Source organism: Phoxinus phoxinus, assembly GCF_949152265.1.
Source record: "Phoxinus phoxinus genome assembly, chromosome: 21".
Taxonomy (NCBI): Eukaryota; Metazoa; Chordata; class Actinopteri; order Cypriniformes; family Leuciscidae; genus Phoxinus; species Phoxinus phoxinus.
In genome coordinates, this window is record NC_136896.1 from 6,312,463 (window position 1) to 6,456,641 (window position 144,179).

Here is a 144,179-nt window from a genome sequence, read left to right on the forward strand (position 1 = left end):
GTTATATGAATATCTTTCCTTACATTCACTGTAACCTCATTTCAAATTTAATTCACATTCAATTCTGATTTGTGTTCACTGTATATTAGCCTAAAGCCACACGGTCTTCATGCAACAGCTTGAATATGTGAGCTCTACATTAATCTCGGGCCAAAGTTGTGATCAGGCATAGAGATAATCAAGAGTATGGCGAGAAGCTCTCATCACACACTGCAATCCTCTTCAACCTAAAGAAGAGCCCACCTTACCTGATTAAGAGGGGAGGAAAGGAGAAAGCGAGAGAAAGATCAGACGATGTGTCCATAATAAGCTGGGTCTGTATACACGAGTTGATAAGCATTTGTTAAACCACTTAAAGAAACACCACGTCGTCAGGAAGAGTTTATTTAAGGTCAGACAGTCTATTAGTGCGACATTACACGGCCAGTCAACTTCTAAATTCACAATGTAAACAATGGCATTTTTTAAACACACTTCGGAGTGTCAACATTTCAAATAGGCCAACAACTTGGCTAATTTGGTTCTTGGTTTTCTAAAATACACTTGGAAGCAAGAAACAGCACTATAAAAAAAAATCCACCTCAACTTCAAGTACAGTTGCTACCTTCCATTTTTTATATATAATCAAATTGGCTATACAAGTCATTTTTCAACTAAAACTATATTTAACTGACTTAAATTGAGTTATGGTAAATCTCATAGGCCTATAACTTGAAGTTTGGTTAAATTATTTAACGGAGGATGGTGGAGGATTTAGTGTGCAACAGATCCTGAGCATCATTGACAAATACGCGGTCAAGTACCACCACCCTCCATACACACTATTACACAGATTACGTGTAATTGTGCGTGTACCAAAAATGATTTTTTCTTTTAAACGTTTAATAAGAAGTTAGATAAGACAGCTTGGGGGGTGTGAGTGTGTGCATTATACGTTGTAGAACAAAATTGCAATGTATTATCAAGTTATGTTTAGCACAGGCTTTATTTTACTCATAAATAGAAAACCTCGAAGGAACCAGCGGCGAATTAGACTTCCGGGTTCTGACGTCAAACCTGCACCGCTCTATGCCAGACGTTTCCAATCACTTACACTTACACTTAAAACCTGCTCCTTTTTTTACAACCGACTACAACCTCACATTCAGATCTGCGTCCATCCAAGACCCCGTCCTACATTTAGTCTTTTTCAATAATCCGTTACACTGAGATGTGTGTCACAATATGAAAGAAATAATCTGTCGCTACATCCGTACAATAAAATAAGGGACAGGACCTCCAATAAATGCTACACAAAATACATGAATACAAGAAAACTGTGCTTGTCAAACGATTTCATGAAGTCTTTAAGAAGTAGCTTGGACTGAAAAACAGTTTAACAGAAAATTAACTTGATGTTATAACACTTTTCAAATCAACTTTTTATTCTTACCATTTAAATGAAGAAAGACTTTGTCATAGATAAAGATAAGAGTCTTAATAAAACCTTAGTGGAAAACTACTATATGGGCTGTAATGGCCCCCTGTATATGGCCAATGACACTGTATTCCAGTGATGGACATTTACAGAGCAGGCCAGGGTACGTACACCATAAAACACAAATGCAGAGAGTCAACCTGTAAAAGAGCTGAATCTAACAGTTGGCATTTTCCCCAGGAGCGCTGTGCCTAAATCTTGTCTGTTGAAGGCTGGTTTTGTTTGGAGAACTATTTCTCGGCCCAGCTCTGAGCCTATTCAAACAGAGGGCCTGTAAAAGACACTATTTTGTGAGACTCTTCCTTCAGCCCTCACTGGCCCTAAAGTTATTATCCTCCCTCCAAAAATAAGCTTAGAAAACAACAGCCCGGCCGTCGAGTGCAAACCTTGAGGACACTAGGAGAAAGGACCCAGGGAGCGGTAATCGCTTTGAAAGCCCATAACCATAATTACACCGGAGATGAATATCTTTGATCCGTGTGGAGCGGTGGGGTGGCAAGAGCGACGCCATGAGGGAGGTTCTTTCTGCTAATTCGCTTTTTCCGTTATAGAGCAATTTGAATGTCCTTACGGACACACAAGGAGGAGAAAGATGGTAGAAACTGAATACAGAAGGGCCAAAGCGGCGGCTTTGTTGTGCACAATGGAGGGAATTTGCCACGTTATCAGGTACGACCTGAGCTCGGATGAATGCAGGGCTTTGTTTACCCGCCAAGGTCTTTAAAGGGAAACTCTGAGGTCTATTATTCCTCCCACTTCTTTCTTTTCTTTGCAGAGGGAGCGGTGTCCAAGCCACCTGTGCTAACCTAAAAGAGATGCATCAAGGGTAAATATTGTACTATCAATACACATTTTTCAAGAGCCAATGGTCAGTCTACAAATGAACCTGTGTAACAAGTGCACATGATCAGAATAACTAGCCGTTTTTTGTTAGAGCGCATCCTAAGAAGACCCTACATCCTTCAAGTCCATCAGCACTTACATTCTCTCGTGAAGGGGGGACGAGTAAAGGAAAAGGAACAATGGCCCTGACCTTGTCTGTTGGTTGTCATGGTGACCGGGCACAGCCCACTGTTGGTGGGATTGAGGGGGAAATCAGACAAGCTAGTGAGCAGAACAGTTAACAGCCTTTAAAAACAACGGGAGACACATCCAACAACACATCCAAGTCTCATTCACTGCCAGTGTGTTGTCTGAGTGTGTAATTACGGTCACAGTGATTTTTGGACTTCCTGCAACACTTCCTGCTGCCAGTTTCTGTCAGTTATGCACAATACTGTACCTTTTATATGACACATCCAAACAGCAGAATTTATGACAAAAGCTGAGAAGTTTAAGACACTTAAAGTGATGACAAGTAGGGCTGTGCGATATAGCTAAGAAATATTTTTTTTTACAAATATATGGGCACAAGGAAAAATCATATTGAATCATTTATATGCAACAAAATATTGCATAAACAGCAGTGCTGTTCAAAAGTTTGGGGTCAGTCATTTTTATGTTTTTGAAAGAAGTATCGTATGCCCGTCATCACCAACTTGCGAATTTGCTTGATCAAACATACATTAAAAACAGTAATATTGTAAAATATTTTTACAATTTAAAATAGCCTATCTATTTTCTATTTTTATATATTCTTAAGTCATTTATTTGTGTGATGCAAAGCTGAATTTTCAGCATCATTACTCCATTCTTCAGTGTCACATGATCCTTCAGAAATCATGATTTGGTGCTTAAGAAACGTTTCTTATTATAAATGTTGTGCTGCTTAATATTTTTGTGGAAAGTGTAAACAGTGATCCTTTTTTCACTATTCATTGGTGAACAGAAAGTTCAACAGAACAGCATGTATTTGAAATTATATATGTCTTTACTGTCACTTCAACTTTTAATCCTGACTGAATGAAAGTAATAAAACACTTTTGCCATTTTAATTTTTTTATACTTTTACTAAACCTTCATATTTGAAACTTTCAGTGAATATTAATAGCACTTCAGCACTTCACTTCAGATGGAATCAAACAATTAATTTACAATCAATACATAACTGTTGAGAGGAAGTTTACCTTTAAATTTTACATTAACATTTCTATTCTGTCAAAAAGAACCAACAAATACACAGCTCATGTGACACATCAGGCTAAACACAGAAAAACAAAACCGTCTCACCGATAACCAGTAGCAGAACAATAAAGCTGAAGATGAAGCTTTAATCGCTTCTGCTTTATAATGAGCTTATGCGATTATAAGAGAGTTATGGCTCTTGTCACAGGCGGTCGTGGATGTTTATCTGCATTCTGAGGTTTAGTAGAGGGATGCTTAGATTAACATTAACATACACCCAACTTTTAATTAAAAAAAGTGTAATGTAGGGTTGTCAAACATACTTTTAAAGGGAGGCTCTTCTCTTGCTTTCTGTTTATTACGAAATTCACAATCTGGATACAAGTTTAGTTTTTCATTCCGCTAAGTACACTGCTAAGTTTCTGGTTCGACAACTGTATTTAAATGCGTCATTGAATCTGAAACTGCAATGATTGACAGTGAAAACCAATGGACAAGACAAAACGGGGAAAAAAATGACTTCATTCAACAGTTTTTGTTCTGGTACCGAGAAGAACCACAGAATTTTACTGGTACTGGTGCTACTGACTACTCAAATTTGTTGGTACCTTGACAACCCTAGTGAAATGCTACTGAAAAGAAGTCGCTGTAGACCGGCAAGGTGCCGAGTTGCCTAATTGATATGTATCATCAATGTATAATGACACACAGGTAAGGAGAGGTTACGGCAAGGTTCTGCCTCCTGATCATGTGTTTACGTATGAATGAGAGTCTCGCACAAACCAATCGGTATACAGTGTGTATGTCTGGTAACACACAGACGTCATTGCAAGCACCTTACCTTAAGGAGAGCGGAGTGTGTGTTGGTGTCTTGGTCAATTATTTAAAACCACACACTAATGCTGACCCACACACCAATGTGGAGAGGTTAATGAATACCAATTTGTCCAAGTCTATTGCTATGTCAAAATAGAGAATTAGCACAGGATTTGCACAAGCAATCCAGACGACATTAAATCAAGCGCTTGTATTTGACTAATGAAAGAAGCCAGTGCACATGTATTAGCTATGTGATCATATGAATACATTATGCACTCAACAGATTTAGCTTTGAATGACACGTTGGCACCAATGCTGCCCCCAACGCTGGCATGATCCTACAGCCGTCAGGTGGTTGGAAGTACAGAAGAGCAGGTGGCGGCTGTCTAAGCCACCCAAAGCCCCTGTCGGTGAGCTCATCCTCTTAAGGTTTACTCTTCCATGAGTGTCTGCCATCGGGGGAAGAAAACAACATCGACACCACTAAAAACACGCCTACTCGAAGACGGTGCTGCCATATGGCGTGTTGTTGGGCACAGACAGATAAGAAGGGTGCTTAGTTTGATTTGTCAGCGAATTTGGATACTTACTTACTAGCTTAGATCAACATGAACTGGTCTTGCTGGTCACCAGCAAACATGCGTATGTGAATTTGAGCGTGTGTTTATCATTTTTTACTGGCAGTCTTGTTCTCTCTTTCCTATTTAGGGGATGACTGCACAAACATAATACACAGCTTTAAAACCTTTCTCTCTATGCTACTAATCCCATCAGACCTTGTATAACCAGTTTGCATTGTTAAGTCAGAGTGCTTGAATGTAAACATGACCACCTCAGCTGACCGTCCATGATGGACCTCAATTTTAGACAACATCAAAATGACAACCAGTGACCACAGAGGAAGACTATTTCAAGTTAGCATCTAGCTACCACCAACAACTTGCTAACATGCTACACTGCAGGTAAATACAAACACAACATGGTGTGTTTTAAGACAATGCCATCATGCATTGAAACAGACACAGTGGATAAAATACCCCATACAAGATGGTGGAGAACGCAAGAAAGATGTCATTTTTAAAATTGAATTAGGCTAATTATTTAAATATCAAAACATATTCATTTAAATGTGTTCATATAGTTAAAATTGAATTTATAACCCAATATTTGTAGGAGTTACTGTTGTTGTGTATTTGTGTTAGAGTATCATTAGCACCGCAACATGTTACAGCCAAATACTAATGAAATCTCTCATATACCAGTAATTGGCAACAAGTTCTGCTTATTCTTTTTTCAGATAATTTTAACCAAAGCAACATACGGTACATTCACATGATCCAGTCCTACATTTCAAATGGATCAATCCTTGGTATTGCTAGCATCACACACTATCAATTTCAGTAGCACTTTTATATTGTTCTAAGTAAGAGTAACTCAAACTAATGTCACCCTGTCTGACATCTGCCAGCAAATACAGCAATAATTATGACAATTAATCAATCAAACTCCGATTTAAATGGGTTCAAATAATTATAATGATTTCCTGCTGTTGCAGACGTGGGTATTGTAAAGGAAACGTCATGCTGTGCTGAGGTCTCATAGCATTGGCTAATTGTATATGTGACTCAGACCCTTGAGATTGAATATGTGACCGTGCTCGCCTCATTCACTAACACTGGGCCCATTTCCCCGTAACAGCAGGTTAGCATCTGTGCATTACAGCTCTAGAGACACTTAAACTAGCCTGTGGATAACATCGACAAACTCATTGTCTAATTTTAGAACAAGACTTCTGTTGGACATTCTTATATGTACATACATAAAATGTACACATTAGATTTTTAAATTCATAAATGCATTAATATAAGTATGGTATCGTGCATTAGTCTTGCATAGCATGACATGAACAGCATAATATTTGGCCCTTCATTACATTTTATTTTGGCCAAGAACCACCCACTTAGACAAAAAGAGACTGTCTGTGCCTGGCCTACAAAAGGTTTAAGCATTTTTTATTTATCTTTTTAATAATGTGAGTGCTGGACTTATTAAAGTAATGCTTTTTTTCAGAACCTGGATTTGAATAGCCTGAGTAGCCTGTTTAGCCTCTTGACTGAAAACAACATACATCTACCACAATTAACACATAAAGACCAGAACGCAAATCTATACTGACTACACAATATGTACTCAATGCAGATTGGGTACACAAATACACATATAGGCAATCATCTTTCCAAAAATGTTGAGGCAGTTATGCATACTCTTCATTGAGAAGAATGCATAGTAACATGAAGTGCTGTCCTTGTGCAACACACACACACACACACACACACACTAACTGACTGATCTGTCTCCTCTGACCTGGTCGTCCACTTTGTGGGCTATAATAGTGGCTCCGTCCTCCAGTTCAGCATCACTCAATGGCCGAATCCGCAGGGCCACCTGGAAAATAAGAAATACAGGTAATGCTCTGGCCTCAGAAAGTATTTGAAACACTAAGCTACACTTAAAATGTATAAATGTCATTGCATTAAATAAAATTAATAAAATATTACACCAAATGCCATTTATTTAAAACATAAACACCAAAATCAAACAACAAGACGACATTGAGCAAAAATAAATTCATTTTTTCATATTTATATTTTTTGTTTTGTTTTTATATTATCGTTTTTTAAATGATACAATTATGAATATACTGTTGTGTTCATAAAAAGACTTAAAACTATGAGAACACTCTCTAGATGTTGAGTAATGTTTTGTAACTAGCCTATCTAATGCAGTGAAATTACTAAAAAATGTAACAGCATGTGGCTTAATGGTCACTCTATATAATATAATCTGTATGTATCCTTATCTAATGCGAGTACAATTTTCACGTTCATTTGCATTTCAAGGACATTTCTCTTTAAGCATCTCTGTTTGAGTCAGCTGGCCAGCAGGAGAATGCATCTGTCCACCGCTGAAATAAACACTGAAGGGCAATGGTGCAGCGCAATCTAGTTAATTATGCAGTATGAATATTATAGCTGGAGGCTATTCTTGCTTGTAGAGCAACAAATGCTGTCTGATTTAATAGGCCTATGCTTAACGGGATGCGGCTAAACCGGTTCTGTTATGTTGCTCTCAGCGAATACTTGCATAAAGTCACCGCAAATTTCTCCACCGAAATACAGGCCACAGGTTTACAGAGCAGCAGTAGCTGTTTTCCAGTATTATTGATTTGATAATAATAGAGAATCTGGACTAAATGTACATAACTGTCCCACATTTACATTCCTTAAAGCACTGGAATGATGTCTTACAGTGGAAGAAGAGAAAGGGAACTTAAACTGCACTGTGAATTATTGAGAGGGGGGGGCAAAAGATCACTAGAAAACAGGTATTAAGATCTCAGAGAATCTAAATATAACAAGAGTAGACTGTCAGACTGAAATCTGTCCTGGGGTTTTAAGTGGACAGGCTGTCAGGGAATGAAATGCAGATTTAGTTTAATTCTATAGGCTAGTCACTTGTTTGTTTCTATATGCATCAAATAGTGTATGTCTACCACACATTTGCATGAGGTATGAAAGTATATGCACATTTGCATAATGCATGCATGAACTCTTTTTAACAACATCAAGACATTAGGTTATAGTATTAAATGAAAATAATATATTTATTTTTTTAACTGGTCACCATATATATTAAGTCTGTCACCATTTTAAATCACATTTTTGCCTTAATAGGTCATTGTAAAAGGTCATGTGGTGTAATAAAATAAAATAAATAAAAAATAGAAATACTTTATATAGTCTCTCAATATAAGCTCAAAAAAGCTATATAATCCAATGCAGTTGCTGCTTAATATTATAGAAATATTTTTCTATAACCTGTGATACTTTTTTTCAGGATTCTATGATGAATAAAAAGTTAAAGAGGTTTTTACAGTATTTAAAATAGAAATCTTTTGTAACAATATACACACTACCATTCAAAGGTTTAGGGTTAGTATTTTTTTCTTTCTTTTTTTTGAAAGAAATTAATACTTTTATTCAGCAAGGATGTGTTAAATTGACAAAAAGTCATAGTAAACATTTAATTACTGTTCTTTTTAACTTTTTATTCATCAATGAATCCTGCAAAAAGTATCACAGGTTCCAAAAAAACATATTAAGCAGCACAACTGTTTCCAAGACTGGATTAAGGGCTGATGAATATATATATATTTTTAAAGTATATTAAAAAAGAAAACCATTATTTTAAATTGTAATAATATTTAACCATATTACTTTTTTTCTGTATTTTTTATCAAATAAATGCAGCCTTGATGAGCATAACAGACTTCTTTCAAAAACATTAAAAATAATAAGCTAACGTTAATGTTTCCAAACTTTTGACCAGTAGCCTACTGTATACAATAACATACAGTCTAAAAACTGTAATGATAAAACATACACATAAAATATAAGCTATATTTCATAACACACACACATATGAAAACTACACAAGTGTATCAGAATGCAGATGATGCTAAGCCAGTACAGTAGGCTAACGTTACATGATATACACATTATTCTAGGTTGAAAAAAAGTATAAAACAACAGTTAAGCACATACGCACACAAATATGTATAGTAAATACAGACTCTGCATGGGATAATCTATTTTACATGCATAACGTTACATACACATTTTAGTCTGAACACAGTTTACAAACTCTACTAGACACAAGTGCAGGTAACGTAAATAATAGGTCAGTGGACTTACTGTCAGCTGCTGATCCTTTGATTCTGCAGTGTCCTTCATCGTAATGTTTTGCGGGACGGTTATGTGTAAACTAAAACATGCGCGTCGCGTGAAGAGAGCACAACAGACGCCGCGAGGTCATGGTTCATCTAACAATTCACCTGCGCTTCTCTCTCGACGAGTATATAAAACACACTGAACGGTCAAACACGGGCCGTGGAGTCCGTCAGGTCCATGTCTGAGCAGGATGTGTGTCTCTCCACCCACACTAAACCCGTGAGTGAGTGAGCGTGTGTGTGTGTGTGTGTGTGTGTGTGTGTGTGTGTTGTGTTTGCGATGTCCCTAGAGATGAGATGAGCAGTTAGTGCAGTGCGCACTCGCTCGTCATCCACCGCGGCTGATGCTTCACTCAGGTGGGCAGGAATTCTCCGGCTCTGAGGCAGCAGCGACACCCGCGGGTCAGGCCCTGAACTGCAGCTTCATTCCTGTAAACTGTCCTTTTTTTCTTACATTTTATTTTTTCTTACATTTCTTACATTTTCAATTTGACAAATATTTTAAATATTTTATTTTGTGTGTAAATATATATATATATATATATATATATATATATATATATATATATATATATATATATATATATATATATAATGTTAATGTAAACAAACATTATTGTTTTGGGGTTTATATAATTTATATAATTTGAGGTTCTTTAAGGTTAATTTTTTTTAAGAAATAATCACAAGACAGTTAACTAATTTTTAGTTTTTTTTTTTTTTTTTACATTATATTTATAATTCTAAAATGTCAGCCTTTTGTTAAGACTTAGTTTTATCATAACCTAGAACGTTTGTATGACCCGGCATTCTTTTTTTTTTCCTTCTTAATTCTCCACAAATTACAAATTTTACAAATAAAACTAATAACACTAATACTACTAATAATAACAATAATAAATATTATTATTATTATTTCAGAACTGGAAATATTGTTTGTAATAGAAGAGATACAATCAAGGAGGTGACACAAATTATGGAAATTTGTATATATTTTATTACAAAAAATAAGTCGTTATTATAACAGTTTCACAGCTCTTTCATTTCAGGCAACATAATCTGGTTCTGCTTTGAGAATATAAAACACGAGTGGAAAATCAGAAACAACGCTGACAAGTGTTGGACTAATTGCAACAATCATGCATATTTAAATAAAAAAAAATTATTATCCTACACAATGCATTTAATTAGACACTTTATGCTATAACATAAGGACAGTCAGTTGTATTTATTCCTTATAGTAAACATGAAACCAAAATGTACTTTCTTAATGCACATTCCTGCAAGTCGTCATGTTTATAGCACTTTTCACAATACATATCATTTCAAAGCCATGAACAAATTCATCAGTGCATATTTTCTCAAAATGCAAACTTTTCAAACCTCCATCCAGACCACCTGACTCCATTCTGGTATGTAACGCCCACTTTACACAATCCAGTCAATTCATGATAAATAAATTATATATTTTTCTCATTGAATATCCATTGAAATACATCACATTATAAAAGTAAATGGGTTATGAACATCGTTTCAGTGTGAGACCCGTGAACCCAGTTGCACAAACCTAGCCACTAAGTTAAGACTTAAGAACTAGTCTGACCAACAAGTAATTAGTTTGGCCAAATCAGTCTTACTTTTCAGATACCAGTCTTTATATGACTGGCTTGAAAAATGTATGAAGAAAAATAATAGATGACTAACTTTTAAGACTAGTCTAAGCAGTTGATGCAACCAGCCTCAGATGTGTTCAGTCTACAGAGAGATTTCTCCTCTTGTAAAGGAAGCGACTTCACCATTAGTTTCATGTTCCTCCTGGAAATCTTTCTCTTCACACACGCCTTTCTCCTGCAGGGAAGGAAAAACAAATAATCTTAGAAAAGACCGATCAGAAGCTATGAGACCAGACAAACTTCTTTTTTGTCTCATTCATTTCCTATAGAGATCACATGAGACACTAAAAAACAAACCTAATTATAAACCCCTCTTTATTTTCAAATAACTTAGGTCCTTGAAAAGGCCAAAACCATTAATCACATGAGCCTTTGAGTGGATGGGCCTATAGCAATACACTTCTGATGGTCGCACAAGCTCAAATGCCTCCTCACCAATCACGGGGGAGCATAAAGCATTCTGGGTACAGACAAAGTAGACTTTATTGATTTTTCTTTCTTTGTCTTTCACAATAGCACGTTTTCACCCCAGCTAACAGGGTTATATATAGCGTTCAGGACCCTTATCTTATTGGAGCAACAGTCCAAACATGGGGTACAATTTGTTTAAGCTCCACAAAGGGGGGCTGTTTCATTTGACAGGCCGTTCTGAAACACACACATATGACAAAACCCATCAAAAACACACAGATGTGTGGTTAAAAACCTCGATTAAAGCTTTCAGACGTCAGACCTGACGCTCAAAAACATCAACAAAATCATAAACACGTTAGAAGCAGAACATCCTTGACCATATCTCTTTCTTTCTCCTCATTCCTCTCTTTCGTCTTCTCGGCTTCCAACATGTGGAAGAACTCGGTCTCTGCGCGGGCCACCAGCTCCTCAGTGCTCTCCTCCCCGTCTGCATCTTTGGTCTCGTCCTCTCGGCTCTGTTCGGAGCGGCTGCGTTCCTTCAGACGCATCTCTCTGTGCCGAGATTCCAGAATCTTCTCCCGCTTGGTCTCGCGTTCAAACATCTGCAAAAATCAGGGGTCCAGTCAAGTCCAGTCTATGACAGATGGATGTTCAGTAAATACTAAATTATTTTTACACCCATTTTTTCTTCCCCCTAGGATAATTATTGAAAATGATTTAAAAAAGGAGCAATCATTCTAGATTTTTTATATTACAGATTTTGGTTACACTTTATTTTAAGGTGTAATTGTTGCAATGTAATTATACATTTAAGAATGGAGTAATATTAATTAAACAACATGTACTTACTTTAAGGTTAGGGTAGGATTTGGTTGAGGGTTAGTTGCATGTAATTATGCATAATTTACTATTATTACTATGGTAAGTACATGTAACATATGTAACAAGGACACTGCAAAATAAAGTGGTAGCTTTAAACCTTTAAACTCTCTACAATAAATATATATAATAAATATAATACATATAGAAATAAAAAAATCAACATTAACAAAGGTTAATAAATGCTGTAAGAATATATTGCGCATGGTTAGTTTGTGTTGGTTAATCCATTACATTAACTAATGTCAACTCAATAAAACCTTATTGTAAAGTGTTACCAAGACTTCTGTTTCAAATAAATGTTGTTCTTTTGAACTTTCTCTCCATCAAAGAATCTAAATTAATGTGTCATGGGTTTATCAAGCAGCACAACTGTTTTGATAATAATAAGAAATGTTTCTTCATATTCGAATGATTTCTGAAGAATCATGTGACACTGAAGACTAGAGTAATGATGCTTTGCCATCACTTGAATAAATGACCTTATGATATAGACAGTATTACAACATTACTTTACAGTATTTTTGATCAAATTAATGCAGCCTTTGTTAGCATAAGAGACTTATCCGGATCTTACCGTCCCCACGTGTTCAGGTGTGTGTGTCTCACCTCTGAGACCAGGGCTTTCTCGTTCTTCTGCAGTGTGCACAGGCCTGAAGAAATCTCCAGCAGTGTGGTGGTTCCCAGCTGAGAGCCACAGCCCAGGTAACGGCCGTTATCTTGCACCCGGATGCTGTACAGGGCTTCATCACAAACCTGAGAGAGAGAGAGAGAGGGAAAACATACACACATTGGGAATATTTCCTCAAACAGATAACGCTGAAGTGTTGAACTGTGAGATGGTTTCAGTACAAGGAGGAGAAATAAGCACCAACTTTGAGGCTGAGAGTGGGGTCGTTCTGTTTAAACAAGATGTCCCACACGTCCAGGGTGCCGTCCATCTTTACAGTAAAGAAGACTGAGGGTCTGACTGGACTCCAACAGCCATCTAACAGATGGGCCATGTGATACCTGGAGAAATAATAGATTAGAAATACTGGCACCTGTGCACGTTTTTACCAAACATCTACACTAATAATTTGGGGTCGGCAAGATTATACTTTTTTTTTTTTATGCTTTTGAAAGAAATCTTTGACAACCAAGCCAACCAAGGCTGCATTTATTTGCTAAAAAATACAGTAAAAACAGCAGGATATAAAAAACAAACAAAAATGAAAAACAATCATATAGTGAAGAAATATTACAATTTAAAATAACTTAACAAATTTAATTAAACAAATATTTTTTTAATTCCTTTGTTGTCAAAGCTGAATTATTCCAGTCTTTAGTCACATGATCCTTCAGAAATTACTCTAAAATGCTGATTTGATTCTCAAGAAACATTTCTTATTATTCTCAATGTTGAAAACAGTTGTGCTGCTGCTTAATTTTTTTGTGGAAACTGTGATATTATATATATATTTTTTTTTTTCAGAATTATTTGCCGAATATACAGTAAAGGTCAAAAGAACAGTATTCATTTCAAATGGAACTCTTCTGGAACAATGTGAGACTATTTACTGTTGCTTTTGATCAATTTAATGTGTTGTTGCTAAAGAGAAACATTAACTTCTTAAAAAATATATATCTTACTGACCCCAAACTTTTGACTGGTAGTGCATAAAACTGATATTTTCCGCAAAATTGAACAGAGAATTACTTTTGTAATGCTGTATTTGAACAACTAAACATAAGTTACTTGGTCCACATAATGGAGGACTCCTTGATATCCTCTGACCAGATGCGCGCGGTCCAGTCAGCCACGGTCAGGAAGTTCTTAGGAAAAAACGGGTTCCTCTGCAGGGCGTAAATGGGACCATGGTGTCCGCTGTATGTGCACACAATCTTCTCAGCTGGGGTTTTTGCTTTGCGATTGCACGAAACCACAAGACCCTGCTCTGTGCCCACCATGAACTTAGTAGGCTTGTGTAATCAAAAACAAAGGATGTTTAACAACATCTGTTTCCACAAGGTTTCTTTTTGCACTGGGCCAAAAAAATAAGAACTGGTCTTACCATAGTGGTCTCAAACTCCAGTGAGATTGCACCAAGGGCATTATCAAGGTTCCACTTCTTACTGGGGTCCAGCACGAGTCTCTCAGTGGGCTCACTCAGCTTACGAATGTCCCACCACAGCACCTGGTGTCAGATGCATGAGTATATCAAGTCTCAATGACATATTGTGTGGTTTATTTCTTAATTTTTTGACTTATGTGTCATTGCACACAGACCTGACCATCTGTAGAAGCTGAGAAGATGTCCATGCCTGTCTTCGACTGCAGCCAGATGACTTTATAGACAGGATCTCTATGGCTGTGTTCGATGGTGGACATCTCTACTGGCTGGCTGCCTTTGCGTGTGTCCCAGTACGCTGGTAACGGGGGAAACAACACGGTGGTCATGCATAATTTTACAAAAACAAACAAGGACATTTGTGTAAAGTTACACAATGACATCTGCAGAAGCCATTCCGACGTGCATACTAGTTTCAACTATGCAGTCAATGCCAAAGGCAATTAGTTCAGCCATTAGACTTAACAAAAGAGACACGTCCATCAAACACTATTCAGACAAGGTCAAAGGTACTTTTTTTCCATTAACCATAATTTATTGAGGACTAAAAATGCCCAGAGCGACTGAGGCCAATCTAATTAAGCCACTGGAAGAGCTCATATGGTCATAAGGGGTTGGTTAGCTGGAATAGAAAATGATTAATTGTGAATTTTAAAGAGATGCTCAGGCGCTAAAACCTACCAATTTGTCCATTGTAGCTTCCCCCAACGAGAATGTGTGAATCTTTTGGGTTGTACTCCAGACAAACAAGTGGACATACAGGTTTCAGGGTCATCTCAGGTTTATTGTGATTTTCTGAAGGTGAAAATATTTTATTTTATTCAATATTGTTTGTCCTTTCTAAGTGTGGAGACTCATTTATATCACAGAAAAATGCTGTTTTTTTATGGCATACCAATGTCCCATATGTAGGAGTCGAAGCTCATGTCATTGGGAGCTTTCTGAAACTCCAGGGAAGAGTAGGCGACAGCAAGTTTATGGTTACCGTCGGGGTGCCAGGATAAACTCGTGGCTGTGCGCTTCACTTCATTTGGGTCTCTAGAAAAATGCAGATACCCAAATTATTCAGTACTATATGACTCAAGTCTTTTAAGTTGTGTACAGTTGAACAGTGGTGTGTGTGTGTGTGTGTGTGTGTGTGTGTGTGTGTGTGTGTGTGTGTGTGTGTGTGTGTGTGTGTGTGTGTGTGTGTGTGTGTGTGTGTGTGTGTGTGTGTGTGTGTGTGTGTGTGTGTGTGGCACAAGGACAGTACTGCATGTTACTATGCATCCTTCTCAATGAAGAGTATGCATAACTGCCTCAACATTTTTGGAAAGATGATTGCCTATATGTGTATTTGTGTACCCAATCTGCATTGAGTATATTTTGTGTGGTCAGTATAGATTTGCTTTCTGGTCTTTATGTGTTAATTGTGGTAGATATATGTTGTTTTCAGTCAAGAGGCTAAACAGGCTATTAAAATCCAGGTTCTGAAAAAAAGCATTACTTTAATAAGTCCAGCATCATATAATCATATAAAGCGATCGTGTCTCTTCAGAAAATGTGGACTAAACGGCTCAATTCATATGGATTATTTTTAAGATCTCTTTATGAACTTTTTGAAGCATCAAAGTCGTAGTTGCGTAGCTGTCAATGGAAGGACAGAAAACTCTCAGATTTAATCAAAAAGATATTAATTTGTGTTCCAAAGATGAACGAAAGATGAACGACATGATACGAGAGTGAGTAATTAATGACAGAATTAAAATTTTTGGGTGAACTATCCCTTTAAGAAACATTTCTATTTACCGGTATATATAAATGTTTAAATGAGCACAATATTTACCCAAAAAGGCCAATTTTTTTTTTTTATTAATTCTCAAAACTTGTGCAAGTGACCTGGCTGATATTGCTCTTATCACTACAGGTGTGTGTGCTCACCTGAAGACATTGATTGTCTTCGCTGATGGCTCTTCCTCGGATTCCTCCACCACCTCTTCCTCAACCTCATCATCAAAAAAGTCCTGGTAGATGTCCGTGGCGTTGTTCTGCTTGCTACAGTGTTCCATGAGCTGCAATGGGCAAAAGTGAAAGTCAAAAACGTGTCTTCTTCTGAGAGGAAGCTCACAATATAGGTTTACATATAAGCCCAGCACATCATTTCTCATCTCAAATATAATACTTCATGGTTAATTTAAGGCACTCACACCAGCAATCTGCATAATCGTGTTCTGATAGTGTTCATCCTTCTCCACTTTCTTCCTGTAGCGGATGGTCGCCTCCATGTCCTCTGGATTGAGATCTTTTGGCCATCCTCCTTCCACATGGTTTATTCCTCGCGACTCTGATTCAAAGCGCTCTGTGTTCACCTGAACAGGACAATAATTTTATGTTAATTCAGACTATGATTGAAACTAATTTCTATATGAAAATATTGCAACTCTAATATTACATTTTATGAATGTAGAGTTGTTTACAAAAGAAAACAGCATCATGAATGTTTGTGTTCGTGGGATTTGTTGCTGTTAAACGCTGGTCTCACCTCATGCTCTGACATTTCCTCAGCGCACTGCATGGTGACATTGCATGGATCTCTCACGGTGAAGTTTGCAGCGAGGGAAGGGTCAGGCAGAATGTCCACGTGCAGCTCAGCCGGACGGTCTGAAAAGTTACACTGGCGGCCAAACTCACTGCGCTTTTTTGTGTACACGTACACAATCTCCATCTTAGCTAAAGGTAAGAAAAGTTTCAAGATTTTCATGAACAAATGCGCATTTGTATACATTTGAACAGGTTGTAGATTAAAATTATAGGGTAAATGTTTTGTTTTCACTAGTTAATTGTCAATGGTCCTGTGGTGGGGTGACAAATTAATAATAACAAAAATACTAATATGCCTTACAGTTCCTCAATTAATTGAAATAGTTTTAGAGAAATTATAGTATGTCACACCCACTTACTGAAAACAAAACCACAAAAGTTGGTGATTAATAATAAATAAAAAAATACAATTGTGCCATATATTTTCTCAATTAATGTAGCCATGAATGGTTCAATAATTATTATACATAAATATTTAAGACTTTTGAATTAAAATAGTTTTGGAGGAATTATTTGTCACACCCCTTTACTGATGAGAAAATCAAGATGAAACTCTGAAAACATGTTTTTTTTTTTTTTTTTTTGTAATGATGAAAACACAAATGTTTTACAGTGAAGTATTTTAGATTATAATACTAAGATGGTCACCTAAGATTATCTGCTTACTAAATTAGACAAAAAAAATGAATCAAATCTGATCAGCATAATTTATGATAGGAGCACAGACCTCCCTTTCTTTCATTTGTTGTAGTTGTAGTAACGTTTTGCTAAGTTACAAAAACACAATACATTTCTGAAAATGGTTAAAACATTTTTTTTTCTTGGGAATGTTTTCTCTATTTTATAATTTTGCAAATATCATGGGAACGTTACTTTTAAATGTATCTTATGTGACGTTTAAAATAACATTAATCGAACGTCCAACTATGCTTCAGAAAAACGTTCCATGAATTATTTAATAACATTTTTGTAGCCTACTAATGTTTTGATGACGTTACTGACAACTTTAAACGAACGTTCCATTAACGTTGCTAGAAGAACTATAGTTCATAACTTTGAGAAAACCTTGCCAGAGAATGTTAGCCATAGTTCTGAGAACGTCTCCTGTCAGCTGAGTTACTGTTACTGTTAGCGAAGTCCAACCAAACATCAGCACATCATATCAAGGTCTAAAGCTCTGTCAAAAGTTTTGGAAAGACTTCCTGAACATTACACGCATTAATCTATGACAGGCACCATTTTAAAGTTAAACACTTTCAAAATAAGACATAGATTTAATATTACCTGATTTTGTGACGCTTTCTGGGTTTCGATGGTTTTAGTGGTTCACTGGTCTGTAGTTTACCGTAACCTAGCAGCGGTGGCGCAAGTGACGTCACGCTTGCATGCATACTTTTACTCTCTTTAATAATGCTAATATCAATGGTACTAAATACTAATAGCAATTAATGCTACTTAGAATTGTACACGTAGATGCGTTATTTTATAATGTTTCACTCGCATATGAGATGAACATTGTGTTGTTGACTGTTTTACCTCTTTCTGCTCTTCTACTGAAGTTCGACAACAGGGCCAATAGAGAGCGCCATGTAACAACACTTATTGGATTCAATGAGAAAAGCACCATTAAAACTTTTTTTTAAGAGGGGTTAAATAAACAGTTTTATCATACATTTAGTTTTAAGCAAGGCATACTTGTGGCTAAATCTCAGCTGCCTTTAGTCCAATTACAAATGTTTGTTTTCTCTAGTTTGTGGCCTCCAAACTTTTACCATAATCATATGTTCGCAATACCATGGCTGAAATCGTAAAAGCACACAAATATGTGTATATATTATACACAATGTACACATATGGCAAATATTGTACAAATATGGCAAATATTCATACATGCAACAAATATATAATAGGCTATAACCTAGCTATAAAACAGTATCTTACCATAAAGTTGACCTTCACAGGACAAGCCTATTATAATCATCATTATTATAAACGTCATGTCGGGTCAAGTGTCATGTAGGCTAATAACATGTATTAACACTTGTAAAATAGTTTGACTCTTGTGCAATATCATAAAAAAAAAATGTTTGTTTCATAATTGTTTTGAAGTTTACATTTGCAAAAGCCAAAAATAGTAACGTGCTCCCAATTTAGTTTGAAAACCTGCCCTGCTACTTGCCAAGCCATGCTTGTATATAAATGTTATATACATTCCAAAATAAAAGTGTTGACTCAAATGTCTCAATTCAGTTCAAAATGGTTTTATTATATCCATGTTTCTGTCCTCTAAGTTAGACAGAAATCAAGCACCACCTTACTGTCTGCAAGTGTCATTCATGCACCCCAAGTATTAAAATCAGTTGTATTAAAAACACTATATATGCAATAAACCAGACGGAAGCCACCATCAATCTCAAACAAGGACACGCTGTTCAAGCATGTCCACGTAGCTGATTTTATCAAACAATATACTGAGAATGGCACACAAGAATGGAGCAAAGAAATACAAATAATCTCACAACATCTGTTACCATACAGGTTATTTACAGCTGGTCAACAGGTTAATTCAAAGCATATGCATTGCAGCATGGGAGAAAGTTGGCTCAGTGTGCTTTCTACACTTAGTATGAAAAGAAGGTCTTGAGTTTTAAGTTCCAGGTAAAATGACCTCATTTGTGCTTGCTGGAAATGAGGTGAAAGTCTCTCTTGATGTTAGAAACATCCTTTGTGGTACAAAGAGACAAGTGTTTGGACACTACAAACCCAGAGTGATCATGTTGTGCTTTAAATGCCTCTACATGCATAAAACAAATAGAAAAGCTTGTTTCCCCCTCTTTGTCACATACACAGTGGGAACTCACTGAATAAAGCACTGAAGGGAATGAAAACAAAGGCTTTAGAGGCACAAAACATGCTTCCATTCTTGGCACATAAGACGTTTAGAAAACAAAAATATTCACTTCATATAAGATAAAAGGCATTAGTATATGTACAGTTAGCCATCATAAAAAGTGATGACATGTTCATGAAGTTCACACTGCACAGTAGCTAAAAAACGTAAGACAACCTTTCATGAGCAACAATTGCTTAGAAAAGTACCTAGCAAACCTACTATGTTGACATTAGCAATGCTGTACACTATGTAGGACTATATGTCCAATGGACAGAATATTGATATTTCAACCAGTGTCCACACTTATATGTACAACCTTTAATATGACAAATGGGTTACCTTTAGAAGGTTATGTACTCTGGTCCCAAAAAAAAAATGGTCCTACTTAATATTAAGTGTCTTTAACTTCTATGTTCTATATATTATAATAATATATTTTTTATTTTTTTATATGAGTTTATTTTTTTAACAGTCTTGTTAGTTAACCAAAATTACAAGTAAAATAATAGTATATAAATATCAGTATACTAATATATAAATGAATAGTAGCCTACCGTATAACAGTAACATTTATTTTACAGTGTCCCTGTTACACATTTTACATGTAGTTACTAACAGTAATTTAAGCATAGTTACAAGCAACTAACCCTAAACCTAATTATATATTAAGTACATGTACCTAATTAATATTACTCAGTACTAAATCGTATAATTACACCGTAACAAGGACACCTTAAAATAAAGTGTAACCTGAATGGTAAATAATACTAAAATAACAGTGATTGTTAGGTACCATGTACTTATTGTGCTCATGTTGTATTGCAAAACACTTTTGCTGCTACCGAGGTGGGATACGGATAAGTATTGGGACAGGTTTCGTGGTATAGTTAGGATTAACTCATTAATATTTAAATATTAATAAATATTTAAACAAATGAATGTTAAACAGTGTAATAGATGTAATTACAGAAATTAACGAACAGATGCAATTTCATGCAGATATTTAAATAAATACAATGCAAAAAATGTATCTACACAATAAGTGCATTGCATCAAATGAATCAATTTCATGTTAGTACATAGTAGTTAAAGACACTTAATATAAAGTGAGTCCAAAATAGTTTTTGTAACCCACACTGAACAGTTTCTGCACTTGAAAGGCAATAGGGAAGACCAACAGTCTATTTGATGAAAAATATAATGTAAACATACAAATAAAAGATTATTAGAGAGATATGTCAGTAGTGAGGGAAGAGATGCATTGCACCATCAGAATAATCGACAAACACACACACACACACATACATACATACATACATGCACGCATCCATATGGACACACACAGAGTGCTACTAATATCATGTTCTCCTCTCAGACAGTGGTCCTGTAACACAAATAAAGATGCGCACACATGCTGGCGTGAGTGTTTTCCATGTGTCCATATTTCCGGCGTGTAAAAGAATCACACCAGACAAAACGTGTGCACGGCCGAAGAAAACGGATCAGTTCTACGCTCGGAAATCCTCCCCAAAGTGTCTGATCTGGTCTTCGGTCATGGAGAGGTAGGTGGCTCTCATGGTTGGAGAGTACTGGGGAGAACAGCAACACAGGAGTCACAAACTCACACTATCTAGATGAATAATTAAAGAAAACAATGACTATTTTTCCAGAGTGAAATGAAAATGAACTACACTTTTTCTGTTTGTTGTGGACAAAGTGTTTACTATGGTAGCTTGTTTCCACCAAATAATACTTTTTTTTTACAAAAAGGTCATTACGCCTTTTCACAATTCTAACTTTTCTTCTCGCAATTCTGATATAAACTTGCAAATAAAAGTTATAAAGTCAGAACTGCAAGATAAAAACTCATAGTTGCAATAAAGATGTCAGATTTTTAGTCTCTTCAAAATTGGACTTAACTCACAATTGTGAGTTTATATCCCGCAATTCGACTTTTATATCTCCCAATTCTGGAAACTGATTTTCGTGATCTCACGAAAACTGATTGCTTTCATAGTGTAAACGTTCATGTGGTCGAATGCGTTTGAACAGCCACAAAAGCCTACTGACTTATGTCACAATATAGAGAATTACGAGATATAAACTCACAATTGCAAGAAAAAAGTCTGAATTGTGAGCTAAAAAGTCACAATTACCTTTTATATTCCCTGGACGAAACAAGCTTCCATAAGATTACTCATGATGGCAAAGCAGGTTTTTTTTAGCTAGTTAATATCCAAAAGACTGTAATTCTATCATAGTTTACTCATCCTCATGTCGTTATAAACCTGTATAAAGTTTTCAGGCAACAAAAGGGTCCTAAAAGGCATGCTAGTGACCAGACAACACTACAATTAGACATAGAATTACAGAAAAAAAATGCTCTTGCAAATACATTCTGACCTCCTACCAATAGGGGGCGTGCGCTATACAACTAATCTGTGTCTAACATTCAACATGTGTGGGTGTGTCCATATGGGTGTGTCTATGAGGAATTGAGGATCCATGCCAGGAGTGAAAAAGGGAAAAATCACCCAAACAAAATTTATTATAAAAACAAGGGATGAAATAACAGAAAAATTGGGGGGAGGATCAGAGAACAGAGGGACTGGGACAATAATACTGCAATCATACAGCAACTTACGCGGTTTATATATGGCTGAGAGTAAAGCTCCAAAAAGAATAGTTTTTTTGTTGTTGTAGTTTTTTTTTTGTTAAAATAAGAAAAAGAACAGAAACATACAAACAGAGAAACATACAAACAAACAAAGAAAAAACGTAAAATAAGCTATTAGCAGAAGACAGTACAAAACCACTAAAGAGCAAATAGAATATTAAGAATAGAAATAATCATTGTAAAAGTTTAAAGTCCACATGAAATCAAACTTCAGCCCAATCTTAATGTGTGTGGTCTAATTTTTGTTATGATGAGCACAGATTAATTGTGAACAAGAACATCAGGAATTAAGGCTGATTTATACTTCTGCGTCGAACTGACGCCGTAGCTACGCCGTAGGCTGTGTGTAGCGCGCGTACCCTCCGGCGTACCCTGACGTGCACCTCTCCAAAAATGTAACAACGCGTCAATTCTACGCGGACGCAAGTGCTGTGATTGGTCTGATAGAACCCCTCCCTCGGGTTTCACACGCTCCCTCTGCATGTGTAATTGCGCGTCAACGCGGACAACGACGCAGAAGTATAAACGAAAACCAACGCGTTGCCTACAGCGTAGTGGCTCCGGCGTAGGTCCGACGCAGAAGTATAAATCAGCCTTTAGTACTAAGCAATTACACTTCTGTTCAACTAATTTTTTTGTGTTTTTAAGTTGATGCACCTCTTGATGGAAATAAATGTTGTGATGTTATTTCCATCAAGTCGTGCACACATTTATGGTAAAGATCTTGTATTGACAATGCATGAGTCCAGCACTCTGTAAAGTCTCCTCCAGCACGTCCCAAAGACTTTCAAATAATTTAAGCTCTGGACTCAGAGGTGCCAATTCATGTGTGAAAATTACTCTTGAAAAATCTGACCCATAACTTTTGAGCAGTAGTGTACAGATGGTCAATTTGGATTTCATGTAGACTTTAAAATATTGTGTGCTTGTTTTGAAAAAAAAAAAAAAAAAGTTAAATCTTTAGTGTAAATTATTGCTATTGTGTAAACATGAGTGTATGTGTGGTCATGAGAAGGACTGGACCTCTGGAGCCCAACGCACCGAAGGAGGAGGAGATCCCCTCCCGATCAGAGGCACGTTCTCATAGCGTGGGTTCCCGCCAAACAGCGCAGACTGGTTCCTGACAAAACAAGACAGTGATGAATGAAAAGAGAAAACGATGGGGAGAGTTCAAGTCAGACTGAGGAGGGAGAACGGAAATAAGTATTTTTAAAGTAATACAGTGAACTTCATCTAATATTCCTTTAAGAAAGGAAAAAAACTATCAAACATCTCCCCTTTATTACATGGAAAAGTTATTGAATTAAGCTGTCACACAATATTCAGACGCATCCATCTGAAAACCGGAAATCAGAGAATATGAAAAAGAATCAATCATGTTTAAAGGGCGACTCTTACATATATTCTGACAGGGGTGCGTTGGACACGGCCTGTGTTGGAGGGTGCAGGCTGGTCTGGCTGCCCATGCTGCTACTGTAGCTGCAGAAGCTGTGCATGTTGCCCTGGTGTGAATGGTGGGACATTATTCGTCGACTCTGAGGGTTAAATGGGTCCCCGTCATCGATGTCATCGTAATCTCTATCTCTGTGGAGAGAGAAAGAGAAGCATTGTATGCCATACACTAACATTCAAACTTTTATTTGAATATTTGATACATTTAATCCTGCTTCTGGAGATATTTCTTCATGCTAACAGACCTGCCTGTAACTTTCAACTGATTCTCAAAGAACTTAACTGGCTAGTTTATGGATGTTTTATTAGAGTTAAAGGGATAGTTCACCCAAAAATGTTAATTCTGTCATCATTTACTCACCCTCATGTTGTTCCAAACTTTAATGAATTTATTCCTTCTGGTGAATACAAATGAAGATATCCTGAAGAACATGGGCAACCAAACAGGCCCAATGCCCCATTAAATTCCATAATATGAAGAAAAAAAAAATTGTATAGGGCCCATTTCAACTGTTTGGTTACCGACATTCTTCAAAACATCTTCTTTTGTGTATAAAGTAGCAGAAGTAAGAAACTCATACAGGTTTGGAACAACTTGAGAGTGAGTAAATGACAAAAATGCTCATTTTTGGGTGAACAATCCCTTTAAGTGCACTGTAGTCAAATGTGTGTGAATGCATCATGATGTATGCTGTACCTGTTGGCGATCTGTCGCCACGCTCTCGGTATGGCGCACAGCATGACGGAGAAGGCACAGGCCGCCAGCAGAGAGAACAGACAGAGATACAGTAACCCCTCCACACCATCATAACACACACCCATCAGCGCGTCCAGGTAGTCCTGCAAACACACACATGCCACGAGAGATTAGATCCATTTGACTAATTGTGGAAGTCTCATTAATCGCGCAGCATCGCATTAGACAGAAGCAGGTGGGATGTGTACGAGTGCTCGCTACCTTATTGAGTCCTCTGCAGTCTAGAAGAGCAGTGAGCTGATGTAAACTGGCCTCTGAATTATTCAATAGATGCTGAATGCTCAATAAATCCCTCTGAAAAGAACCACACACAATAGCTATGACAAAAATAAAATAAAAAATTCACCAAGAAATGAAAAAGCATAATCTTAGATGGATATATATATATATATATATATATATATATATATATATATATATATATATATATATATATATATATATATATAAATTAATTATTAATATTAAAATGAAGAATTTTAGTTAGTTTGAAAAGTGTGTGTGTGTGTGTGTGTGTGTGTGTGTGTGTGTGTGTGTGTGTGTGTGTGTGTGTGTGTCTGTGTCTGTGTCTGTGTGTCTGTGTGTGTGTGGACATATATTTGTTGTTATTTAATTTACTCATAAATATTATTTTGTTTGAATTAATTGTAGACTATGTAATGTATACAATGCAAGCTATTTTGGGTAAAACTGCCAAATGCATAAATGTAAATGTAATAGCACAGTCTGTATGTCCTCAGGCACACTCACCTCAGCTGTGGGGAACAGAGGCACTGCAAACTGCAGGAGACCCTGGATCTGGATCTGCATGGTGGTCAGCGATCTCTGGAAGACAGTCAGCGACTGCAAAACAAACTAATTCAGGATCAGTTTGTTTTGTTTAAGGGCTAAGTTAACAAACTCAACATCAACAGTTCACACATCACAGGATCGGTTCGGTTCTGATGTGCAGTTCCACTCCCTACCAGCAGAGTAAGAAACTGCACCATCCACAGATAGACAGTCTCACTACTGACAGCTCTCAAATCTATATAAATTAGAATATATATATATATATATATATATATATATATATATATATATATATATATATATATATATATATATATATATATATATATATATATATATATATATATATATATATATATATATAGAAAATATGGTTAGGTCAAACTAAATCAGATAAAACTTAAAAAATATACAATAATACAAACAAAAATAATTAAATTAAGCATCGTGTCTGAAGATGATGATTTAATTAGTATATTCTAGGGATGATAATTTTGTTTAATAATAATGAGGGTTTTTTGGGATGAAAATAATGCATGGAAAAATGATTTTGTGATGAAATATGACCCAGGCTTTTGTTCACAAGATTCACCAGCAGGTGGAACATCAGATAAACACATCTACAACCGGATTAAATAAATCTACTTTATTTGTACCATTTTCACACTGTTGTCTTGATGAGAAATTGATTAAATCAATTCACTGTGAAAATGTATCTCCATTCCAGACCACACATGACAAGAGAAGACAAGATAGGCAAGGAACGGATATTGAAACAGAAGAACTATTAAACAAAAAAAAAAGTGACAGAACGAGAGACTGTGTGAGTCTGAATAAAGACCAGTAGATATTAAACAAAGATGAGACCAAGAACAGAACACAAAGAGATTGATTGAATAAGATTAAAAATACATATTCATCTCATTACAGGAACATTGTCATACATTAAGTGCTGATGATGCTCTACAGACTGATATTTCTCTGTGTCAATACATGTCATGCAACTGAGCTCGTGTTATGAACATATTTCCTTTCCTTTTCTCTGTGACAACTCTATTGATCTGAGAGGGAGATCTACAGTTACTCTGTTAAAGCAAGTCAAGCTGAACTGCAGCAAGCTCAGATGTAGGACACTGGCCTTTTACTGCCTGACCTAAAAACCCTGAGAGATGCTGAGAGACAGCAGAACTGAGGGAGAAAGGGGAAAGGACGAGAAGAGGGAGATCGATAAGTCAGTTGCAGTTTGGAATCGAGAACTGATTCCTATTGGATGTTTCAAAACCTGAATACTGTAGAGAGCATTTTAGGCGTCACATGCACACTTTCAATGAGAACACGGTTACGAGATGTAACAGTGAGCAAACAAGGGCAAATGTTAAGGAAGCATGACAATTATCCTTTGCAGAGAAGACAATCCCATAATGCATTGTGATGGGCAGAGTAAGAAACCATCTAAGATGGTGGATAAAGCGAGAGAAATGTTTATTATAAATGCACCGGTAATCATAATTCATTCAATATAGAAAGGTATTGATAAAAATAGTTTAAATCTAATTTAAAAATTATTACTTTACCAAACACTTGTGTTTGCCATGTATTTTTATGCCTTTTCCAAAATTGGTCACTTATGAGGTTTCATTTAAGTTCCTATTGCCATGAAAAATATGAATTATGATTTGTAATGATGAGAAAGAATACAAAAGATAATACATGCAAGTCTTTCTATTGCATTTCATCCAGTGTATACAAGTGTATTCTTTTTAATGAATCAGACATTAAGAGACAATTAAGTTTTGAAAATATTAGTTATCGGTTTTAGGTGGTGTAACGACTCACTCACTAATATAATCTAATACTAATATTACTTTGATTTAAAAAATCTGGATTTCTGTAAAGTAGCAAAAGATTCACAAGGAAATCAGTATTGTTCAGTAAAATGAGAATTAAAATGGCATCAATAGATTCATTTTGATTCGCATCGGTACAAGGGATCATTTTTAGTGAGGAATTAAAGACCATAAAAAGTTAAATTAACCATAGTACCTGCTGGAACGGGTTGGGGAGAGTCTGGCTGCAGTACAGGTAATAATGCACAATATCTAGAAAAGAAGAAAGAGGGCATTACGAACAGCATGACATACTGAATTTTCTTCTGGTTATCATAAGATTAAATGCACCTTCTGATGCATGACATCCACTATAATAGACAGATGTCTAGAAGCCATTTTTAACCATTCAGGCTGGGGCGTTTATATTCATTTTGAGGTGATCTACTCTAAGTCTTGCGAGCTATGAAAAAGCAGCCTCTGAGGAACGCATTTTTCCTCTGGGATGCTCCGTCCTCGAGCACCTGAGGGAGCTTCTGTCTGTCTGGTAGTGCAGAAACATATTATGGCTGAGAACAGGATTTAAAGTTACATAATCACAGGAATGGCCATTTTACAGATGTATTCAGTCACAGTGATTACGGAGCAGGATTAAAGGTCGCTCAGATTAACCCTTTAAACTATTTAAGCACTTGATAGTGTAAAAATGCCATTTCATGCAAATGTGTTTACTGAAGAATCATAATCCCCATTCATAAAAAGAGATTAAATGAACCAGCCATGACTGTGTGTCCGTGTGTATGTCATGTCTGTATTTTTTCAAACAAAAATATATTTAGAATGAGAGATACACTCACCTGAGCTGATTATGTCTTTTGTTTGGTTCATTAGAAATTTGTCTGGTGCAACACAGAAATCACTTGTGCCCTAGACCGTAACACACACATATAAAAGAAAAAAAGCTGCAATGAATTTAAAGATACACTACACCGTTAAAAAACGTTTGGGGTCGATTCGATTTTTAAATGTTTTTTTTTTTTAAAGAAGTGACTTACTGTATGCTCACCAATGCTGCATTTAATTGATCAAAAATACAGTAAAAAAAGTAATATTTTTAAATCTTATTACAAATCAAAAAAAGTTTAATTCCTTTGAAGGTTAAGCTGAATTTTCAGCGTCATTACAACTGTCTTCAGTCTCACATGATCCTTCAGAAAACAATCTAAAATCAAGAAACATTTCTTATTATCGTCACATTTGAACAATTGTGCTGCTTGATTTTTTTTTAATAAAGTTCAAAAGTACATTGTACAATTTACAATGTAAAAGTCTTTACTTTCACTTTTGATCAATTTAATGCATCAATGCTGAATAAATGTATTCATTTCTTTAAAAAATGTCAACCTTTCAACAGTAGTGTATATATATATATACATGTCCAATAAATATAGTATATTGTTAAAATTGCTTATATAGTTACTGCAGGATGTTTGGTGCAATGGGTGAAGGGCCATAAATCGACACAGACAGGAAGTACACACAAGTAAAAACACACTCATATTCTGTAGACTTGTAGAATAAACTCAGGTCCAAAAAAACCCCAGATATCTGTCAGACAGGAGTGAATGTACGACACAAGTCGTATCACAGACTTCACACATACTGTATAGGCAACAGGAAGTGGAGATGCAGTGCAGATGCAATGCTAAAATGTCTGTCGAAGGAAAAAACAGTCATGCAGAAACATCACGCTCTCTATCTGCACATCCTCAGGCAGAGAAAGAAGATATATTTCTGTCAACAATACATTTGCATTCAGTGATGACATAATTGTTCCATTCTACCAAGAGAGATTTCTCTGACAAGGCAACAAAAAGACTCAAATTAAGAAACAATGACAGCACAGAAAAAAAGAAAAGAAAAAAAAAGTTTTATATTCAGAAGTCCACGTCAATGATGCTACTGCCTTCTCTATTTGAAATTCCTCAGGTGCAAAGAAATCTAGGCCTTTATCACATGGTGACTCATTAGGAGCCTTTATTTGTCTTCAGTAATACACATCCATCAACTTTAAAACATTCCCCTCATGCTGTCTCAGAGCAAGGAAGTTTAAAGTCAAGTCCACATCTTGTTGAACTCCTAAGGCTCAATACCTTGTGTTATGCATTAATTCATTAGCCGTGAAGACAGGATCAAAGCCCTGTGTGTCTGTCTAACGCCTGCAGGAACGATGAGTTCATAACAGCGTTCTGAGCGTGTCCACTGATGCTGAAGAGCTGGTACATCAACATCTCTCTCTTAATGAGCTGATGGGGGAAATATTTGCAACCTGGGTGTATAAACTAAATTAGTCACACAGAGAAACATAAATCGGTATATCTGTAACCAGAACATACGGTGTGTCAATGAGTCGGTGTGCCAATGAGTTTTTTCATAAATCAAATTTTAGTTAAAAGCAGAATTTGCTTGTGATATTAGTTTGTTTTTGAACATAACCAGTAAAAATAGCACAACGGAAAGTTTCCATTCTTTGTATCATATTAAATTCAGGCTGCTAACTCACATACATATATATTCTAACTTGGGTTGTGGGTTCGCAGGCTACATATTGCTGACTGTGTACACTAGATTCAGAGGTGGGAGAACTCCGTGCAGGAAACACTTGTGTATTTAGAAATAAATTGGCAAGTATAACACATGAACAGTATTTTCTCACACAGAAACATCTCCCTTTAAACACACACACACAAACACTGCTACAAGTTCTGCTAACAGACTCTTCCATACTGATGCTATTGATTCTTCCATATGGTTTGCTTTCTTGATGGATATAATTGGTTTGTGGGTAGCCATTTAAATGCACTCATAACCTGCCAGTTAGAGTTAGAGTAGTGAGTGAATAAGGGGATGAGTGATTGAGAGAAATTGTTCAAAATAGACAACAGAGGGGATATAATGATATAAGATAAAACTTTGTTTTCATTGAGCTATGAGATCTTCCCTGTAGTGTGCTGGGAACTTTTGGCAGAGTTCTGAGCCTAAAATAAGGTAAAAAAAAGAAATGATCAGCCCAGTTTTTATGCAATCAATTTGATTTGCAATGTACTAAACTCTTCTAGCCTGTCAAAAAAGTGTTGTTTTGGAAGTAATGTCTGAATCAAAACAGTCACAGGGTCTTTTTAACTGAAGGTGGGCCTACATTCCTCCATTTCTACTTAATATGCACGCCATCATATTAAGCGTTGCAAAAAAAAAAGATATTTGGACAATACCTTTGAAGATCTCTGAAGATAAATTTTATTTATTTTCATACCCAAAAGGACAAAACAGCAGATTCCTCCCCCACTATCAGTGTACAACACTGAGAAAAGGTAATAAGGTTTGGTTTTACTAAACTGGAAAATGTCAGAGATCATGTGGGAATCGTAAAATAAGAGAAATCCAACAGTGGTTTTACATTCCTTGCACTTTCTTTTATTTCCCACTCCTTCATTGATGTGGTTTAACGAAATCTGCCACATTTTACTCTTTTCCCAATAAACACATAAACCACAGTGATTTTGATAGCACACACACCCACATCAAACGCAATAAAATGGAAGTTTATCACCTCCTTCAGGCAAGCAGACAGCAGTTGACTAGTATTTGTCATGCTTTGCCACATAAACAAGCTTTTGATAGCGATGGACTCACAGTGACCCGCCTCAAGTGCATAACAAAACCAAATAACGTCACATACACACTATGATATGACATGCGGTGTTCAGGATGGAAATGCTGATAATGTGTTTGTCTTGAATTCTCCATATCTCAGAAAATGACCTGAAACCGAATCACTGATTGTACAACAGGCTTGTTGGCTGATACTCACCACTGCAGTGGCCACATCCGCTCCCAGAGACGCCCAGCTCAGTATCAGAGTCAGAACCCCGAACACCATCATTCTGCACACACACCATAAATAACACAGTACGATAAACAAATTTGGTAATGTGCTGGGTCGCCACTTGACGCCCAATATAAAATCCAGCTGAGAAACCAGTTCAGAAGTAAAGTATGACAATATGGGTGGTAAAGCACTTAATTGTCATTTAAAAAAAAAGCACAATAGAAACAAAATGTTAAAGGCACAGTATGTAATTTTCGCCGCATATTGAAAACAATAAAGGCGTAGCTTGATGAGGCTGTGAAGGATCATGAAATGACGGGAGTCGTCGTCTTTACCTCCACTGTCAATGGAAATCAATCCGACGGGACTCACAAATCATGTTCATGGATTAGGTAATGAAATAAAGATGTATAACAATTATGTTTGATCATTTTATATCATTCTAATGAAGTAATACTAAATTACTACTCATACATGTCAGTTTATTTGTCAAATTAAATGGTGTTCAAAACAATCAGACTAAAAGTACATTTGAACGTACCCACAGCATTAGCAAAAAGGCTGACTTACTTTTCATGTTTAACACATACTGTATTTAATTACATTTGGTCACCAGACTTGCGTTAGGAAATGCCACACCAATATTGATCCTTGTATTATTTCTCTTTTACGTTTCTTGGCATTATCTTTGGCGACAGAATCAGCTGCAAACGATACCGAATAATTGTGGTCCACGACAACGGTGCAAAACAATAACAGAATGGCGTGCTAAACGGTAAAACTACTACTTCTGCATTTGTTCATGAGACTCACTGTGTTGCCAAGGTTTCTACGGCAGTAAAAGCGGAAACCGAGGATAACGCTGACATGACGCCATTGACAGGCGACGCAATGAGGAGGGATGTTACACTAGTTTAAATTGAGAACTTGATTTAAACATTGTTGGAAACATTTGGGATAATGTATGTACACCATTGAACAACATATAACACTGTGCTAGTGGTTTTTGAATATTTTAATGCAGAAATCTTACATATTGTGCCAATAATAGTGCAATGCATTTATTTAAAAGATAAGATAAGCAGCTATTTTTGCGGAGAAATGGCCTCGTTTTGGTGAAATTCAACCAAGCATAGGTAAAGCACAGTTTGTGCTTTGTGTTTGTGTCCATTTGGGTGGACCGCACCAATCTTGGCCGACTGAGCTTATTCCACAGATTTTGTCCCTCTTTCTAAACAATGGTTTTGTACCATATACACCATCACTGAGCTCAATTTAAAATCTTTCTCATAATCCTTACGTTTCTATAAGACTGCAGAACACTTCCAATGCTTTACTTTATATTGAGCATGACAGCAGGCATTCTCTGTTCAGAAATGCAACCGTCTAAATTAATTGCTTTCCACTTTAGGAAATACTAGTATGCAGTAAAATCCAGCTGATAAATGAATCAATAACTTATGCCTAACTTATTAGTTTTCTTTTAAATTTGTAATTTAAATGAGAACTGTGGTGAAACTCAAAATACTGTCCTTTTCAGAACAGCATTACTTCAGACAATCCTTTGAGAATGAGGAGAACATTTTATTTGTGGTTATTTTCTCTTTGATCTTTCTTTTAATTAACTTGTTTAAAGGGGGTCATATCATACATTTTTTATTGTTTTTCTTCCCTGAGATAAAGTTTTTCATGCCAAAACAATCATTTTTCATCCCCGATATGAACCTTAAAATTAAATAAATGGTCATGGAGAGGATGTTTTCTGAATGTTAAAAGATATTGTGATATTACAATGACCTTCAAAAGATCAAGGAAATATGACCCCTTTGGCCACAAAATATCACTCAAACAAACATGTCTTTAATTCAAGTATTTATCAGTGTAATGTAGGTTTGTACTCACGTAGTGAGCAGCCAGCGGGATTGTTTGGCCAGACCCAGACAAGCAGCAAGACAGATGACCAGATCCAATATTAGTATCAGGAGGTATGTCAACCACCTTCAGAAGAAAGAAGATCCAACAGAAAGAGATTGTTTTATAAGCAATGAATGAAAAAACATTACATGACATGAACTGAGATGCTGGAAAGAATTCACAGAATATATTTTGGCAAGTTTAGAAACTACAAATCAAGATGTGTGTGAAAAATAAAGTAAGCAGCAAGAGTGTTTGTGTATCTACAGGAAAGAAAAATGACTAAATGAAATCTCTTTGATTTCTCAGCGGTCTCACACAGACCAAATGGAGAGCAAATAGAGATTATGCTCCTGCTTCTCAGATTTTCCTCTTGGAAAAAGGCATGGGATTGGTTGTCGGTGTATAACTTGCTAGGCATAACACTCTAACACTGCATGGTTTTACACTGCACAAGTTTGGTAATGTGGGGTAAATAGCACAAAAGCGATGCTAACCAGCGGTATGACCAAAGATTCATAACCCCAGGTAGAAAGTGGCGCTTAAATTTACCCGGGGTTAAAAGCAGCGTTTAGAACGTCAACAACCTTTCAAGTGCAGTGTGAAAAGCCTTTTGAATGGAAATGTGTTTATTTTAAAGTTTTTTGCATTGTCATGCAAAATAGTTTTTTTTTTTACGTTTCATTTTCAAAATGACAAATGAAATCCATTTTCTCAGTTGTTTCACAGACAAAATAGAGATTACGTCTCCTGCTTCTCAGATTTTCTGAAGATTTGAACAGGATCTCAAACTGTTCTCAAATCTAAAGTCTACAATAAACATGAAATATGCTTAATATGAACTCGAACATTTTTCATCAGATTCAAGACCAAGTTATCTGAGCTATCCACATTCATATTATTCTCATCTTTTATGTCAACAATCGTTTCATTTGTGTCATTATTACTTCTCCAAAGGAATTTTTGGTTGCATTTTAAGTTATATACTTCAGTGAAACATGACAGACTCTCCTGAGCTACGAAAGCAATCTCCAAGTGATAAAATCTTCTTGTTGGTGTGTGTGTGTGTGTGTGTGTGTGTGTGTGTGTGTGTGTGTGTGTGTGCTGGCAAGGCCACTCTGGAGAGCTCCTCGTCTCTGAAAATAATTCATAATAGATGAACAACTTCTATAGGTATTAATATTTCATACGCTGAAACGTTGTCAGAGCAGAATAGATGACCGTGTCTCTTCCTATAAACCACTCTTAGACACACATGCACACATTCGCATTATCACATGTCAGCTATATTAATATGCATCCTATAAAAGATGAACTTTTCTGGCAACCTACACTAAAGAATTGTGACATCACTTTTCAACCTGCCATCTGCAATGTGGAATGATGAAATTAATATGAATCCAGTACTGGCAGATGTTTTGATGAATGGCCAGCAGTGAAGCTGCAGTAATATATGCAGTAAATAACATGTGATCTATAGTGTCTAACGCAAGGAAATGACTTTAAATGCAACTATAAAATAGACTACACGCATGTAGTCATGCATGTGCAGTTGATGGACTACTATGGCGCTTCACTCAACCACACTTAGCAGAATATCAAGGATGAAATACTTCATAATGATTTTTCCTGCTACAAAACACGAGTGGAAAATAGACCTGCATTCCGCAGAAAATGAAATACAGGAGAGGTGCATTATGGTAAAATTCAAAGTGACAGATCTCATCATTACCTGTAATACTCCACGTATGCAGTCTGATCGGCTATGGCGGTCAGGTCTACTTTTGCCTTTTCCCAGTCAGGAAGCCCCAGTAGTTGCTTAATGATGTTATCTGACATCTGCTGCATGAACTGTAGCGTCTGCACAAAGTCTCCCCGAGCGGCAAAGATCTCGCCCAGTCGAGACAAGTGTTCATTTAGGCCGCTCTGCATGCCTCCCATAGTACCCGTCACCTATAGTTTTAAAATGACATATTCAACCATTCAAAAAGGGTGTTTTTGTTTTTAAAATAAATTATATTAAATGCTTTATTCAGCAAGGATGCATTAACTTGCATTATTTTCTATTAATCAAAAAATTATTAAAAAAGGTAACATGGTTTCCACAAAATAATAAAAGCAGCAAAACTGTTTTCAAATCCGATAATAAGAAAAAGTTTCCTGAGCAAATCAACATATTAGAATGATGCATGCAGTAATGATGTTGAAAATGCAGCTTTGCCAACACAGGTTTATTTTTAAACAAATTATTTTTGTTTTGTAATATTTCACAATAAATAATATTGCATTTTGAAGAAATAAATGCAGCTATGTCGAGCATAAAGAGACTAACATCTTACCAACCCCAAACTTTTGAGCAGTAGTGTACTTCATTAGTTGCAATTATAAGTTATAGACTAAACAGACACGCCACAGTCTCTTATGTTATTCATAAAAATCGATCAAAAATATTGACAAGAAAAAAAAAAGCTTTTTGCAGAATCATATCATGTTGTTTACATTTCATTACTGAAAACCTTTAGATCACATTTAAATAATCAATTTAAAATGCAAGCAATTAAATTGAAATGCTTTTAAAGTTCACACTGCTAATTTAACTTAACTTGTTTATCTAGATGACATGCACATTAAATGCAGAAAAAATAAGAACACAAAAATACATGACCTTATCAAATATCCCTGCTTTCCTATTTTTTTTTTCAATGGAAAAAGCCTATAGGCAAGTGAGAAAGTACTGCGTGAGAAAAGGGCCTGCTCTAAAAAGAGCCGTTTTCTGTTGAAACAGCCACAAAGAAACTTAGCCTGCATGTAACCAAATGTGTGTTCCCTCATGCTTTCTCACAGACCCACCCCAAAAGCTTCATTAAATTGAGTGGGTTATGATAGAAAGAAGAAAACAGATGGGTGCATGTACATACAGCATTTTTAAAGTTCAATAAAAGCTAAAAACAGCACAGGATCAGGGGATTCCCAGACAAACGCTCTACATCCTGAAATCAAATACTCGTGGCCCAGACTCAATTCCCAGCAGCCCTTCTTTGGGTTATGACATCATGACGTGAGAGTGTAGTGATCTCATACCCAAAGCTGTGAGAAACTCAATTCCACATTGATTATCTAGTTTGACCGGACTCATTTTTCTGAGATCTTTGATCTCTCAACAGCGCTGCATTCTCCTGAATCATTTTATCTTCTTGAAATACATAAGTTCTGATGTTTTATTTAAGGTCTGAGAGTGATTGTGAGTTTCAGATGAACCTGCACTGAATATTTCGTACTTTTCCCGGACATATAGCAAAGTTCATTGTGTGGCCACGACTGCAAAAGACCTCCTTAATATCAAAGCTGAACGTAATCCAATAATCCAGCTAATGAAGAAACGCTAGACATCTGTTTCTCAAACCACAGCTGTAATGCATACGAGGAAGTGGTTAAGATACGAAACCGAGATTTTTCTCCCAGCGCTGCAGCTCTAATTGATTGTCTCTGGTTTCTGCAGGCGCTGGGCTTCTGCAATTAAATTTGAATGGGAAAGTTGAAGCGTGAAATGGAACACAAGCACTAAGTGGTGCTGCCTGCTCTATATCCAGATATGATTTTATATTTCTCTATTAAATTGGTTGGGGGAGGGGGGTGATGACCTAACTGCTTACAGGTCTTCTAATAATGGCTGTGGAAATGTCTGGGGATTTGCTGGTGGAACTAGTTCAGAGGTTCTCAAGATAGTTACTGAACATATAAAGACCAACAATGGAAAAAAGACTGCAAAGTTGTACGATACGAATCAGATGTGACTCTTAAGAGCAGCAAGGGGTTGAAACTTGAGCTTTTTAGGGTTCAAAACCTGTCTGACATCGAAGGGAAAAAAACAAAACAATGTCAGGAACTCAATCACAACAATCAAATTCACTTTGTCTTCAAATTCCCCTTCAGCAAACGTTTGATTATCTGCCTCATGGGTGATGGATAAACAGCTCTCAGCTCCACAAAAGTCTTTATTACTTTCTATCAATTTTCTCTCGCAGTTAACCGATATGTGTGTGTGAAGAATATCAAGAGAATTGTGGTTATTTTCCGTGGGTGAGACTTTCAGTGAGTGTTTGGGATGTTTGAAATGGTAAGCATGCTACAACTTTTCCACCAACCAGCAAAAACTTTCAAAACTCTTCAGAAAAACATCTTTCTTGCATCTTTTAACACATTTCAAAAGTTCCACTTCCACCCTAAATATAGTCTAAACATTAAAATATATCTACCGTATATTGCTAATAATAACATGATTTACAGTCTGATTAACTCTTTCCCTGCCAGTGTTAACAAAATAATGGGGGGAAAAAAGAAAAATCAAAAAGAAAAGAAAAGACAAGGAAAAATACAATATAAAAAGAAAAACAGAAAGAAAGAGTAACAAAAAAAGTCATACAATTCTATAAACTGTTTAGTAGGTTCTGACTCAGGATTTTTGTCTGCCTTGAACGGTCAGGAGGGGACAGTGAAGGGCCGGGTGCTGACAGAAGGTTAATATATACACAGAGCACTAAAGTGGCTCAAACTCCTGCACCTGGAGCCCAGTCGGCAGAGACCAGTCAACCTCCATTCCACAGATTGAAAAAAACAAAAAAACAAAGGTATTTTATAAATCACAACCCTGTCAAACAGACTCTGCCTCCAAACTATTTTCCTCCAGGTTCTCTTGAGCAAGTCATTCTGAAGCCTTTAGCCTAGAGAAGACTGAAATGTCCACAAACGTGACACTTTAATCTTCGCCGTCAAACATTTCACTGACTACTTCTCACTCACAAATCAAACTCTGGATAAAGTTACACTTGTGGAAAACATATTTATGTTTAAGGAGCTGGCATGAGTCCAACAATGTCTGCTTTCTATTCAAAGTGACCTTCACAAGCTGAGAGGACAGTATAAAACGACCCAGCGCTCTGCATCATGTCACACCCTGCAGAGAAAAAAGGTATTTATGGAACAACAGAGCACTGGGTTGACATTGTTATATTATAGCCACCCTTTTAAAAAAATTGCGATCAATTTTCTTTTTCATGTATTGACTAAATTATTGAACATTTCTAGAATTGTTACAAAAATACTGTTCATTAACACGTTGACCTTTTAGGTGGCATGTTGTCACAATGACCATGTTGTTTATTGACACTGATCTTAGAAGAATAATTTTGTACAAAATATGAAAATATTATCTAAAACAATATTATTGAGAATTTACGGAGCACGTAAATGGTACATGGTGGTGGAATTTTTTTATAATGCTTTTGCGTTCCCCCAAGATATTTGATGTTTGTTCGCAAAACCTTTGCATTCCCTTGCAAAAACGTTTGCAATCTCCCGAGAAAGTTTGTGTTTGAGGATAAAAAGATTTAGCGAGTGAATACAAAGTTTCTCAGGGGAAATGAAAAACATTTGTGAGACGATTGAAGTTGCATTGACATAATTGTTCCTTCAATCTCATATTTTCTCCATCCCCATGCCTCTTTAGGGGCTCCATATGAATTAATGACAATAAAAATTATAAATAAATGTAAAAAAAAAAAAAAAAAAAAAAAAAGTTCATATTAAATATTAATTAAAATATAGTACAGTAAAACAAATTAAATAATAATAAAAAATACATATTTTATTTGTAATTACATTTTATAAAGTGTATACAACATAAAACAATGGGACTGTTTGCCCAAAAATGTATCGAATTCATTATGGTTCTCCTCTTCTGTAACTCAAACCAAATAATTTATGTCCTTGATAATCCTTAGGTGCCTCTGTGCACACAAAATAGATCTCCACAGGAAACCACACAGTTCATTTGCAAGCACAGAGGGGGTGTTGAGAGGAGGTGAACAGGAGACCTTATGGCCCAGAACCAATAAACCCTAAAACCAAGCAGTCACCACTCAACACTCCTGAAAAAAAGTCTGTTACTCCTCTTAACTCATTTAAAAGGGCTGCACAGTGTGCAGACGAGTGTGTGTGTGTGTGTGCACATATGAGTGTATCTGTGAGACCGAGTATCTGCGTGCAATGGATGCCAAATTAAATCATTGTTTTCAGGCAGGCAGAACCATTGAAGAGCCTCAATCAGGAAGTCGAAGGTTTCACAAGTGACTTCATCAAAGCCTTTGTCGCAAGGTTCAAGGCCAATTATGTGCAATGCATGCAGGGTTTTCAGACAGTGGACACTTTGTGCCATTGGTCTCGAAGGAGCAATCCAAGAATGGAGGGTCTCTTTTGCTTGATGGCAGGCTTAGATAAATGTACTGATGATTCTTGAAGCCATCAAAGCTGACATTAATATGAGGTCATGACCTGGATATCTAAAACATCTCTAGCCCTTCTGAGCACCATTACATCATTTTCTCACAGCTCAGCACTGTAATCTCCTTGAGGCCGAATGCTAATGAAAATTATGGCTGATTCTTCCCTCGAAAGTGCAGTTCCTAGGTCAGTTTTGCCTTTTGGCTCGTGATGACTCAGACCGTGTGTTGAGAGGATCAAGTTGACCTCAGACAAGTGTGTGCCTCATAATTTAGAGTGAGACAGAAACTAAGCATTCATCTCCATTAGTGCAGATGGGGAGCTAATCCTCAACTCCTCAATGGTGTGAGCGGGCAGATGCTTCGGTTCAGATTCAGCATAAACACTTCCCTGAAGGCTCATACAAGAGGTGTAAGTGAACTGAACAGGTGTGGATTATTCTATAGCTTGTGAGATGTTTGCACTCAAATCCATACCTTTTTTTAAGTTCTATATGGAAACAAATGCATCAGCTACACACTTGGAAATAAATATATGGTTATGATTGATGATGTTAACACTAGAGCTACTAATGTCCAATGGATCTCAAAATTACAGAATTCAGGATTGACGACTGTTATACTAACAGGTGCGACTCTCAAAATGTTCTGTTCAAACAACAGTTGCTGTATGTCTGAGTGGAAAGACTGATAGATAGATGGATAGATCACACCTGACCAATGGCTGACAGGGAATATTTTCAGGATAACCGTTTGAAAAAAAGTGTTGAGAATTGAGAGGTGAAATAGGTGAACTAATCATTGCTTTTGCAGTCTTTCAGTCCACCAGGCAATGAAATAGCTAAAACTCACAACCAGAGGCATGAAAGGCCCGAACGAGTGCATGAAATTGGTGCGTGAAGCAGGATTAAAGCGTCTTAGTGTCACTGTCAGCTCTACGCATTTGAATCAGAAAAACGGAGACGGATATAAATAGGTCTGGCTGAAGATGCGTGAATTAGGTTTTATTCATGCCACAGCCTTCAGGGCCTTGAAAGGGACAATGACGAAAGGAAAAAGAGGCCTTAATAATGGCACAAACATAAAAGGCTGTAAAAACCAATTTGAGGTATTTTCTTCAACTACTCCATATCACAGGAACACACTAGAGTGAGTCTCTGTATTCGAACACGCATAGATACACCCCTCGTCGTTCCAAAGAGACATGCGGTGGCATGTAACTCCATATATCTTCAATGGTGTCCTTGCTATTGCAAAAGGGATGTCAGAAAATCAATCATGCGCTCAGTGGGGGAACCCATGACATTTTAGCAGCGCTGATTGGCAGAAAAAAAAAGGATTTTACAGAAGCAGACAACTGAACTCTGAGAATATAGGGACCATCTGGCTGAGGTTTGGTTGGAAGGAACGCTTTGATAGAAAGTGCAGAACTATTTTCAGGGAGGGAAAAGAGACAATGTTAGAGCTTTTGGAAGGAGAGAATTTGGTCGGGAGAAGTCAGCGAGACTATTGGGACATTTCGGCTGAAACTTGTCAAGACTAAAATTGATTAGCAAGTCAAAAAACAGTCTAAATGTGTTATCTATAGTCAGCGCTGCTATATTTGTACTTACCAAACTGTCCACTCCCGCCAGTGTGTGATTGGCATTATAGAGGGAATAGGTCAGCTGATACACCCCATCATTGGTTTCACTGTTTCCATAGAAACCAACTCCCACAGCAACACTGAAAAGTCAAAAGGTGAAAAGTTAAAATTAATTGTGATCATCAGGCCCTCACAGAATATTATATGCACATGCAGAAATCCGCAGAGGGGTTTCGACAGATCTGGAACACCGGTCATTCACAAAGGTTTACACTTTTTATTAAATGATTTGGCTGGTTTTACCATGCTTTTAGCTTTCACTAAGCGTACACATTTTACCACGTTTAAACCCCAAAATAACAGCTGAAAATATTGAAAAAAATGCTCCTAAAATGTGTTTCATGCACTTGGTTTGTCAACACTTTAAATAAAAGATACAGGATTGCAAATGTACACAATAGTGATATTTTAGTATAATGTATGTACCATTAGTGTTTATTATTAATAACTGGAACTAGCTTTTTTATTTTTCAGTTTTCATTTTATATATTCATTGTGATTTTAATTTAGGGTTCAGCAATTTTTTATGTGCTTTTGTTTAGATTGTTAGTATTTTATTTTTATATATCTTAATACATTTTTATTTCAGTTATAGTAATCTTAGTACTTCAACTTAAAAAAAATTCAGTGCGTTTCCAAAGAAACACTTAACTTTCATTTAAGTTTTTTTTTGCATACATTTTTATTTCAAATACAAAACGATTTTGAATAGTTTTAGTCAACAATAACAACACTGTTATGAGTTCAAGTCATCAAATGGGACAAGCCAGTCACTGAGTAGGGTAAGTCATGCCAGAAAATGTTTCCTGTGCTTAGATTAACATCATTTTGGACCGAAGAAGCTCTATATGGATCTAAAGTTAAATGACTGGGAAATGAAGGCTGTGGTGCACGCGTGCCACATGCAGGTCTATAATATTCAGCAGGAGCCGTACTAAGCCAGAGGCTAATGTTCCCACAAGGGTTGAGGAAATTACAAAAAGATGGTGCCTTCTGCCTGTGAGAACAACACACAAGCACTATGAGAGCGAGAGAAAGATAACCACGCGTTCAGAACAATAATACAATCACAACCATTATTGAAGGGTTAGTTCACCCAAAAAAGAAAAATTATGTCATCAAATACCCACCTTCATGTCGTTTAAAATCCATAAGACTAGTTCATCTTCGGAACACAAAGATTATATTTTTCGTGAAATCTGAGAGATTTCAGTCCCTCCATTGAAAGTCTGTTCACCCAAAACTCTGACAGTTCAAAAAGTTCATAAATAGGCCGTAGCATTGGGGTGAATTCAGGGTGATTTGAACATTACCGTTGAAATGACTTGGGCAAAGTGTCCCATTCAACCTGAATTCACCCTAAATCCACAGGAATTGAGCACAAATCCAGGTCTTCTGAAGAGACATGGTCGCATTATATGACGAGGAGGTTTGATTTGAATTTCACATATAAAAAAAATAATCAGAGAACATGCATATGGAATTCAAATTTTGCAAACGGAAACTCATGCTTGTTTGGCGTGCGAGAACCAATGAGGTTCATTCTTGTGTCATTCCTGCACAATTGAGCTTTCGCAAGAACCAATGAGGCTTGTTTTCGTGCGTCAAGCAAGAACGGTTGCTGATCAATGTTTATGTGTGAGTAAAAGCCTGAATTAAATGTTCAACATATAAAGCAATCATATCTCTTCAGAAGACTTTGATTAAACCACTCGATTCATATGGATTTAGTTTTGGGTGAACAGCCTTTCAATGAAGAAACGGTTTAATTTGTGTTCTGTAGATGAACAAAAGTTGTATGGGTTTGGAACAACATGAGGGTGAGCGATTTTAATAAAGTCTATAATCACCATAAAAGAGACTATTTCTGAACAAACCATACACTTAACTTTAGCATTTAACTCATTCCTTAACATTTAAGCAGCCTGAAATGATTCCTAGTGAATCAAGATGATTTGTGCATCTTGTTTTCATTTTATCATCTTTTATTCACGCTCATGTTGTTTCAAACTTGAATTTTTTTCTCGTTTGACTTAATCGGAAAAAGAAAAATTGGGGGCAGCAATCTCATAAAACTTACACTGAAGGAGGGGCCGTATCTGGATACTAGAATGTCAGAGAAAATGAGCTGGAAAACAACCACCAACCAACTACCCACAACACCCTAGTATCATAACGGCAAGTTCTTGAGAGCTTCTACCACGCTTTATAGTAACTGACTTGACATATCCAGTAAAATTGCACTGGTGAAGATATAGGCTACTCATGATGTGTCACTGCAAACAACACAGTCCTTTCTCCAAACCAATTTCTCAAAAACAGCCATTCAAAAATCAGACAATGGTCCAAATACAACCCATTTGAGATAAAGCATGGCTGAGCAAGCCATCTTAATGAGTTAATAAATCTTTGGCATGAAACCGAGAACATTAGCGTGAGAGTCCATTCCCTCCACACCAAGCCACAATCTTCTCAACACTGGGAACAGGAAGCATTTCGCATAGAAAGAATGATGTCATCAAAATGGCCAGGCTCATCTCTGTTCTCGGTATTTGGCTTATTAGTCCCCAGAGACCATATGAGGTCAATAACACCGCACAGGAAGTGAAGTCATATCCCGCAATGCATTGTTAATAAAGGGTGCCCTTTGAGGATCATCCCTGGTCCACCCTCCTTTGTGTTAAACTTATATTTCACGTTTGGGACCATAATGAGCGGAGCTATGAAATGCAAAATCTGTTCTCGGTCCTGTGTCAGCTGAAGAGTATAGACTGATTTTAGATCAGACTGACAGCGAGGGACTCCTGGGGAAATGTAAAAGTGTAATGATTCTTCAAAAGCTTTTTGCCTTTGGAGTGGGTGAGGAGTCATAAAGACACACTCACAAACACAAACACAAAGAATGGTGAAGTGCCCTGAGGCCGTGTGCCGCCTTGCACCGAAACTACGCACGGGAGAATGTGTGCGGCCTGGAACAGGGGACTTTATTAAAATTATGGGAAGAGTGAATTCTCATTAGCTGGATGCCTCAAGCCAAACTGCATCATTCTCCTGATCCATCTTTGATTTAAAAAGTGCATGAGAAAATGTAGCTGCATTGGGGAGAGGAAGGAGAGAGAGAGACAATGAAATGACAGCTTTCTCATAAAAATGGTGAGAGCTGACTAAAAGCACCAGTTTCAATCAGTGTTATTACTGTTAACGGAAACCAGAATGAAGAATAAAACTTTAACAGAAAAAAAAACTGAAAGTAAACATATTTGATGACCCAAAATGAACTAAAATAATAATTAAAAAAATATTAGGTAAAACTTTGATAGTCAAGTCACCTTTATTTATATAGCGCTTTTTACAATACAGATTGTAGTTAACTTTATACACTCTACACAATAAGGAACTTTGCAACTAAATGTCAACTAGTCAGAGTATTTGCAGACTGTCTGCATGATATTTGCTAACACTATTTTGATGGTCAGCCAACAGACATTCAACTGACTAAGTAACTCTGCAACTACATGCCAACTCATACTAACCCGGACCTAACAGTCTACTAATATTCTAATGAGAGTTAGTTGACATGTTCCAAAGTTACTTACTGTTAGTAGAATGTCTAAAGTGGACTATCAAAATAAAGTGTAACCAAATCTGAATCTGTTTTTTGAGATTTTTTTATTTATTTTTTTGTCCATCCATACAGTGAAAGTCAACAGGCTCCGATGTTTGGTGGCTTCCCAAAGTTTTTCAAAATATCTTTGTGTTCTGCATAAATAAACTGATTTGTTATAACATTAGGCTGAGTTAATGATATCACCCTAATGATATATTTGGGTGAACTATCCTAAACTATATCATTTAATCATCACTAGTGTTGGCAGCACAAAAAAATAAACAAATAAAAATAAAACACTGATCAGATTTTACAGTGGAAGAGTGAAAATGAATTAACTGAACTAAAACCTAAAATTTAAATCCATTAACCATATAGCTCCAATTTTAATTTTGAAAACAAACGCTGCGTCCAAAATCTCAGATACTTTACTTTATTCAGATATACTTTACTCAGATACAATCACTTTACTTCCATTCACATATTATGGGATACTAAAGTGTCCATCGAATGCAACCTTCAGAATCTCGGATCTTTTCGCCTACTGGTTTATGAGATACTACTCGAGTCGTCTCACATACTGTTTTTCACATACTAGTAGAAAAGTAGGCATATTCGGAAGCAGCGAAAGTCATTTCACAAGGTATCGGCTTGCGGCAATGAACATTTCTGGGGAAGAATTAATGCATCAAACTGTTAGAAGATACTGAAAAGTTGAAAGCGCTTAGACGCAAGATAACTAGATATAACTGTAGATTCTGTGAAATAATCAATAGTTATTTGAATGTAGAAATTAATTGAATGATAAAAGTAAAACGAACTGTTGTCGGTCACTTTCCATGTCAATCAAGATGATCATGACTATCAAAAGTATGACGTTCTTGCCAAAATGTAAAATGGATTAGATTCTATACTCAAAAGGCTGTCTTTGCGAAAGACTAAGAACATCAGAATTAAAAATTTTCACGGATTAGTTCACAGATTTATTCAAAACGCACTGCTCACAAAAAAAAAGACTCCATAATGAGACAAAGCCCTTTCATCTTTCAATGTTTAGGCTAACCAAACACTTCAAATGCAAAACCTGTTTGGAAAAGACAGCTGAAGAGAAACCGCTCTTTTTGCAGCACTCTGCAAGATGACTTAGTCAAATTATTAACATTGTAGATGGTTGCTGGTGAAGAACTGAATCCGAATCACTCTGCAGAGCTGCTAAAACCTGTGGTCTTCAGACAGCCAATGAGGAGCCTGCATTTGAAAAACTGGTGCTATTATAGGCAATTGCTCCCCGTAGTTCATCATGGTCTCATCCATGCTTTTCAAAACCAAAGCACTAATGCTGTATTTTTTGCTACAAGAACCACAGAGCCTTAAGATGTTTTGCCTTTAAATGGTTAAACAGTGCCAAAAAAAGCTCTGCTCTGGCCTCAAAAACCAGGTCTGAAAGCAGGCACATAAATAATAGCTAAATAAAGCTTGTGCTTTTATCAACTGAATGGAGGAAAACAGAGGGAGGCATTACTGAGTAAAGTATGAAGTAAAATAGAGGAGGATCTTTCACCGAATGTGATTTCAGTGTATCCTCAGATGTCTCCTCTCCTGAAGGGGGCAGTGCTTTGTTACGATAGATTTGCATTCCTTTATTCAATCGCTGGGTTCTTTGTTCATGCCACCACAGTAATGTGGGGCTCTTGTCGTTTTGAAGCCCTAAGTAGGGGGTGGGCAGGCTTGTTTGCTGAAGCTGTAACCATCTGTCAAGCCATCTTGGTCCTGCATGATTCATTAGAACATGACTGATGAACACCATATTGGTCATTCACCCTCAAACTGTAGGCTACAACTTCCTGCCTCATCAAGTTCTTTAACATGAAACATGACTGCACATTTACATGAAAACTACAGTAATTGGTGATATTTCAATCAGATCAAATACAGTGTGAACACAGTGCCAAAGTAAAATAACAATAATACATTTTACTTTACATTTTTTTTTTTTTACATTTTGAGAAAACAGTTATAATGTTACAGGAATAAAATTGTACAATTAGGAGATTAAAGAAAAACATTTTTTTTGTCATTTTTTATTAATGATGAATGTCACAATAGCAATAGAACGAACATGCTTTAAAGTGAGATATGGATTTAGTCAAAACAATTTAGGATAGTATGAACCACTTCAATTTGATGTAGCTACTTTACTTACAAAAAAGGAAAGTCATGATAAAGACACTGATTTGAAAATGCCTCACACTCATTGACTGCTCCTGGCTAAGCAACAGTCAATAAAGAATACATAAATGACTAGGCTAAAGTGTGCTGATCTAGATTTATCGCCATCAGTCATATGCTGAACAGCGGGTGTCAGAACTGAACCATTACCCCTCACACACGTCAAACAGGAAGATGACGATAGGTTACAGATGTCGGAGTGTGGCAGAAAACAACTGGTGAAGCACCGCAGGATAAGAGATCCTGTCTCTTCTCTTCGACCCGTCAGTGAAAGCTTCTATGAGATCTGTGGAGGTCACGTCATCAGGTGGAGAAACAAGGGCAGCTGTGGCATGTGCAAAGGCTGTTCTTTTTTTCAGAAAAATAGAAACTAGAATACAACTCAACTTCATTCTATTAACACGAATGTTTATATTTTTAACAATAGTTTGTATAGCGTAATATAGTAATAAATGACTCACCCTCATGACCCATATTATTTATATTATAGTACTGTATCACACACACTTTTTAATTTTTTTATATGCATACTAATTTAGTTTACCCAATACATATACATATATATATATATATACATGCCTATATAATTTGATGTGATATTTACTATTTGATGAGAGTCATTACTATTTAGTGCTTATTTAATTTCTTTAATTAAAGCAGTTAAAAATGCTCTTCATGTCGTGATCTAAGCAACTCTTGAAAAGGAGCAGTACATCCGAACGCAGGGGAACCATGGCAACACAAGCTGTAGATTACCAAAACACCAAAGCAGCTATTGCCCAACGCCTGTCATTCAGCAATATAATGGAGAAAATAAAATAATATTTATTGTGTAGTCACAATGGCACAGTATAGTGGCATCTCGGAAAGCACAGTCTGCGATTAGGACCAGATCCACTTGCACAAAATACTAGACATTGTGGTGTTATTGCTAATTTGCAATTGATTGTTTTCTCTTCTTCATCATCATATTTAACTTAGTTTAAATAAAGTTTTGATTTCTGAAAGTTATACATTACACAAATTTTTATACTGAAATAAAATTGCATCTCAAAAGATCAAGGACAACATTACTCATGATAAGAACCCCTTTAAATAAAACATTGAAACTGTGTAAGACCCCTTTAATGACAGATGATTTATCATATAAAAAATTCTGAAACCTAACATATCACCTGAGAGCAATCTAGGACCCCAAAGAGCTCCATCATTTCATACTGCCTGATCTGAGACTCTCACTGAGACAGAATATTGATTTGAAGCCAGATTTAGACGAAGGTTTAGTATTAAATGCACACCTCTATCTACGTCTTCACTCTTCACCCATCATTCCAACTAAACAACCAACCCTATAATTTTCTTCTGGACACTGCAGAAACACTGCAAACCACATTAACATTTAATGTAGATGAAGTCAGTCTTGCTGAAACATCATGCCCGTTTTAGCAAAAATACATAAATAATAGAAGGAGAGGTTAGAAGTGTTAAATGCAAAGTTTCCAAAGTTAAATGCCTGTATACTGAAAACAAAAAAAAACAACAGACAGCCTTCAGTGAACAATAAACGTATAGAATACGAACAATGTCTGCAAGGAGACAATGGTGAAAGTTTAGAGAATCCATAAGCATCACAAATTTAAGCTGATTTCATATGAAGCTACACTGAATGCATGTGTATGCATGCATTCATATATATAAGTAAATTAAGCAAGTTTACATTGAAGTGTAACACAAATATATAGATTGATATCTACAATTTATAGAACTATAGAAAGTTATCTAAAAGATATTTTATACCAACCCATATACAAAAGTAAGCAATTCCTGATGTTAAACTCAGACCACGCTTTCGCATTTAACCCAACAGTAGGCTCTGTTTCCCCACAGAAGGTTTCAGAATACTAACAGTTGTAATGCTAACTTAATAATATCAACACAGATGAGTGTCATGGGACTGAGAGGATGGTGCACACACACACACGACTAACTCAATCGAGCACTTTAGAGCTCAGCATTACTCCAGCAGCGGTGGGATGATGTAACAGCTGGGATAGTGCCTGCTGGGAGACTGGAGCATTGAGATAGATTAGATAACTCTCCTTCTGCTATTAGCATGTCAAAGTAACAACTATTTACTTTAAGAAAGCTGTGTGTAGTGAAGCTCCCAAGAGTTAAAACCTTTAAAGACTGAATGTGGCTGTCTGCAAATACATTAATTTTTGCTGACCAATTCACAACATGAAACCAAAACGGACTCTAATTACTTAAAAGGCATAGCTTTTTTTTTCCTTTTTTTTTTTATCATTCCATGGAGGAAAAAAAAGGGGGGGGGGGGGGCTATACGCACCAATCTTATTGTGTAATTGTTAAATGAAACTGTTATAACTCGATCTTCCGGTGTAACTACAGACTTCGCTTTGGTGACGTATGCCAATCTTTTTAATAATTGTGTCTGCTTTAAACTGGTCCTGCACAAATATCATCACTACTTCAATACCTATGAATAATTTGCTTTGACTTAAGTACAATGATGATTTAAAAGCCAATTATTTAATTTTGAAAAAATGTCTTTATAATATTATGCTATATTTCTTCTTTATGCATACTTGAAATATGTATGAAATATATACCGTACATACATTTACTTTACAAAAGATAGTCCCTTTTTGGGGTCCACGGCATCAAAAGGCTTGAAAAACCCTTTGCATAAAGCAATATAATTGATCCATGCATTTCAAGTCTTCTGAAGTCATAAGATAGCTTTGTGTCACTGATAATCTTTCCATTGCCAAATCGCATTTACGCATTCAAAAATACAGGAGGGAGAAAAATATTTAAGAGCAGAATCAGACGGTGAGATTTTCAGTATCAACCTATATTTCAGTTTTTCATTATAACATTGCTATTATATGGCTTAAGTCATATGGACTCTTTTCTTAGTTCTTTTATGCGTTTTTTTTTTGTCCTTTGAGCTTGACAGCCATGGTCACTAAGAACTGAATCTGTGAAGAAGTGAATGCCACTCGTTCTTAATGGATGGAGGCAGAAATCTGCAGTGTCTGAGCAGAAGGCAAAGGGCCGTCTCGGTATGTCCAAAGGCTATTCAACCCCCTGTTAAAATCCTAAATACTAGTCAAACTCTGAATGTTCCCACAACCCCTCCTCCAACTCAGACCTGACAGACAATGTGGCCCGAAACAAAACTGGAGTGTTTCTATCGCCGGTCAGCGGTATGGGGTTTAGACAGGAATGTAGATCACTCTCGGCATCCGAGCAGAGCAACACTACCTGAAGTCACCCAGTGAATAATCGTTTTTATAGAGCAAGAGAATAAACTGAACCTCTTGGAGAAAGAAGTTGAGAGCAAATAAGAGTGTGTGAGAGAAACAGAGGCGGTCTCTTTACTAGGTTGTCTGTTAAATCTCTACAGCCAATAACATAAAGCCTCTCCTGTCTTTCTCACTTCAATATTAAAGGAGCCATAACATATTGTGAGTGAGTGAGTGAGTGAGTGAGTGAGTAAGTGAGTGAGTGAGTGAGTGAGTGAGTGAGTGAGTGAGTGAGTGAGTGAGTGAGTGAGTGAGTGAGTGAGTGAGTGAGTGAGTGAGTGAGTGAGTGAGTGAGTGAGTGAGTGAGTGAGTGAGTTGGATGGAAGAGACAAAAAGCTAAATAAAAAAAATAAAAAGAGGTGGGGACATAGAGGAAGATATGTCACCAGGAAGTTATGAGCTAATTTGCCAAAGGGGATTTTGCTAGTAGCTGCCATGTTGATTCATCACTCATTTCAAATCGCGTGACCGATGACAACAAATACCTTCACATAAATTCTTCCATTTTAAATTGTGCTAAACCATGCCAGAGACAGAACGTTTGAAATAACCACAATGAACATATAAGCAAATCATTCTCCCATATATTTTTTACACATACACTTGTAAAAGTGCTTAACTATGCAGGCTGCATCTTGAGCGGGTTTATCTCGTGTGAGAACAGTGGGTGGTACGTACCAGCAGATGAGTCCGGCAGCAACAGCAGCCCAAGTGACACAGCAAGAGTTGGATTTCTTACTTTCCTCTTCCTCCTCATCCTTCCGACAGCAGCACAGGCAGCTCAGGTAGATGGCCAGACACAGCAGATTCACACCGAGCCCAGCTGCTGCTACACAGCCCAGGAAGATGAGCGACTGAAACAGAAAAAGAGAAATATGAGATATGAGTTTCTTTGTTAAAAGAGACATGAGGCAAAACTTTTTTTTTCTGGTTCTTTTGAAATGAAAGAGTTTGATCTCATATGCCATTCATAACACAAAGCTCCCTTATCATCAGTCCACATATGAAAACTAAAATTATCTCGGAGTTGTTCAGAAAGTGTCACTGGCTATGATATCTGAATTATGAGTAGGCTACTTTAACAATTGACCAACCGTATTTACATGAATACAAATGCATATTCCGTTTACAACTCTTAAAGTCAACATGAAATCCAAATTGATGTCCTGATGCATGTTTTTTTTTTTTTTGTCTTCCTGTGTGTACAATTTATCTATGCATTTTTTGTTTCACGATCCAAATCAACTCCTAATGGACAAAAATCAAACCCTGTCCAACACGTTTCCTTATTTCTAATTATTTATCTGTGAAATAAGTCATATTATGAAAGTAATATGGGTTATGAATGCTGTTGATAAAAAAAAAGGTGTACTGTTGACACTAAGAAAAACAAAATGGGTTACAAATTTTGAGAACAATTTTTTTCATGATCCAATCAACTCCCAATGGATAAAATCAATCCCCGTCCAACTTTTTTTTTCTTATTGATGTCCATGTTTCACTGTGAAATGCGTCTGATTATGCAAGTACAATGTGAAAATATGAAATACCCTTTTAAACTAGAGAAAACGGAGAAAAAGGCTGTTGTCCTCCCCTTTTGCCAAATAGAAAGGAAAACTTCACACCCATAATGCACTGGGGTATGTTGCTGTCCAAGGCCACTCCCACCAGTCTTCTATGAATACGCTTAACAGTCAAATACTAAGTTGTGTTAGTAGGAAATACTTCTTAGCAAACGTTTAGTCATAATTGACTTGCATTCTCGGGTGCAAGAATTCAAAGAGTAAATGTTTAACGGGAGTGAGTTACTTTCGGTTTCCAGGGAAAGATCCAGCGGTGGCTCAAGGCTGCAAAGTATCGGAAATGTAGAACGCCGCGATGTATAAACTGAAAAACCATGAGCTTCTAATCAACATTTAAAACTAGATGACCACGAACACAGTGGTTTAGACAAAACAGAGGGGAAAAACAAAGAAACTGCCAGTAAATTTTGAATGTTCATTACATTTACATGCTACCAACTCTGTAACAATACAAAGCGGGTTGCAGAATATGGACCTTTAAAAACATTAATAATAAATATAATCCTAATGCAATCTTTACATACATAAATCTCAGATGCAGCAATTACATTTTGCTATATTTAAAGCTCCCATGTGTACTACCTGTGACCTTGTCAGCTAATGCAAGTTTCTCATTAATGTCGAATGAAGTCACGACCTCCTGAGATGTTTTCCGAACACAGACAATGCATTGCACTGATAACGCAGAGGTCTTTTCTGGTTGCAACACACTGTCATATATAACTTAAAGTTCCAGTTGATAGATCCGGAGCTATTTTAGTCCCACAGCCTTTAATGGGGGCACAAGGTAGCGTGTTGCTCCGCCAATGCTTAGTACACACCACCGTTAAAGAAGCATGATCTCATTTTTGGCACTGAAAATGGTCTAAACTTGGTTGAAAACATTCACCCAGACAAGAATCTATGGATTTTATGCAGTGACTGGGGATAAATATGACAACTGATGGGGCAGTACAATTATTCAACAAAAGGCACACTCATATACACACACACCATGTCGTATCCCATCCTCCTCTCGGCTCTGAAGGGGATGGAGAAAGTAGGACAGCTATAGCAAGCAGCCCCAGAGTCTTTATTTTCTGCATCACCATCCCTGTTTCTTGCATTGTCTGTCTCTTTCGGTTACATTCAACGCTGTCTCTTTCATCCTCTGGGTGGTGGGACATCCTAAGCCATCTGCTTCACTCCCATCTATTAACGCTAAGACTAATAAGTCAACCAATCTACCCACAACTCCAGTAGCTGCATTCCTCCACTGTGTGAGAGAAACTAGTCAGAAATCACAACAGACAAAGAATACGTTTATACCATATTTCATTTGAGATTATATAAGGACTGTAAATATTATAACTAATAGTTCAACCCACAGTCTATCAATGGGCAACTTTATCCATCTTGACCCATCCCATCCAATACTCTATTAGCATTGGCCATTGAAAAACCCATAATGATCATAAAGGTGCATTCACACCATGTCGAAATTCTCGTAACTACAACATTACGACTTGTAAAAAGAGTTTACGTCCTCATAGAACATTTAATTACAACTTGTAAACGTTGATTTGTCTGAGAGCTCCGACTTGTAACACCTGACCGCTGCCGCGTCACCCGAAAAAACTCAAAATGGCAGCGGCTTCAGCAGTGAAACATAGTGCACTGCACACACAAGCAGTCATTTCATAATTTTTCTGTTTAATAATTACATTGACTATTTATAAATGTTTTAATAATACAAGAATAATCTGAAAATAAACAAAAGACATACAAATGTCTATTGGTTACTCAAACTACACCAATTAATTGAGCATCAAAACACGAATACTGCTAATTTAACAATTACGAATTAGCAAATGAGACCTAGAAAAAGAAAAAATCAGAAATTAAATTCAAATTATTTTGTTCTATATTCACAATTGATCAGTTGGCCAATACACTACCGTTCAAAAGTTTAGGGTCAGTACGTTTCACGCGCGCACACACACACTTTTATTCAGAAGGATGCTTTTTAAAAAAAACAGTTATTTTACATTGTAAAAATATCAAACAAATTATTTTTGATCAAATAAATGCAGCTTTGGTGAGCATAAGAGAGTAAAACAAACACATTTTGACTGGTACTGTAGCCCACTAATCACAAACATCAATATGTATCTATTAAATGTCAGATATTTAAGCAAAATGCATTAAGAAAACCCACAGTGTCTCATTTCAGCCACATTGTCTGAAAAAGATGAGTCTGTGTAAACCCCTCCTCCACCTTTGAGGATGGTGAATTCCCCATCAGGCCTTTGTGAAGGGTAAATAGGGGTTGATGAAGGTACTGTGATGAGGAAATGGGGGGAGGATGTCCACACAGACTGCCACAGGGGGGTCTTATGGGAGGGGATGGGGCACATTTTAGGGAATGAGTGTGTGTTTTCATTCTCACTGAGGAGTGGGGATTTGAGAGGGTGTGTGCGTGTGTGTGTCAGTAAGAGAAGCAGTTGGTGTGGAAACAAGGGGAGAAAGACTGGCATTATGTTTACTGCTTTTGGCCAGAGACAGAAAAAAAAAACATAAATAAACATCACCATAGCAACCTCCAGGTTCTCTCTGCCCTTGTAGTTAAGTCCTGGGACAAAGTGAAAAGAGGAATTATCATAGACTATTTTAATGAAGCAGCGTGTGACTACAAGACTGGAATTACCCAGACTAAATCCTGTGATCTTCGTGAACTACGAGAAACTTGTTTTGTCTGACAGGGAAAAGCCTAAGAGATTAATGATGGGTGGTATAAGCAACATCTTATATCATGGCAACATTAAAGGGATAGTTCAATTTAAAATTAAAATTCTGTCATCATTTACTCCCTCAAGTTGTTTCAAACCTGTATGAATTTCGTTCTTTTGCTGAACACAAAGGAATATATTTTGAAGAATTCAGTAACCAAACAGTTAACTGGTCCCATTTACTGCCATGGTAGGAAAAAAAATAAACTATGGCAGTCAATGGGACCAGTTAACTGTTTGGTTAAATTTTTCATATTACTGCTTTTATATATATTTTTATTTCACATCAAATAAATACAGCCTCTGTGAGCATAAGAGATATGTGTATTTGTATAACAGTGAATTAAATACTGTTATTTTATTCTCACTGAAGCTCGATGGATGCAGACCAAAAGATCAAATTAGTCATAACAAATGATTATGTGTGGCATGAGTGCAAAAACAGCTTCACAATAGGTAAGAATCAATACAATAAAACAATTTTTCCAAGACAAGTTCTTCCTCATCTTGGCTTGACTGATACACGACACGTCCTGCTCTATATTTTCACATTAATGCCTGTTTGAATAAAGCAGTCCTGCCACTATTGCCTAGACAATATATCTACACCGTGCAGTAAGATACTGTTAGACATCTCCCTCCCCTGTTGCATATATCTGTGACATACCTTTGATATAATACACATACACAAGATATACAGGTAAAGAAATAGAGAACGGAAGCCCACAAAATGATGCAGAGTGTAAACAAGGATAAGAATGGGAGAGAAAAAGATTGCATGTGTTTGCGCAAGAGAGAGACAGAAAAGGAAGATAAATCATGCAATAAAGATTCAGAGCCATTATTATGAATACAATGAATCGCTTCAGAATACATTTGGAAAACGCATAAACAACACCCGTGCCGTGTTGCAGGCTTATCTGGCCTTACCAATGTTTTCTCTGTCACAAACATACACACTCGCACGGCAAAAGTGAGTGTGTAATTATAATAGTCAAACAAATACAATGTGCACGCACACACAAAGAGTGTGCATTAATGCCAGGCAGACATGAATAATGGAACACCTGCATTATCCTCTATGGAAATAGAGGCAAAGAGGATTTATTTACACACTCCCACACTTCTTCACCAAGTCATTTCCACCCACCCATATTCCCTTGTCATTCAAACACACAAACAGACGGGACACAAGACTGAGAGCTGTTTTTCAATTAACCACCCCTGATACTTACAAATGTCTTACAGGATCACTGCACAGGGTTCCCACACCTTTTCACCAATTAATTTCAATGGCACTTTCAAGACAATATTTTAGGGCTGAGTAAAAATATATAAATATGTCTGAATTTTCATGATTTTAAAATTCCCTGACTGTGGAAACTTCCCCCAAAAAAGTTCCCCTATTATGCCATGTTCCTAATTTAGTTTTGGAGGTCTCCTACAATAGGCTCACATGCATCCAAGGTCAAACACACTTTAATTTCTGCATAATATACATTGCAGCATCATATCAGTGTCTGAGACAGTTCTATAAAGGATTCGGTCTCTCTAAGCCCCTCCTTTCTCACAGCCTACTCTGCTCTGATTGGTCAGATGGCAAGTCTGTTGTGGCTGGACTACCATTACAGCACGTCAGAAACATCATTATTACCATATCTGTATTACATATATGGATCTTCCTTAGCACTTGCATTCACAGTGATACAAATATATCGTTATACGATAACAATGGTATCGTTTTACTGTATAAATTCGAGCCCGAGTCCTCAGTGCAGGCAAAGTGGATTTGCAGTGTCTTTTTGACATGTTGTCAACATGAACTAAACTCGTCCAGGCCTCGGCTACAACTACAGAGATTAAGGGCGGGTCAAAGAAGTAGACATTGTTCGCAGACAGCCAATGAAAACTGGCTGGCATACATAGGCTGGCATTGTGCAATTTTTTTTTACAAACCTACAGAGTTTACTGATGACTCATTTCAGACAGTTCAGAATTGGATCTTTCTTTTGGGAGACAAGAACTACATTTATCATGATCTTTGAAATGTTGCTGATCGTTTACATTCACAAACAGCTATATTACATGAAAGGTAACATCTGAAAAAGCATAATATGGGCACTTTAAAGTCAACATGATCAAAAAATTTTCACTGATTTACTTTCTCAAAAAAAAACAAAAAAACATCCTTATTGTAAAGGATTCATAACGGCCAAAAATTTAATCAAATTGTAAAAAACGAATAATCTTTTACTTTTCAACCAGCTCGACTTAACATGATTAAATCAAGTCCCGCCCACAAGTTTTTTTTTACTGTGTCACTCAGAAATACATCAGATTATATATGGAAAAATGGGTTTCGAATGGTGTTTCATGTTGACTGAGCGAGGTCTGACAATGAGCCCCCTCAGAAAGCGGCACGCTTTTCTGTGCTTGTTAAGACTTTGAATGTAAATAAGGGAAATGTCGCTGACAGGTCTTCCATAACGTTCTTATATGTTTCTGCTTTGCTGTGGTTAAAAAGCAACCACCCTGCCTCATCCACTTTTTGTTTTTCCTTTTCCTTTTATCATTTCATTTCTGTAGTCCATCCATCTTATAGCATCGATAAGGCACATAGAAAGACATCTGGGAGAACGAAAGAGGCGAGACAGGCGAGAGAAGGACGGGTGGGGAGAAAAGGGGGGAAAACGATGGGGGAAGAAGAAAGGACAGTAAAGAGATGGTGAAACGCAAAAGTAGGGAGTTGGGAAGGAGGGTGGAGAAGATAGTGTGCAAGAAAAAAATGGGAAGGACACAAGGGAGGGCTAAAAGGGGTTCAAACAGAGGATTATGGGAATAAAGTGGCATGGAATCTCCACGAAAGAGAACAAAGGACACAACGCAGCCCATGTGAATGCAATTTCACATCCTCACTCACAACCACCCACCGCCCCTCGGTCAAAAACACTGCTGTCTTTCTCCAGGAATGAAGTGCTCAGCATCTCTCGTTCGATATAATAAAGTTTAATTGAAGCCTTAAGGAAATGACTGTTGAAACACAGCTTATTCGTTCAGAATGTGATGACAGTGTCATATACTGTATGCACATTCAGCATCCTTTCTCACAAGACTGTATAGCAGTTGACCCTTAATGTGTCCATATGCTGTCTTAAGTCTACTGTCATCTTTTTCAATCAATTTAACGAATCCTTGCTGAATGAAAGTATTTCTTTCAACGAAATCTTACTGACCCCAAACTTAACTAATTACATAATGCTTGTATTTGCTTATAAAAGTTATTTTAAAAAGCATTATCAAACCTGAAACATAGGCTAATACAAACAAACAGCAGTTTTCTATCTCAAATGCTACACGGTCATAATCTGAAATGCATTTGGCTTTTTTGCCTGCTTGGAAACCGATAGATGCATCCAATTTTAAAATTATTTAGGCATATTAACATCAACCACACCAGTTCTCAGGCACAAGAAGATGTTTTCATGTACAAATACTTTTCATACCTTTCAACACAAACAGACCTGGGTTATTTCAGTTCAGCGATTCGGTAAAGTGCTCCGTCATGTTCTTTAGCTTGTTTGCATAGAGTGTCCACTACATTCATAGACCGATTTTCCCTTGGGGTCACTGACATACAGCTCAACCTGAGCATAGCTGGCTACAGGCCTGGATAAAACACCCTTTTCAAATGCCAATCACACACCGTCTCCGTGAATAGGCAGGCTGTAAAACTGGACGTAAATGAGCTTCCACAGACAAAGCCTTTAAGCTTCGAGGAACAAACAGGGCCGATTCAAGTAGTTTGCTGCTGCCTGAGGGGAGATATATATTGAGGCAAACAAGAGTCAAATAATACTGGAGATTGAGACCTTTAAACTGAATATTTTCACATGGAGGAAATGGATGACTGATCACATGGTCAGGTTTAGGGAAAGTGGCCAACAATTTCCAGAAAGACAGGTATATGTAAGAATGTAAGCGAAGCTGCTCCAACATACGTTTAAATATGTGTTACTTCTCTGAGAAAGAGACATTAACGGTTAACCCAACAGGTATAGGAGACTTGAGACTTCTAATAAACCAGTATCCTGTATCTATACTAGCATCAGTGACCATGCACACTAACTATAAGAAACACAGGCTCATAGAATGAAAGATTAGCATTAGTGCGTATCAACTAGGCTAGCACATTAAGAATAGTATGTGAAAGATGGCCAGATTGTGTACTATTTCCAGTGGATTTTTCAAAGTGTGCATCCATGCAAGAGATCAATAAATTAAAAAGCCACAAAAAGGTTCTAAATAAGGAGAAATGTCTTAAAATATTGCATAAAATCTTTAATGGGTTATTAAAAAAAATAATTTAAACTAAATTAAATTATCCCATAAGTTAGGCTATATATATATATATATATATATATATATATATATATATATATATATATATATATAAAAAGCACCTGGCAGAACCCATTAAGGTTGTATAGAAGCTTTTCAGTATAACAATAAAACACTGCCAAAAGTTTGAGACAGTTCTTTGATTAAGTATCGAGAGATGTTAATTATATGAAATATTAAATTAAGGTATATAAAACAAATGTCTTAATACTGGTGTAGTATTTGTCATTGCAAAATGTACTAGGTAAAAGTATTCAAATTGGGATCCATATTTTGTAGAGCCAAGCGGTGGATGTGCTTTCTGTGGAAGTTCTGAGCCAAACTTCAGCTATATGGCCACAGCAGGTGGAGAACAGCTGTGTGGAGCACACTGACGCCCATCTGCTGGGAGCTGGGAGAGAAATAGACTCGTTCAAGAGCGACACATCAACCTATTGATCAGAAATCTACAATAGTATGCTCTTGAGGTACATAATTACATATTTTACATGATAAAATTGAGTAATATGCCTCAGGGAAAGTCAGCGTATTATGTATTAAAACCATTAAAGCTACACAGTGTAATTTTTTAAGTTGATTCTTAGCAAAAAACACTATCTAAAAATTATATGTGCTCATTTAATGTAAAATTACTTCTTCCAACCAATCAAGTATTCTCGTAAGCGTAGAATCTGCCATTCATAATACATACGAGTGAGTCGCTGAATGGCGGAAGCCATGTTGCGCCTCCATCTTGAAAATACATTAGCCAAAGAGGGACATACCTGGAAATTCAAGCTTCGCCTTTCGCATTTTTATACTCCGTGGCAACGTGACGAATGCGAGGGGGAGATTACTCGCGACTGCCGGCAGATTTGAAATAATACGGCCACCGTAGGAGTTAAAACACCCTTGGAATGGGAGGGGCTAGAAAGTAATATTCAGTTGGTAGTCATTTAGCCACAATTTCACCGCTAGATGGGAGAAAATCCTACATAACGTAGCTTTAAACAAGCCATTAAACATCAATGAAAAAAATATGTATGCTAATGTAATCTCCAGGTGATTTCCAAGATCTCAGTGAAAGAAAAACTGCAAATAGTTTCAGTGAACAATATACCAGAATATTTGAGAAGACTCCAGTGTTGTGTCAAGGCAAGGCCATGAGTGGCTTGGATGACTGGGGTTTTACAGTAAAGCAGAGGCAAGCTTTTAGGAAGGTCCACAACGGAGCAGTCAACCTCTCTCGATTCTGTCCTCATCTTTCCTACACTGCTTTTGAAAGGGAGTAGGGGGTTTGGGGGGCAACCTCGGGGGGCTTTTCCAACACAGTGCGCTCGGATGAACCTCCCCACCCTCACAGCTGGGACATCATTAACTGAGCGGAGCAGGTCATGGGCTTTGGGCGAATAAAGAAACAGGAAGGAGACACAGAGGAAGAAAGAAAGATAAGGGCACTGCAGAATACTGTTACATATACCAATGTTAAAAATTGAGGTTAGAAAGATTGATTTTTGTATTTAAAATATATATATATATATATATCTATATCTCAATAGTTTCCACAAAAATATTAAGCAGCACAGCCATTTTCAACTGTAATGATAATAAGAAGTCTTTCTTGACCAAATTAGCATATTTAAGTGATTTCTGAAGGATCATGTGACACTGAAGACTGGCGTAACGATGATGAAAATTCAGCGTTTGCCATTACAAGAACAAATTACATTTTAAAATGTATTTTAAAAAATAAAGAAAAAAACCTCAAGCTTACTGAAGACAAGTAAACAGTCACTCATTAAATGAGAACAAATATACTAATTACAACCAATAGGACAAAACTACAATAGAACAGACACAAATTAAATAGACAGAGTAGGCTACATATATTGTATAAATTGGCCTAATTAAAATTGACAAAAAACTGCATAGTCTTTACTGTGTAAAATACAAGAGCCGTTTGATTAACATTAAAAGCACAGTATATTAGGCTCAATAGGCTGCTGTCACTTTAAAATCGAATGCACTGATCAAATACACTGATACACATGCACTTTCTTTCTCAACGGTTTATGTTCACTTAAGACATAAATGACTGTTTATGAGGATACGTGCAAAGATGGGTATTTTGACGCAAAAGCATGTGTATTTGACCGTTCAAGCCAATATACGGCAGCAAAAAGAACTCCGACAGCGCTCAGAAACCATCTCTCAGACAGCGAAATGAGCTTTCTTTCGCTGCTTATTGCACTTTAATGGCTTAAAATCACTAGTTTTTGAACAGCAATGTTTAAAAACGCATGCAAATGATAAGCTTTCGCGATGCCACAGCACAGCAATGTCACGTGAGCGTGTAACCATGATAGAGAGTCCAAAGTCTCTACCGGTTGGCAGATTTCAACCAGTTAATCGTGTCGTCCACCCCTATTTGTACTATTATTTGAAAATATTAGTGTTGTTACTTATTTTTAATCAAATCCTGTTAATGTATCCCTTGTGAGCATAAGAGACTTCTTTCAAAACATCTTACTGATCCCAAACTTTTGAACAGTAGTGTACTTTATTGCAACTTTCAGTGATAGACTGAACTTGGAGGAATGTAAAACTGGAGTCTAAATTACAGACCTGCCAGTCTCTTATGCGATTAATAAAAAAGACAAAAAAACTCAATGCTTTACACAGAATAACTTTAGCAGCTGTAGTAAACCCTCTTCAATTTATTATGAACAAAAAGACCTACTGAAATGAACAGACACTCTTTATTTATTATATTTAATGATCATGCAGTGAATATTATTAATATTCCATTAAATTAATTGAGAAATATTTAAAGGTTGGCAATGGATCCATTTAATTTGCTAACATTTATAGTAACTTTGTTTCAAATCTGAAGACAATGCTCCATCCGAAATGCCATAAAGACCTGACAGGAGATAAACTATAGGTGATGGATTACAAAACTGATGAAACTGATGTAAGGATTAGAAAACTGATGAAAGCGCCTTCCTCTGAGGGAAATGAAAATGCCATGCAATACATGCACACTTCAATGCACTCACTGACATTAAAATGCTCATTAGTAATGAAAATGAATACCTAACTTTAAAATTAAGTATTTCACAAGTTCCAGCCATATATCTCAATAAGAGACTGATGTAACAGTATGAGTGGGCTTGGAGATCATGGATACATTACATTAGGTGTACAATAACACTATTCACCGAGACCCCCGGGTCCTTACTAACATTTCTGACCCAAATTCCAAAAGCTGACAATCATCTTTTTTTCTCAACTTGGCCACACCACAATCATTAATTAACAATATTTGCTGGAAATATTCTCTTTCTAGCTACTATGTGCATCTACAATTACGGAAAAGATGCCTTGGCATTAGTTTTACTGCTTATTTGCATTGCAAAAGACCACTGAGCTCTTAACTTACCGCCACATGTCAAACATAAACTAAATATTTATGTTCTTCACTAAGCAAACTGTGAATCCCTGATCTATCTGATCGGCCTGATTTGGTTAATGTGGTCACAGCTTTCACATCCTTTTTGGGATTTTCCTGAGAAAATCTTTGTGGTTTTAAGAAACCTGGCCCACCCAGAATCGACTGCAGAAAATACTTAAAAGGGTGCTGCTGACATAACCAGACCTGGAAGAAAAATAATAAAAAAGACTGCTGATAAATCAAGAACATGGCTTTTCTCTCATCTTACATCGAAAATTTAAGTGAAGTGCCATGGTTCAGGTCTGAAGTGATAAAACAGAGCCTAAAGAGAGACCATAAATAAGGACTATCAGCAAACAAAATACACCCATGTCAAGGCTTGAGCAAGAAATATTGCCCACATATCAGAATTGTTGGAAAAAGGGCAAATGTGAGTGTTAAGCCTTAATATAACTGACCGTTTAGAAAAATTATGGCCTCTACATGTACCTCAGATTGCCCCATAGGATAACACTTTTTTTTTTTTTTTTTTTTACTGAGGGACTTGAAATTTAAAAAACAGAACAAAAATATTGATGATTCATCTGGCATGACATGTTTTTGTCCAATCAAATGGTCTATAAAATATTTCTGAACTGAAATATTGACCATCCTTCTGGAAGTAATGATCAACATGAGCACAGGGGAAATTCCAAATATATTTAGGCTAAGAAAAATAAAATCAAAAGGCATGTTTTATTCCCGTAAGATGATTCATAGATTCATCCCCTATGATTCAGTCAATGTTGGCTTTTGAGCAAACATTTCTTCATCTTAAAGCTTTTTATATATATATAAAATGAAATCTGTCACAACTTATGTGCAATGACAAATATGCAATGTGTAGGTTCAAAAACACTGTGGTGCTATTAAAACACTCTTCTGTTCATTTCAACATTACGACCATGCAGCCTGACATCATATATCATGACTATCTGTTTGTCCAAACAATGGAAAATAGGGACCCGTTTGGTGACCCTCATCCCTGGTTGTTTTTTTTGAGTGATCAGATAGATGCAGAGTTGCAAACCACAAACCACAATTGATTTGTAAATCAAATCAGACACTGTGAAAGACCAGACTGTTTTCCAGCGAGTGTTTTCTATTTTAATCAAGTCAGACAATGGTATTATCGGTGTGTGATTGGATGGCTAATGCGCTGCTTCTCTTGATGATCACGATTTAAAAACAACAGCATGCATACATTAAACTGCTCTTTCCACTTAATGTTCATTTACGGGGGGATGTAAAGAGGTCTTCAGGAAGGATGGAAAATGTGTTTAGATGCGTACTGGCCTAAACGCACAAATGGCTTGCAATAATTTTAAGATGCGTTTGCAATTGCATCTTTTTTTTTATTATTCCAAAAAGCTCCCTTTAATTTCTGCAACTGCATGGATTGGATTACAAGCACAACTCTTTAAAAATTCTCTTTTCATTAATGTTTTTACCATGTTCATCATACAATCACATCTTGAAGTCAGCTTTTAAAATTTTGGTCCAAGTTTGTAGCCTGATTTCCGTTCTATCGAACCGTTCCAAGCAGGAAGTTGGACATTCCAAGTTGCATGGAATGCAGCATGTGAGATAGCTAGATATTTTAGTTCTTTCTTTTCCGTACCATTCCAACTTTGTCTTTAAATAATGAAAGAGAAACGGCAACAACAAAAATCAGGAAATAGGCTACATCACCTGAGGGTCAGATGAGTCAGATGAGTCAGATGACTGGGAATTTCAGTGGTTCATAGAGGTCACTAAGGCACAGATTTTGTCCATCTGCATCTGAAAATAATAACCCTTCTCTCTCCTCATTTTTAGTAGTGTGTGCTAAGGTAAGCATCAATGTTACTAATGCTCATCATGCTGCTCATTGATTTGAACTTGACCCTGAGTATTAAACCAGCAATTAACTCATCTTGAACAGTTTGTGCTACAGACATGAATGGTACCTCAAATCGTGCTTGATGAGGAGAGGTCATCAGAAGTCTAAGGAATAGACTATCATAATATGAACTCTTTTGACATGGGCCAGTAAACAACCACTTAACAACAATCCAGAACACACTAGAAACCACACAGCAACACTCAAACCCATAACTGCAGCAACAGAGGAAAAATGTATTGTAGCCTTTAGGTTCTTATTCAAAAGTCTAATTTCTTGTAGATTGCAGTAATCCTACACCACAAAAATGGCAGTGTCTTTAAATAAATATATGGGCACAAACAGCCCTTTTATGGTGTGAATCAAACAGATGCATCCTCTGTCTGGGATGGGGAGAAAAATACAGCTGTTAGCAATTCACCCCCGCAGGAAATAAATGAATCATATGGACAGATGACCTTTGACCCATCTAACGCACAAACACATATCCACTCAGGCATAACTTGACGATTGGTCCTTTCTAGAATTGAAGTCTACTTAGTCGCTGTGCTCACTAACAGACCCAAAAGGGATCTGCATCAACAAACCTCCACAAAAAAAAAGCTCTGTTTATTATTATATTGGACCATATTTACATTTATTCCACAGATTTCGCCCCCCAAAATCAGCACAAAAACACGTCTGCAGATTCCTGCGCCTGCTCAATGGGGAATCTAGGTCTAAACATGGGGAGGAAATATTTTCACTTGGGTCAGCGACAAATAAGGAGTGAAAGCATGCAAAGCAAACAAATGATAAAATGTATAAAATAAATAATATTGAATAAACAAAAATAAAAATAAACTGATTTTATATTCTAGAATGTTTTATATTTTTGAAATTTAAATGTATGAAATAAATAAACAATAATTAGTTAAATAAATGCACATTAATATACATAAACATCACTCTCTGGAATGTTTTAATATTTTTTTTAATTAGTACTAAAATAAATAAATAAATGGATTCTAGTAATTTGACACTCTATAGATATTTTTACTTTAAAATATAAACTTTAAAATATATATTTTTATATTGTTGTGATTTAATAAATCCATTGTGACCAATGGGAACCTTTTGTCATCTGAATCCAACGGATGCAATGGAACAAATTCAGAACAAGAAATTAACCTAAACTTATTTTTCTTTACCAATTTAATCTTACTCACCAAATCAACTGGGCCATTCAATGTTGGCTAAATTGCTGAAACGATAAAACAGCGAGTCTCTATAGAGAGCACATCATGGTGCTCATAAACATTAGCAATTACATATAGAGCACAACAACAGTCTCTTAGCTTTGCAGAGAGCTCATAATGGTCTCCCAGGCCAATCCTAAAACCCCATAGAGGAAAGAGATCCCACCAGTTTCCTGTTCTGCTGAAAATCCACATTAGGATTCAAAGAGCAGCGTCAGCGGGAACAGAGCATTTAGATTGACAAACTAGGGGAAAATGGGTTATGAAGGAGGATCCCTCGGGCTATCTGAAAACGCCCCGGTGTTGATTCCGAAGCCCAGCGTGAGCGCCTGATTTCGCACCGCAGCATCTGGTCTCGTTCTGCCTCCATTTACACCATCTGCCTTTAGTGCCTTAATAGAAACAGACAGCTACAGAAATGAGCACTCTGCCCCTCATGCTCTGTCACATTCCTCTCACTCCATCTCTAATCAACTGGATGTTGATACAGGTCAGTGGAAGAACCACATCACGATAACAAAGACATGTTCAGGACAGATTCAAGCAACTTATAGTCTGGGAGAGGAATTGGTGATTTAGTGACTTGATTAGAAGAATCTGGTTCAAAATAAGATCCAGTTATGCTGCCTGTGAATGAAACGTGATACAGTCAGATACAGTTTACTACTTAATATGTCCCAATTTGAACATTGGGATTACTGGGATAAGATTACTGCGGTTTTAACCATGTTGCACCAGAAAGCATGCACTTTTCAGAAAGAGCCTGTTATCCAGGGAAGAAACATTACTAGTGTTAGAGTCGAGGAACAGTGTAGACAAATCAGAACTAATGCATGTGAAAATGCATTGCATTTCATTAATCGTTCATAATGCATAAGGGCTCTCTAATCAAGGACTTCTGAAAAGTTTTGCAATCCTGTTCATAATCTCTCTCATAAAAGTATGAACCTCAGCTTTAAGCTATTTATGTACTTGAAGTCTCTCAAAGGCCAAACAGTGAAATTGCAGAGCTTAAAATCAATCTGAACTGTTTTTACAAGTTAGCTAACGAAAACATAGGGCCTAACGTTACATCATTTTAACACGTCTAACTTGATGTAAGATGAAACTAAACATGAAATTATAATATTAATTAAATAACTAATAAAAAATACACAAACATGCAACAAAATTACTACAACTTCCAAATTAAAACTGAAAATATAAAAATAAAAACTAACCCAAAATAGTCAAAAAGTAGAACATAATAGTATTTCATTGATAGGCTACTAAAATATGACTGGTCTAGAGTTCATCATTTTCATGTAAAACTGACTTTTTAAGTGGGTTATCTCTCTGACCTGTTTAGGCTAAACACAAAACCCACATGACTATATATGAAGCTCCAGCCCTCCGTTGAACCACATAATGTTGTCTAATATAGTAACATTTATATCTGGGCTCAAATTTGACTCCAATTAAAAAACATTGTGGGGAGAAAAATCTTAGTAAACAAATTCAAACTGACAAGAGTAAACGAGAATACGAAGAAAGTGTACATGACTTCCGAAACATGTTATCAAGTAGCTATATTATTGAAGTATGACATGGAGTCACAAAGATGAAGTAAGTGTGGCAGTGCGGTGCACAAAGCTTATCTTGACTGTTTGAACCATGAACCTCTGTATGACAGTAAACAAGACGGTCTGACCTGCTGGTAGTTCTCCTCTTGCGGTTTAAATGTGTGATCCAGCGGCTGAAACCTCAGATTCACATGAGGAAACTGATGAAGCCAGTAAGTCCACCAAGGAGCGATATAATCAACCCGTGCAGACGACATCCTTCAGCAGTCGAGGAGACGAATAAATCACTTTCCCAGACAGAGACGGTAGACAATTGGGGTGTTTCTTCCCCGTGTACTCTCCGGTGTCTTGTCTTTTCAAACAAAAGCCATGGATGTGGACATTAGAGCGACTGAGTACTGAAACAAAAGTGCCGAAAGGGACATAAGAAGATCTCTGAACACTTCCCCCAAATCGCAGACCATGAGAATTCACGGGAAACGTGGAATTATTTCATTAAATCCTGGTCTCGTGCCGCAGCCATTCCTGCGCGTGTCGTGCGCTTATTCTCTGCTCATAACTCGGGAGCGAGCTTGACTTGAATGAGCGCACGAATGGGACTCGGGGTCGCGCCTGAATTAGAAAAGAGGCCGTTTCTTTCTTTCGGAACTTTTTTATGGTGATTTATTTGCGTTGAAAACGAGATTTAGTAGAGATTGGGTATATTCGTTTTTTTAGAGTTTAGCTTTAAATTACTTGTTAGAATAAAATATACTTAAAAAGATAAATGCTGAATGTAGTAATTTATATACAAATATCCGACGCAATGCTGCCATCTATTGGGAAATGTAAGTAAATGCAGACACCGGTACATAAGATCAATTTGTTTTCAGTTTTATTTTCTTCTCATCGTTTCGTTCCAAATGGGAACATATAGACAGAAATATAAGGCTAGCATACTGCTCCATTAACTGTCACAGTGAGATAATTGTATTATTGTTCGCCGTTTAAATTTTATTTTATTTTATTAGTGTTCGACCGACGAAAAAACACCACAGACACGGTGTAATCAACATGGGAAAATCACAGAGTAAAACTGGGAGTTGTGAAAAATATGATACACCGGTGTTTTGCCAGATGAGTTTATCTATCATCTTTTTACTCTTTTAGGTTATTGTATAACAGTATCATATATATACATCTTAATTTCTTTTAGAACTTTTAATTTTCCTTGCTTTCATTTTGTCATTTTAATTCCTTTCTGTGAAGCACTTTGAATTGCAATAGTGCATTAAATGTGCTATGTAAATAAAATTGCCTTGTCTTACGCTAATTATTTAAAGGGGGGGTAAAATACTTAGTTTCAGTCAATCTCATGTTAATCTTGAGTACCTATAGAGTAATAGTGCGTCCTTCATATCTCCAAAAAGTCTTTAGTTTCATCATATTTATAAAATAAAAATACAGCTTTCCGATTCTAACCGGAAAAAGCCGAGGTCCTTGATTCTGGGCGTGGGCGGAGCTATAGAGTCAAGCGGGAGCGCCCGGGAAGGTTTGCTTATTATCGATCGTGGTGCGGTATGCCATATTACTATATAGTATTTGGTTTGCAAATCCAGCGACGACCTGGGTCTTGTTAATAAAACATTCGTCACTGAAATGACAAGAACACAAAACCGCACTTGCCACACTCCTTTGCTGTCCCGGAAATACAAACTGCATCCACTGTTCCAGTAACACTGGGTTCTTTGGGAAGCTGAACAAGGTAAACTTTCCCTCACATCCCAAAACACACTTTTTTGGAGACATTCTTGACATCAACCATTCCTATTTAGCGCTGCTGATGATGATTTCCGGTAGTAGCGCGTCGATGCATAGATATTATATAGAGATATATGATGTCGATGAGCACGGTCTTTCTCTCCTCTGGTCGACGTGTGCGTGAACGTGCTTTTCCGAGAGCAATGCTCATATAAGGAGTTCCACTCTGGTCTACGTCATTAGATCTACGATAGAAAAAAACCAGCCGAAACGTGTTGCAATCCGGAAGTATGATTTTCAGCACAGAAATTCTCTGTTATTCGTTCAAAATAACTTTTCAAACTTTGGCCATTATTAGCATGAGAATCCATCTCTTTAACACTGTAAACAACTCTGAATACATGAAACACCATTGTACCCCCCCTTTAAGAACATGGTCTCTTTGTGTTGGTCTTGTTAGGTTTGGAAGTAGATCTTAAAAACGTCAATCCTGTTGTCAGGGTCTTACACTAAATAGTATTTATTGAAATATCAGCAATAAATTCTTAAACACCTTGTAGATTCAGGAACTCTGAGACAAAGCCAGTAATTACTAGTCAATCTTATTTTTCCATTTAGTTTAAGATGACAATGCAATGGAGTTATTACATAACTACACAAAATGGAAATTACATTCCATGCAATGACCCACCCATAAAAAGTAACATGTGTATTTCAAAGGTAAACGTGCTAAAGGGGTACGTGTCAGTTTTATTACATCTACGGAAGTTTTGTAGATATTTAGAGACTTTGTACCAAATACCATTGTTAGTTAAAATACCATAAATATCATTGGTTTTCTAAACAAGACATTTAAATTATAAGGCCGTGTCCACCAAAAAGTACATTAGGGTATGAAGCTTGTGAGAGAAATACAGCAAGTCAAATGTTTGGACACTCGACTGTAACATTTACAATATAAACCCTTAATGCTAAGTGTGAGCTCAATGAAAATTTCAAAGTACAAAAAGTTAACATTACCAAGATTCTTTTCATGTTTTTTAAGACATCTCTTATCCTCACCAAGACCTCGCTTTTATTTGATCCAGGCAAAGCTGAATTTTCAGCATCTGATTTGGTGCTGGAACATTTATTATCAATGTTAAAAACAGAAAAGATGCCCTAAATATCAGCATTTATTGGAATGAATGTTTTTGTAAAAATTCAAGTATTCGCTGACCAATTTAATGTCCTTAAAATGACAATTCTTAAAAAATAATGAATAAATAAATAAAAAATTACTGACCCCCCAAAAAATCAAGTGTGTATACTTTGCACAAACTAAACAATCATGATTTTTTTTATCAAACAGATAAAAAAATGAACAGTATAGAAACGCACAAACCACTTATTTTTTTCCCAATTTTATTGCAACATTTTGTACAAGAGACATCTATTTCAGCTCCTTCACAGCCAGACCTGAAACCAGAGAGAGAGAGGGGTCACATTTACAGTAATGCTCGTGAAGGGACCAAGTCAAGGTGTGACAGCTACAAGTGTTAGTGAACCGGTGGAACTGAAATCTCGGAGTGATGCGAAACTCAGCACTAGGTCCATCATTATTCTAGCAAGCGTGTAAATGCACAGTGGGCACAGAACAAGCCCAAAGTGTTTGGACAACTTGCACACTTCTCACAAACACCTGATGTTTCCAGTCGGTTGGCATTTGAAGATTAAAATAGTAAAAGGACCTCAAAAAAAAAAAAACTACATAAACCAATTAAGAGCTAAACTATAATACATAAACAGCTTTACATAAAGACTAAAAAAGTTAACATTCCCTGTTGTTTATAGGTGACTGTTCCCATCACTGACTCAACCCTGGGCTCAATGATAAATTAACATTTCAAGATTACGTTAATTTATATTCAACACAAATGGCATTTCTACAGCCAAACATTTAGTCTCAGGATACGTGTTTACACGACAACGATATGCTTAAAAGAAGAAGTTTTTCCTTTGAGTTTTCCCGCATACAGACGACACCATTTTTAAAACGATCTCCATTCACACGGATCCGCGAAAACTAATAAAAACGCTGTATTCTGCTGCCAGGCCATTAGATGGCGATGAAACACTATAGACTGAACATGTAATACGCATGTGCATGACATCATCGTCTCCAGAGATTCGCGTTTTTGTTGTTTACAGGGGAGACCGTTTTTAATAGCTTGTACTTTGAAACCTGTTTTCAAAACATTGCATTTTCAGGCGCCCAAAACGCCGTTGTCGTGTAAACTAACGGCCAAAACGCATAAAAAGTTTTAAGTTGAAAACGGTGTCGTGTAAACTGCCCCTAAATCAGTGGTTCTGAACCAGGGCCTCAAACTTCCAACGCGACGTCAAGATGAATTAAAGATTAAGACAAAACTACTAAACGCTAAAATAAAAAGGCATTTCTTATTTGGTCATTTTTATGACAAACGTTTTATAACAAAAGTTAAGATCCACTGGTTTATAAAATTTCTGCAAAGACAATGCTGCACTCGAGTGCCAGATAATGGATTCAACTCCTTTTTGCGATTAAGACTATTAATGACTACATTTATATGGACAGCAGTAATCTAGTTATTAACCTTATTATGAATAAAACCATATTCTGATTAAGGCATTGTTTACTTTTAAAGTTGCTTTAAGAATATTACTTTCATGTTCCCTTTTTACATGTTACAGAACATAGATCAATGAATGGCACTCGGCATTACGTCACCATGCCAGGCAGTTCGATGTTCCCTTCATATTCATTTGTTCCCTTCATATCAACATAGTTTGTTTTGTTGTCTTATTTGCATTTCTTCACTGCGGGTGTTAAAGACTGACCTGGTGGCAGGGACTGCTTGAGCTTCTCTGCCTTCTCTTTGTCTGTGATGACCAATGTGTACAGGTATTTGCTGCAGCGGACCTTGAACTTCACATTGTCTTTGTTCTTCTTGATCTTGACAGCTGTTGGAAAACATGAATTTAGAGAAGTCATCAATACAAGTAAACATGTTTCAAATAGCCAGTGCAGAAGCTAAATATGCATACACATTTAGTGTTAAAATAGCAATAGTATTACTTGCACAATACTTGTTACAAACTCAGGCCTCTGAAATGTATTCCTTTTTGTACATTATGTCCTTTTAGACCAACAGTGCAAAATCTGTTCAATCTTAAACCAGTGCTTGTCAATCTGGGTCCTGGAAGACCCAAGTACTGCACATTTTGGATGTCTGTCTTATTTAACACGTGATTTACATCCACTTTAAGGTGTGTGACCGCTACAAGTGTTAGTGAACCGGTGGAACTGATATCTCGGAGTGATGCGAAATTCAGCACTAGGTCCATCATTGCTCTAGCAAGCGTGTAAATGCACAGCGGGCACAGAACAAGCCCAAAGTGTTTGGACAACTTGCATACTAACGTCTCTTGTCTTGACCAGACTAATACGTTTTCATTTGAAAAAGCATCTTTTTCTCTGTTTTGGCCTTCTATCCACACACTATCCAGTCAGAGCTTTTTGAAAACACTCTCCTAAGTGGATAAATAAGATAAAACAATAAAAAACGTATTTGCATTGTAGTGTGTACTGAAAACAATGACGTGGCGCATATCGTTCGTACCCATCGATATCTATGGTTATGCCGGCAATGTTGCGCCTGCTGATTACTGTCTGTTGCAAAGGATAAATGCTCCATTGTAGAATTACTTTTCTGCAAATATGACTCACAATTGCATTATAGAGCATACCGTTTTGAGGGATACATGGACGCAAAAGCGAGCGTTGGGATATTTTGGTAATAAAATTAGCGTGCCAGAAGAACATTGTGTAAACTTTGTCTGCTCTCCCTGTATAATCTAGATAAGTTTTTATAACGATTTACAAGTTATTTAAGCATTTTCAGATGTTTCAGTGTGGACGAGCAACTTTTGGAAAACGCTAGTGGACGGGAAGTGTGCGTAAACAGCGTTTTAAAATGTATCCGGGTTAATGTAGACAGACCATCTGAACCTGAAATGTGTCAGACGTTCAAAATGTGCAGTCCTCCAGGATTGAGATGCACTGCCATCAGTTCTGTGAAAACTTGAAAAGCATCAAAACAAACCACATAACAGCATACAAACCACCTGACAAAATATACAGTACTACACCAGCAATACATGTAATGAAAAGCCACCTCAGAGATCATAAATGGATTATGACTGGTTTATTTAAAACTAAACTTACACTTGGCATCCTTCCTCCTTGCTGTAAGCAGGAAATCTTTGATTTCTTCAATTTTGCGTGGCTGTTAAGAAAAAAAAACATTTGAGAGATCTTGCCATTCACATATAATAGCACTCATATCAATGTTAAAATGTCCACTTGTTTCTGATTCCGACATTTCTAGATTATCCACTAACTGTTAGCGCGAAAAACATGTCTTAGCATTAGCCACATACTGCGTACCCATGATCCTATTCCTATAGACTGCTTTTAAGTGAATTTTAGAAGACTATTTAAAAACAAATGGCACTAAACGAATCAAACAGAACAATACATTAATTAGTATAACAATACTAATGCAAATACAAACACATTCTCACCATTTTGTTTCAGGTGAAGCTCGACCCTGCAATGCAACAAAACAGACTTTATTTTAACACTTTTCAAAACAATTTCCGGTAAATATTCAGTTTAATGACACATTTACACATATGCTTTCACAACAAACATTCGATAAATGTGTATATTGGTGGATGGATACAGATTTACACGGATTATTTTGACAGAGCTAAACTGCTAACACTTACACGTCCTGCGAGCGAGAGGGGAAAAGGGGCGGGACTTCCGCGTGAATCCGTCATATAAAGGGCTACGGTGGCTCGAGAGGTGCTTTCCAGTCTGGCAAGTCAAAACTCACAGTGACATCTACTGTTTAAGCATGGATATGTCTTTATGTAATTTATTGATATTGACTATACTGAACATATTTGTACTTAAAATACTTGAAATTGTCACACCATTTAGCCTAATATTAACAATTTGCTCCATTTAAATAAAAAATACATTTTATCATCGTTGTTATTGTAGGCTATAATTGTTGCTATGTAGGATACACTTTATTTTCTTCATATTTTAAAATAAAATAGACACAAAATGAAAAAATTAGAATTAACATTCTTAAATTCTAACCTTGAATCTTGAGATTGAATAAAGAAAATGTTTTATGTTTATTACACAGGGTAATGTTTTTATTTTATTTTTTAACTTGACAATAAAAATGCTGGATATTAACAATCTTCAGATCATAATCATTCTTTTGGAATATGTTAATTTAAACATGATGCTGGAATAAATTGGTGCATAGAATTAAAAAGTCACGGTCTAATAAATATATCAGTTCATTTGCTTAAAGATCAACCACTTTTTCTATCATTACATTTTATGGTCTCACTGTGTACTGTATATAATGAGGTGTAGTTAAAGATATTGGGACTGGCATTGTTAATTATGCTGCTATTAATTATGCATACTTATACACATGTATATACACATATCAAGTACATATGTACCCTCATACGGGCATGAGATATACACACATATAAACACATATGTGTGTGTGTGTGTGTGTGTGTGTGTGTGTGTGTGTGTGTGTGTGTGTGTGTGTGTGTGTGTGTGTGTGTGTGTGTGTGTGTGTGCGTTGACCAATCCTGTTAAAAGAACCAACTTGAAAAGTGAATCATTGATTTGCTAAATCTGATTCTAAACAGCCGTCAGTTCAAACAAGTTATGCACATCTGCCATGCATACACATCCATCAATAATTCACACATCTGGCTTTTGAATTTATTTCACCTCGTCTGCTGGATTCTTGAGTGACATCTGCAGCTCCTCTGCACTTAATTAATAAAGGTAGACACCAGCACTGCCCTCCTCACTCTAATTACGGTCCCAATGGCTCATATGTGTTTCGGCCCACGTAGAAGGCATAGGGCAGATCCCACAGCTCGCTCCCCTCCACTGAGCAGAATGCTGATTGGGTTCATTTGGCTCAGTGTATTTGCTGCTTCCATTCAGGGAATTTATTAAAGCCTGTCCGACCTCAGTCAGATGTTAACGAAGATAGGTTTGGTGCAGGTTGGGAATTAAAACTTAAAATCTGAAAAGCATATTTCAGATAGTTGATGAGGAGCCAATGTCCCCATCTGTCCTGGATTACAGCGCTCATAGGCATTTATCATACTATATTTGATCATTTCTATATGATGTTTCTATATCATATTTTTTGCAGTCACTTTGATGCAATGGCACTAGATGGCAGATTAAGCTCATGAAACAAAGACAGCTGTATGAAGCACGAAAGAAGGAGAGGAAACAGGGCACTCTCTGACCATTTACTGAGCCTGTCCATATACAATTAAGTTCAGTCCCAACCCCATTCAATTATATAAATGCCTCATTCATTATATTCTATTCTAAAGATATGAAACTGTAATGCTGATTCTTACTGATTGATGTGCTATTATGCTAAATTGTTAGCATTCTCATTCATTTCAATCGCAGTTGGTTGTGTGATCCAACATTGACCCTTTGGATAAGACTTGATTTCCACTTGCTTAGACTCACTCGAAGGATCAGAACAATATAGAAATGATCATCTTGGCAGCAAGGTTTGCATGGGCAGGCATACATTTTCTTTAATTTTATATGATTTCTTTTTTTCTTTTTCATTGAGCAACCTGTTTAAAATTCTGCACTTGGTGAAACTTTAATTGCTCAGACTTCAGGGTCAGACTTCTGAACATGTTTACAGGAAATAGCCAATAATTTAAATGAAGCTGCCATAAGCGTAGTAATGAAAATGTAAGCCCCGTTCGCACTGCCAGCGACTTTGTTGCTGTATGTCGCAAGTCTCTAAACCTTATAAACAATTTAATAATCAATTAAAAAGGAATTTATACCTGTATGATATTTCGTGGTAGCCACATTGGGCCAGCGGTTTAGAAAATGGATGGATGGATGATTCTGCTGCGGGCGCCATCTTCTGGCGAAACATTGGAATTCATTCGGCACGACCCTCACAGTGCATTATGGGTATTCTCTAGATGTTGAATGTATATGGCTGCATCAGAAATACTTATTTTGTCACATACTGGTTTTCTCTTACTATAGTAGGCCGGAAGTGCGATTTCGGATGTAGCCTATAGGCTATATGTTGTACATTTGCTATAGCGGTGAAGTATGGGATTGAATCAGTAGATAACGTCCGCTATGGTTTCGGACACCTCTACAAATGGCTGTCCCTCAAATAGTTCCCAGGGTACAGGGGGATTTTGGACTTAGCCAGTGTCGCAGAAACCGTCTCTCCATTGAAAATGAATGGAATCATACAGCTTTGTGTCGCTGGTGGTGAACGTGGCTTCAAAAGTCACCATGAAATCATAATTGACTATTCTTTTTTAGAATATTGCAGTAGGCTATTTATTATAAATGATTTATCCATGTAAAAATTAATGTTTTAGAAATTAATGTACCCTTGTAATTTCTAATCCAAATAACTCCCCATCCCTCTTGCAGTGACCCCACGATCCCATGAAAGTGCATATCTAGACCACAAATTTATTTTTTTCCCGTACGAGAATTGTTATTTCTCGTACCATTTATACACCTTTTTTTTTTTGCATGCAAATGCTAGTAGGCACCGAAAACCCTTGGGTAGGATTAGGGGTGGGGAGTGTGTGCATATTACACGCCATAAAGTGCGTATCACGCAAAAGCTGCGTATCATATTGCAAAAACTGCGTAGGCCTATCATATGCACGCAACTATTTTTGCCGTATAAATGGCATGAGAAATAACATTCGTCCAGAGAATGTCTAATAAGGGGAGAAGGTTCACTCTCGCTACACTTCCGGCTTCTGAACTGGTTGCAGTTCCACTCTGATTCCATATGAGGGCGCTCACAGGACGAGTGCAGAATGAATGGAGGTCTATGGAGCTATATCCCTCAAAATCCACTTTTCTCAAGATATCATTTTTTGTCTAGTAATTTGAATGTTGTATTCGAAAGGAGATGCAAAGAAATTGCACATTGCTGGGTGTTAGATTTTTTAGAGTCACTTATTTGCTTTAAAAAGTCTTTCAAAATGTCAATGACGTCATACACATCGTACGACCAGAGATACTGCTTTACGGCAATCCTTCAGTCACTTTGGTGCTTTCGCGCTCTGCACTTTCTTTTCTCTCGAGGCATCGACAACACAGCTGACACAGGTAAACACACGTGCTAGAAGAGTTTCTGCTAGAATACATTCTGGTCCCGCTTCGAATGCCATGATGCCATCAAGCGGTATCTCTGGTCGTAACCAGTCCTTCACTGACCAATCAGCGTTCATTAGCAGAATGCTAGCATGTTATGGGCAACACCAACTCAACCTGTAAGAAATCGAAAGGACATAAGTACTCGTTAATTCAATTTTCGACCTATAACCCATGTTGAACTTGCCAAACCTACAATCAAATCTGAGATTTCTCAACGGCAATCGGCTGAAAGGGACAAATTTAGCCGTCTAGCCCCATAGACTCCCATTCATTTTGCACTCGGGGGCGATCGCCCCCAGTGGAACTCTGGTGGAACTACAACCAAAATTCGGTACAATAGGACTTAATAGGGAGTGAACAGGCTCTCCGTAGACGGGCTCTGATTCGTCAGATGTGTTTACCGGTGTGAGGGCGGGACAACCTAGCTGTCAATCACATGAGATCCAATAGCAAACCACAACCATCCAATCAAATCCCCATGGACAAATAAATACATCACAACAAGGAAGAAAAAGACTACCACAGCTTTCATTTCATGCCGAAGAAATCGGTTTTGTATCTTGCTAGCATGGTGTTCAATTTCAATGTTTTTTGCCATTTATTTTTCACTTTACAAAAATTAATCTTTGCAACAAAAAGAATCTCCTTAGGCATTTTTCACAACTGACTACCACAGCAGCACAGGGCTTTCCTTACATACCGTCTCTAAGACATTAGAATAGATGCGTGCCAAGTCTTCAGGCTCCATTTCAACTAACGTACATCGTCGGTAATGACACGCAGTCCATCACTCAGCCATTCAGGTGAGACAAACACAAGCTTCACTGTGTGTATAGCCAGAAGTAATGTGTGGTGCTGGCCCAGCATCAATCATGGTTTGGATTCTGCTGGAACCATAAATGGGAATAAGAAGCAGGGTTCATCCAACCATCATTAGTTTTGCTCAACTTAATTTCTTCCTTAATTTCAAACCTGTAGCGCTGTAGGCCTACACCGGGATGGTAATGTATCTGGAACTGGGATAAGACAAGAGCCCCTGGAGTGGAAATAGCACTGGTGGATTAACGTAAAATGGAATTTTCAATTAGGTTTGCATATGATCGGTTGAGGATTTTACACTTGAATACGGAATCGAACCAAATGTAAGCATTCTCGTGAGTCCTCGGCCTACACAGACACATTTTCTTCCACAGGAATATATTTAAACAGTCCCACAACGGGGTTGAATTTATACACTACTTTTAACAAGGGATTTTTCCTCATCTTTATACATTATGTGCATTGATCGGCAAGTATTGATCCTCACATCCTGGGTTATGAGATGTTATCTGAAAGCAATCATGACTTCAGAGGATGAAGTTTGAGGTCATTTAGATTTCTTAAGAATACTTTTATTCTGCAAGGATGCATTAAATTGATCAAAAGTTACACATTGTTACAAAAAAATATTACAAATAAATGCTGTTTTCAACTTTCTTTTCATTAAAGAATCCTAGAAAAATATATTTCCACATAAATATATTAAGCAGCACTTTTTTTTAATTAATGCATAAATTAATTAATAATAATTAATAATAAGAATAAATGTTTCTTGAGCACCACATCAGCATATTACTGATATAATGATTTTTGAAGAATCACGTGACACTGAATACTGGAGTAATGATGCTGAAAATACAGGAATAAATATATTTAAACAGAAAAGTGATTTTAATTTGTATTTCACTTTTTTTTTAATAAATGGAGCCTCGATGAGCATATTAGAGACATTTGTACTATTCAAATGTAGGATGTTAATGATTAACTACCAATTTTTTTGTTGTTAATAAATTGCAAAAATAGCCTACATTTGGTAATCATCCAAGTAGTGAACTAAAATGCTTATTCCAAGAGGAATGGCTCAGAAAGTTCTGATGTTGTAACTACACCATTATGAGGGCAAATATTTCATACACATATTTCAGCGCTTTTGCGTTCTCTCGCAAAAGTTCTGCATTTCCTCGCAAAAAAATTGTGTTCCTCCAAGAAACTTTGCATTCGCTCGCAAAACTTTTGCGTTCCCTCAAGAAACTTCGCGTTCGCTCGCAAAACTTTAGTGTTTTCCCAAGATACTTTGCGTTTCCTCTCAAAATGTTTGTGTTCCCCCAAGAAAATGTTGTTCGCTCGCAAAAACTTTTGCGTTGCCCCAATAATTTGTTCCATCCCCATTCCCCTTCTATCTAAATATTTTTTTTCTTCTAAAAAACGTATTTCATTATATTTTCAGTGACTGATTTTAGAAGGCCCTTAAAAGCATGAAAGATTTTTTTTTTTTTTTTCCTTTGTAATCACATCTCAAGATATTCACAGAAGTCGTTTGCTTTCTTGTGGTGTACAATACCGAAATAATTGTTACATGAACATTTGGAGTCTTCCGTATGTGTTCTGCAGTATTACTGTAATGTTAATCGTGAAGACATGAAAGACATGATGTTAAAGAATATTCCACCAGTTCACTGAAGAAAAATAGATATTTAAAAAAAAAATCGTCAAATTTTTGTTCCTACTTTCATTTCACATATCTTCTTCCTACATTAGTATTTTCTAAAAGTCAGCATTCTGTCAGCATCCTTTTCTCAAATTGACAGTCTCCTGACTTCCTGTCCCGAGCTGTCTGCCATGATGCCGCCCATCTATGCTGGTGCCTGCCGACTTTTCTTGCCGTCCATGTGCCTGTCAGTCTTCCAGAACCAGGCTTCCAGCATTTCTACCCACTTTGTCAGTTCTGGTCGACAGCAGGACTATTTCAGTTGTCTGTTCTGCTCTTGGCTGGAATGCAGCGTTCTGTTGCCTGCACCACTTAATGTAAAAAGGACTGCCTGAGTTGCTGAATATCTAGTATGCTCCAGAATTTATACTGTATTAGTACATCTGAGACACTGGACTGACATATGCCGGAGACATTTGATGATAGACTTTGGCATATTTACCACCTTTATCATCCATTTGGCTGAATCAGAGCTTAAAAAGATGAAAAGTGTTGGGTTATTGTTCTCTGATGAGAAACTGCAGCTCTAATGGAATCAGGCACCGGAATTTTCTCTGACTGCCTTCCTGAATCACTGTCTCCCATCTAAGTGTTTTTCTTATTACCTGAACTGGGGAGCTGAGCCAGCAGGTTTCCATTTAGTTAATCAGACTTTTATATTTACATATATCCATATCTGCCATCATTTACATTATAGCATTTAGTGGACCATTACTCCTTGTAATACCAGGCATGTCCTGGGCATTCTTGTGTTCTAATTGGACAATGTATTGCTCTATAACAGGGCTTGGCTTTCTAGGACCGGGATATTCAAGGCAGGCAGAAATTAAAATGAATAATTATCAGAATTGAGAACACTATAATCTGAAGCCTAATGTATAAACTTAAAACAATTGACTGTCATTTGCTGTACAGTTTAGATTTATTTGTATTTATATGTGCCCTAAAAATGTAAAAATATTATATAAATGTTTTTTTTTTTTATATATAACATTTTATTTAAAAAATATCGGTTACACTATATTTTACGATGTCATTGTTACCGTGCAATTATACATTTAAGTACTGAGTAATATGAATTAAGTACATGTACTTATTATAGAGTTAGGGTAGGATTAGGATTTGGTTGAGGGTTAGTTGCATGTAATTATGCATAATTAACTGTTAATAGTATTGTAAGTAAATGTAACATATGTAACAAGGACACTGTAAAATAAAGAGTTCCCTAAATATCTTGCATTAAAATGATTTAAAATTGTCACGGAGACTCATGATAAAATGGTGTCTTTTAAGTTTTGAGTCAACTAATAGCCTAGCCTAGTTGTCTGCGCTCTCTTTCCGGTAGCCGTGGCTTGGGAGTGGCCTCGTAGGGCAGCGAAGCAAGTGCATTCTGGGAGTTGTTGTCTTTCATCCACATGAGCCAAAAATACATTTTCTGGCTTTTCTCAGTCTAGAAGGCTCCAAATTCAAAAACAATTTCACATTTCTACTACATAAATGACCTATTTTAAATACACACTCATCTTTCCAGAGTTGAAGTATCCCTTTAAAACTGCCGTTAAGTGAGAAATCTCTTTGAAGTATTTGGAGCCATTATGCAATTCTTACATATTTGTGATGCTGATTATTGGTAAATGCAAAATGAACTTGATCTTGTCCAAATATGCCTCGTTTACTTTCTTTTTCTAAGTCGATAAAAAGCCAAAATTTCATCTGAACGGAGCTGTGGCTTAGTGGTAAGTGCTAAACCTTGGTACTCAAGTTGAATGCATTCTGTGTCGAGACCCGTTTTCATGATCCCTCTGTCTCCCTGAATAGTGTCCCCCCTAATCTCTGTCAATAAAATGTGGCATGCAACCCCCCTAATAAATCGAGATTCACATTTGCTTTTAAAGTCTCCTCATACTCAAAATAAAACACCATATCTACAATTTATTACATTTGACTGGAGACTGGAAAGCATATCATTTAGTTCAGAAGGACTGGGCTGCAGAAATGAAAACAGCTTTGTGATGTGGTGGACGCTGACATTCTGATATAGTGTTCCATATCACACATGGGGTAATTCTGCATTCTGCTGTTGCCTGCTGCTCCTTTGAGCCAGTCAAAGCTCCGTCTCCCCATCATCTCCAAACCCAGCTGAACCTTTACCCTGTTTTACTCTGCTGCACAGGAACTAACATATTAAATATTTATGGTCTTTAAGAATGTTATTTACCAGCTTCAGTCCCACAGTCTCTGATTTCCAGTGCTTGGTGAATTGCACTCCAAGACAACCTGGAGCAATGACCTTGGGTTTGAAAAGTTGTTTGAAAATGTCAACTCTATAAGTTTTCTAATTAGAAATCATCGATTTGAGTTATTTTTGAACGGTTTCAAAAAGAATTGTGACATTCTGGCGCCATTAGTGGCATAAAACGGAATTGCAATCTGTTTGGGCTGGTGTCATTGGTTAATATTGTATGTTGGCATTATGATAGGATAACAGACTAATCAGTTAGTGGTATGCAAAACTATTTCACTTTTGAGCTAGAATGATAATAATTAATGACTATAATTTGACAGTTTACATGGCCGTTCAAAAGTTTGGGGTCAGTAAGATTTAAAAAAAGGCTCTAATGCTCATGAGGCTGCATTTATTTGATCAAAAATACAGTAAAGGCAGTAATAATGATATGTTAAACATTATCACATTTTTAAATAACTGCCTATTTTAATGTTTAAAAAAAGTATTTATTCCTGTGATGGCAAAGCATTTTCAGTAGCAATTACTCCAATCTTCAGTGTCACTTCAGTGCATTTTTTCAGAGTTATTTCATGAATGGTTTTAAAAGAACAGCCTTTATTATTTTAAAGATTTTTTTTTGCAGCAATGTAAGTGTCTTTACTGTCACGTTTGATCAGTTTAATGCATCCTTGCTGAAAACAACTTTTGAACACTGTGATCAGAGAGAGACAATTAATACCTATTGGTTTATTTTTGTCCAAAAAATAGTAGTTAAGGCATCAACTAACAGGGTTTAACTTTCTGAAGCTAACCAGCCAAAAGTTGACCCCATAGCAATTAGAAGATGGGGGAAGACACACTCATTTCCAAACCTCAGCTCACCTGCACAAACTTCAGAGAGCTGAAGCCCGGGGCAGAATCATTTTCTTCAAGAATCTTTCAAAGGTTGTCCTGTCAACAGTGACTTGGTGGATTCGGAGAAAGTGAGAGACAGTGTTCTTTTCTTATTATCATCGAGTCTGTGAACTGAAGGTGCATGCAAAGGTTGTCTTGCATTTTTGACTCTTTCATTCTTTGATTTTACCTGTGTAAACTTCAAATAAGCTATTGAGCTCAGCATCAGCTGAAATATTGTCAATAATGAGAGCAATCTTAGTAACGTTAGCTTTTAAAACTGGTGAGGAAAGCTCTCCAATAACAGTGATTGATTCTTTAAGAGGCCCTTGAAGGGCTAGTTCACCCAAAAATAAAAATTCTGTCATTAACTACTCACCCATGTTATTCTAAACCTGTAAGACTTTCATTCATCTACGGAACACATGAAGATCTTTTTGATGAAATCTGAGATCTTTCTGTCTACCTCCATTGACAGTTGCGCAACTGACCCTTTGCCACTTTAAAAAGTTCATAAAGAGATCATAAAATTAATCCATATGAATTGAGCGGCTTAGTCCAAATTGTAGTCCTGATTGCTTTATAGAATGAACAGATTTAATTCAGGCTTTTATTCACATACAAACATTGATCAGAGAACATAAACAGAAGGTCAACCAAATCCGCTTGACGCACGAGAACAAACCTGTTGAAGCTCAAACATAATGCGTAAAATGAGAACGAACCTCATTGGATCTTGCATGTCAAGCGGACATCCTTGAGCTTCCGTTTACCACAGCTGATGTGTGAGTTGATGAATGTTTATATTTGTATAAAAGCCTTAATTCAATCTGAGCGCTTTAGTCCACATTTTTATGATGAACAATTCATATGGATAAGTTTTAAGATCTATGAACTTATTGAAGTATCAGTTGTGCTGCTGTCAATGGAAGGACAGAAAGCTCTCAGATTTCATCAAAAATATCTTCATTTTTGTTCCGAAGATGAACTAAATTCTGATGGGTTTGGAACGACGAGAGTGAGTATACTTAATTAATGAATTTAAAATTTTGGGTGAACTAACTCTTTAAGGATGACTGAATCAATGCTGCCTATTTATTTTCTCTCTCATGGAATTGAATTCACTAACAAATTTTAAAGAGCAAATTGTTTTGCCAGAGTATTTTTGTACAGTGTTCCATCAGTTTCAGTAAAAGAGGACAGATATTTAACAACCGTAAATGGAAACAAATATCATGAAATTATTTCGTTTCAGATATATATATATATGTGGAGAAACCACGATCATCTTCAAGATGCAAGGCAAAGCAGGAACGGGGTTAATGCTGCATATGCAGATACGCAGAGTAAACAAGCCATTTACATTCCACAGTTGTCCCGTTTATCTAGTAGAGTTTGCTCGGTTAAATATGTATAGTTGCAAGATGTTGAGGGCATATTTGATCAGAACTTTACATAACATGTTAAAACTGCTGATGAGTCGAAAGACTGCAAAATGAGCAATGAACATCTGAACAAATTGCAGGAGCTCCGCATTAAACATATGCCTTGAAAGGCTAATCTTAAAGAAAATCCCTGACTGAATGTCAAAAAGCTAAAGTGGTGGTATTCTTCTCTTTATTTCTTTATCCGTGGCCTGATTAAAGTGTTTGAGCTTAGTGAGTGTATATCAACAAAAGGAATTGAGAAGAGAGATCCGTGAAGCGTGGCGCACTGGCTATTAGTTTCCCTTAGCTGAGGATTCACATCAACAAGTTTAGTGATCCTTGAGACTAATAACATCTATTTATGGATTTAACTCAATTTGCATTGTGTGTTAGACGGCCACAAACAAAGACACACACACTCCAAACAGACTGCTCTTCATTACTTTTGTCTTTAATTGGGTTGCAGTATAATTTGTCAAAAATGGAAAAGATTGGTTTGCGAGTAAAATTGATGAAGATTGATGGAGGTACGGGGAGGGAACGACTGTAAGTGAGGGATTGAGAGAAAGAGACGAGGCAGACACTTTACCAAGACCATTAAATCCAAAGGAAACTTTTTTTTCAGCACCATGTGAGAAAGTTTTGTGATGGAATAGTGATTTTCAAGGTGATTAAAAAGCCATTACAGAAACGACTCTCTCAGGTAATTCGAAAGGTAGTTATTCAAACCCTTTTTGAGAAGCCTGGTAGGGAAGAGCACGCATTAAAGAAATGTCAGTTATTAGATGAAGATATTATGCAGGATTGTCCTTCTGAGAATGCGCCGAGCAGAAATATTCTGTCTTTCTTAAAACAGGCAAAGCCTCCGCAATTGATTATCCTTGTGTCTGATTTTATTTTTATCGCTGTTTCTCTCAGAGTATTGAAACATCTCAGGAAAATAATGAAAAATGTAAGCCTTTCCTTTATCAAGAGCAGCATATCAGTTTTGGATTTGAACAGTTCTGTACAGTTACGGTTGACTGTGTGTGGTGTGTGTCAATTTGAAATTGGAAGTTTCTCTGAAAGAGTTTTCCAATATGCAACTTTCTGTCTGTTCTTTTAAGAACACATATGCAAATAATCTAATAGAAAGTGATGATTTATTTGGTGGAAGTAAATAAAATAAAAAAAAAAAACACTTTGACTTTATACCCTTGAGCGCAATTCTGTAAAGACGACTGAGAAAATTTGCTCCAAACGGTAGGCAAGTGAATAAAAGCCCTCTTAGAAAATATTAATGAATATTTCAGTTTTTTTTCACTGGTTTCTGTAATAAATCTTGCAAGACATCTTCAACCCTGCCATTAACTAAGCATATTTGCTCGACATTCATTGCATCAGATGGTTACATATGCATATGTTAAAACTTATCTTTAAATAGAGACAACCTTGCAAAGTTGGGATCTGAAGATGACTCTGTCCTTTTACCCATTCAATTGGTGGATGGGAAATGTAATTGCAAATGTATGCAAATCTAATAGTTTGATTAAATAACACTTGCAGAACTTCAGTTGCCACTGCCAGTGTCGGTTGTACCATAATGAGATTTTTGTCATTTCTAATTACAGTAAAATGAGATGAAGTTTTTACTGTTAATTTCATATTTCTGCCGTTCGATTCCAGGCCTCATTACATACGCATGGAGCTACATCTCATTCTACATTAGTTTAATTAAAGATTTTTAAATACATCTTTATCAGCTCAATCATTAATTGAGGATGAAGAGGAGAGGAGAAACAAATGAAAGTCCTCCATCTGCCCATCACTCCATTAGCCATCTTTAAATGTATTAAGATACAGAATTCAGAAATGGAAAATTAATTGAAGTATCTAATTCAATTTCCTTCCTCATCTCTCACTTTGATTGAATTCCCAGAGACCCCTGCTTCTGTATCCAGGCTTCCAACCTCCTCACTGTTACAATGATTGCAATAAAACCAGCTCACCTGTGTGAGTCAAACTGCCAGGTTTCCTGAACTAAACGGGAAATAAAATGGATATGTCTGGGAAAGTTTATAGGGACGTTTGCACTGCCAATTTAAGCTTGTGTAAGTTATTGCAAGCTATCAATTTTGTCACAAGATTTCAGAACTATAGGGACATTAAAAATAAGCTACTCAAAAGTGATTTAGTTTGAGGATGATATTTATTTGTGACACATAGACTATCTGGCAGATAATAAACTTTGCAGGCACATCACTGATCTGAAAAAACTAGGGGTGACTGGCGAAGCAGTTGTAACACTTCTTTTACACGGTGCTTAATAACTCGCAGACTACTACAAATCCAACTATTATTTTGTATTAGAAACATGAATATATGCCACAAGTAACAGTACTTGCAGCAGTTATGTTCATTTTTTGAAAACGCATGTTTTTAATAGCCAAAGCATCTAGATAAGACAGCTTGGGATGTGTTTGTGCAGTTTGCATTGTAGAACAAAACGGCAATATGTAGTCAAGTTATGTTTACCACAGGCTTTATTTTGCACATGAATTGAAAAACCCCATTATAAAACATGGAAAATCTTTGACATCATACCTGCACCTCTCTGGCTGTTTAAATCCAATTTTTTTATGCCCTTCCTTTGCTAACTTCGCTCCGTCTCGTTCACTCGGATGTACATCATTGCTTACGTTGCACGAGTGCCCACTACTGGCGGAACCCTTGACGTGTTTAAATGGAACGCCATAAGCCCTTGCTCACTTGGAATCCGCAATGGAGCTGATTTATTATTCACAGTTTTTTTTTTTTTTCACACCATAGGCATGCTTGGGCTGTTGGATAGAATATAAAAATTACACAAACGAAAATGATAACAATACAATAAACTTGGTAGCTATTGTTACGTAATGTGTAGTGGAAACAGGCACGAAGACGGATAACAATTAGAATGGTATTTATTAAAATACACTTGGAATCAGGATCATCAGAACAGGAGACTCACACTAACACAACTTAACATTAACGAGAACGGACAAAGACTGAGGCCCCGTTTACACGTACATGGTTATTTAGAAAAACGGAGACCCTCGTTTACACGTAAACGGAGAATTCTTCTCTGAAAACGATTCTTTCTAAAAACTCCGGCCAGAGTGGAGATTTTGGAAAACTCCGTTTGCACGTTTGCATGTAAACTGAGAAAAACTGAGTTTTAGGCAGTCGACGTCACAGTATGCGACAGAACTTGCACTGCGTCAAAAGTGCGACCTATATTTTCGGGATTCTGATTGGCCAACGTGGGCTTGAGCTTCTCGTTACACTGCCACCTATAGGTTTGGCATGCTCTTGACGGCATATACACGGGTTCGTGTAAAAGAACACTTTTCTGAAAACGGAGAGGGTGAAATGTCCGTTTATGAAAATAACCGGCCACGTGTAAACGAAGCCTGAGGGAGAACACAGGGTCTAAACACACAGAGCAAACAAAAGGAACTTAATTAGATAATTAAGAGGACACTGGTGAAGGAGATGAGTAATTAGACAGACTGGGGAAAACTTGGGTCACAGGACTAAAGTAAAAACACAATGAACCATGGGAAACAGACCATGTAACGGCAAATAGTATTATGCAGTTAAATGTCAAATGTCAAAACGCCACTATCATACACTACAGTTGTGTGGGGTGGGAGTATATTAAGCGAGATGATGTGATGTCACAATCGTGTTTCATTGTGTTCTATGGAATAGATCTGAAGTGTACATATTGGCTGCATCCAAAAACTTGGAGAACTAAACAAATATTTATTAACTACAATAGTAATTTCTCGCTAGAAATGACATCAGAAGTGGAAAATGTTGATTATAAACGTCCATTTAGACAAACTGACCAGCGACAGCAACTTTCAGATGTTTCCATCTTTCTTTTTCAAGCTTGATTTTGTGTATCACTGCACCCATTCATCCCTCTATCATCCAGCCATCCATAGACTAATGCAGTTGTTACCAGACAAATGCAAGATCATATGTTAAAGGAGTAATTCATCACTGGCAAGATGCAGTAGAAATGTGAAAAGAACAAAATCATTGGGGCATACATTTCTTTTGTAACTGAAATTATTTCTGTTGTTGAAAGTGGATCAATTCAAAGTAGCATGTGTGCATTAAAAGAAGAAGAATAAACGTTTTGACCAAACAAGGTCTTCAAAGGTTTGGTCGACACGTTGCAATATATTAAAGTTTCATTGAAGAAGTACTGTGCCTGTTTTTTAATTTCTTTGTTGTTGAAAGCTCTTCATAATGTGGCATAATGAGCTGAAAGCCCACACGCAGTTTACATGACGTCATTAATTGGCGCTTGCATATAGGCTCCTTGCGCGTCTTCTGTGAACGCTCACCTGTTTGCTGCGCGCTGCTGTGACCATTTTTCAGCGCGTCCTTTGTGAACCCTCACGGTACTGATCCACTTGTCCGACACGAATGTCGTGTGGTGTCGCAACGCCTCCCCACATGTGAACGTTGATGGGCGTTCTTCTAGTTTACCGCTATGGGCGTGGTTTTGAGCCAGCGGCCAGTCAAAAACAAAGGACCCGCGAGAGACTTCCCTCCGTCTCCATGTGCGTGCTTCTATTGGATAGACGCCTCGCGTTCAACGGAATTCATTTGCATAAAGATGGGCATCGGCCAGCTTTTTGACGCGCGGCATTTTTTCAAATGAAGCGCCGCCTTCCCGGAATGCTTTGCGAGCGCGTCAAAGTCGCTTGACGTCACCCATAGGAATATAGTGGAGTGCAGCGCGACAGAAGTGTTGCACGGACAAGTGGATCACCGCCGTCACTTGTTTGCTTCATGCTGCGCGCTGCGGTGACCAATTCCAGCGCGTCGTTTGGGATCTTGCGCCTGTTTGCTGCACGCGACGGTGACCGTTCCGGGCGGACAACAATTTCTGATTTGCGTTTCATTACAAACGTGGTTTTGGCTTCATTCAGATGACTGTTGTGCGGGCGTCTGTGGACTTCAGGTGCGGGTATGACTGGTTTTTTTTGTTGTCTTATTAAAGTTTAGCGATTGGTTAGGTGGCAATTCTCCTGCATTTGTTTTGATTAGTTCGTGATTTGGTGGGTGAATGACGACTGCATTAAACTATTGAGGGAATATCCTTTTGGGTGCCTGGCCTCGCAGCTACGGTAGGTCACCATTGCATTTCTCCTTTTTGAATTTATATGTGCAGATTTAGATTGTCTTAATCATTTGTGTGAATTTCAGGAGAACTACAGTTCGTGCAGTGTCACCGCTGTTTTGTTTATAGGCCATTTGATACTGCTGTGATACAATGTTTTGATACATATTGCTGTACTTGTTACACTCATATCTTCTGCCTACACACACTTCCTAAGTGCATATTTTGCCCATAATAAGATCTCAAATTATCTTTTTTTGTCGTTGATATCTTGCTTGGCAGGGGTAATTTTCCTTTTTTTTGTATAACTTTTCCTGTCTTAATTTGTCATTTTTGGTAAATATAATATCTGTGAATTGATTTATTTAATATATTGTTTATTTAATTGGAGTATGTTGATTCATGTATACAACATAATAATTGTTGTCCTGTTTTGTTGATTTTGTTAAGTTTATTTTCAACATTGGTTTAATTGCTCTTTTTGGATTGGATTGGGCCTATTAAGGTTGAACATCAAGGCCTTTAGGTGGAGGAGTATTTGCCATCCACCTGTTAGCTCGTATAACCTTTTTATTATTATTATTAATCTCTTTCTTTTCTGTGTGGTGTGTGTGTGGTGTGGAGTGTGTTTGTTTTTTTAGGAGCTGCGGCCTTTTTGGCTTCGGAAATTGATCGTTTCCCTCCTATCTTTTGGTGGTGGTGTCTACAACGTGTGCTGTGACCGATCATTTCACTGGGGCTCTTTGTGCTGTGAGAGTGAGTGTAGTGTGTGTGTGTGAGGGGAACGTACACATCTCTCGTGAGGCCGCAGCTTCCTTTTTGTGAACATTGTGTTTGAGGTTTGTCATTTGTCTGTGCATGGTTTTTATTGTAAATTATAATAAACTTTTGGTAATTTTGTATAAATACCTGTGTCTCCATGTTTCACTGTCTTTAGTGGGGAACCTGTGCGTGGGTATATTATTCTCTGGGTGAAATTCCCAGGGTGGCGTAGTCTAAACTAAAACCTATAACATATATTGTGTCCTTTGCCCCTGTGGTTGCCACATATTTGGCGTATAGTCGGCAGGGCTTGCTTATTATTTTGACAGGATTTCGGAGACATGGGTATTTGTTTTGTTTGTGTTTTCTTGTGATTGTATGCATTTTGACAAAACAGCGGTGTCATAAACTGTTTCTCTCTAACATCCCTACGTTTAGGTTTATGCATTTAATTCATAATTCTTTTCTCAATTAATATTGTTAGATATGGATGTTGAGTTGCAGGAGCTGCGGGACCTGGTGGCCCAATTGAGGAGTGAGAACGAAAGGCTACAGGGACAGCAACCTTCAGTAAGTGCCATTAGTGATGCGCAGGGTAGTAACGCAGCAACATCTAGGCCTTTAGAGGTCGGTGCTGGCACTGAAGCTGTTGATAGGTTTGTTTTTGTCCCCAGGGACCGGAAGTGCCCAAAGTTTAGTGGTAAATCAGGAGTGGGTATTAACGAGTGGGTTGAGGAAGCACAGGCCTGTATGCGGGTCCGTTGTCTGTCCACGGCCGATAAAGCTTTTTTCCTTTTTGATCATTTAGAGGGGGAAGCTCGAGAGGAAATTAGGCATCGTCCTGATGCAGAAAAGGGAGACCCTGATAAAATTATTGTGGCACTTCGTGACCTGTATGGTTGTTCCTTGTCGTATGTAGCACTACAGGAAGCTTTCTTCTCCCGTAGGCAACAGGAGGGGGAGACCTTGTTGGAGTTCTCCCTCGCCTTAATGAGCCTTCAGGAGAAGGTGAAGCAACAGTCACCGGCTGCGATGCCAAATGCAGGGGTTTTGCTACGTGACCAGTTTGTTGAATTTGTTTTAGATCCAGCATTGCGCCGTGAGCTTAAACAAATGGTTCGTCGTGAGCCGTCCTGTAATTTTTTACATGTGCGTGGTGAAGCGATAAGATGGGAAAGGGAAGGGATGTTGGGAGGTGCGAGAGCTCGGAGTCAGTCCCTCCCGTTAGCGTATGGTGTCCAATATGGAATGCAAGGGCATTCTGGGTTAGAGGGTGGAGGCTTGGTGGCCAGATCAGAATTTGATGAGTTAAAAGAGATGTTAAAACTTCAACAGGAACAGTTGGGCCAGCTTACTCAAGGGCTTGCCCAGTTACAGGGTTCGTCCTTGCAAAAGCCCTCCCCTCGCAGGGGACCTGTAATATGTAGACGATGTCAACGTGCTGGTCACTTCGCTAGAGAATGCGATGGTGACCGGGTTTCTCCTCGCCCTTGGCCTCCCTCCGCGGTAGTACCCGTATCTGGGGGAAGACAGCCCCGCTCAGCACAACAGTCGGAAAACTAGTACCCACCGGGCTGCAGAGCCACAGTCCGGTTGGGGTTTCAATGGGCTCGGTTTTAAATCACGTTGAAAACATGCCTCTATTAATTTCGTCCTGTCCCCATCTTGTTGCCGTCTTTGGTGGGGTTTCAGTTCCCTGTTTGGTGGACACTGGTTCGATGGTGTCCACTATTACAGAGAGCTGTTTCCGTAGAGATATTGCACCAGGAGAACAAGAAGCGCTTAAAATGTGTCATTGGTTGCAGCTGCGTGCAGCAAATGGGCTTGAGATTCCATACATTGGTTATGTAGAGTTAGACATTGAGCTTTGTGGGTGCTTGGTGCCTAAGTGTGGGGTTCTGGTGGTCAGAGATCCTCCTGGTGGCATGGGTGACAAAGTTCCCGGTGTATTGGGGATGAATGTCTTGCGCCGATGTTACCAGGAGCTTTTTGGTCAGCATGGCCCTGCATTGTTTAGTGTGCCTTTTGTTACACAGGCCCCGAGCGTTATGGTTCATGCACTTCAGTATTGCTGTCGCGTTAATACTGAACCTGTAGAGGGTCGTGCTGGTAGGGTCAGAGTTCGTGGCCACCGGGCTTGCTGTATACCCGGTGGCACAGTGAAATTTGTCGCTGCTACATGCTCTGAGCACTATTCTGATTCTCCTGTGCTCTTTGAGCCGCTCGAGCAGGGGTTACCTGCGGGATTATTGGCGTCTCCTGCGTTAATCCAGGTAATCCGGGGTACTGCATATGTGCCCATTGTGAACGTTGGAATTTCTGATGTCATGCTTTATCCCCGTAGCCCGTTAGGAACGTTGGATCAGGTGCTTGTGGTCAGCTTGCCCCCAGATGTGGCAGAGATTCGATCTGTTGCCGCCACTGTCCAGACTCCGGTTCCCCAGGTGGTTCTTACTATGGAGGAACAGATTAATGTTCTAGAATTGCCAGGATTATCGGAGAAGGAGGTAAGTCAAGTGAGGGCGTTGCTTCATAGATACCAGTCGGTATTCTCAGCCCATGAGGGGGATTTGGGATGCACTGGTTTGTTGGCTCATGATATTCCCCTCATGGACGATGTTCCAGTTCGGCAGCGTTATCGCCGGATCCCGCCCTCTGAGTATGAGGTGGTTAAAGCACATATTAATCAATTGCTTGAGGCACGGGTGATTAGAGAGAGCTGTAGCCCCTACGCTTCACCGATAGTCCTGGTAAAGAAAAAGGACGGTACCCTACGCATGTGCGTAGATTACCGTCAACTAAATGCCAAGACCCGAAAAGATGCATTTCCCTTGCCTCGCATAGAGGAATCTTTAGATGCCTTGTCAGGGGCCTGCTGGTTCTCAACTATGGACTTGGCTAATGGATATAACCAAGTCCCGGTAGCTGAGGGGGATCGGCCGAAGACCGCCTTTTGTACCCCATTTGGCCTATTTGAGTACAATCGTATGTCGTTTGGGCTCTGCAATGCCCCTAGTACCTTCCAGCGACTAATGCAACGCTTGTTTGGAGACCAGCAGTGCCAGTCGTTATTACTATATCTTGATGACATTGTAGTGTTTTCATCATCAGTGTCACAGCATTTGATGCGTCTAGAGGTGGTTTTGCATCGTTTGGAGGTTGAAGGGTTAAAGGCTAGGTTAGGGAAGTGTTCCTTTTTCCAGAAGGAGGTGAAATATCTGGGACATGTCATTTCGGCTGAGGGAGTGTCCACCGACCCCAGTAAAGTTGAGGCAGTGGCCCAGTGGCAACGACCAGAGACGGTCAAGGACTTGCGTTCATTCCTGGGTTTCGCGAGTTATTATCGTCGCTTTGTGGAGGGCTTTGCTCAATTGGCTGCCCCTCTACATCGGTTAGTGACAGAATTTGCAGGGTCTAAATCCAAGAAGCATACGGTTGAACGCTTTGGCATGGCATGGTCCGAGCAGTGCCAACAAAGTTTTGATGGTTTGAGAGGTAGGCTTACGTCATCTCCGGTCCTGGCCTATGCTGATTTCTCCCGACCTTTTGTTCTAGAAGTAGACGCTAGCCATAGAGGACTGGGAGCGGTGCTCTCTCAGGAGCAGGGGGGCAGGGTGCGACCCATCGCTTATGCGAGTCGTAGTCTACGGCCCACGGAGCGCAACATGTCAAATTATAGCTCCATGAAGCTGGAGTTTGTTGCGCTCAAGTGGGCCATGACAGAGAAATTCAGGGAATATTTGTTGGGACAGAAATGTGTAGTTTACACTGACAACAACCCCCTGAGTCACCTGAATTCTGCAAAGCTTGGTGCTACGGAGCAGCGGTGGGCCGCGCAGCTTGCCTCCTTTGACTTTGAGATAAAGTATAGGTCCGGCCGAAGTAATCGTAATGCTGACGCCCTTTCGAGACAGGGTCCACCTGGTTGTCATGGGTTAGATCATGCACTTCCTGGGACTAGTGTACCAGAGGAGATGCTGTGTTCTGTGAGGCAGGGAGAAATAGGTCCCCACGTTCTTCAGGCAGCGATGTCTGCCCTACCGAGTTACTCTGCCACGGAAATTAGAGTCCAGCAGCATGCTGACAGGGTCCTTGGTGAGGTATTGGAGTTTTGGGATGGTAAGATCTTTCCTAATGGGGAGGAGCGCCGAGGGCTCTCTAAGTCAGCACGGGTCTTACTCCGCCAGTGGAATAGGTTGGTAGATCGAGAAGGTGTAGTGTACCGCCGTGTTTTTCGTTCTGATGGAGGAGAGGAAATTCTTCAAATTCTTCTCCCTTCTTCCCTGCGCAGTGAAGTATTGACCCTGTTGCATCAGGAGCATGGACATCAGGGGATAGAGCGCACTCTCGAACTGGTGAGGCAGCGCTGCTATTGGCCAAGTATGGCGGCAGAAGTGGCCCAATGGTGTCGAGATTGTGAGCGATGCCAGGTTGCTAAAGATGCGCAACCAGCTGCTCGTAGTCACATGGGCCATCTGTTGGCATCTCGGCCTAATGAGATTCTAGCAATTGATTTCACTGTCTTGGAGGCATCTCGGACAGGGATAGAGAACGTTTTGGTGATGACCGATGTGTTTACTAAATATACATTGGCTGTCCCAACTCGAGACCAGCGTGCTGAAACCGTTGCTAGGGTGTTAGTAGGGGAATGGTTTTATAGGTTGGGAGTCCCTGGTCGAATCCATTCTGACCAGGGCCGTAACTTTGAGTCCATCCTGGTTCAGCAGTTATGTAGATTGTACAACATCAAGAAGTCGCGCACAACGCCTTACCATCCGGCAGGTAATGGCCAATGCGAGCGATTTAATCGCACCTTGCATAATCTGTTGCGCACCCTTCCTCCCTCAAGGAAGAGGGATTGGGCGTCTTGTCTCCCGCAAGTGGTTTATTATTACAACACCACCCCCCACCAAACCACCGGTGAGTCCCCATATTTTCTTATGTTTGGGCAGGAGCCACAGCTTCCGGTGGATTTCCTGCTTGGAGGGGTCCAGGACGTTGTCCCTGGCAACGTGCACGAGTGGATTGTAGAACATCAAGCAAGGCTACAGGCTGCTTTTGAGGGGGCCAGTGCACGGTTAAAGCTTGCGGCAGATCATCGAAAGGTGAACCATGACCAGCATGTTCGGGATGTCCCATTGGCTGTTGGCCAGCTGGTGTATCTGAAGGAGTGTGGTAGACGAGGACGCCATAAAATCCAAGACGTGTGGAGTCCTGTAGTCTATTATGTGGTGAAAGCACCAGAGGATAACGGTGCCGTGTACTCTATTGCATCACGGGAAGAACCCGATCAGGTTAAACATGTCCATCGTTCCCTGTTGAAGGGACGGAGTCAGGTAGTAACTCTAGAGTCGAGTCCTAGCGAGGTGTCTTCAACCCTGTTAGAGACGGTGTATGAGGAGGTAGATGAGGTGGATTGCTGGCATGTGGTCCCAAGGGAGCATCAAGAAGCAGGTGTGCCAGCCTTAGATGGTCATGCGTTGGTTGAGTTATCCACTACTGATACAATGCCATTAGTGGCCTCAAGCGAGCCTGATCCTGATCCGGTAGAAGTGGGGGGCGGTAGTTTGGTTTCCATCTCACCAGGGGTCATACACCCCCCTGAGCCAGATGGTGGTCAGGTGAGGCCAAGACGAACAACTGCAGGACAACACTCTAACCCTCATCACCTTCCTAGGGCATTAGGAGGTTCTGGGTCTGTTATTCGATCAGCAGCCTTTTCTAGTTCAGTTTCTGTCTTTAGACCCTGGAGTTGAGTCCAACGTCGGGGCGACGTTGCAAAAGGGTGGGGTAGATTGTGGCATAATGAGCTGAAAGCCCACACGCAGTTTACATGACGTCATTAATTGGCGCTTGCATATAGGCTCCTTGCGCGTCTTCTGTGAACGCTCACCTGTTTGCTGCGCGCTGCTGTGACCATTTTTCAGCGCGTCCTTTGTGAACCCTCACTTGTTTGCTTCATGCTGCGCGCTGCGGTGACCAATTCCAGCGCGTCGTTTGGGATCTTGCGCCTGTTTGCTGCACGCGACGGTGACCGTTCCGGGCGGACAACAATTTCTGATTTGCGTTTCATTACAAACGTGGTTTTGGCTTCATTCAGATGACTGTTGTGCGGGCGTCTGTGGACTTCAGGTGCGGGTATGACTGGTTTTTTTTGTTGTCTTATTAAAGTTTAGCGATTGGTTAGGTGGCAATTCTCCTGCATTTGTTTTGATTAGTTCGTGATTTGGTGGGTGAATGACGACTGCATTAAACTATTGAGGGAATATCCTTTTGGGTGCCTGGCCTCGCAGCTACGGTAGGTCACCATTGCATTTCTCCTTTTTGAATTTATATGTGCAGATTTAGATTGTCTTAATCATTTGTGTGAATTTCAGGAGAACTACAGTTCGTGCAGTGTCACCGCTGTTTTGTTTATAGGCCATTTGATACTGCTGTGATACAATGTTTTGATACATATTGCTGTACTTGTTACACTCATATCTTCTGCCTACACACACTTCCTAAGTGCATATTTTGCCCATAATAAGATCTCAAATTATCTTTTTTTGTCGTTGATATCTTGCTTGGCAGGGGTAATTTTCCTTTTTTTTGTATAACTTTTCCTGTCTTAATTTGTCATTTTTGGTAAATATAATATCTGTGAATTGATTTATTTAATATATTGTTTATTTAATTGGAGTATGTTGATTCATGTATACAACATAATAATTGTTGTCCTGTTTTGTTGATTTTGTTAAGTTTATTTTCAACATTGGTTTAATTGCTCTTTTTGGATTGGATTGGGCCTATTAAGGTTGAACATCAAGGCCTTTAGGTGGAGGAGTATTTGCCATCCACCTGTTAGCTCGTATAACCTTTTTATTATTATTATTAATCTCTTTCTTTTCTGTGTGGTGTGTGTGTGGTGTGGAGTGTGTTTGTTTTTTTAGGAGCTGCGGCCTTTTTGGCTTCGGAAATTGATCGTTTCCCTCCTATCTTTTGGTGGTGGTGTCTACAACGTGTGCTGTGACCGATCATTTCACTGGGGCTCTTTGTGCTGTGAGAGTGAGTGTAGTGTGTGTGTGTGAGGGGAACGTACACATCTCTCGTGAGGCCGCAGCTTCCTTTTTGTGAACATTGTGTTTGAGGTTTGTCATTTGTCTGTGCATGGTTTTTATTGTAAATTATAATAAACTTTTGGTAATTTTGTATAAATACCTGTGTCTCCATGTTTCACTGTCTTTAGTGGGGAACCTGTGCGTGGGTATATTATTCTCTGGGTGAAATTCCCAGGGTGGCGTAGTCTAAACTAAAACCTATAACATATATTGTGTCCTTTGCCCCTGTGGTTGCCACAATAAGTAAAATTATTACAATTTATTAAGCATATGCTGAGTAAGTGTCAATATTCTAGGTTGCGTGTGATTGTTTGTGAAGAAATGTACTGTTATAATTGTGCTGTCTTCCCACTGTGATGGAAAGAAAACCAATTCAAAAGCTGCAAATTTCACATTTAAAAGGTTCAAATTGCATTGTTATAAAAATGCAACTCGGTTGTATCCCACAAAACCATCGGTCTACCTGGTGGGATAAATAGTCTAATTCCTCGAGCAGGTTTCACTAAATCCTAACATCCGTCTCAATCCAGGAAAGTCTGATCTGCCAGACGTTTCTCGGCTGGCATCCGTTTAGTTGTCTTGTCTCCCTCTTTGCCAGGTGAATATCTTCTGAGGAGCTTTAGGTGAAAAATAAGAGCCGTGGATTGGACTCGCCGCAAGTGGCAGTGTTTCAAACTCTAAATCCAGATTAGCAGGCTCGGCATGATCATTACCCAGCTACATACACAGAGAGGGATTACCACAGCGTGGCTTTTTCGAGGCAAATATCAGTGGCTTCGTGACAGCGAGGCTGACTAATATGTGATTAACTCATTCATGGATTGAGAGAGAAGCAAGAGGGAGGGTTTTGGTGGAGATTCACAACACGTCTTGGAGCATTATGAGAACGGTGACTTACTGATGTTTAACTCAATATTGTGGACCTCACTGTTTTCATGTGAGAGCAGATGATTTGTGCATGTTTCAAGAGTAACAACTGACTCAAATTCTAGGCCTGCCCCTGACCTTTGAGAGTCTCATAAATCACTGATATCATATTGACTTATCTCTCTCTGCTTTAAATCATATATGCTTTATTCCCTGGTTGACTTTTACACAGTGTTTAACAATGTGATCTCATTCGTTTATTATTATTTTTTGTACATTTAGAAATTGATAGAAAATAATTGGAAACACTTTATTCCGATGGTCCACTTTAGACATTCTACTAACTATAAGTAACTTTGTAACTGCAAGTCAACTAATTCTCAGAGTATTATGAGACAGTCTGCTTAATATATGGTAACACTTCATTTTGATGGTCCCCTATATGACAATAAGTAACTTTGCAACTACAAGTCAACTTATTCTACTAACCTGACCCTAACACAAAACCTTACAGTCTACTACAGTCTACTAATAGTCTAATGAGAGTTAGTTTACTCTTTGGCCACATTTAAATTACATGGTTCAAGTGACCCAATTCAGTTTTTTTCCTTCTGTGTGACACATATTGGATATGACCCACGAACATGTAAGCAGGAAAAAAAGCACATTGATTCCGACATTCTCAGATAGGTTCCCAGCCTCATTCATATGTGGAAATAAATCTGGTAACACTTTATTTTGATAGTCCACTTTAGACATTCTACTAACTATAAGTAACTTTGCAACTACTTATCAACTAACTGTCATTAGAGGATTCGTAGACTGTCTGCTTAATATCTGCTAACACTTCATTTTGTTGGTCCCCCAACAGACATTCTACTGACTATAAGTAACTTGGCAACTACAAGTCAACTTATTCTCCTAACCTGAACTACAACACCTAACAGTCTACGGACAGTCTACTACACTCTACTACACTCTACTAATACTCTAATGAGAGTTGGTAGAAATGTAGTTGAAAAGTTACTTATAGTTAGTAGAATGTCTAGAGTGGACTATCGAAATAAAGTGTAATTAATCGGTATCATGCATTTTTGTCTGCCATGTAAGCGGACAGATTGGACAATCCCATCAATGCGAGTCGTACTTCAATGAAAAAGTAACAGTGGCGAATGATGTCAACTTAGGTGGACACCAACTGCAATCACATGACTCTTTTCAATGCCTAGGCTGCAACAAGGCCTCTCCTCTTTTTTTCTCTGCCTTAAAAGATCAATGTTTTGTTGACCTTTAAAGATGGTGCAGAAAGCAAAAGCTTGTTTTATCATTTTATCATTTAAACTACTGATATAATTTGCATAGCCAATGCAAATAGCACCATTTTTACTTCCTTTTCGGCCAAAGCTTTTCCGGATCAGCACGTCTACTTTGGTTTGTTCCGCCAGGTGTATAGTGTAAATACACATATCGAATATGGGTCACTTTTAATAGATGTAATCTGGTCTTAAAAAAAAATCATATATAGTGAACAAATCGGAATTGGGCATCGTTGAGTGCAAATGTGGAATGTCTAAAGTAGAACATCGCATATTTACTCTCCCATCTAAAAAGCCCTCCTGGGTCTTTAAATGTGTCTGTCTTTTCATAGGCTCAAAGGCACCATGGTGCAATGAGACGGTCCTAAAGAGCGTCTCTCCGTATGGCTGCACATTTTAAAACATAGCAGTGTTGGAATCACAAGATCATTAAATCTCTATTTAGAGTGTCAACATAATGGCTTCTGTCCTGTTCAGGGGAAAAGAAAACAGAGATATAACAGGAGGAATGGGGGCTATGTACATGAACGAGCCAGAGGAAGGCTACAATGCAGCACAGAGAACAGAGAACACATTCCCATCGGCTCCAAAATCTGATATGCCTTACCTCTTTTCACACATAGGAGTGTGTGCATGGAGCAGCCATTATGCTTTCGTCTCTTTCTTAATGATAAAAAAGCTTGATATCAGTGACGCCTCTCTGAAGACTTCTAGTAATATACCTACAGTGAACATGCTCAGTGTGATATAACCACAGACTTAATGGACTTGCTTTAGCATCGCAGTCTACATTTGTTCATGCACTGTAATCCTATGATAGCAAATGTAAATAATTTTTTATATCCCATACGCTTAACGAATGATCTCATCCACACCCTGCAGTTTGAAGTCTGACTGCCTCGATGGCAACAAACTGTGAAAATAAAATGAAAGCAACCCCCCCCCTCCCAAAAAAAAGAAATGAGAAGAACAGAGATTTTGGCCTGAGGCTAAGCTAAGCGGTAGAGATGAGCTTGTTTGTCTGAAGTCTTTCATAAGATTAACCTCTTGAATACCAACTGTAGAACAATCACCGCCCAACGCGCTCTCACAAGAAACGTTGTTTCTAATCATAATTCAAAAGGACTGTCTTCCTTCACTGCACGTGTTGAAATTTCAATTGAATTGACCATCAACCACCACAGGATGTCAAGGAATTTATTGAACGGCAGTTTAAAAATGCTAAGACTCCACCGCTAGACTCCTTATGGTGCATTCCATAAACCTCAAATCAGAGCAAAACTTTTATCTGATGCAGCCATATACATAACTTCAACATGCTGTGAGTAATAGTCTTGGGTGCAGTTCCATGCAATATTGCAGTTGTGACAGTAAAAGGTCAGTAATGACAGAATTATAGCCCCCAAAATAGAAAATATAATTTAAAAAATCTGACAAAAAGTATTAAAAAAATCAACAATAGGCTATATATATGTAAATACACATTAAGTCTCTGTCTTAAGTTCAGTGTGTTAAATAATGTGCTTTTTTGCCATTTGTTGTGTATCTTTGGATTATGTTGTGTTGTAAATAAATTCAAACAATCAAAAAGCCATTCTTTTTTAAATCTCCTCATTCTTTGTGCAAGGTAATGTAATAATAGGACCTGAGAGCTCCTAATAGGGCCATTATGTGAGGCTCTTTGTCTTTTCTCAGGTGTAAAACACTCAATATTCATGGTGGTTAACGCCTCCTCGCATAAAGCTTTCTTACACAAGACATGTCATACAAATTTTAAATCAATATATTGTCTTATCTGAATGAGTATTCAGGATGATTTTCACATAGTTTTGGAGCAAATATTCTAGGCTACGTGATACAATTTTCAAAAGCCTTGCGAATAAATAATCAGTTTGGGTTTCATGACATTATTTCAGTGACTTTTGTTTTGGTAATTTTCACAAACCACGCATAAATGTTATTATCTCAAAACTACAAACTTTTACATACATGCTGCTGACATATTATTGTAGCAGAGTTTGTGATGAATGCAGTGTAATAATACTTTAGTCGTGAAAATGTCACAAGTAACAGAAATAAGCACAAATGTTAGAGCATGTCAGAACACCTCCAGGACCCAGAAAACACCTCAGACCCCAGAGGGTTAAACAATATAGAAGACAGGACATAATTGACATACACACACATGGGATATACACAACCAACAGCCATGAAGAGTTACAGTTGCAATGGTGGGGACTCGGAATGATCTCTTGTTATATTACCCCGGTGAACGTGATTCCACCAAGTACAACATGTTCATGGATTAACATCTTTGTTTATCCTAGAACAACATTCAATTCAACCTATCAGATTTGAGGGGCAAGTTTACAGTTGAAGTCAAGTTTCGTCTTACAACCACCTTCTGCATCAGTGTTATTCATATCATTTCCCTTTGATTTTAGGGATAATTTTTAGGTAGGGATATGATTAGGACTGAATTTTTGAAAAAGGAATGTTATTCTATGATCAACAAAATATGTGGATCCAGGATAATGTCTTACTTGGCATAATCAGGTTGACCTTCCTGTTTAAGTTGTCTTTTGTTGGTCGTTGTCTTTCATTATCCTAGGTGGATTATTGTCTCCTTGCTTCCCTGTTTGGATTATGATCATAGTTATTTTTGTTTGGATTATGTTTGTTCATGTGTTTGTCTAATAAACTACTGCAAATAGATCATTGCCTCTCCAATTCCCTGCATCAACCATAACGGAATCGAATTGGCTACGAACCATAGGTGATTTAGAAATACAGAGTCCGAAAAAACTTTTGCAACAAAAAAATATGATATATATAAGAAACATTAATTGAATCACAAATAAGCCTACTTCAATAATTAATGTGGCAATAGCCACTGTTCTTACAGTCTCTAGAAAAATCAATTTCTTCTCCGCCCTCTCCTGACTGACCTCGCCGATGCTCTCTGAATGCACAAGTGAAATTGTCACATGCATAAAGAGCGTATTTATTAGATTTGTCATACCCGTGTCAAATGTCATATCCAATCTGCAGAAAATGAGTGTCCTGATTGCAGTGATGTCTGCGCTTTGTACAGGAGAAAAAGGAAACGATTATGGAGAAGGACTCTCATGCCATGGTTGTGTCATGGCTGAGGTGAATGGGCTCAATAGCTCTCTCTCTCTGTGGAGGCTATTAATCTCTCAGTACAGAAGTCATGCCATTCAGTGCTCATGACACAATGTTTGATGTAAGAACACAAAAAGCCTGTCATTGACCTCCACGGAGCCACGTATAAAAAAAACTTGTCATCAAGAATGGCATTCACTTCTGATATTACCCATCACAAGGAAGAGCAATGAGACATGCCTGAAGAATCAAAAGGCCTTATCAAATATAAATGTTTCAAGGATTTTAAACTACTGATTCATTGTCATGTCATAAGTTCGGGAACTAAAGCTGTGAAGTCAGTTTGTGGCTGTCAAGTCAAGTCACATTTATTTTCCACAGCCCTTTATTCAATACAGATTATTTCAAAGCAGCTTCACAGTGATAAACAGGAAAGTAATGATCAATGATGGAAACGTCATCAAATTCTGCAGTAAAGCAGCTCTACAGAAGTTAATAGTGTCATTATTCAGTTGAAGTCAGTTCAGTGTTGATTCAGTTAACTTCAATAACTGTGTAAAGTTCATCACAATGAGTTCCATTCAGCTATAAGCAGCAACACAGACAACAATATTGTTGAAGTCCGTTTAGTGTTGATTCAATTCAATGGCAAAATTTGTCAATTATGAAATAAGTTGAATTAGCTGCATTCAAAAATAAGTACACACAAAAATGAAAATTCTGTCATAATTTACTCCGCCCTCATGCGCAAACGGCACTTCTCTTCATCTGCCATATTTAATGCAGTTTTTCACCACCACGCATGCAATTCTGCTTTGGAGTTTGGTCAAAATGAGGAAAAGGCATTATGATAATTTTGGAACAGCTCTATAGTTTCATCCAGCCTTTTCCCGCTTTGTCTTCTCACTAATTAATAACTAACTGCATTAGTCATGAAAGAAAATGTACTTGTTTTTGATTGGGGAATGCGCATGCTGGAGATAATTTCAGTTTAATTGTTGTGGAGAAATTGTGTTTGTGAAACTGTTGATTGTGTGACCGTGTGGAACTGCCGCCTTCTTTACCTATGTGGTTTTTGCAGAGTCTCTCTCTCACACACACATACTTGAATAAAGTTACTGTCCTCTAAATGTAGATCAATGGTCCGATATCTGCTGCCAAGTAGAAAATTTCACTCTTAATTGCAACATCTGTTTCCATTTATACTCCATTTGTACTTCACGTTTTGCCTTTTCCCAATCCACTGAAATGTTCGTCTCTGCATGCCAGACATTTTCTGATGATTTGATGAATTATAGGTTGGCTATATTGTGAAAGTTTTCAACACTAACTAATATTTTAACACTCTAAACAACTAACTGAAATGGGGGAATGGCATCGGGCCATACATAACTGGTTAGATTTGAACCTGCGTGTGCCAAATGAGCTCTACAGCTCAATGTGTCTGGACTATAGAGGCAGATGAATTGAGAAAATGTACCCATAAAAAGAACATCAATACTGTAGTTATGGATGTATTGACAGCATCTACTGTAAACGTGAATGCATTTATGTATACATAGCTTTAGAAATATTAAAATCTGCATGTATATATATATATATATGTACATATATATATACAACCCTACCCTATATATATATTTCAATAATAATAACAATGATAATAATTAATTTAACCTATGGCTATGTCTGATATGATTTGAGGGACTTATGAACTAGTCTAGCCAGTCTTACCTTGAGACACTTTCAGAAGAAGTAGAAACTGAGAGGAAGAGAAGAGTGGCTCTTCATCTTCAGCGCTTCAGTCAATCCAGACAGAGTTGAAGAGATCATGGAAAGCAATTCCCATACAGGCCAGGAGGACGAGCCTCTGGAATGAACTGTTACTTGAGCTAGTGATCCAACAGATGGCCCTGTGTAGATTATGTTAGCGGACTGGCTGGCCCAGGATCCTACAAAAAAAAAAAAAAAAAATAGAGGCTAGTAAAAATAGGGGAGAGAAAAGGCTAGCTGTATCAAAATATTAGTTCTGGGTAAAAAAAATTACGTTCAGATTACTCACGACCTTCATTTGAATGGTCTTGATATTGATTCTTAAAATCCCAAGATGCCAGTCGTATTGCGTTGCATTTCAGTAGCGGTTGCTGAAATGTCTTCACAGCAAAATAAGTTATATTTGACCTACACTCCTAAAGAAAAAAAGAAAATGGGCCAAACCAAAAATGGCTAAACACTAAGCTTTTAATCGTCTAAATCGCAAATGATTGGTCAGGAAATTAGCCAAATTTAAGCAAATGCACTACTTAAAAAGCCATTACAGAATGAAGTTTTTGGCAGAATATGGGAATTTGTGTGTGGAGTGATGAATCACAATGAAACAGGAGTTGCACGGTGAAACTCTGGTCTCACGTTAAACTCAAACGAACTGGGAGACATTTTTCAACTTGAACTGTTTGAAACCATAAACATTAAGTGGAACAACACTGACTCTTCTTTCTGTAAAATGCTGTCTGCAAGTTTGGGATAAGGCTATTCAGTGCTAAGCTACTTTATCTACAGTATGTGTGCAATTCGTGCTAATTCGACCAGTGATTTGTGATTAAAATGGTTCAGAGATCATTAAATATGTTGTCATTTTTGGCTTGGCCCATTTGTTTTTGCCCAGGAGTAATTTGCAGTATAGACTGAATGTGATTAAATAAAAAGTCAATGTACAGACATAATAATTATATAAATGTTTACCTATCAGGACAATGTGATTAAATAAAAAGTCAATGTACAGACAAAGTAATGATATAAATGTTTACCTATCAGCACACACGCACACACAACTGACTCTTATGAACTGGCTCTTTTAAGTGAATCAAATACATTAAGCACAAGCTGTATAGTCCCATTAGTGACCTAATGACTTGTATGAACCGTTTTTTTATTATTATCAAAAACATATACATTACAACTGACAACTGAAAAATGACTTTTGAGCTAATCCATTTAATGAATTAAAAAAGACTCACAAAGTTAAGGGTCTAATGAATCCTTAATTCACTGAATCCCCCAGCAACACATTATTTTAATAATACTAATAACATTTCCACACAGTGTGCAATTTACAGCATCAGTTGAGAGAAAATATTTAATATTTTGGTAAGGAAGATAAAAAGAGTATAATAAATAAAATAAACAAAATGACACTATACAGTGTTTTGAAAACACCTACAAGCATTTCTACCCTAAAGTGCTTGGTCAAAACTTGAGATATTACAGCAAGATGTGCCCTTTACTGCTCCAAATGTAAGGTCAGATTATGGAAGAAATGTAAGCAGAATCATAAATAATATTACAGTGGCATTGTCTAAATCAAAGAGCTCCAGGGAAATCTATATGTCTCACTATCTGCTGACCTTAAAGTTTAGCATTTTTTCCTCTCTAAAATGTGCTTGCCATTTTTTAGCTGCCTGGTTGCCAGACTCTTGGCATTGCTGTTTGTAACTGCTGTTGTCTGCACAATTTCAAAGCTCTCTCACTCTGTACTAATTTCATATTCAGAGCGTCGGAGTAATGCAAAAATTGCTTTAAATTTAAAGCCTGGGGCCAATTTATACTCAAAAAAGTGTTCGTCTCTTGACCGAGACTTATTACTCGTCTATTTGAGAAGTGGTCTGTCTGTGTGATTTCTCTTTTTTTTTTTCATGGGATAAGATGGCAGTTTCAATAAGGCGCTCAGCTCCCACACGGCCCTGTGGGAACTAGCAGGGGAGAAAGGAATGGATTTCACAAGGGAGGGTCGTGCTCGGGGCCGATGAAACGCAGGCAGCACATTTGCAGAGGTGAGATAAAGCCTTCTTATTCTGGTTTTCTTGCTTTTTTTCAGTAAAGATGCCGAGTAGTACTCGTGAGCTGGGAGTTTGTTTGGTTTGTGCCAGCGATAACATAATGCTTACTCATACTGAGAGATAAACAGGCCCAGTGTTGAGGAAGCTACTTTGAAACAAGCTATTTAAAGGAGATGTAGAATTTTTCTGGTAAAATACTTTCTCCTATATACTAATAATGCCGTTGATTCCCCTGAAAATGTATGGGGCTTTCGAAGTGACCTGTTCCAGCGTCCTGACCAGGAGTGCATTTCGCATCGCTGGCCAACTATAATCGCAATTTCCATTGAACTCTATTGGTAACAACGGAACTTCCAACCATTGTTGGCTTTTGGTAAACGCACCCCTGCTCAATACAAAAACATTGGCTCAACCATGGTGTAAGTTTGGGCCAGGACTATGTTTGTCTGACCTATGCTATACAACATGTTACACTTTATAGTCAAGCTATCCTTATAGTAGAAAGCGCTAAAAAAATCAGCTAAACATTACACAAAAGTTTCTGTTGCAAATGAGTTTACTGTTTTTTTTATTTATTTTTTTTACTGTTTTTAATGTTAAAAACCACACTGAAACATATTAGGATTAGTTATATCGTAATAAATTAAGAATAATAAAATGTATAAATATATATTATCTAATTTAAAATATAAAAAATAGTAATAATATTTAAATAATAATTTAAATATAAAAATAATTGTCTTTTGATAAAGCATTTTTGTTCAATGTAAAAAAAAAATGTTGAGGTGTGTCATCAAGTTGAGATTTTTTAAATCTCTGACACCCCAATTTGAACACAGTGTTAACATTTATCACATTATACAGTTTGCCTGAGCATTAAAATGTATTCTGCCACAAAACCTAATGATTTTAATTGAAAACTGATGAAACTAGAAACAAACAAGTCAACAATGAACAGCAATATTTTTCTACTGAAAAGAAGACATCAAAAGGCTCACGTGGACTTCTGTGCAGGGGCTCAAATGAATCAGTGCATTTTTTTTCCCACTTTTTTAATGGAGAGCATTTCAGCACAGACCATTGCATCAGCTCACTTACTTGGCTCTAGTCTAGAGCTGTGTGTGCAATACAATGTAACAATAAAATGGTACATAAAATCTGCTCAGTATTTCATTTAAACTTAAAAAATAGAATCTTTAAGTTTTTTTTTATGTAAAGATCTTACTTGGTAACTTCAGTGACTTTGCAAAGATTGAGATAAGTGGTGTTGTCAACCGGTCACTAAAATCACCAGGTGTTTTTCATCATAAAATGGCATGATAAATTACATTTCGAAAAAATATATATACATATTTTTTCAGAAGCCTATTCAGCTTGTTTTCTGGAAAAAATATCTAAACATCCATAACTTAAATGTCAGTTTGTTCTTCACACAAAATAACCATACTTCAGAAGTCTTTGTAATATATAGTGCACGAGACAACATGGATGACTTTAAAGATACTTACATAGTGCTTTCCTGTTATTTTGAAGCTGGACAGCCCCATTCACTTCCATATTGAAAAAGTGTATATTCTTCAAAGATTAAACCCATAGACTGTAAAAAATAGATTAAACCTCGCAATACAGGGGTGCGTTTCCCGAAAGCATCGTTAGCCAACTGATCACAAGTTCCGTCGTTATCAGTAGCCTATAGTTCAATATATATATACGACAGCTCTCGACCTGTAGTTAGAAGCATCTTGTTTGCATGACATGTGGACTTAATAAATCCTTATCTTGAGCCAAATATAAGCAAGCTGACATTCAGTGTGTCTTTTATTTAGAATACAAATGTCATTTACGTCTTTTAGTTTGTCATGAGATTTAAAGCACCGTTTTTGGAGACTGCGCATGTGCGAACGTGCACTACTAAAAGAACGAGCCTATGATTGAATCTGGAAATAAAGCGAAATGTTTGTAATTTATATAAAAACATCTAGCATTAATTCGATCTCAAACAGTTTAATTAAAGTAGTTATCACTCCACCACGTGCGTGTCATCATTATACAACGTGGTTGAACGACCACTTTGCAACAATGGAAATAGTGAAGCAGCAAGTTACGTCGTTGTACGGGAAACGCACCCCAGGTTCGGAAAGATATGAGTTAAATAATAAAATCCTTTACATTGCTATAAGTGGACATGGCTTTATGATTAAATTGCCAGCAAACGTTTAGAAATGTACAGTATATCAGCACCAATTTTACAGTTCTTAACGCTTTTTAACTAGATTTCAGTGTCCTTTGAGAGGATTTTAATTGAATTAAAAATAACTACTGAGAACATAGGCCTACTGTGCGTTCGCCATCTGGAATCCGTAGACAAAATTGCTTCTTTTCATTCTTCTTTGCCTATTCAGCCCATGATTAACCTTGAACTTTTCATTTTGTCCTTGGAAAAAGTAGTTTCAACGAGACAGAGGCCAAGGGGCCTTTCTAAGCCATTAGAAAATAATGGCACATCTGCAGAAGAAGAAAAAAGAAATAAGAAATACAGTTTGCCATTGTCCATGCATTTGTGAAATACCGTCCATCTCATGCAGGTAAGCAGGGATCTCTGACCCTGATGTGTTCGCATCATTATTTGTATGAAGAAATAGTTATTCAGGAAGACAATGGTGTAAGTTTGTGTATATGCTTGTGTAAGTGCATGAATATTTCACCTGGCAAAATGATAATCGTATTGCATCTCTCCTGCTGTGTTGGAGATAGCAGAATGTTGGCATGATAAATACCCTTTGCATGTTTATTTTTCTTCCACCATCTCATTAATGATGGTGAAGAGTGAGCACACATATACCCACACAGGGCATTGCATTCACATTAAAGTGAAAAAGCTGTTTGCCGGTGTAACACAGAATTAGATTTGAGACTGAGATGACTTTGGGGGAACTGTATCAGAGGAAAAGTGGCAATGACACTTTGAAAGTTAATTATATTATCTCTTAAAAATGAAAAAGTGGAGCTGTGCGAGCTGCCTTAAGTCAGTGCAAGAAAGATGATCAGATATTCCCTTCCTCCTTTCTGTGAGGTAATGACTAGCTTTGGTTGGCCTCATCAGATGTTTATAATTTGACAATTATATACTGTCATGCTGTTTCTAAAAAATAAGATAAAAATCAGAAAATTCAGAGATGATTGAAACTGATCAATGAAACTGTCATACAACCGCACACACAGTCCCTAGAGAAGCATAGGCCTAAATGATGGAGAAAGACATTCTTTACGGATAATTTATTTATAGATCAAACAGATGGGGGCATTTACCTAAAGTCAAGTCATTTACAGCCTCATGGTGACATTTAATTATCACTGATGAAGTACAGAAAAGTGAAATACCACAGAAGTGAAACACTGAAATCCAAACACAGTGAAGGAAACCATTGAAAACACCAATCTTATGCGTAAGATTACAATAATAATGTCGAAAGCGGTTATATTATTGAATTATCACTGATTTACATGCATTCATGTTTTAAGTTTTAAAGCAGTGTGAGGAATGTAGACTTGTTATGCAAGTGAGATGAGTAAAGTATAAGCTTGTTTATAGATAGACAGATAATGAATCCACTTCAAGTTATCCAGTTAGAATTTGTGTCATATAACCACTTTTACCATAAAGAAACAAAAGTGTATCAGACATAACTCAAAGCATATTTGCAAATCTCTCTGCACCTGTAGAATGAATTAAGAAGGATCAGAGAAGATAAACTCGGACTGGAGATGCAGAAGGTCATGGCAGAGGGCAGGTGGCATTTGCATAAAGCGTGCTGACTCAGAATCAATAAGAACAAAACCTGTAAATCGTATCGCCATGCTTCGTTTCTGTCCTCCATTATGAGTGGGGAAAATCACATCAGGAATAAACATGGCATGAATTTTTAAGAGCTTCTGCCACCTTTATTCCACTTTAAACTATTGCCATCTGTCAGACACGACCTCTGTTTATCTTCAGAGGAGAGATGCTTCATTTGTGGCAAATTTGAATATGGAGAAACGCAAAGATTATGCAGGTCCCAAAGGCACTGACAGACAGTACAGGTGCTGAATATTGCAGGAAGTGTTTCATTAACTCTACAGGCACAATGAAGGAGATATCATTCAGCACAGCAAAAAAGTGCCTGGAAAGAACAACACATGGAAGAAGTTGAGTGAAATTATGCACTGCAAAATCTTGACCAAAAAAAGAAGAAGCATGCAAACCCATTGCTTTAATTATTTGGCTCACACAAAGTGGACTATAGGAATTGGACATCTTTCTTTGCTGAAGTATACGTATCTTAAAGTTCAACCGTGTCTTCTCAAACTACCATTTAAGTAAAGTTAACTTGTTGCAGATATACTGGCTCACCCAAAAATGAAAAATCTGTAATTTATTTAACCTCATGTCGTTCCATATGACTTTCTTTGTTCAATGGATCAACATTTTTCAACGGATTAACATTTTATGGACAACAAAACCCTGAGACATTTTAAAAATATATATCTTCTTTTGCATTTTTGGGGGAACCATTCCTTCGGAATGTCATTTTTTAAAACGTATTATCTACATTGATTTAGTTATAAATTATTAAAAATCTTTTAGATCATGACAGAAAAGGGAACAGCACACTTGCTTCTCCCCAATACTCACAACTACAACAAATCAAAAATAATCAAATTTCAAAATAGCTACTATATGTTCCCATGCTTTGAGTTTGACCAATAATACATAATTTATTCAAAGACTAATGGTGCGTTCACACCGGACGCGAATAGCGCGTCAGGCGCGAGTCATTTCAATGTTAAGTCAATGCAAAGACGCGTTACGCGCGTAAAACGCGTGTAACGCGTCTTTGCATTGACTTAACATTGAAATATTCGCGTCCGGTGTGTGGGTGCAGTAAGGCTTATGGTTATTCACCCCAGCCTCAATTTTGTACTTGATAATTTCCAACTATATACTTCAAATCTTAATTTTATAAATTTTGAAGCCACATAAGTTTAAAGAGATACAAAACTTGACATATCAAGTAATTTAAGTTCCAACTCATTTTTAAATTCATAACAACATTAAGGTTTCAGTAAGTCAGACAGACAGACAGACAGACAGACAGACAGACAGATAGATAGATAGATAGATAGATAGATAGATAGATAGATAGATAGATAGATAGATAGATAGATAGATAGATAGATAGATAGAGAGTAAAAATATAAGTACAATAACAACAAACATATAAACTTAAGACAACAATAACACATTTTGATCTCTGTTATACAGTATGGCTGCTAGTCAAGACTGCTGTGAACGGTACATTTTCCAGTGTAGCTTTGAGCATCTTTCAAGTGCATGTATAAGCACAGTACATCACAGCATTATGTGGGATGGATGACTGAGATCAGATTTATCTACATCCCAGTTGTGGCAGCTTTCAAATAATAGAGGATGCTCCCATTATTTCTGCCCGAGAGAAATAAACGTAACTCTAACGTTCCTCACAAAAAAAAAAAAAGGAAACTATAGAACAATGAGTCAAAACATGTCCTTGAGCTGTTCCTTTAGTGTACACTCCGGTAATGATGCTGGAAATGCACATTGTTTATTCTGAGGAATGGCGCGCCAGAGATTCAAAGCGCTATGGTTTGACATGCTCGTGTCTCCATAGGAACGGGGCACTTTTTGACTTCTCATTTACTCAAGTGCAAACTCATCTGAAATGTCTCTTTTCCAATTTTAAGCCTCGAGAAAGTGGAAAAATTGAGGGAACAATCCTAGTGCTTAAAAGGGGCCTTTAGTGATTGGGTTTGCATTTATTCATGGTCTGCAGCAAGCAGTTGTGATAGAGAGGAAATATAATTTCACAGCCTGTAAGGCTTTTAACTCTAGTAAACAAAGAGAGGGAGGTGAGCACTTGTCCGTGCCTCACTCAGACCGTAAGAGTGTCAGGTTGGAGGCCCCAGTGGTCCTCCGATGGAGCCCTTGGATAGTTCAAGGACTCTCAGTTGAGCTACGAGTGTGCAAACACGGTAAAAGTGGCTGTCACTCCTGACCCGATGTAATCAGTGTAGTTACATGCAATTAGGATGACAGAACAGAGAGAGAGACACTCTCAATGCAAGGCTAATATACACAAAATACAAATTTAAGTAATCAGTAATCTGGATTAAGAGAATAAAATCTTGCTTCGCTTGCACTCAAGGATAAAAAAGTCACACTCCAGCACAAAGTATATGTTATTATTTTGTTTGACTGTATTAAGCATAACAATACCATATTGTTTGCAGATATTTATGAAACATCCTAAGTTCACATACATGATTCTCTGAAAAACAATGACATGAAATGTGCATTACGTGTTGGAATATCTGTTTTTGTTTTGGTGTGTAAAAGAGTAGCAAAACTCGAGAGGACGTAGATGTGTATTTGAGAACTTGTACAATAAATCTTCGTACTTGTACGCTAAAATTTACACTCACAGCTGCAATGTGAAAACCTGTAAAATAAAAATCTAAAGTTGATTGTTGAAAATTGCACTCGCAGACAATAGTCACAAACCTGTATTCTGAATTTGAAGCTGCAGACAAGTAGTCACAAATGTGTAAAATGTCATTCACAAAAATACAATGACAGACACAAACTTGTAATATATATTTGCACTTATTCTTACATTCACATTTGCAGTAGCCTACAACCTGCACTTGCAACTTCTCAAACTGCAATTTCAAATTTCACGCCTTGACTTTTGCTACTCTTTTCGCGATATAGATGCAAAACTTACTGGCGACAGAATGTGGGCGTTTCAAGCGACGCGAGTCATGCGACAAAAGTTCAGAAATTTCAACTTTGTGCAAATGAGGCTCGTCGCCTTGTAGATTGTGCTTGTTCCTGTTGCGTGTCTTCAATCTGGCAACCCGTGTGAGCGTCGACTCTCTCCAGTATTTTGAGTTTGGACTGCGATCTATTTCAACCGTTAGCTAGCTACCAATATTACATAATGCACCTTTAAATGAATAGTTCAGCCTAAAAATGTAAATTCATAATTTTCACAAAAGTCATAATTCACTCACCCTCATGTTGTTATAAACCCATCTGACTTTATTTCTTCATTGGAACTCAAAAAGAAATGCAATGGAGAATATTCCCTTTTAGTCGTTACTCAAAAATGTGTCATATTTCAAAATTTTGATTAGGAAGAAATATGATCTCAGTGCATTACCTACAAAAGAACAAGAAAAAAAGTTTCAACCGATTGCTGCAGAAAACTTTTAAGTAAAATCATTATCTGCACAAGATGTATGATGCCGTGGAGTAAAGATGTGATGTGTCAAAGCCCAAATTGTTTCACCTGTGTGTCACCTTCGCTTATAGCAACACTTGATGAAACCTCTGTGGGAAGGTGTTGCATCTTGATGGTGTGATCTTTTTCAGTTTAACTATATGTTTTAAAAATACAATCAGGAAGTGGTAGTGATTGTGTGAATACTTAACACTAGAATTAATTGTGTGAACCGATGCAATATGATATATAAAACAAGAGATAAACATAATACTTATCATGTTAGTGTGACGCTGCATCCTTTAGCCAGACTTTTACTTTTTAGACTATTGCCATAAAGATAAAACTCACACTAAACTGAGCAAAACATGGGCAGACCTTGGGCTGAGAAATATATATATATATTTGTTCTTGACTTGTGAATCGTTTTGGGAATTGGTTTATTTGTACAGCTACATTTTTATTTTACCATGATTATACAAACATACAGTACAGTACGGAAAACTAGGGTGCCAATTAAAAACAAAATGAAGTAATTGATTGTCAATGTATTAATAAAAAATATATAATTGCAATAAATAAATAATGTAAATAACTTTTCAAACTGACAGAGATTTTTTAAAGTTTAATTCATGCTTAAAAAAATACATTTACCTTAACATTTTAAACATGATTTTAAAATGCGGTTTTAAATATCTATTTATTTGTCAGCTTGAAAAGGGATTTATTAATGTATTTTTATATTTAACTATGTTATTGTTAAATTTAACTATTAAATATTAATTACAACGTTTCAGTTTAAAAATAATGATTTGTCAATTGGCAAATTGATTTATTTAAATTTTTATTTTTGAATGAATAAATGTATTTTATAATACATTTTATTTCATTGAATAAAAAATAAGGAGTGCCTTAAAAATTCCTCTACAAAAAAAAAAAATTATAATTCTTCACAAAACCACATGGCTTTAGTGTTAAAAAAAATCGAAATATATTTTCTGTCATGAAAGGGTCTGACATATAAAATTGTGAGGAGAGACCCTCCAAAACCCACTTTATATTAAGTGGCTTTAAGTACTATGTACTTGCATTGAAATTACTCATTTGATACAATGGACGTATTGTGTACATACATGTTTTTACATTGTACTTATATTTTTAAAATACCTGCATGTAATTACAGCGGTAATTAATTTATGTTTAATGTTTAACACTGTTGACCCTTCCCTTACACCTTAACCCACACTTAAACTTAACCATACCACCACACCTGTCCCTAACCTTACCCGTATTACATCTCAATAGCAGCAAAAGTGTTTTACAATACAACATGAACACAATAAGTATGGTACTTATTTTTCGATTTAAGTGCATAGTACTTAAAGCCACTTAATATAAATTGGGACCACGTTTTTATTTTTATTTATTTTTTTAGAGAAAAGTAATCTCAACCAAATATCAGTTCTAAAATTGAAGTCTATCTTTTTTTGTGTGCCTTACTTAATAAATCGAGTTAAATAACTTGGACAAAACAAAAGTTAAAAAAAAAAAAATCTCCAGGATCAACCTTTGCCTCAAAAAAACAAAGACAAAGCATTTTGTAACATACAATTTATTTCATGTGACTAAACTAAGGTGCTGGTTGTCTTGGCAACTGCTGTGCCAATCGAAGGCCTTGGCTACCGAACAAAACATTTTCTCTGTCAAATCCAAACAGCATCAAATAAGTGCCCTCTATCTTGTGTTGTATGACCCCCTTCCCACCCCATCACCCGAGTGAGATGACCTCTCCGCTGTTAGGTCTTAGCACACTAGTAAGAGTGGTGACAGGTTTTATTTGATAGCCTGCCATCACAGGCCCATTAGCCTTGTCCATCTGCGTGTAGCTGGAAGACAAATGGGCTGCCCATTGCATCCCATCCCCAGTCTAAAGGCTTTTATTGCTCTGCAAGAGGACCAATCATGACCCTCATTGTTAGCATGGTCAGTCAGTGATGGGACCATTAGTAAAGGCTCAGTGGAGGTTCCCTTCAGTGCTGGACTGAAGTAATGACTGCAAAAGATAAATATTACAAAATATTTTTTCATGTGTGAAACATTCTTTAACATGTGGTTTTGGAACAGTTCTCATGTGAAATCCATGTGATCATGTGGAAAACATGTGAAATGTCCATTCTGTAAGGGCATCATTATTTTATTTATTTCTTCTTTTAATTCTTGTGCTCTCATATTATTTTATCCAAATAACTTCCTCTTGGAACGACATCTATTCTCTTGATGACTTGTTTACTGGCTTGAGGGAGGGACAAGCTGTCACTCACATAAGATCAACCAATAGCAAACCACAACCATCTAATCAATTCCAAATGAACAAAATCAAGTCCCGCCCTACATTTTTTTTTCTTGTTTAAGAAGCCGTTTCACTCAGATATACAATACAATCTTCATGCCAACTTTAAGTTTTGATATCATTACGGATATACTTCAAAAGAGGAAAAAGATCAAGATATTCTTTCCATGCGCATTTCTTTTCTCTATGCTGTAGTCTTATTTCCCTCTCCATATCCTCTGGCTTCTCCTCTCAATTGACCCTCTCCTCTCTTTCTATCTCTTTCCCCCTGGACACTCAGCCTCTGACCCTCCCAGTGAGGAAAAATGAGCAGCTCGGAGTTGCACAAAAGCAGTAGAGACCTATTAATTTCACACTGGCAACCTTAACGCTAAGCTGACGAGACAGCCGTTTAATTGTGCTCACCTGAAGCCCGCAGCCCCACTGTCCCTAATGACTTCTGCAGGAGAATACCAAGAAGCCCCATCACCTTTCCTTCATTAAAGCTGGAGAGGTCCGGACAGGTATGTCCTCTCATTCTCAGCCCCGGCTCTTCATTTCTGAAGAAAGAGGCAGGGAGAGCCGGGGCAGAGTTCATCGACAGGGTCCACACAAACCTGCCAATCACAGGTGGTCATGGCATTGTGTGGAGACAGCAACATATTTTTCTAAAACTGAGGAATTGGCAATTTAAACCAATGACAGAGACCAGGTGTAGCACTTTTCCTGGCGAATGTGAAATATGTATGGCTCTTCACTTTTCTAGTCACAGCATCACTGCCATGCCATACGGGAGGCCGGCAATTTCAATGTTTTTAGTGCACTAGAACATTCATTCCAGACAAATTGAGGTAAAATTGAGGCATAAAACCACAACGACATAACTCTGGCAGCCATGATTCATCCTTTGACCTTTTGCGTTCAGCAAACCAGCTCACTGAGGCTGAACACAATAACTATATAGAACACTGCATTCCATACACTCTTGTGGAGGAGCCCGAGGGAATAACATCTACAAGGCATACTTTGGTACATAGCCTTAAGAGAACAGTTTTCAACACAATCCCGAAGCGTCTAACATTATTAAAACAGTCTCAGAGGGCATAGAGAGCATCACAATAGAGACACCGCAATGCCTGGAGGACAGGAGCAGAGCTTAGAGGCAGCATTACAAGAGTTTGAGATGGGAATGTTCTCCTCCCTTTCAGTCCTTTAAGAGGCATTCACACTGACACCGATTAAATCACAGGAGGTTGCTGAGCTGTTAGGCATACCTAGTTGTCTCCAGTGTTCAAATTATGCCAGTGTAACGGACATAAGCCAGTAAGAGCTGTGTGTGTGAACCTCACTCCCCTGTCATCAAGAGGCACGCTAGCAACTGAAGCGTTAGCGTCCTTGTTTGTGCGTCCACCTCCAATGCCAGAGACTCCGGTTCAAATCCCGCTCAGGGGTGCGTTTCCCGTACAACGAAATAACTCGCTGCTTCACTACCATAGTACGATGTATCGTTGAAGAAATCAAATTACGGACATGGCATCTGAGGACTATTTTCTCAGTTATTTTGCTTTATTTCCAGATTCAAATTACATAAGTATTCTAAATAAAAGATACAGATTGTACCGAACGTCAGCTTGCTTATTTTGCTCAAGATAAGGATTTATTGAGTCCACATGTCAAGAAACATGCTTCTGACCACAGGTCGAGAGCTTTCGTTCCAACCACACAACTTTGCGATGCTGTTTGCGAATGTTCGTCAGAACTATGTTTTCGGGAACCACAGACTCGTTGAACTATGCGGATAACAACGGAATTTGCGACCATAGTTGGCTAACGATGCTTTTGGGAAACGCACCTCAGAGCGGGTCGAGTAGGACTGGTTACGTTTTGTGCCGTGACCCGGACAGGAGTGAGGTTTAGGGGGTTAGTGTATAGGACTTAGGCTAATAAGAGCTGTGCGTGTAAACCTCACTCCCCTGGCCTCAAGAGGTGTGCTAGCGACTGATGCTAAGAGGCTGCTTATTTGTGTTTTATATCAGGTATGTCTTCTATGTTAAACTATTTTCTTCTTTAAAGTGATTTTTTTTCTCAATTTATGTTTCTTGCTTTTTCCCTTTTGTATTGTTATCTCATGGGAGAGAGAACATTAAGGGCAATTCACTCCTTAGATGCGGCTTATTTGTGTTTTATATCAGGGGGGATGAATAAAAGATCCAAGAGAACCGCCTGCTGTCGCATGTCCCTTGTCTACTCCACAAGCTACACAACGCAGAGCCAAAGTGTTTTATAACTGGTGTCGCTGGTTGCATATCACGCTTGGCGTCAAGAGCCACCGGTTACAACAGACCTCTGTAGCTCTGTGGACCAGTTGCTGAAACATACATTGAAATGAAACTTTCATTAAAACTCAACCAATATAATATATCAAAAACTTTCAGAACACAAACTTACTTAAATATCAGCATGTTCTTATGCACCATTAAACATATACAGTGTCTAATCAAGGTAGTAGTAGTCTTTATGCAGAACGGACAGGATTCAATACCCATGCAGTGATAACAGGATCAGAATCTCATTTGGTTTCATTTTAGTTAGTGACATTATTGACTTGATTAACTTAAGATCAAGGCAGTAATGAGCCTGACATTTTCAGTGACAGCAGCACTTGAATCTAATCATGCAGCAACTACTACTGTGTCATCTAAAAATAAATCCAGGTGTGTAATAATTGTGACTGTTCAACACACAGAGATCATAAAAACAATTAAGTACAGTATATGAACAATCATAAATGCATGAAGATTAACTTGGAAACACCAAGTTTAATACTCACCCTTAATGCATTTCCAAACCTGTTTCACTTTCTTTTTTCTGTGAAAAAAAAAGAAGATAATTTGAGAAAGAAACTGAAATTTTGTCAAATTAATAAATTAAATGGTGAACTGTTCCATTAAACTCCTATTGGGAAGCTTCTGTATTAACTTTTCTAGACCTTAGTTCGGACGTCCCTGATGAAAAGACAAGCATTCCTGGTTTCTAGCATATATTGTGCCCAACATGCTTCTTAATTCCACCAAGATTTTCTTTTGTAAACCATCTTTACCAATTTCTTGCTCATAGTGTGGCTAAATAGATAGTCTAGATAGTCCAGAACTAAACTAAACTTATCACCATGGATCATTTCATTTATTCACACATTTATCCACCTTATTTTTCAGGTAAGAGCAGGGGCGGCCATTTGTAATTTGAATGTGTCTGTCTTCCAGTGTCATTCGCTTCCATTTATTTTTAGCTGTACAAAACAACTCGTTATGCTTGATATTGCAAACTTCTTGCCATAGTATTTTAATGCATTGTCTTCATTGTAAACATACTGGTTTATAGCGCAAACAGCTTTACAGTTTACTGCACTTTTTTTCTTCTAGCTATTTCCCTATAGCGGCAAAAAAATCGCATTCACAGAAAACACGTTACTTCCGCGTTGAAAGAAAAAGGTGGATAGAGTGATTTAATCTTTATTCTGCATAACGTTATAGAGCTCAAGACAATTCCACTGGTAACCGTCCTCTTAAAGTTCCCCCTGAAGTAAAAAAAAAAAAAAAAAAGATTGGTTATGGCAATAACCAAGGCAATTTAATTGCGCCACAAAGTGTTCTCCTGGCATACACTGTTAGTTCGCTCTGAGTGGGAGGCTGGAAATGGTGTCTACTGATTGTAATGTTCTCTTCAGTACTCTGAATTAGACTATCAAGAAGTAAAGCTTCATACTGGGAATGAAAGCTTCCCAAATAGTACGTATTTTGCATTATTACATGCAAACACATGTATAACTTCTTTCCTGCACACTCAACATCAGTGGGAGAGAGATCACTGCTTAGTTACTCTAACAACCGCACAGTTTAAACTGCAGAATAGCACTTTGAGAGTAGCTGCAACTGTCTGCTCTAATCAAGTATAAAACCTGTGTGGTGCTCAATAATGCCCTCTGGGTGACCAGCCATGTGTAATTGGTTTAGCCAACCGCTGCCTTTGATTAGCTGCACTGTCATTATACCTCTGCTGCTCGGTATTCTGTTTGTACTATTGCAAAACGTGTTCCATTACTTTGGTGAGTTTGTTATAGTGGTTAACTTAGATCAATGCAACTGATTAAAGTATGATTATTTTACATATAAATGCACAGACTTAAAATACTACAAATGTACACTAATGAAGACCACAGATGCGAAGTCTCTATTTATTAGAAAGAGTGGTGAGAGAACGCACCACTGAAATGAAGCGCTAATCTGTGAATCAAACTGTCGAAATGCCACCAGCACCAGTGAAACAACAGAGACAAACAATTTATCATTAGGTAAACATACACACTTGCTAATTATACTTCTGTATTCTCACACTGCAATTCATTTATCTTCATTTTCACTCGAAACAGCCCATTAAGAAAAAAAAAATACTCATCTAAGTAAAAAAAAAAGCCTCTAAAAGATAATTAATACTATTTATGTTATGCATCTACAGCACTACAATCAGATACAATCAGTCATTTGATACTACTTTATTACACCATGTTGACTTTCCTCTTGTAATATTACTGACAGTGTGCGCATATGCCCTCATGTTTGCGTCCTGACTTTTATTTTATATTTTTTCTTTAGCCCAGTCATGACTATGAAATCAGTCCTGTTGGCCTTAATCTAATTCTTCGACACCTAAATAAATGGCCCCCCTGACAGGGAATATGCAGAACTATCTGTCAAGCTGACGAATTGGCTACTGTGGAGGTGAAATAAAATACAGGGCCCCTTTTTAATCAATGACAGGCATGGAAAAAAGGACCACATGTAGTCTGTTGTCCCTAATGTGTCCCTAGCTAATGGCTTGACAAAGACTAAACAGAAAAGTAAGGTGTAACTTGGCAGAGGAAGATTAGCAAACTCCATCACATCACTAAGCAATGACACTGCATGGATACATGGCTAAAAGTAACAAATGAAGCCGGTGTGCACTGACTGTGAATTCAGTCAGGTAGGGAATTTGATTCAGCATGTAGCACTACATTAACATTGTTCATATAAATGTTTAATTCTGGAATTTATTGGTGTGCAACTTGACAATTTGTTTAAATAAATCTGCTTCCTATGTTCAACTTAAAGTACTAAATAAATCAGCTTGAAATTTTAAATCTACACATGGGAAATATGCTCTTTCGCTGTTCACATGTCTAACTGCAATATTAAGTGACAACCATCCACTTTTTTTCCCCAGTAGCCTGGGTTTCCAAAAGTGTTTTTCCTAATTAATTTTCTCCACGGTCACAGTAGAGAATTCACAGATATAAATATATTCCACAGTCCTATATTGTTGAACGAACGTAGTTCCAACTACAGAAGTGCGTCCGTTTTCTGGAAACACTCATGAATAGCTTGTTAGTTTCTACGATGCATCGCACTATGGAGGTTTAGCAGTGAGTTACGTCACTAAACAGGAATCGCACCCCAGGAAAACCTAACTATGTTAAGAGGTGGTGATTTCGTATGAACAAAAATGTATTATTAGGAAAAAAGTAAGCATAATATAAAATATTTGCGAATATTGCCATGAGATTGTCTTGAACAGTCCATTCCACTAATGCACAGGCTAGCGGTCTGTTTGAAACATGTAAACACAGACAACACATTTCCCATCTTCTTCCTCCAAATGGTGGCACTCTTCAGGATTGTGGGTAGCATATTTTTAATTTTGCGAATTTGGCAGTGACACCTAATTAAGTTATAAGTAAAAATAGCATTACCTGTTGCCTCTACAAAAGCATAAATCATCATTCTGAGATATCATCTGAGCTCACGGTCACTCTTGAAAGGTTATTTTCTAAAAATCAATTTGTCTATTGAGGATTTTTTTTCTTTTGGCACCCAAACGGCGTGCTCTATTGGTTTGCTAATTGGAGAAATGAAAAGATTACTGATTTAATTGCCATGAAATCCTCTAGTTTTGAATATAGATTGAACGTACACTTCATCACTTCGACTCATCTGAATGCTGAATGTTCAGAGCTACAGAAAGCTGATCAAACATGTTCTGCCTCATTCAAATTCCAAGGACAGCCTCTTTAAGGAAATCAAACATTTGCAATATTCTGTTTAGAAGAAAGAGACATTGTACAGTCGGCACCCAAACCATGACGTCCTATACTGTATTAGGTGTTAAATTACAAATCACTGTCCTGGCTAGAATCATTTCCCCATCTTTTCACTGTTCTGACACCTCATCTTTTGATACAATGCTGGCACTGTGTGAGCAAGAGAAAGCCACACATATAAATGAACACGAGAAGATATTTTAAATGTTGGTAACCAGACAGTTGATGGTAGCCATTGACACTTCCATAGTATTTTTTCCCACTATGATTCGGCCAGATGTGACCTTTTTATCAATGCCTAATTGAGAGGTCACGTCACATGTGAAAGGTCCTGTGTGAAACGTTTGCCATTTTTCATTAAAGTAGTGGTTTAATCTGACAATTGTCCATTTTTCTTCATTGAGTGCCAGGCCTTTACACAACATTACACAAGGGCCAGTATGGCAGACATAATGGTCAGATTTGTCTTTCAAGTTGACTAGAAACATGGCAGAGCAAGAGTTTAATGGTAATATTTCGAAACACTTTAGTCAATGTTTATAGCAATTCACTTGAATAATAACAACACAACTGAATGTACATAACACTGTCGCTCCTTGAGTATGTGTACGTTAGTTCAACCATGTGTTTCAGTGCACTTTTCTTCTTTCTTTTACTTGCATAAAGCAGATATAATGAAAAGTGGAGATGTATAAGTAGAGGTAAATGATCAGAACATAAAGCATCTTCCACACATTTATCATGAGGCCAAAGCACGTCTCAATGAATGCCTTCGCTAATAATAATGTCATCAACATAATGATGTCTGCATTACAGTTAAGCTGTGCTTCCATATTCTTCAAAAATAAAAGTTAATGATTGTATTTCCTATCTCTATATTTAGCCTTTCCCGTGACTATGCTATTCATTCGGGACGCAGGTCAGCAGGCCTCTTCTAATTGTTCATTTTCTCCTTATTGCCACACTGTCACAGTCTAATTGGTAAATGGGGTCCATGAGTCAGATGGATAATTGAAAGTGAAGGGTGTTTACACAACAAGTACAGCCGCAGACTGGCAAGTACAAGGAGAGTAGGCTTTAACCGTCGCACTCTACAGCTTGCTAATGATGCAGATTGCACTATTTAGATTGTACGGCAGCCAACTTTAGTTATAGAAAACACGTTTTTTTACGCTTTAGTTTTTAGTTACTTTAGCATTTCAACTGAAACTAAAGTAAAGTAAAAAAAATATAGCTCCAAGCAGCGAGGACGGCAATGACAATGTCGTTTTGTGGGCCAGAAAATGCTAACTTTTGAAAAAGTGTTTCATAGTGCACGTTTTTGAAAAGATACCACTACAAACATGCAAATCTGTGAAAACGGTGACGTCATGCACATGCACATTACGTGTTTAGTCTATAGGCATGCATGTTTAGTGCGAGTGCTGTAAAAAAGAAAAGAAAATGCATATGTGCGCAGGGGAGTAGTCTTTCTTTACAAATAAAAGTGATATCGCCAACAACTTGCTTGACATGCATAATACTGCGTTTTAAGTCGTTTTTGCGGATCCGTGTAAATGGGGAATAAAAAGGAAAGCATATTAATACTAAATGTACTTAAAAAGGAGTAATCTGTTGGCATTTCAGGTGATGCATTGAGTGGTGCTAAATGCTGCCATGTGCTTGCAACAACATGTATTATTCAGCATGGTTATTTCATGTTCAAACTCTGAAGTCTGGAACACTCTGTGGCTGCACTTTCTCTCTCTGTATCTACTGAGAGCAGATGATTTCATGTTTTTCACAAATCAAAATCTTTTTTTTCCCTGACCGCCATTAAAACCGAAATGTCAGTCAGCATTAGTGGAGTCATTCATATGGTGTCACACTGGAGAGATGGACTCTTCCTCTTTCTCCTTGAACCTTAAAGTTTATCTAAACAATTATAAAAATATATATATTAGTCATAGCGAGAGAGAGAGAGAGAGAGAGAGAGAGAGAGAGAGAGAGAGAGAGAGAGAGAGAGAGAGAGAGAGAGTAACAGGAAGAGAGAGAGAGCTAATGGTGCACTATTATCTCAGCATTACAGCAGTGAATAGTAATTTTAGATTTGAGGTGTATTAATGAAAACATTAAGAGGTAAAATGCTGCCAAGTACCATAAAATGTCACTGCAGGAGCTTTGGCCTCATCTCGAGGGATGGAGAACATCAGACGGACATATTTATAGAGACACGGGGAGCCAGCTGCTCACCCTAGAGGGTAACATCTGTGCAGAAGTTAATATCTCCTCCAAACCTGTGCAGAATGGACAATTACTCAGTGCGTCACTCAGTAAAATGTTACAGATAGTATAATGCTCAGGGATGTTGTTAGACTTAAATTACATATGAATTTAGACCATTATGCTATATCATAACGCAAAGCAACCTACAAGTGTTGATAATTCAAATAAATATTCCTGCATTTTTTTTGCAGGAATGTACATCTCTGCACTATAAATGCTATCAATTTAAATACTTATACAATATTTCATATAAAGGCCTTGAGTTTAAATATCTGATACATATATAATTATAAACCTTTTTGTAATTTGCATAAGATAAAAACAGATGATTAAATGTCAGCTGCACATTCATGCTGCAAATCTCCTGTTCCACCACATCCCAAAGGTCCTCTGAGATGGTGACTGTGAGACAATGTCAAGTTCAAGAAACCAGTATGAGATGATTTGAGCTTTGTGACATGGAGCGTTATACTGCTGGAAGTAGCCATCAGAAGATGGTATATTGTGGTCATAAAGGGATGGATATGTTCAGCAACAATATTCAGGTGGGCTGTGGTGTTTAAACAGTGCTCAAATGAAACTTAGAGGCCCAAAGTGCTAAAATATTCACCACCAGCCTGAACCGTTGATACAAGGCAGGACGGATTCATGCTTTCATGTTGGTTACGCCAAATTCTGACCCTACATCTGAATGTTGCAGCAGACATCGAGACTCATCAGACGAGACACTGTTTCAATCTTCTATTGTCCAATTCTGCTGAGCCTGTGTGGATTGTAGCCTCAGTTTCCAGTTCTTTGCTGAAAGAAGTGGCACCGGTGTGATCTTCTGCTGCTGTAGCTCTTCTGCTTCAAGTTTCAACATGTTAAGCGTTCAGAGATCCTCTTCTGCAGAGATGGGTAATGGGTTGTAACCATTTGAGACACTGTTGTCTTTCTATCAGCCTTTCTACCATTCTCCTCTGACCTCTGTCATCAACAAGGTATTTTTTTCCCACAGAACTGCCGCTCAGTGGATATTTTCTCTTCTTCGGGCCATTCTCTGTAAACCCTAGCAATGGTTCTGTGTGAAAATCCCGGTAGATAAGCAGTTTCTGAAATACTCAGACCAGTCTGTCTGCCACCAACAACTAAGCCATGTTCAAAGTCGCAAAAATCCAATTTCTTCCCCATTCTGATGCTCAGTTTGAACTTCAGCAGATCATCTTGACCATGTCTATGTGTAAATGTAAATGTAAATGTAAATGTAAATGTAAATGTCTACATGCCATGTGATTGGCTGATTATATATACTTGCGTTAACGAGCAGTTGAATAGATAAATAAAATTCATAATTCAAAAATATGTATGTAAGATAGGTAGATAGATAGATAGATAGATAGATAGATAGATAGATAGATAGATAGATAGATAGATAGATACAGTGTTTTCTACTCTTTGTTTTAATAAAAAGAGTATCCAATATGTCAAAAATAAGAAAGGAAATCACTGAGTGTCAGATCCAGTCGAGATATGAACTTGCTGTGTACCTTGACCGCTGCCGTTGCAGGCAAGAATCTCATCTATAAAAGCATTGAGTTTTATATCCATTCCTAACCCTTCACTTAAACTTTATACACATGCAATAAAGAATGCAACCTTTGTACTCCTCCCACGAGTTTTCTGTGCTAACTACAATACTCATTTCATGGGCGGCTGTCAGAGGTTTGACTCCAGCCATGGTTTCAGGGTCAGTGATGGATTTTTGAGAATAAGGGATGGGGTAAAGGTGAGAACCAATGTTCCCTCTAAGTAGCGAGCTTCTGATGTTGCTCCCATGAAAAAACTTTCAGTCAGAGTTAAAAAATGTGTGTAAAAAATGGTAGATTTCTGGAATCAGAGCTAAATTGAATGGGAAGCATTTCACTTCAGTCTTCAACTAAAAGCTGTGATGCATTTTGAACTCAAATAGCCAGACAGAGACGAAAAAATTCAAACTCATAAACACATTTTAAGTCACTTTTTAAGGATTTGCAAAAACACACCGTTTTGTGCCCAGCCTTTTAAATGCAAATGAGCTGCTGCAGAGGGCGGGGTTTCACGAGTTTGTGTGTGTTAGCAGCTGCGATTACCTCACGCAGACACACTAAAATGACAGAAACTGTTTTGCCTGTTAAAACGGAGTCAGACAAAGATGGAGAGACTCAAGAAGAAGTGACAACATGTAGAAGCAACAGGACGTCTCTGAATGTTAGTTGATGAATTTATGTTGCTGATGTGGAGTTAACTTTCTTCAATTAGCATATTCTGTCATGGTAATCTATAAATCACTCGTATAGGAACTGTTGTGAGATGCACACAGAGTAACTTTCTATGTGAAAAGATGGATGCTAAAGTTTGAGCTGACTCACAAATGTACTCTTATACAACAACTCTTCCTCTTCTCAACATGGACTGCGTGTTCCCGGGGGCGGGATTTACATTTTAGGATTGGTGATGTCACTAACCCGGGAGGAATGTCGTGTAGTCCGTACCACTCCTTTTCTTTAAAAGCAAATATCTTCCTTTGCTTTGAACTTTGAGCGTTGTAACTTTGCAGATTATTCTCAAACAGCAACATTACACACTAACTAAAGTTAGAAAAGTGAAATCAAACTTTACCACCCCTTTAACATTCAATATGTAGGACACTCTATTCCTGCTTCCCAATTTGCATAGTATCTGCCCTATCCGAGAATACAGTCTTTCGGTCTATTTCAGTCTTTCGACTTCAAAATGTCACATTTAATTCAATGCATACATACAGTATATGAATTAGTCGATTTTTATAGAACTTCTTTAAAAAAATGGCATGGTGAACGCTGCATGATTCTGCTTAGGTGCCAAAGGGTTTTACTCAGCAAAAACAATAATGAAAAGGAACTCCCTCCTGTACAAGTGTGAGAGCTTTCCGTTACTGAATTTTATCGTTGCGCTGCCTGCTCTGCCTTCTGGAAGTTCAGTTTGAGGGAGATTAAGAGTGTGTGATGAAAGCTTGTTGCCAAAGGAGATTGAGCAACTCCTGCCAAATAAGAGCATTAAACATCATTTGCTCGCCATAAATAAATTTCTGTTTAGTGAGTTTCTTGACAACTTATCAAAGCAAGCGCACACTTTGCTTGCATAATCTTATTTAAAAGTGACAACACACATGGCTTCTTTTAACAGATGCTAAATGAATATCTTGCTACGTTTTTAATGCTCCAAAACAAGCCAAGAGTGGGAAAATAAAAGTGTGAGAAATCTGTTTTTAACTTATCACCAATTAATCTGGAAAATAAAATGTTCTGATGAAATCTTTTTTTCTCCATTGATAACAAAAATAAGCTTTAAATAGCAAAAAATTGCAAGTGGGAACTCTGTCTTTTCATTAGAATTTTTAATTTTAATTAAAAAAAAAAATAAGTGCACAAAATGGGAATTCAATGGGTACCGCAATAAAAATGGTCAAACCATTGCACAAACAAACAAATTTCATTTTTTATGAAAAATATAATATTTTTTAATATAAAAACATTTTTAACATTTTTAATATAATTGATGCCACTATGTTTAAATTTGTTTTCTGAATAACAAGAAAATGAAGGGGAAAAGTATTTCCATATGGGGACACTGTACCATAAATGTGTTCAAAAACAAAATAAGTGTCATTAATATGAATAGCTGTGACTCGAGTATATGCTACTGTACGCATATGTCTAAACGCTCAAGAGTAAAAAAAAAAAACTAAAATTAAAGGATGTATAACTGTGTGTGTGAGGTAAAATGGACAGGGCATAAATCTCATTTATTTGGTCTCGGGGTGGAAGTAACAGAGCAAGATGTTTTCAGCTTCAAAATTCGCAGGCACCCTTTCCATGCATAAATGATGAGGCTTTCAAATAAGCCAGCCCCTCTCTCTTTCACATTATCTTCCTTCCATTCTTCACTCGCAAGGCTCATCTTGTGAATCAGAGGAAAGACGTCTACCAGTCTATCAACATGTGCTAACAGACTGTGAAATTAGGGAAAATAATGAAGACATAAAGCTGATAGTCATGTCAATCAGCCTGTAAAGGATAAATATGATGAGATTAGAAGATTATAGGTATTTCCCTTACCCACGTAAAATTATTAAAAAGTTTGTTTAAAAAAAAAGACAAAATTCTACCATCATTTACTCAAATTGTTCCAAAACTGAATGAGTTACTTTTTTTTGATGGATCCTGCAAAGTTTACAAATGACAACAACATTTTTTTTCACATAGCACGAGAAGTAAAAAAAATAAAAAAATAAAAACGGTAAGTCATGACACAATAGTCAGATATAGATTTAGCAGTTGTGGTTAATAACGTTAATAAAACAATTGATAAAAACGTATAATTAAATCAAATATTATTGGAGTACATTTTACATGAAAATGGTATTTCAGTCTTTCTACTTCAAATTTTATGGTTCATCTAATGTTTTACTTGCCATTTCTTTTTAATTATTTCTGAGTGAAAATTGTTCTAAAATAAATTTCATTTCATTTCTAAACCATTTCATTTCAGTGTAAAATAAATAAATGCATAACAAATGCATCATTATAATACATAATCATTATTCAGTGAAATAATCTCCCTCTGCCAAAACTGTCCTATGTCTAACTAGTTAAATTGAGGTCTGTTCTCAACAGAAAGCTATTGCATGAATCACTTTTATGATGCTTTTGTCATCATTGTTGTATCTGAACAGATTCCCCTTTCATTGTACAGGAAAGAGCACCAAGGAGAATCCGTGAAACATGGTTTTTACTGAAGAAGAAAAATAGACAAAGGGGAACATTGTGAGGATGAGTAAATGACAGAATTTTCTTTATTTTTTTAAATAAACTATTCCATTAATGACCATGAGTGGACTGAGTTCAAACCCTGTGGTGGCAATGGCAACCCATTGCTTTTATAGCACCCACATGCAGAGGTACTGTGACTAAAACTCATAAACAGTGACTAATTAATTAGGTTGGTGTAATTTCTGTACTGCTATGGGATAATTACATAAGCTTGGGGGGAAATGGGGTGTTTAGAACCCTCTGAAGGTTAAACACAGGACTATGGAGGAAGTAATGTCTCATTGAGCCAGTGAGAGCACACGAGCACCAGTCCTGACAGCAAAAAAATAAATAACAAACACTAAAAAAAAGTCAGAACGTCCTGATCACCAGGACATCTGAGACATGCTAGATGCCACTGGGAAGCAGAGAGGCACAGCAGTCATTCTAAGCCAATCAGCGGCAGAGATAAGAGAGGAATTAACAGTCAATTTGTGAGAAAATTAATCCACTTTTCCAGTGAATGACACCCCGCGCCGTATTATTGTTGAGTTAGAGGTCATTCCTATCTCAGATCCCCAGACACGAACGGGTCAGGAGGGGAGGAGCTGATTTGAGCTTTTTCCCTTCGAGCCAGATCACACTGAGGTCTTTAGAAATGACTTCCTTTCGCCCAAGTTCGAAACCCACCGCCACGTGTTCTCTCCACATGCTCATTTTCAGGGCTTTTGTGTCACATAGCGAGCTCGTATTCAAAATGGCCTCCTGACGTACTGTAGAGTCGGCAAGCCTGGGTTCACCTTTATTTAACGGCCACAACTGAGGCCAGGACAACCTCAACAATGAGACCCAATGGTAATTGGCGCCTCACTGTTTGATTCTGAGCAATTAAAATCGGATCATTACAGCGCTGCCATTTTAGAGCTTTGTTGTCAGACTAATTTAAAAGAGGTGGCATTTGAAAGGCCTCGCTCGCCTGCCACAAAACCTTTTTTCAGTAATTACTCATATTAATGAAAAATGCTGGTGACTTGCCTTTGGACATGAGAATAACAATAACCATATGAGTGAGTGAGTGAGAGAGAGAGAGAGAGAGAGAGAGAGAGAGAGGGGGGGGGGGATATTTTCCTTTCAGCCGGTGGCCATTTGAGCCAAAATAAGTGAGAAAAAAGGTCTCACACCTCAATTTCACTCTAATCCAGTGAATTAAGGAAAGACAGTTAACATTTACCTCTTTTGAGATAACTTCAGCCATGCTGCAAAGTTGTTAGGTCTCCATGGAAATAAATGTATCTCATCAGGCATATGATCATCTAAGGACAAGACAAAACAATTCATTCAAAAAAGGAAAAACCATTCCAAATCCCCCATTAAATATGAATATACAACTACAACATAACAAACAACAACAGTAATAATAAAAAAAGATATTTCTATATATACAGTTGTATTTATTCATTTTTTGTATATGTCCTACCTGTTAGATCTTCCTGAAAATCTTAAAGCACTGTTTACAAGGTTACATGGTTCAAAACCAACGAAACCAATAGTTTTTTGGGTATTGCTGACAGGACAAGTAAAAATTTAAACTGGTCTGACTGGGCCAAAAGAGAGAAGACAAATGATATTACTGATGCAATACTATTCTGTAAATATAGAAATAATATTATAATTATAGAAATATATTACTAATACATTCCTTTTACAATAATACTATTGTAATATAATAATAATAAATTAAAACACAATCATTTATGGCTATATAATTACATATAATTATTTATATATTTCAAATGTTTATTTTATTAGAAGACTGTAGGGAGATCTTTTTGACAACATATTTTCTCCAACTGAGAAAAAATCCAATTGTGTGAGGACAAAGTGTTTATTTTGTTCTTTTTTGGAGTAAAACACATTTTTATTTAGTTTATCCTGACAAAAATCAGGATTTTTGGCCTGAAAAATCTGGCCTGAAAAAATAATTTGAGTGCCACCAAAAACTTATCAGCATGGTAAAAAGGGTCACAAACATCCTTTCTTTACGAATTTCTTTCAAGATGGCAAAATATGAAAAGTTGAAAATAAAGAGAGAAAAGAGGTTATGTATAAATGATATTCTGACTGCATTGGTACACAAAGATCAAATCAGATCTGTCTGAGAGCTGTGAATTAGGGCTTATGATGTAGCTTGAAAGCAAGTCATCTAAAAAAAATAAAAAGAGGAGATGAAAATCAAACCATGACTGTCACATATAAGATTGCAAATGTCCTTTTATGTAGCTCTCTAGTTCATAAAATGATGCATTTTCCATAATATAAGGCTTCTGCCGATGTGTTTTTGCAGTTTGACCTGTTAAATGGGTTCGCAGCAAGATTTCTGTTTTAATTTGAACTTTTCTGTATTTAGATTTGATGAATTGCGTAATTAAGGAACTGCCATTGTAATCCACTGGAGCATATAGAGAGGGTGTAATTAAAACAAGCTGCCTCGAGCATCACAAATCCATCTCACCTGCAGGAAAAAAATGACAGAATGAAGCTCATGAGCCCATCACAGCTGCTCCGGCCATGACAATCAATATCTGAGACATCTGAAAGTGATATTCCCAAAACCCTCGCCATATTAAACGAACAACAAAACAGCCCCAACATCCTTACAATCGTGGAGGAAGACTATTACAGTAGCAGCTGTTCAGATCGATCGCTCTGCAATGTGTTTACAATGGATGAGCGAGTCAGGAGCGTTTGACAGATAAGCCTGGCAGGTGCCGATGGTTTAATTTAACATGGAGAAATGGTGGTATCAAATAGATTTTGTTGCATGGTATGATGGGATTTCTGCTCTTTTGACCCCCTCAGTGATCTCCAGGGCTCTTTGCGTTCACTAGAGGTGTTTGAAGAAGGTAAATACCAGGGACTGACCTCTCGCCCATCCATCTCTTAACGAGGAATGGTTTAGCGCTGCAGATAATATAATGATTTTTTAACACTTAGATCAAAGGATGTTAGATTCAAGTGCGCAGAGACAACACTGGAGGAAGTGTGCTAGTGCCGATACCTGTCTGACTCATTCACTCGTGCACTATTCCCTGTATGGTTACATCCACATTTCCTCCTAAGCTAAGAAGTTTTGTAAAGAAATAAAAAATATTAAGAAGATTTAAAAAAAAAGTCTGTATAGTTCTACACATATCACATGCTAAATAAATAAATAAATACATAAATTAATTGCAAGGGTGGTGCATTTTTGCCACTGGTAGGCCTAAAGAAATATAATTAATGAAGACAATAATGTAAATGAAAAATAAATTCAAATAAATAAATAATAAAAACTAATTAATAAACAAAACAAATAAATAAAATAAACAAAAACAAACCAACAAAACTAAATTAATTAACAATTTACACAATTAACAACGTCAGAACGACAGACAGACAGACAGACAGATAGATAGATAGATAGATAGATAGATAGATAGATAGATAGATAGATAGATAGATAGATAGATAGATAGATAGATAGATAGATAAAACATCTATTCTTATTTCTCCTCTTAACATCCTTGGAATCTACTATCATTATTGAAGTCAAGGACAACATACAAGCAAAGAAATAAACAAACGACTGTTATTCGATAGTAAGGCCTAAAAAAGTTTGGCCTGTAATAGGTGATGGTTTATTTCTAGCTTTCCTCAATGGGATGTCGGTCAGAACACACTGGATTCGATCAGTTCCATGCAAAGGAGGTTTGTTGTTGACAGTCTTTGCCTGTAGACAACACAGCAGTACAGGCTTTACAGCTTAATAGAGTATTTAGATGTGTGTGGTAATTGTTGTTTATTGACGCACACTTTGCACACACAGTCCCGCTTGCACCTTCCGCTGAATCACTCTCTCTGCTGATGATGACTGACAGAAAGTAGCGCATGCGCACGTGACTCGGCCTTTCCAACAAATGTAGAAGGCAAGATTTCAGTCAATTTAAAAATAAATTAAAAGTGTACATCCGCTGAACACTATAAATCACCGTGCTTTACTGCTATAAAGAGTTCACTAGGGAAATAAAATGGAATTCGGACAACACTACAAAATGTTTAAGCTCACAGTCATGCGGTAAATGTGTTTGCAGTCGGCCGTCTCACATTGTGAACCAATAACTCGACTCTTAAAGTTAAGTTTAAGGACCTCTACCATGTCCGGCCCTCCGGAAAATATCCAATATCAAAGTTACACTCTTTCAACCACAGAACATGACTGCGGGGTTATCCTTTAACACAGCACAAAGGTTTTCTTTCAAATGCAGTATTTCTGGCTTATCATCAGTTGCACAAGCAATCTTTCTTCCTTGAATTATAGCGTTTTATTGCACCAGTCCCCTGTAAGTCACACTTTGGAGCGACTGAATGTATTGATGCATGCTATGAGTGAATCACATGTTGATAGAGTTTTATACAGTATGTTATGCCACGGTGCATATTGCCTCACACCCGGTTGAACGAGCAGATGAAATCTCATAGGTTCAGATATGTGTGAGTCGTCTTCTCACTTTATACCCAACAGCACCCTCAGATCCTCCTCTCAGCAATGCTTAATGAGTGGAACTGGGGTGATCGTATGAGGAAGACATGTCACACTTCTTCTCCTCACCTGTCACAACTCAAAGCAGCTCGACATCTTTGTGAGAGAGAAAGTGCGTGTGAAAGTATGAACATATACATGCTTGAGCAGGTATGAAACTCATTTGTAATTTTTCACCTCAAAGGGAATATTGACAGGAATTGTGAGCAGGTTTGTGGTGTAATTTGATGTCGAAAAAATCAGGATCAACTTTCATTATTTACTCACCCTGTTTCAAACCTGTTTGATTGAAATTCTTCTGAGGAATACAAAAGGTTTTTTGAAGAATATCCTAGACACCCTTTTTAAATGTAAAAACCAGGGCTGCTCCACACTGTAAATAAATATTTTCATGATTTGTTATCACAACTTTTTATCTTTTGTCAAATCAACTTATGTGTGAATAACTAATGTGTGAAGATAACATACTATTTTGAGTTTCTGTTTATTAAACCATTCTACTTCATTATATTAACTCAATTTTTTTATTATAACGAACTCAAATGGCAAGGTAACTTGCTTTTTTTAAGTTAAACCAACATTTTTACAGTGCAAAAATGCGAAAAAAAGACATAAATGTGGTCAACATGACTTGACCTAACAGGGAATATTCTCAGAACTTTGGCTAACGTTCTAACAAGGTTCTCTTAAAGTTAATAACAAACATTCTTCCAGTAACAATAAATAGACTGTTCCTTTAAAGTTATCTAGTCTTTACTAATGTTAGCACAATTTTTTTTTGTAAACTTTGCATCATTCAAGAATTTTTTGTAAACGTTGTAGTTGGAAGTTTCAGAATATTCAAAGAACATTTAACAATAATATTCCAACGCTATCTCACGACCAATTCGTACGAATTTGTACGAGTGATTAAAAGGTGGCTAATTCGTACGAATTTGTACGACCTCACTCGTACGAATTTGTACGATTTGTCTAAACCCACGTGATGGGTAGGTTTAGGGGCGGGGTCCGGGGTAGGTAATTCGTATGAATTCATACGATTTTGGCAAATCGTAAAATATGTACGATTTAGCAAACAACGTACAAATGCGTACAAGTGAGGTCGTATGAATTGGTACGAATTAGCCACCTCGTAAAATTTGTACGAATTGCCGTGAGATCGGGTTGAATATTCCCATTATGTTTAGAAAATCAGAGTGGAATGTTTTCTTAACATTTGCATGGCCAAAAAAAAAAAAAAAAAAAGAAGAAAAGAAAAAGTAAACATTTAAAAAAATTGGCCATTTTGAACATCCAGAGAACAATGTTTTCATTAACATAAACATCAGCAAAACATTCTTAGAACATATTTTTTGCTAGCTGGGGTGTGAATATATTCCAAGTCCTTTAAAGTTTTGATTTGTGTGACAAACAGGCCAAAATTCAAGTCGTTAACCCTTAACTCTCCCTGGGTTCATGAGAGAAGTAATTGTGTTCTTTTGAGTATGTCTTTTTAATGAATTCATTGATTCAGATCACAAAAACAGTCTGAATGATTCATTCACAAATCAGTCTCATAAAGTTATTGAGTTCAATTCACTCAAATATTTGGTCACAGCATTTAATAGCTCACTGGAAAGAAGATTATCAGCAAAGAAAGACAAATCATTTTTATTTGTATTATTTGGCCATCATAAGACTTGGGATATAATGCACAAGTCGTATAAATCACTATATGCTTGAAAGTTCCAGTGTCCTTCATTGTAACTGCATCAAAGATAAAAAAGTCACTCAAGTTCCTCATTTTATGAGGGTGAGAAAATGATGACAGAATTGCAAAAGAATGAAAAATCCCAAGTTCATCCCAAGTTTTATTCCCTCCGATTTCTGTTCAGCTTCATAACATCACAACTCTCCAGAAGTTGAAAAGTTTCAAAGGCAACCTACAATAAAGCACACACATGAATATATACACAATGTGTGCAAAAATTGACATCATACATCTTTCTCATTCAAATCAGTCTGACTTTCATTTCCAAGCCACACAAAGAACATTTTCTATTTTTCTGTGAGTTCACAAACATTCATCGCCACACATAGTCACGAGTCCTGCATGCCATGCCTGGCACTCATAAATCACTTCAATTCAATCTCTGGGGAAATTGTGAGTCGTTTCCTGTGTTGGCGTGGCAGAGGAGAGTGAGGGCTGAGTCACGGGGTGAGATTTGATTTATCAGAGCTGGACTGGAATCGGGAGGGGCCGCGGGACCCTCGGAGGAGTTGCAATTTAGATTGTCCGCAGCAGATGGACGGTCAGCAATCAGACATCTGCTGTAATCAATTCAGCCTGGAGTCAGACATGATTCAGAGGTCTAGTGGTGCCCGCTTGCGTCCAGTCTGAGTTTGTTTATAACGGCCGTCTGCGCGCACGCACACATTCACGCTGTGCTCAAAGTGGTCTGCTGTTTAATGCTCGGGCGGATCGAGCGGTATGTCTGAAAGTCATCTTTCTTGTGAATTACTGAATATTACTGTCAAACTGAATGGTCGCGTGTGCTATTTGGTCTCCGCTCTTGTTGTTTTTACTTTGTGCATGAGACGAGTTGCACAAAAAAAATGAGACAAGATATAGAATATTTCCATGGTCTGTCTCTTTAAAAAAATGAATGAACTTGGGATTTTCCGTTCTTTTGAAGCTTTTGAGTTAAATTCACCCTAAAATGAAAATTCTCTCTCGCATGTTGTTACACAACTTCACTGAAAATGATCATAAGTCACATGGCTTCTCATACCACTGCTATGCTGATGATACGGAGATCTGTCTGTCATTTCAACCTGACGATTCCACTGTTTCGGCTCCTATATCTGCTCACCCTTTAGACATTTCCGCCTGGATGAAGGAGCATCATGTTCAACTCAACCTGGCAAAGACGGAGTTCCTTGTGATTCTTGCAGACCCGTCAGTTGATCACAACATCGCTGTGCAACTGGGTACAACACTAAAGTCAACAAGGACAGCAAGGAACCTGGGGATTTGATTGTGCTTGTGTCACGGGGTGACAAATAATCCCCGGAACTGATTCCACCAGAGAAGTGTTCCCGCCGGGGCACTTTCAGTGTAACACTGTCCCCGGGCCGGTGTGTGCGTCTGTTGTCATGACAACTAAACGGCAGATTGGCAACAGGTGTGGGGACTTCACTTTGAGTGTCTGATTGAGGCCACGCCAGCATTTTGAGAGGATAAAACACAAGGGGAAGAGAAGGTTGGTGTTGTTGTTTCTTCTCCGTTGATCTGGAGTGTTCTCTCTCCGTGTGGGCTTGTTGTTTTCTTTGTCTTCCCCCGGCGATCTGGTGTGGTTCTCTCCCGTTGGGAAATGTTTGTGGAGTGTTGCAGCTGAAGGACCATCGTGAAAGAAGAGGAGTGTTGCTTGTGGGATCCGAGGGCAGTTGTGAAGAGTGGAATTCGTCGTCTGGACTGGGAAAGAGTGAGATGAGTGATTGACAAATTGAATCTCATAAACGCATGTTTTCTACACTAAATTGGATACTGGTTTGAAGTGCTTGGATCACGTTGTATACATCGCACTGAGTGAAATATACTGATTCCTTGTCGATCTCTAGCCTCCCCCTCGGCCATTGAAACCAGCGAAGTGAAGCCGCTTGTAGTGGTGAGGAAATTATTCACCGCATCTGTCCCAACTCTGACTATCATCGGCTCTTCAGATCGAGACCTCTGGGTGAGTGTTGGCCTTACTTTGCACTTGAAGAGTGGATTTGTAGTGCTGAAATTGACGTTTCCCATCACGTTGCATGTTTGGAATTGGACTGTCGTGTGTGTGTGGAAGATTTACCTTTTATCGCCGTGCACTCCCCATGTGTTATGCTGGTCTACCGTCCATCATAAGAGTCTAGCAAGATCGATTGCAGTCACCTGTTGGATGTCAGAAGGAAAAGCCCCCATGCGCACACTACACGTGAGAACTGTTTTCCTCTGCTTGAAGTTTATGCTGTCTGTCCCAGTGAGAACCCTGCTCAGCTTATGACTTTGTCTCCTGCCACCTATGTGAGAGCTGTTCACCTCTATTCGAAGTGTTGATTCCGTCTGTTCCAGCGAACGTCGCTCAGCTTGTGACTTTGTCCCCTGCAACACACGTGAGAACTGTTTACCTCTGCTTGAAGTTTGTGTGCTGTCTGCCCCAGTGAAAGCCCTGCTCAGCTTATGACTCTGTCTCCTACCACCAATGTGAGAGCTGTTCACCTCTATTTTGAAGTGTTGATTCCGTCTGTTCCAGCGAACGTCGCTCAGCTTGTGACTTTGTCCCCTGCAACACACGTGAGAACTGTTTACCTCTGCTTGAAGTCTGTGTGCTGTCTGCCCCAGTGAAAGCCCTGCTCAGCTTATGACTCTGTCCCTGCCACCAACGTGAGAGCTGTTCACCTCTATTTGAAGTGTTGACTCCGTCTGTTCCAGTGAACGCCCGCTCAGCTTGTGACTTTGTCCCCTGCAACACACGTGAGAACTGTTTACCTCTGCTTGAAGTTTGAATGCTGTCTGTCCCAGTGAAAGCCCTGTTCAGCTATTGACTCTGTCTCCTGCCACCCATGTGAGAGCTATTCACCTCTATTTGAAGCGTTGATTCTGTCTGGGCCAGCCAAAGCCCCGCTCCGCTTGCGACTTGAGTCTGCTGTAGCCCTGAAACCCACCTGTATGGTGCGAAGTGCCCGCCCTTTACAACTCCTGTAAGCCTGACCCCCCCCACTCACCTGTGATACCCACCTGTTCAGTACCTACCACTGTGAGTTGGCACCAGCGCCAGAAGGAAGTAAGCCTGACTCATTTACTTACCTGCGATACCCACCCATGCAGTACCTACCACTGTGAGTTGGCACCAGCGCCAGAAGGAAGTAAGCCCGACTCGTTTACTCACCTGTGATACCCACCTGTTCAGTATCTACCACTGTGAGTCGGCACCAGCGCCAGAAGGAAGTAAGCCTGACTCATTTACTCACCTGCGATACCCACCTGTTCAGTACCTACCACTGCGAGTTGGCACCAGCGCCAGAAGGAAGTGAGCCTGACCCCCCACTTGCCTTGGATTCCTGGGAAGAGGAAGGAAGAGGAATTTTAGATTAGGATTTTCAAATTGTTTTTATATTTAATAAAGCCTGTCATTCTTTTTATTCCTGTCTCCTGCCTCCTCCTTTGACACGCTCCTCAGGGTGATCCTGGTCTAGGGGTGGGTGCAGTCTGGCTTGGCCCACCTCGACCTGTGACATATTTTGGCGTAGTCGGCAGGGTTCACCTTGAGTTGAGCGATCAGAGGTTGAGATGGCGGAGGAGGAAGAGCCTGGAGCTCGGCAACCTGTCATGCCGATTTTCATGGGTGCCCCATGGGCCTCGAGGTACGGAGGCCCGGGGTCCGAAGTAAGTCTGTCCCTGTGGAAGACCCAGGTGGAATACCTGGCGGGGCTTCAAGGTCTGAGTGCTCTGCAGAAGGTCCAGTTCGTTTTGAACTCTCTGGAGGGGGAGGCGAGAAGAGAAGTTCAGGCAGCACCAGAAGCCAACCGTGCGACGGTCCAGGCTATCTTTGAGTTTCTTACGGGGCAGTATGGAGATACCACTCCGGTAGCTGCTCTGAGGACGAAGTTTTTCAATTCTCGCCAGGGTCCCCGACAATCCGTTCGGGCATTCACCTTGCAACTGCGGGAGCAGTTTTCCAGGCTCACGGGAAGGCCGGACCATGGCTTGGGGGAAGGAGAGCTGTTGTTGCGAGATCAATTCCTGTTGGGGCTGCGAGAGGGTCCCGTACGACAGAGCCTGCGGGTGCAGCTTCGGAGAGGGCCAGACATGACTTTCGAAGAGCTGAGGCGAGAAGCCCTGGCTCTTGAGCGCGACCAGGCGGAGCATGTGGAAACCCCCAGCTGTTTGGCTACCAATGTCGTCGAATCCCCCTTGGCCATTGCGGCACCCGACTGGAAGCAGGCCCTCCGGGAAGAACTGAGGCGAGATGTTCAGGAACAAATGTCCGAGTTGTCCAAGTCTGTCATGGAAGAGCTTCGTCGGGAGCGCCTGCAGCCACCTTTTCACTCTCGGGAACGGGCTTACTCCGATGGGAATCGCCCTTCCGAACGCCGTCCTCCCCGGCCAGCGGGCTCCCGATTCCAGTGGGACGAACATGGGCGGCCCATTTGTAATGGCTGTGGAGAGTCGGGGCATTACTTTCGCCAATGCTCTGCCCGACGGGCATCACAAGGGGGTTTTTAGAGTCTCCGGCCACTGTGGGTCAAGTGGTCGGGACCCCCGTATTAGACCCCTCTTCTTCCACATCCCCTCAGGGTCGCTTGATAGGCCGCTGCCCAGTGGTGGTGGCCCAAGTTAATGGTCAGGAGATACATTGTCTCTTGGATACAGGCTCCCAAGTGACCTTATTCTCTGAGAGTTTGGCCCATGAGCTGTTTGGCACCAACGGTAGATCGCCTGTGGATGCTCCCTGGTTGACGCTGCGTGGGGCAAATGGACTGGACATACCATACGTAGGATACCTTGTGACCAATTTGGAGATCCATGGAGTTGTAGTGCCTCAGAAGGGGGTGGTAGTTGTCCGAGACCCGTGTCTAGGGTCCCATCGTGCCCTGATTGGGATGAATGTCATCTCGGATTGCTGGGAGGAGCTATTCCGAGGTAGACCGGCGCGAACAGCTGTAACCCCGGCCGGACAGGAGTGGGACCGTATCAGGGCCGATTGCCGCCGGATATGTCTGGCTGAAAAACAGCATGACCGGGAGAGCACGGGAAGAGTGGCCTGCCGCTACGCCCTGTCTATCCCAGCTCGAAGTGAGGCTGTAGTCTGGGCCAGGCTGCCCCCTCGACGTTACCATCCGCAAGAGTGGGTGATGGTGGAGCCCCACGAAGAAGGTCCCAAGGTGGAGATAGCTCGAGGACTGGCAACTGTTCAGGGAGGCCGAGTCTCAGTAAGGGTGAGGAACACGAACCCCTTCCTTGTCCACCTATATCATCACCAATGTTTGGCCCGGGTGACCTCAGTAAGACCGCAGCAGGTTCGTGAGCAGGGCGAAGTCAACTTTAAGCGGGTGAGTCCTACAGTGGTCGAAGTGGCTTTAGCGCGGGCCGGTCCAGGAGTGGAGGAGATAGAAGGAGGATTGCCTGCTCACTTGAAGGGAGAGTCGTTACGGGGTGACGGGCTGGAGGAAGAACAAGTGGGACAACTGCAAGAATTCTTGAGGGGATGGCAACACCTGTTCTCTACTCACGAAGAGGACTATGGCCGCACGGATGTGGTAAAACACCAGATTCCCACTGGGGACGCTGCACCGAGCCGAGAGCGCTACCGACCTGTACCCCCGACCTTGTACACGGAGGTCCGTACCCTGTTGCGAGGAATGCTTGACAGAGGGATTATCCGTGAGAGCAGCAGCCCTTGGGCCGCACCAATAGTGTTGGTCCGTAAGAAGACGGGTTCCTGGAGGTTTTGTGTAGATTACCGCCGGTTGAACCAGGTAACCAAGAAGGATGCTTTCCCGTTGCCGCGGGTTGAAGATTCGCTTACGAGCCTCACTCAAGCTGCCTGGTACTCCACCCTCGATTTGGCCAGCGGTTATTGGCAGGTACAAATGGACGAGCGTGACCGGGAGAAGACGGCCTTTACCACCCCTTTCGGTCTCTATGAGTGGGACCGTATGCCGTTCGGCCTCTGCAACGCTCCAGCCACATTCCAGCGGCTGATGCAGCGTTGTTTGGGCAGCCAAGTGATGGATACCACCCTCGTCTATCTGGATGACATCATCACTTACTCTCCCGATTTCAAGTCCCATCTGGAACATCTTGGGCAAGTCTTCAGCTCCCTAGAGCGCTATGGGCTGAAGTTACAGCCGGACAAGTGTCAGCTCTTCCGAAAGGAGGTTAAGTTTCTGGGGCACGTGGTCAGTGCGGCGGGGATCTCCGTCGACCCAGAAAAAGTGAGGGCGGTGCAAGAGTGGACAGCTCCCCAGACAGTGCGCCAAGTTCGGTCATTCCTGGGCTTCGTGGGCTACTATAGGCGATTCATTAAGGGCTTCTCCAAAATTGCCAAACCCATTAACCAGCTGTTGGGAGGCACGGGTCGAGCACGGGGTCGAGGGTCCCCTTCCATTCAATGGGACCCCGCCTGCGAAGCCGCTTTCCAGCAGCTCAAGCAGGAACTCTTGCAGGCCCCGATACTGGCCTATGCCGACTTTACTCAACCATTCATCCTGTACACCGATGCTAGTCAACTGGGGTTGGGAGCCGTGTTGGCGCAGAAACAACAAGGAGAGGAGAAAGTCATCGCCTATGCAAGCCGGAGCTTACACCCCGCAGAGAAGAATGACTCGAACTACAGCTCCTTTAAACTCGAGCTACTGGCCATGAAGTGGGCGCTGGGTGAAAAATTTAAAGATTACTTGTGGGGAGCCAAGGTACGAGTTGTCACGGACAATAACCCGCTGGTGCATCTACAAACGGCCAAACTAGGGGCAGTGGAGCAACGCTGGGTGGCGCAACTGGCCAACTTTGACTATCAGATCCAGTACCGGCCAGGGAGAGAGCACACCAACGCTGACGTGCTATCCAGGTTACCGGGTGAAGGATCGGCAGGCCATACACCGGCCTCAGGACTGGGGTCCGACGAGGGATTAATGGTGGGAGTTGTAGAGGCCCCAGGGCAGACGCCTGAGGACCCCCCTCCGTGTTGGGGGTGGGACCCACAACGATGGAGACTGTGGCAGGGCGAAGATGGAGATGTGTTGCGGGTACGGACATGGTTGGAACAGAAGACCTGGCCCGAGGGGGCGGAACGTCGAACTCAGACCCGAAGTGTGCGAGGCCTGCTGGGACAGAGGGAAAGGCTCTACTTGAGGGATGGGGTGCTCTGTAGGACGCTCCAGGACCCCGGCCGAGGAGAGGAGGTTTGTCAGATCGTGGTCCCCGAAGGACGGAGGCAGGCTTTGCTGGAGGCGTATCATGCTAGGATGGGACATCAGGGGCAAGAGAGGACATTGGCCTTGTTGAGGCGACATTTCTACTGGCCTGGGATGGAGGGTACCACCAGGACTTACCTTCAGAGATGCCCACGTTGCACCTTGTTCAAGTCCAGGAGGGAGAAACGGGCACCGTTGGTCCCGATTCAGGCCAGGGCACCTCTGCATATGGTGGCAATGGACTTCCTCACCCTGGGACGGCCGGTGGACCAGATCCAGAATATTCTCGTTGTCACCGATCTGTTCACCAAACATGCTTGGGCCATCCCCACTATGGACCAAACTGCCCTGACCACTGCTAACGCCCTCTGGAAGTACGTGATCCAGCCATTCGGATGCCCTGAAATCCTCCATTCAGACCAAGGGGCCAACTTCGAGTCAAAGGTGATTCATGAATTATGCCAACTGTACGGATGTAAGAAGACCCATACGACCCCTTATCATCCTCAAGGGAACGGGGGGTGTGAACGATTCAATCAAACCTTGCTGGGCTTGTTGGGAACCTTGGAGGAAGAGCAGCAGGGCCACTGGGCTGATCGGCTCCCAGCTGTGATGCAGGCGTACAACAATAGCATACACAGTACCACCGGTTATGCCCCTACCTACCTGATGTTCGGCCGACATGTGAGGCTCCCAATGGATATGCTCATGGGAACCACTGGGGGAGAAGAGGGAAGTAGTCTGTCCGACTGGGTAGCGAACCATCACCGACGCCTCCAGTCCGCATACGAACAGGTCGCTGGCCAGATTAATCAGGCGGCGTTAAAGAACAAGAGATTGTATGATAGGACGGCCCGAGAAGCCCCGCTACTGCCCGGGGAGAGGGTGCTGCTACGGGATAATCGTCGACAAGGGAAGGGAAAATTGAGCAACCGATGGGAGGCCCAGCCATATGTCGTTCAGCGACAACCCCATCCGGACCAACCTGTATATGCCCTACGGCCCGAAGGGAAGACGGGCCCCGAACGGGTGTTACACCGTAACCTGATCCGCCCTTGCCCGAATTACCCAAAGCCAGTGGTAGAGAACCCACCGGCCGAGACGACTTGGACGCCCCCGCTGGTAGGATGGGCAGTGATCCCGAGGGGCCTAGGCCTAGGACCACGACCTGAAGCACCCATCTCCCCACCACGACCTGAAGCACCCATCTCCCCACCACGACGTTCTCAGCGAGAGAATCGGGGTCAGCCTCCAGCCAGGTACGGAGACTGGGTGTCTGGAGACCGTTCTCGGGACTAGAACGGTTTGGCAGGGGGGTATGTCACGGGGTGACAAATAATCCCCGGAACTGATTCCACCAGAGAAGTGTTCCCGCCGGGGCACTTTCAGTGTAACACTGTCCCCGGGCCGGTGTGTGTGTCTGTTGTCATGACAACTAAACGGCAGATTGGCAACAGGTGTGGGGACTTCACTTTGAGTGTCTGATTGAGGCCACGCCAGCATTTTGAGAGGATAAAACACAAG

The 144,179-nt window shown here is 38.4% G+C and overlaps 3 protein-coding genes across 9 annotated transcripts; all 3 read right to left on the reverse strand.

The window, feature by feature from the left end:
- Positions 1-10,805: 10,805 nt before the first annotated feature.
- dnai2b (dynein, axonemal, intermediate chain 2b) lies at positions 10,806-18,796 on the reverse strand. Of its 4 annotated transcripts, none has more exons than XM_079595579.1 (13): positions 18,748-18,796; positions 16,748-16,935; positions 16,413-16,574; positions 16,147-16,277; positions 15,122-15,264; positions 14,908-15,021; positions 14,385-14,524; positions 14,170-14,292; positions 13,893-14,077; positions 12,991-13,126; positions 12,725-12,871; positions 11,614-11,838; positions 10,806-10,997 (listed from the first exon to the last, which is right to left on the reverse strand). In XM_079595579.1, exons 1-13 carry the CDS (start codon positions 18,788-18,790, stop codon positions 10,905-10,907), a joined length of 1,830 nt encoding a protein of 609 aa, XP_079451705.1. In that variant the 5' UTR covers positions 18,791-18,796; the 3' UTR covers positions 10,806-10,904. The 4 variants fall into 4 exon arrangements, with proteins under 4 accessions (XP_079451705.1, XP_079451704.1, XP_079451706.1 ...); XM_079595578.1 differs by having other exon boundaries at positions 13,854-14,077; XM_079595580.1 differs by lacking the exon at positions 18,748-18,796 and adding an exon at positions 18,091-18,166 and having other exon boundaries at positions 13,854-14,077.
- A 250-nt stretch (positions 18,797-19,046) lies between these two features.
- ttyh2 (tweety family member 2) lies at positions 19,047-67,657 on the reverse strand. Of its 4 annotated transcripts, none has more exons than XM_079596257.1 (15): positions 67,126-67,657; positions 50,773-50,948; positions 40,898-41,009; positions 34,739-34,959; positions 32,995-33,090; positions 31,075-31,147; positions 28,061-28,130; positions 27,421-27,476; positions 25,336-25,428; positions 24,787-24,879; positions 24,526-24,668; positions 23,775-23,960; positions 23,418-23,496; positions 22,344-22,370; positions 19,215-21,288 (listed from the first exon to the last, which is right to left on the reverse strand). In XM_079596257.1, the coding sequence occupies exons 1-15, from the start codon at positions 67,252-67,254 to the stop codon at positions 21,208-21,210; spliced, it is 1,635 nt and encodes a 544-aa protein (XP_079452383.1). In that variant the 5' UTR covers positions 67,255-67,657; the 3' UTR covers positions 19,215-21,207. The 4 variants fall into 4 exon arrangements, with proteins under 4 accessions (XP_079452385.1, XP_079452384.1, XP_079452383.1 ...); XM_079596256.1 differs by having other exon boundaries at positions 25,336-25,440; XM_079596259.1 differs by lacking the exon at positions 22,344-22,370 and having other exon boundaries at positions 19,047-21,288.
- A 2,467-nt stretch (positions 67,658-70,124) lies between these two features.
- Positions 70,125-73,619, reverse strand: rpl38 (ribosomal protein L38). The gene is made up of 5 exons (XM_079595815.1): positions 73,550-73,619; positions 73,343-73,368; positions 72,984-73,044; positions 71,597-71,719; positions 70,125-70,195 (listed from the first exon to the last, which is right to left on the reverse strand). Exons 2-5 carry the CDS (start codon positions 73,343-73,345, stop codon positions 70,170-70,172), a joined length of 213 nt encoding a protein of 70 aa, XP_079451941.1. The 5' UTR covers positions 73,346-73,368; positions 73,550-73,619; the 3' UTR covers positions 70,125-70,169.
- Between the last annotated feature and the right edge of the window lie 70,560 nt (positions 73,620-144,179).

Coding starts and splice junctions, on each gene's coding strand:
- dnai2b (XM_079595578.1), bottom strand. CDS start 18,790: ATGATGATTATAATAGGCTTGTCCTGTGAAGGTCAACTTTATG. Junction 15,265..16,146: donor AAGACAATCAATGTCTTCAG/GTGAGCACACAC, acceptor GCATTTTTCTAG/AGACCCAAATGAAGTGAAGC. Junction 14,293..14,384: donor CAGCTTCTACAGATGGTCAG/GTCTGTGTGCAA, acceptor ATCTGACACCAG/GTGCTGTGGTGGGACATTCG.
- ttyh2 (XM_079596256.1), bottom strand. CDS start 67,254: ATGTCGTCTGCACGGGTTGATTATATCGCTCCTTGGTGGACTTACTGG. Junction 41,010..50,772: donor GCTGCCGGACTCATCTGCTG/GTACGTACCACC, acceptor TTGACTTTTCAG/TGTTGCTGTGGGAGTTGGTT. Junction 28,131..31,074: donor CGGATGTGGCCACTGCAGTG/GTGAGTATCAGC, acceptor GTTACGGTCTAG/GGCACAAGTGATTTCTGTGT.
- rpl38 (XM_079595815.1), bottom strand. Junction 71,720..72,983: donor AAGGAGGAAGGATGCCAAGT/GTAAGTTTAGTT, acceptor GTTTTCCAACAG/CTGTCAAGATCAAGAAGAAC. Junction 70,196..71,596: donor CAAGCAGTCCCTGCCACCAG/GTCAGTCTTTAA, acceptor CTCTGGTTTCAG/GTCTGGCTGTGAAGGAGCTG.